The sequence below is a fragment of the Festucalex cinctus genome, chromosome 11 (assembly GCF_051991245.1).
Source record: "Festucalex cinctus isolate MCC-2025b chromosome 11, RoL_Fcin_1.0, whole genome shotgun sequence".
NCBI classification, from domain to species: Eukaryota; Metazoa; Chordata; class Actinopteri; order Syngnathiformes; family Syngnathidae; genus Festucalex; species Festucalex cinctus.
The window spans coordinates 6,382,019-6,526,197 of NC_135421.1; the positions used below are offsets into that span (position 1 = coordinate 6,382,019).

Here is a 144,179-nt window from a genome sequence, read left to right on the forward strand (position 1 = left end):
TTGGATGCTACAACGACCATGCATCCCCTTGGTGTTTTGCTTTTGTCGAGCTAAACTGTGCTCGTTGCCTATCCTGCCCTAATACTATGCCAAGATGATGTAACTTCCTGCAGAACACCCTGAAGTACTTTCCTAACGAGCCTTGTTGCATGCTTGTGTCACCCAAATTACAAATGTCAGAAATATAACAAGTCAATGAATCATTTTTCAATACTGTTGCTGGTGCTGAATGACATGCATGCATTCACTAGCAGCAATTCTGTAAGGCCAGTCAGGCTCGACTATGAATCCCTCCCGGATGCCCAAGCTTCTCACCCTATCTCTAACGGAGAGTCCGGACACCATGCAGAGGAAACTCATTTCGGCCGCTTGTATCTGGGATCTTGTTCTTTCTGTCACGACCCACATCTTGTGACCATAGGCGAGGGTAGGAACGTAGATCGACTGGTAAATCGAAAGCTTCGCCTGACGGCTCAAGTCCTTCTTCACCACGACAGACTCCGCATCAATGTGTCAAATGTGGAGAACAAATTATTTCACCCCACTTATGTGTGTGTGTGGGGGGGGTGCATGTGTGTGTGTGTGTGTGACAGTCAGTTGTACTTTAACCTTGGCTCTTCCCAGAAATTCTGTCCATAAAGGTTATGGGCAGAATTGGCGACAAAAGGGCAGCGTCCAATCCACACTAGAAACAAATGTGACTCCCGGCAAAGTGGACCAAACTCTGACATCGGTTATACACGGACCAAACAGCCCAAGGACACCAAGTCCAAAAAACACATGTATTTTGTATGTTGAGCGAACTCCCATGAACCATCGAGGACCTTGCTGAGCTGGTCCACTTGTTCTTCGGCAGGATGAAAACCACACTGCTTCTCCTGAACCTGACATTCGACTTCCCAACGGACCCTCCTCTCCAATACCCCTGAATAGACCTTACCTGGAAAGCTTTTTAAAAAGGGGTCCACAACTCCAGTCTGCCAATTCAGAGACACCATCCCCGATGTCCATGCAATGTTTTAGAGGCGTGCCAACTACGACAGGCCCACAACATTGAGTCTTTAGAAACTCTTGGTCGATCTCATCCACCCCCGTGGCCTTGCTACCGAGGAGCTTATTAACGACCTCGGAGACCTCAACCTCATAGATAGGAAAGCCCACCTCAGATTCCCCAGACTCTTCTTCCTCACGGAAAGGCATGTCAGTAGAACTGAGGAGGCCTTTCCAAAGTATTGATACTACGAGTCACAGCGAGGTCAGCAGCACCCCATCCTTCCACAGATGGACTGCTTTCCCCTGCTGAGACGGCGGATGCTGGACAAGAATTTCTTCAAACCTGTCCATTGTCTGCCTGGCCTCTGCCTGGGTTGCTGCCACCACAGGCACCAAGTGGGGGGAAATAAGAATGCCAACACCTGCCTGGGGTCTCTCGCCATTGACAACTCCAGAGTGAAAGTGTCTAAGCTACTATTAGTATGTGTTTTAATTTTTCCTCATTTCTAACCATATACGGAATCTTTAAATATTGCAATTATGTGGCAGTTGCTAAGGATCGAAATAAGCAGTTCGTATCGCAGTTTGCGTATCAAAATGTCTAATTTGCACCTTATTAATACACATTAGGCGGGTTTTAAATGGAGACTTTTTAGTTATTCAGATTGAAATCATTCTGAATAAAGAGCTGTGGTCACCTATTTACAAGTGGCGTGATCCATTCCAATCTGTCATTTACATGCTCCCCTCCTTTCATCAGATCAGCTGTGGAACATCAGTCACATGATTTATGAAGATGGATTCGTCATTTAGCACAGTGATAGTTTTAACACTTACATTGAAGCAAGATCTTGATAAAACAAGTTCCAAGTACTTTAAAACAATTTCTCTCCTCGCAGACGACACATTTACGGTAACAGAGCATGCCACATAGCCTATCGGACGCAGCCTGGCTATTCCAATTAAACTTTTTACATGACGCTCATTCGGGCTGAAAAGGAATATACTGTGTAATACCAAATGAAATTACCGTACATTTGGATTCAGCCATTTCATTCCGATTGAGGTTTTTATGAGGCTGGTTTGGTCATTTGGAGTCATTCTAATCTGAATACATGGCTCCAATGTTAACCTGGCTATTGACAATTCCGAGTTTACATCACAAGTCAAAATGACTTTCAATTCGGTGAAATGACACTCTCCGCTCATTGAAAAGCATTGGACTTTGGATCGCTGTAATTTGATTTGATGATTATTTTGATTTCAAAATGGGATGAAATGTCGTTTGGCTACTGTAACAATCTGCCTGGTTTGTATGATAGTCACAGGCAAAAGCAATACAATCCACCATTTGTTTTCTGTATAAATGAAGCATTTGCATTGTGTTGCACCATTGGGGAAGTATCCAATGCCAATTCTAAAAAAGTGTCTGTCAGTCATGAATGAAACAATTCCAGCATCATTAACTTCAAAGGGTCCTCAAATTATTGTCAATTACTAATTGTCAGTGACCAATTGTAATTAGTCTGACTGCACGTGAACGAAAGCTGAAGTAGCGGCAGGTGGGGCAGTGAGTGAGGGGGGGGAGAAGCGCAACATGCTGAATAGTTAAGAAATGCAGGAAAGGAGAAGGACTTCTATCTGGGTCTGTAGTTCATAGTTGATTTTACTAATTTTTTTTTAGATGGTATCCATCCATCTATATTTTGTGTAGCCTACCACTTGTCCTCAAACAGATGAGCCTATCCCAGCTGAATGGAATCACCAGCCAGCCGCAGGGTCGTTCTCTGAATTATTGCTTCTTAGTTAAATACAAAAACTAGAAAAAATAAAAATAAAAATTCATCATTGAGAACTCACTGGGAAAACCAGGTCTTTCTCGCACCTGCTTAGCTGCCAAGTTGAGGTCATATAGGTAACGTAATTTGTTGGTTGTTGCTCTTTGGTCAAGCAGATTATCACAAGGCTTGAAATGTTTTGTTTCTTCTTCTTCTTCTTCTTCTTCTTCGTTTTCTTTTTCTTCTTCTTCTTCTTCTTCTTCTTCTTCTTCTTCTTCTTCACGGAGTAAATAGCAAAATAGCAATTTTCTAACTTGCAGGTTAATCCCAGTGAACGGAAGCAAAGGGTCAGTTAATAAAAATATGACAATATAATGAATGCTGAAGAAGGAGTCCTATCGGGCCTTTTTGGCCTGTCGGACTCCGGAGGCAGCTGACAGGTACCGGATGGCCAAGCGGAACGCGGCTTCGGCGGTTGCTGAGGCAAAAACTCGGGCATGGGAGGAATTCGGTGAGGCCATGGAAAACGACTTCCGGACGGCTTCGAGGAAATTCTGGTCCACCATCCGGCGTCTCAGGAGGGGAAAGCAGTGCACCGTTAACACTGTTTATAGTGGCGATGGGGTGCTGCTGACCTCGACTCGGGACGTCGTGAAGCGGTGGGGGGAATACTTCGAAGACCTCCTCAATTCCACCAACACGTCTCCTTTTGAGGAAGCAGAGTCTGGGGACTCTGGGGTGGGCTCTCCTATCTCTGGGGTCGAAGTCACTGAGGTGGTTGGAAAGCTCCTCGGTGGCAGGGCCCCGGGGGTGGATGAGATCCGCCCGGAGTTCCTAAAGACTCTGGATGTTGTGGGGCTGTCGTGGTTGACACGCCTCTACAACATCGCGTGGACATCGGGGACAGTGCCTCCGGATTGGCAGACCGGGGTGGTGGTCCCCCTTTTTAAGAAGGGGGACCGGAGGGTGTGTTCCAACTACAGAGGGATCACACTCCTCAGCCTCCCTGGTAAGGTCTATTCAGGGGTGCTGGAGAGGAGGGTCCGTCGGGAGGTCGAATCTCGGATTCAGGAGGAGCAGTGTGGTTTTCGTCCTGGCCGTGGAACAGTGGACCAGCTCTACACCCTCCGCAGGATCCTCGAGGGTGCGTGGGAGTTCGCTCAACCAGTCCACATGTGTTTTGTGGATTTGGAGAAGGCGTTCGACCGTGTCCCTCGGGGAGTTCTGTGGGGGGTGCTTCGGGAGTACGGGGTGCCGGGCCCCTTGATACGGGCTGTTCGGTCCCTGTACGACCGTTGCCAGAGTTTGGTCCGCATTGCCGGCAGTAAGTCGGATTCGTTTCCGGTGAGGGTTGGACTCCGCCAAGGTTGCCCTTTGTCACCGATTCTGTTCATAACTTTTATGGACAGAATTTCTAGGCGCAGCCGAGGCGTGGAGGGGTTCCGGTTTGGTGGCCTCAACATTGCATCTCTGCTCTTTGCAGATGATGTGGTGCTGTTGGCTTCATCAGGCCGGGGCCTTCAGCTCTCACTGGAGCGGTTCGCAGCCGAGTGTGAAGCGGCTGGGATGAGGATCAGCACCTCCAAATCCGAGACCATGGTCCTCAGTCGGAAAAGGGTGGAGTGTCGTCTTCAGGTCGGGGATGAGATCCTGCCCCAAGTGGAGGAGTTCAAGTATCTTGGGGTCTTGTTCAAGAGTGAGGGTGGGATGGAGCGGGAGATCGACAGGCGGATCGGTGCAGCGTCTGCAGTGATGCGGACTCTGTATCGGTCCGTCGTGGTGAAGAAAGAGCTGAGCCAAAAGGCAAAGCTCTCGATTTACCGGTCGATCTACGTTCCAACCCTCACCTATGGTCACGAGCTGTGGGTCGTGACCGAAAGAACGAGATCCCGGATACAAGCGGCCGAAATAAGCTTCCTCCGCAGGGTGTCCGGGCTCTCCCTTAGAGATAGGGTGAGAAGCTCGGTCATCCGGGAGGGACTCAGAGTCGAGCCGCTGCTCCTCCGCGTTGAGAGGAGCCAGCTGAGGTGGCTCGGGCATCTGGTTCGGATGCCTCCTGGACGCCTCCCTGGGGAGGTGTTCCGGGCATGTCCCACTGGCGGGAGGCCCCGGGGACGACCCAGGACACGCTGGAGAGACTATGTCTCTCGGCTGGCCTGGGAACGCCTCGGGATCCCGCCGGAGGAGCTGGTTGAAGTGGCTGGGGAGAGGGAAGTCTGGGTTTCCCTCCTGAAGCTGCTGCCCCCGCGACCCGACCCCGGATAAGCGGAAGAAGATGGATGGATGGATGGATATAATGAATGAACAATTTATTTTCATGTCTGGAAGTAAAGCTAAAATGATTTTAAACTGTTTGAATGTAATTTTATAAAAGAATTATTCTAAAAATATAAGCGTTTATTTGCTGCATGTAGTGTTACAAAGAAATTTTAAGTCCAAAAAACTTTTAATGATTTAATCATTTAATGTTTCTCTGCTAAACTAATTCAAAGTGAAACAACACCAAATCACTCCGAAACATATGTAAAATATGTAAAGCAAAAAGGGGGAAACCATCCAGATAACTTTTGCATAGTTAAGTACCTCATCTTTGAGGGTCTGATCTGGTTTATTCTGTTGGAAAACACCATACCATGTTTTGAAGAAGATTATCTTAGGAGGGACTGACTGACATTACTATGCACATTCCCCATCCAGCATCAAGTTGCAACACTTGCATAAGTGTATAAATTCCCTTATTAGGCAACGCAAATACCAAGCCAGGAGTAGTTCAGAAATGTTTCAGTCTATTTCCCTTTTATCTCAATTTTGTTTGGTCATCGTGATGGCCAGTAGCAACTGGTTTCATGTTATTGCACTGTTAGGGTTAAAGATTTTCTAGTGATAAATTAAAGTAGAATATTTTAATGTTAGTTTCAAAAATAAAAACATCGGCAGACCATGAAAGCAATAAGCAAATTAATTTTTGAAACATGGTTTTCAAAGGTTGATGAACAACATAAAGTTACAGATCACTGGTGCCTCCTAGTGGTGGTGACAGGAAATGTAGTTACAGCACCACGAGAAAGTCTACATAAATAGGAAGGCTTATTTATCTTCTATACAAAATAAATCCTGGCTCCAGATGTAACGCTTCCTCTAACGTGTGATTTCGTGACTTTAAACAACAGCATGGTATACATTTACTGGATCATTGACAGACATCACAGAAGCCTCCTCCCCTGAGACAGACTGTTTATGTGAGATTACGTGGTCGAGTGTGAGTTGGTGTCTGATGCGCTTCCACAGGCGGAGCTTCACAGATCTGGTCTGTGATTCAGACAGCTACAGTGCTGCACTGGAAGTTGACTCATCTAGCCATGACTGCTGTGGTAAAGATTTGGATGCTGAGTTGTCTAGGGCTGTATCTTCAATATCTGGGGTCAAGAGTCTGGGTCTTGTGTGTTTAGAGCAAAATGTTCTCAAGGACTACAGAGGGGAGACCACAGAAAGTCCCACAGTAAGTCAGATCCATTAAACACCGCTTTGTCATCGCTCACATTGAGGGAAGTAAAAGTCTAATCTGTTAAATGCATCGAGTCCACCTGCCAGATTGTCAAAGTCAAAGAGCCAGAATATGATCATTTCCTGATGACTTCTGCCAAATGTTTCAACCGGATGTTGTAGGCAGGGTCCTTTGAGGTGGATCAGGAGCCAGTGAATGAGGACAGCGTTCTCCCTCCCCCTCAGTTGGTCCCCTCCCATGGCTTTGAAGTGGTGGCAGATTGTGCACAAACAACATAAACCGCTCTGCTACAAACACTGTGATTTATCACCCAAAGGCAAGGAAATGGCCACGAAGGCAGTTGTACTCTTTTTATAGGGTTGTTTTGTCGCTTTCGTACCTCCAGGTGGACACTCTTTTGTGCAAGCTTTTTTGACAAGACTGGTAGGAAGGATTCACAGAACAAATGCCAAGCCAAACACAAACTGAATCAGAAATTTTTGGGAAAAAAAGGGGGGAAAAAAATCTATTCACAACATTGTTTATTTTGGTATTAGGCCACCAGAATTTACAGTAATTTATCTAATGGTCAGTCACTACTCAACAGTCAAACATTTAGAGAACAAATACAGGTATTTAAAAATATATTTTAAAATCAATTTATTTTCCTTGTGAGTGTTTCTCGCCTTTACTGTATATAAGGGATGTAACGATACCGGCAATATCGTGATATCGTGATATTAAAACTGTCACATTATCGTCGTCATCATGTTCACAATATTTAAATATTTGATTTCCATTTGTGCAGTTATAGCACCCTCTGGTGGCTAGTTTTTTTTTTTTTTTTTAGTGCATTTTAATTTTCATTAGGTATGTTTTGGCCCTTCTATGTTTAAAATACACTAATTGTCAGATGAAGGGGATTGTAAAATGCTTTGAACCGAGTCAATATGTGGAGGAACTCGATGTGGGCTTGCATTAGCGATTAAGTGCCTCAATATTAAGTGTTATTAGAGATTGAAGGTAGTTTATATGTATTGCTGTTATATACAAAAGCACAATATTGTGCTTTTTTTATTATGAGCTCTTCTTTTTTTCTTCTTCTTCTTTTTTTACAATATTGTTACCTTTTTTAAATATCACTTTGGATTATTGTCATGTTGCATGATCCATCTTCAGGCAAGCTTTAACTTCACAAAGGATGGCTTCAGGTTATGTTCCAGGATTTCACAATATTCCTCTGAATTCATGATTTCCTGGACTTTGTGGAGTTGTCCATGTTCTGAGGATGAAAAGCCAGCCCAGAACTTAACATTCTCACCGCCACGCTTCACTAGAGGATGAAGGTTCTTTTGCTGCTATGGAGTGTTGAATTTTCGCCAAAAATGACGGTTTTAGTTGTGACCAAACAGTTCAATTTTGGACTCATCTGTCCACAGAAAGGACTTCCAAAATGCTTCAGGTTTGTCCAGGTGCTCTCTGGCAAAGTTAAGATGGGCAGCTTTGATCTTTTTTTGTGAGCAGAGCCTTCTACCAAGCAAGCCTTCCATGACAGCCTTGTTGATTGACATTTCTTCTGGTTGTTGAAGGATGCACGTGTCCCAGATGCAGCAAAAGAGGCCTGCAAATCCCTTGATGAGATGTTTGGGTTGTCTTTTACCTGAATTATCATTTTTCTTGTGGCTCTTCTGATATTTTAGAATGTCATCCACATCTAGGCAGGGTTGTAGTAATTTACAGTGTTCTCTAATTGCAGATGATTTGCTTCACAGTGGAATGATGAAGCTCAAATTTTTTTTAGATGACTTTCCTCAGACAGATGTGCTGTCACTACCCACTTCCTGAGGTCCCCTGAGATTTCTCTTCCTCTCAGCATGACTGACCTGTATGTTCACCTGGGTGAGACTAAAGTGACATGGTTTTGTCTCTGTTTCAATCAGTGATGCACAATTTCTTCGCTAAAACTCTCATTTCATTGGTTCCTTTCAGTGGTTAGTTTAGCTACCAATTTGCCCTACTTGATCTTACTTGACTGCTTGTTTTAAGCAATACAGCTCAGGGTTCACTTTTTTAACCCTAACATGAATTGACCAAAAACTCTTTTTAATTTAGTTTTGACGACACAATTGATTTAAAAACAACAACAACAAAAAAACAACGCATTGAATTGATAAACTAGCCCTGTCATGTTGTCATGTCTGGGGTCACGCCAGGGTTAAGTTTGAGTTCATGACCTGTTAAGTTGGGTTCATGACCGTGTGGTCAAGTGTCTGTTATGTACTGATGTAAAAAGTGTCTGTTTTGAACTGATGTAACTAGCATCTAGTTTCAACTGGTTTTAGGCTATGTGATGTTATGTTATGTCAAGAGCTATGTGATGTCAGAAATCTTTAATCCCTTTACCTGGTCAACAGCCAATCAGATAATTCCATGTCAGTCATTTTACCCACATGTCTAGCCACAACCAATCAGATCGATTCCTTGTCTATATAAGCCTCAGAAGTGTGTCTTTGTCGGATTATTACTTCTGTTACCACTGTCTCTCTGTGCAACTCTCTTTGTTTCTCGTCTAGTCAAGTTTGTTCCATGCCTCTCGATGTGAATAGATAGTTAAAATCTTATTTGTGACTGCGCTTTGGGATCCTACCCAGCATATGACAGAATAATCCGACCACATGGATCCCGCAGACTTAAATAAGATGTGCCACGTCCTGGCAGATTGCTTGGACGTCAGGTTCCGGCCTTGACTGGTCTGAGAGATCCCCTAAACATTTTAGCCAAACAGTCAGCCTGTCCCAGCACCGATCCCCAATGCTGATGGATCGGACTCCGGGATGGGAGCAGCCCTCTCGCAGGCCTCCCTGACCGACCGGAGGCTCCGGCCTTCCTGGGTGGAGAATTTTATTTTAAACTGATTAAAGGGACACTTGACTCATTGAACAATTTTCAGCAGTGGTTATTATTATTATTATTATTATTATTATTATTATGATTATTATTATTATTATTATTATTGTTATTATTATTATTATTGTTATTATTATTATTATTATTATTATTATTATTATTATTATTATTAGGGGCGGCACGGTGGCTGACTGGTTAGCACGTCCGCCTCCCAGTACTGAGACTTCCTGGGTCCTTCTTGGGTGGAGTTTGCATGTTCTCCCCGTGCCCGCGTGGGTCTTCTCCGGGTACTCCGGTCTCCTCCCACATTCCAAAGACATGTATGGCAGGTTAATTGGGTGCTCCGAATTGTCCCTAGGTATGCTTTGTGAGTGTGGTTGGTTGTTCGTCTCTGTGTGCCCTGCGATTGGCTGGAAACCTGTCCAGATTGTACCCCACCTACTGCCCAAAGCCAGCTGAGATAGGCTCCAGCACCCCCCGCGATCATTGTGAGGAATAAGTGATCAAGAAAATGGATGGACACTATAACTACTACAAAACACGAGATAACCGAATAAATAAATAAATAAATAAATAACCCTTGTGAAGAATAAGCGGTCAAGAAAATTGATGCATGGATGGATGGATGGATGGATGGATGGATGGATGGATGGACAGTTAGGCCCTGTATTTGGACAGTGACACAATTTTCATGATTTGGTCTCTGCATGCCACAACATTGGATTTAAATGGAAACAGCTACAATGGGATTGAAGTGCAGACTTTAAGCTTTAATTCAAGAGGTTGAACAGAAATATATGATTAACCATGTAGGAATTGAAGCTATTTTTATGCAAATGCTCCTTACTCTAGGGGCTCAAAAGTAATTGGACAAATAAACATAACGTAAAGTAAAATGGTACTTTTCAATAGTTGAGAATCCTTTGCAGTCAATGACTGCCTGAAGTCTGGAACCCACGGACATCACCAAACGCTGGGTTTCCTCCTTTGTGATGCTTTGCTAGAGCTGTCTTCAGTTGTTGTATCTTTGAACGTCTTTCTGCCTTGAGTTTTTCCGTGAGAAAGTGAAATGCATGCTCGATTGGTCAGAGATCGAGTGATTAACTCCACCATTGAAGAATATCCCACTTTTTTGCTTTAAAAAGCTCCTGGGTTGCTTTTGCAGTATGTTGTCTAGCACCGTCCAATCAACTTTGCTGCATTTGGCTGATTCCGAGCAGAAATTTTAAAACAGTTCCCACGTTTTCAAATAACACAAAGTGCAAACTTGTTTTTCAACCCTCGCTGAATTTAAACATTTTTCTCCAGTGTGGTTCTGTCTCATGAATAAGCCCCTGCTCATCTCGAACTCTCAGATGTGGTGTTTTGTTAAAGGTAAGTGCGGTCCAGTTCTTCCAACTTAGTGAGTTGAACATTGCTGTACTTAAGCAAGTATGGAGACCCTTCTAGCAACTCTTTTCCCAAAAAGTAACTGAGGGAAAATTAAGAGGTTTTTGTGTTGTTGGAGACTCTAAGATTTTTGAAAATGTCTCCTAGCTGCAGTCAGGGCAGAGCTTTAATGAAGCGACCACTGGCTGTGCGTGACCCCGTGATTCCCACTTGTTTAGACAGCAAATGAAACATAGCATCAATCAAGGAATTATTGAAAAACATTTATTCCCAATTTCCACTACAAACGCAGACTTCAACTGTTAAAACGTAATGTAGGACTACTGTAAATCAAATGAGCCTTTTACAAGTAACAAGTTGCAATATCTTGATTACTCGTTAGAGGGCAGCATTCTCCAAGTTACCAGAAAAAGCTCCTAAAGTCCAAAACCCATTGACGCCTCTTCCTTTACTATCCAGTCCACTCTGTAAAAGTGAAACCCACTGGCCACTTTTTCACAATATATTGTGTATTGCAAATCTCTGTATCAAATGGTCCCAATTTTCATGTATGGATCAAAGGGACGTCTTAAAAATTGATTATTTATTTATTTGGTGGTATAAATGTTTATAGACAAGAAGAAAATCACATATCCACACCACCGTAGCCGCCTTTTGGGCGAAATGTCTCTTTTGTTTGTTTGTTTGTTTGTTTGTTTGTTTTTTGCTTATTTTGACTCGTTTCCCACATAAGAAGAACGTGTATTTATTTATTTATTTATTTGGTTATCTCGTGTTTTGTAGTAGTTATAGTGTCCATCCATCCATCCATTTTCTTGACCACTTATTCCTCACAAGGGTCGCGGGGGGTGCTGGAGCCTATCTCAGCTGGCTCTGGGCAGTAGGCGGAGTACACCCTGGACCGGTTGCCAGCCAATCACAGGGCACACAGAGACAAACAACCATCCACAGTCACAAGCACACCTAGGGACAATTCGGAGCGCCCAATTAACCTGCCATGCATGTCTTTGGAATGTGGGAGGAGACCAGAGTACCCGGAGAAGACCCACACAGGCAGGGGGAGAACATGCAAACTCCACCCAGGAAGGAGCCTGGACTTGAGCCCAAGTCCTCAGAACTGGGAGGCTGACGTGCTAACCACTCCACCACCGAAGCATCAGTTTTGTTTTGTTTTTGTTTTTGTTTTGTTTTTTTTGTAAATACATTAAATATTTTGGAAGGAAAAAACACGTGCAAAGACTGAGATCAGTTTCGTGCAGAATTGCTGAGGTATTTCCGAATCTCGAGAAACTTGTTCACCCTCTCAACTGACTCTTTGGCTAAAACGGTGACAAACTGATGCAACAAAGAAACAGTATATAAGTACGCTCATTTCTTTCATCTGTGGCGATTTATTGCAGATGCCACTTTTATTCATAAGAACTTTGCCACTACCACGTGATGTCGTGGCTAGCCACACTCAAATGAAACAAAACTGCTCAAATGTGGCTAGGTGATTTTTATACTGTTTAGCCACAAAAAGTTTCATGACCCAGCGTCAACCCTGGATATATATATATATGACTATATTTTACTGTACTTTGGCACAGTGTGATGCAATTTCTTTTAAATATGAGTTATTTAAATTAGAATACTTGATTAAATTTGCCGAATTCTAAAGTACGAAATTTTTCAGAAGCCAAATTTCAAGAGGAAATTCTTTTCCTCTCGTGTTCAACTGCTCCTCTACATACTGTCTAAAGAACCAAGTAGTAAAACTGTCCAACTTTGAGTACAAACACAAAGCAGTAGACTATGATTAAATGCCCAAAACATCCAGTAAAATTCCTCCCTGCCAGCTACCGTATTGCACACAAAATGGAAAGGAAGTGAAAACCTTTTGAACCATTTTTATAATTATTACTTTTGAAAGCCCAAATCCTTTGATTCCAGAATCTCACATTTGAATATTTTCTGATTACATACCTTAATTCTCCATGCAAGCGGCTAAGTTATGATAAGAAATTCATAGGTATCAATCTGACATACTGAATCAAACACTAACCCAGTCATTCCCATACTTACTCCAGCTCCCAAGAAAATACGCAGATGCCCGACAAAATCTTATATCAGAAATCTGATCTACATGTGAGACTACGATTAACAAGCAAAGAGGGGAAAGGTTTGGAAATCTGGGGGAGCACCATCTGTTTTCTACCACCTGTTTAGGGTCAGGGTTAAGCAGATGACATTGTGTCAAGACCCAAAAAGTGGGCTGAGGACCCATAACAGGTGTGTTGTAAACAGGTAGTTAAAAAGGGCTGGGGGGGGTGTTGACTGTCCAACAAATGTTTTGAGGTTCTCAACCGGAGCACAATAAATTAGTTTGCGCAGTGGCATACAAACACATGTTCAAGTGGCACAAGATGATAGAAGATAATAATGTACTTGATGTTTTTCATTGGATTGTTTTACATTTAATCAAGTGGTTCATGTGAAAATAGCTAATGTAATGATGATGACTTTTACCACTGCATTAGTGTAGGTAAGTGAAACGTGTAAATCCTGCCCCTGCCTTGCCCTCTGATCGATGTACCTCCCTTGCTGGTCAGCACATAGGCCTCCCATAACCGAATAGTCAATCACAAACACTGGCAATAGAAACCGTCAACATAATGGAGTTTGGTTGAAGCGGCCAAAATGGCTGCACATTGCAGTGCACATTAACAGGAGATGGGTCAGGGATGAGGGTAGGCCTGACCGATTTTAGGAAAAGATTGAATTCAGATTTTTCTGACAAATATTGCAATTTACATTCAATTTCAGATTTTCTTCAAGTCATGCTTTAGTGAAGTTTTTATTATGTACAGTAAAATTTACAAACATGACAGAAAATTACAACATATACCATCAAAACCTTACCTATGACAGACAGACACTAAAGAGGCTATGTGAGGGAGGCAGTCCGTTTTCAGGGTTTAAGCACTTGCCGTCGTACATGTATAAATATGCAATTATGTCTAATAGTGTATGTTCAAATTGCCTTATGCCTTGCCATGACTTTTAATGTAGGCGAGTGTAAAAGGGTAATTCCAGAATTGGAGGACATTTGGGCTTCAAAATTCTCGAAAAATAAACCTTCACTTTTTTGATTTTCTGCTACACATTCATTTATGGCAAGGGTGGGCAAACACGGTCCTCGAGGACCGGAGTCATGCAGGACTCCAACACAGCTGATATGATCAGCTCATCAGCAAGCACTGCACAATCCTGATAACAATCCTGTTAATTGGAATCAGCTTGTGTTGGAATATAATAATAAATAATAATCCATCCACCCATCCATCTTCTGAACCGCTTGTTCTTCACAAGGGTCGCGGGGGTGCTGGAGCCTATCTCAGCTGGCTATGGGCAGCAGGCGGGTTGAACTGGTTGCTAGCCAATCACAGGGCACACAGAGACAAACAACCATCCACACGCACAAGCACACCTAGGGACAATTCGGAGGGCCCAATTAACCTGCCATGCATGACTTTAGAATGTGGGAGGAGACCGGAGTACCCGGAGGAGACCTACGCAGGCACGGGGAGAACACGCAAACTGCACCCAGTAGTTTAGACAGACGCCATAAAAAAAAAAGAAAAAAAAGTGAACAATTCCAGGATAATCAGAATGTTAGTCCCAATCCAATTGATTTTCCACCCCACCATCAACAAGATATAAAATGTGGTTGTCAGATTGTGGGCTCTCTAGTGGCCAGGGGCCATAAGCAGCTGCTTAGTCTGCTTATAGGCTGGGCCTACCAGAGTGTCACTGGCACAGTTTCTAGTGCATGAATATTGATTTACCATTGAACATGGACCTAGTGGGACCCCTGTCTCCCTCTCTTGGGTTCACTCAGCTCCACTACCATGGTGGACAGGACCCCCAGTTAAATGATACCACAAAGTGAGACACTCCATTCTGAGTAGAGATGTGATTGGAAGAAGCAATTGAGAGTCCAGCAACTGGTATAAATGTACATACATTTTATGTTTTGAATTACAGCATTGGAAATTAGTTCATCGCAACAACATGTATCTCGCAGGAGGTAGATAATGAGTTGCACCATCACAGGTTATCGCCAAAAAATGCATGAGGTAATATGATCCAGCTATGTGCTTATGGTCTCACACACTCGTCAACCATAACCTACTATATCCCATTTGCGTTCATCACAAAGTCCCGTTTTGCTACATTGCAGAAACACTCTCCTTTTATAATCGGAACGCTCCAACAAACTCATTAAAATTCCTTCTCGTGAGTGTGTACTAGTTGCATGGGTGAGAGGGCCAGTGTGCCTGACACCGTCATTCACCCTCTTTTGAGGACATGCGCAAGCACAGAGACACAGGGAGAAATAGAGGCCATTCATGTGCACAGGCTTGTTTTGAAAATGTGCACTCAAGCGTGATGCAACCACAGTGAGAGACAATAGGTGGCAGCACCTCTGGTCCTGACACCAAACAAGGTTGCCGGTCCCCATTCAGACTCTTCATTTCGTCCACTTTCTTTTTGCCTTCTCATGTCTATACCAAGTTTACATGTACTTTACACACATTCAAGGCTTTTCACTGCATGTGAAGTCAAGTCAAGTCATCTTTGGACTAGTGGGGTCACTTCATTAAGTACAGTACTTATTTCCCATTTTATTGTTTCATTTGCATTGACTTTTTCCCGTCTTCAAATTTGTTTTTCACATTTGCGCCAGTGTGCAGCAGCCGCCCAACTCTGTTGTTGATCCTTTAAAATATGTTCGTGTTGTTTTATTTGGATGTAAGAGGTTTGCAAACAGCTACTTTTTCAATGCTTTACATTGTCATTTTACAAAATTTAAGAGTGTACATACATACTACATATATTTTTTTTTTTATCACTTGATAATGACTGAATGACTTGATTCTATTATTGTAGTATTTTAACAAAGAGTTTCTTTGATTCATGATAACTTAGGTCAATAACAATAACAGCAATATCTAGTGCCATATAACAATTAAAAAAAAAAAAAATCCACTACTACTTGCATGCATCAAAATACATAGCTGTGTTTTAATGTATTGAAGTCCAGTGAAATCCAGTGTTCCGTATCAGAGCTGTGTCAACACCATTGGGCCTCAAATGAGCGGCTCTGCCATTTCAACTGTTCCAGTTAAATAGACATGAATATGGGGTGTTACTCTCTCTGTAGTCACTTAATTGCCGTAACATTCTGTTACGCCTTTCTGTCTCTGTGTTGTTTACACAGTGACAAGGTCTTAAACGTTTGTGTAAACAAGGCTATTACCTACAATAACAACAACAAATGTTTGAAATTCAACACGAATGACATTTTTAAAGGGATTACACCACGGTATTTTAAAGGGACAGCAACATGAAAAATCAACTTTTTGGAGTTTTTAGCCATGTTAAAATGCTAATTCCTCACCGAAAACATGACGGAAGTGGTGTTTTCCTCCATTCGCCCCTCTCTGAGAAATTCGAGTTCATTCTGCTCTCCAAGCACCAGCCCCTCCCAACCTGAGAAAATTAGCGAGTGCTCAATTTATGACATCATAAGGTGCAGACCCACCCCAGCACCGCCTCAGCGGACTAAACACATGCCCATTTTTCTGGGAGAGTGACAAAAGTAGCCTTTATCAGTAAACATAAAATGAATTCCAAATGAATTCAATCAATCAATTGCCTTCACATTTACAATGCCACGTTCTGGCTGACACTTCTGTGAACTACAAATAAAACTTTTGCACTGTTGAACCAAACTGAATCTATATTTTAGTGGTTATTAGTGTGCTTGCTCTATGAGCAGCAAGTCACTGGTTCAAAACTAGCCCAGGTTTTTTTCCCCTCCCTCCTCCTTTCCTCTTTCTTCTTCTCACTCCTCCCCTCCTCCTCCACGATTTCTTGCGGCAAGGAGCCGTTTTGTTTCAAATGTTAATTAAAGAATTGGCTTGCTTCAAGTTGCGTGGCGTACTCAGAGGAGTGCTCAAACGCAGAGCTACAACAGCAGACTGTATTCGGCTCGCCGGGGGCAATCACACGGGGAGAAGTGGGGTTTCACTGAACCGGCCGTTTTACTTCCACGTTACAAAACTAACCAGAAAAACACCTAAAATAAATAAATAAATAAATAAATAAATAAATCGCCATGGGATCAATGGTAAGATTTAATAATTATATGCCTATAGTACTTTTGGAAGGGTTTAAAATACCGTGGTGTAATCCCTTTATGCCCTTCCAACAGTTAACTATAGGCATATAATGATTCCATCTTACCTTTGACACCATGGCGATGTAATTTTTTTAAAATGAAATATTAGGTGTCTTGCTGGTTATTTTTCTAACACAGAAGTAAAACGCCCGGTTCAGTAAAACCTCACCTCTCCCCGTGTGATTGCCGCCCCACCGGCAAGCCGGCTACAGTTTGCTGTTGGAGCTCTGCTTTTGAGCACTTCTCTGAATGGTCACGCATCTTGACGCAAGCAAATTCTTCAATCAACATTTGAAACAAAACGGCTCCTTGTCACAAGAAATCGTGGAGGAGGAGGGGAGGAGAGGGAAGAAGAGAGGAAAGAAGAAGGAGGAGGAAAAAAAACCTGAGCTGGTGTCAAACCAGGGACTTGCTGCTTACAGAGGTAGCACACTACACCACTATACTATTCATTCTGTTAGGTTCAACAGTGCAAAAGTTTGACTTGTCGTCTACACAAATGTCAGCCAGAACGTGGTTTTAAGACAGCCAATTGTCACCGAACTTTGACATTGCAAATGTGAAGGATAATTGATTGCTATGAATTCATTTGGACAGAATGTTACTGATAAAGGCTACTTTAGTCACTATCCCATGGAGGTCTCAGAGAAGGTGGGCGTGCATTTAGTCCGCAGAGGTGGTCCCGGGGTGGGTCCCCACCTTATGACGTCAAAAAGTGCCAACAGCTCATTTTCTCAGGTTGGGAGGGGCTGGTGCTTGGAGAGCAGAATGACCTAAAATTTCTCATACAGGGCCGAGTGGAGGAAACCACTTCAGTCATGTTTTTGGTGAGGAATTAGCATTTTAACACGGCTAAAAGCTCCAAAAAGTTGATTTTTCCTGTTGCTGTCCTTTTAAGGCTGTTCATGTATTGTAATGCTAATGCATGCTCATACTTGTATGTACTGTATCTTGAATCTAAGAAAAGTAATAATAATAAAAATAAATAAATAAAAAAACTTTCCGTAACAGAGGGATACCAGCAATTGTATACATAACGTATGTACAGTCCAAACAAGTGCATAATTTCAAGCTATATGTAAATGGCAAGTATCTTGGACGCAAAACTGTAGATCATAAACAGAGGAAGAACAAAACATTTAAGGTAATTTTGCACAGATTAGCACATAGTTTACATGTTTCTCATTAGGACAAGAAAACATTCTCATTCTAACAAGAAACTTTCTCATTATGATGAGAAACTTTGTAGCTAAGATGAGAACCAGGTGTGAGGTGTCTTGGTGGAGGGAGAAATGGAAGACAGGCAGGACAGTGGCTCTCGAGGACTAGGGTTCCCTACCTCTGCCCTAGAACTACATTTCGGTTTGCATGTCTGAGTGAAAATGATACTGCAGGACCTAGTTTGGTTATATTTTCATCTGGGGCTTTATTATTAGAACATTGCTGCTTTACTTGCAAGTCGTCACCATTATGTTGTGTGTGAGAGACATGTAAAACATCTAAAGTCTTGTAGTCTGCTAAATAACCTACTGCTCATAAGTGAACATGTTTTATCGTTAGAATGAGCATTTCTCAATTGAATGAAAATGTTTCTCATTAGGATGACAAAGATTGTCATTAGGATAAGAAACGTTCTAGTCCTGTCACTTTTGGGGCTTTGCACTAACCAGTCAGCCACCATGCAGCCCAGTTTAACACATATGACAAAAGAGTGTTTATTTTTATTTTTTTTTATTTTATTTTTTTTATGCAAATGCCCCCTTTATTTCTTACATGCAAAACACACACACGCGCACAGAACGGAAGTAGGCTACATGTATTTATTTTATCTAGAAAGTAGGAAACCATTCATTATTCAGTAAAATTAGCTTAAAAATAAAAAATTAATAATTCTCTTAACTCTGAAAATTTAAACTGATAAACAGAGCACTTTAAAAAAAAACTGCATCTGAATCAAAGGTCTATTCATAAAGATTAAACATTTGAACCGTTTTTCATGTAAAACATTTTTTGGGGGTTTATTTCTGTTATTTCAAGATTGTTTTGGGTTTGAAAAATGTAGATTTTTTCCCCCTTTCAATTCATTTACAATAGGCAACAACACAGACGTTCACTATTTACTTGCATAACCACTGTCAATAATGAACATCCTGTTGGTGATGTTAACGCGTATGAAGTTTTGGATTCCTCAGATGACGGAGAGAAGAGTCGTTATGGGGTAGATGCCACGGACTTTCTTAAGTCACACAATGACGCCGCTTCCGGCCACTGCTGCGATACACAGGCCGCGTTCCAATCTCGTGCTCCCACCGACGGGCGCGAGCACGCAGGGCGTCAGCTCTCTGAAATGCTTCGGAGAACTAAGACAGACACACTACATACTCGCACCCATCGACGGGGACGTGCAACCGAGTGGCTCAAGGGTGGAAGCGCAAGCACTGGGACGTGGCCCATACGTGGCACATAGGGGGTCAAAAGATTTTTTTCCCTCTCATTTAACATTATACACTGTATGGGAAGTAGCTATTAGATTAGTGAGAGAAACCTGAGTCCACTGACCAGTATGAGCAGATGGCATTTTGAAGCTAGGGGGACGCAAGATCGAGTCCAGGCTTCGGCCTTCCTGGGTGGAGTTTGCATGTTCTCCCCGTGTCCTGCGTGGGTCTTCTCCGGTTACTGTACTCCGGTCTGCTCCCAAATTCCAAAGACATGCATGGCAAGTTAATAGGAGGATCCTTTGTTGACATTTTTTAGCGCATGCGCGAATGGCTGTGTGGCAGAAAACATGGCGGACTGTATAGAAAAACCCTACACAAGAAAGTTAGCGGGCGAATCGCCACTATTTAAGCACATTAATGGCGGAAGGGTGGAGGAGGTTTACGGAGATGTATTGGCGACAATTTGAAACTATTGAAAGCCCATATGAGACGTGGGATGATGACAAAATTTGGTCCGACTCACCTGTTTCCTGGTCACACATATGCTTTGGGGACAAATTAGTCTTATTTAATACAAAGCCCTGTGCAAAACTGGGCAATTATTCTTCATTGAAGTGTAAATCTGTGCGAGTCATGCTGGGAGTGACGTCATTCAGCCGACAAATTCGCCCTTCGGAGGACCCGGCCTAGTGAATTTGGACACAGGCAGACTATTACTAAACAACAGTCAACAATCAATAGTTCCATGGGGGGATTATTAATATAAACTATTTTTTATCAGGCCCCCGACGGGCCGTACAATTTATGGCACAAGAATTAACCATCTGCTTCTCTTAATCCTCCTCCAAATGTGCGAAACCATCGAACTCCATGCAAAACACGTTGGTCCTTGGCACCCATTTCCCATGATGCAACGCGCGAAACATAAACAATACGTCACACAGGATCCTCCTATTGGGCGCTCTGAATTGTCCCTAGGTGTGCTGGCGAGTGGTTGTTCGTGTCTGTGTGCCCTGGATTGGCTGGCGACCAGTTCAGGGTGTACCCCGCCTACTGCCCAAAGCCAGCTGGGATAGGCTCCAGCGCCCCCGCGACCCTTGTGAGGAAAAGCGGTTTAGAAAAGGGATGGGTGGTACACACGCAGTGTTTTTTGTACGGTGATTCTAGTATACAGCATTTGTCCCTCCAGACTGCTACCCCGACCATCCAGATTCCACAAGCCCCTCCATTCCTCAGAGGCTCAAAGGGACCTCTTTGCCTGACCAACAGCTTCCCGCTTCACCCAGAAACTCACTTATTCACTGACTGCCTGGCATTGTTCATGAAATTTGATCACCAAATGCTCATGCCATTAAAAAACACCTCAACTCTTACTCTCTGCCTCCTCTTCGTTTTTGCGTCCACATTCAGCAAAGCGACGGTAGTCATTCATAACATTAAAGGGAAGTAACACCCACCACCCCCAAAAAAATGTCTTGATAATAAAATGTTCTATGCAACCCCAATAGTCTAGTATGGTTATCTGGTTAGTATTGCATTAGTGGAATTTGAGTTGAGCTGAGCAAAACCCAGCAGTTTTTTTGATCAGTATCAGAAGGCCGCCATTTTGCCACTTGCTGTCGAGTGAAAATGACATCACAGTTGCTCAGGTCTCAGGTAACAACCAATTACAACTCAGCTTCACAAAACAGGTGAACTATGATCGGTCGTTACCTGAGCAACTGTGATGTCATCTTCAGTCGACAGCAAGTGGCAAAATGGTAATCCCCCCCCTAAAGATGGATCCATCCATCCATCCATCCATCCATCCATCCATCCATCCATCCATCCATTCCTTCCATCCATCCGTCCGTCCGTCCATTTTCTTAACCGCATGCTAGTGAGGTCCATATAACATATTATTGTCAAGAAATGTTTATGGTTGACTTCCACTTTAATATGGCTAAAAGCTCAAAAACTTAATTTTGCATGACACAGGCCCTTTAACCTTTCCGTTTTAGTTATTAATATGTGTAACTTACACTTAGGGTTTATGTTTTTGCCAAAACTTTCACAGTAAAATGTGAATTTTAAACATTGTAGTTTCTCCAAGTATTTATCTGTGATATGGTAAAAATTCAGCAAAATGTGATGTATTTTTTATTTTATTATTATTATCTATCCATCCATCCATCAATCCATCCATCTTCTACCGCTTATCCGAGGTCGGGTCGCGGGGGCAGCAGCTTTAAACCCAGACTTCCCTCTCCCCAGCCACTTCAACCAGCTCCACCGACGGGATCCCAAGGCGTTCCCAGGCCAGCCGAGAGACATAGTCTCTCCAGCGTGTCCTGGGCCGTCTCCAGGGCCTCCCGCCGGTAGGACATGCCCGGAACACCTCTCCAGGGAGGCGTCCAGGGGGTATCCTAACCAGATGCCCGAGCCACCTCAGCTGGCTCCCCTATACACGGAGGAGCAGCAGCTCGACTCTGAGTCCCTCCCGGATGACCGAGCTTCTCACCCTATCTCTAAGGGAGAGCCCGGACACCCTGCGGAGGAAACTCATTTCGGCCGCTTGTATCCGGGATCTTGTTCTTTCCGACTGAGGACCATGGTCTCGGATTTGGAGGTGCTGATCTTCATCCCAACCGCTTCACACTCGGCTGCGAACCGCTCCAGTGAGAGTTGGAGATCACGGCTTGATGAAGCCAACAGCAGCACATCATCTTCAAAAAGCAGATATGCAATGCTGAGGCCACCAAACCGGACCCCCTCAGCGCTTCGGCTGCGCCTAGAAATTCTGTCCATTAAAGTTATGAACAGAATCGGTGACAAAGGGCAACCTTGGTGGAGACCAACCCTCACTGTAAACGAATCCGACTTACTGCCGGCAATGCGGACCAGACTCTGGCAACGGTCGTACAGGGACCGAACAGCCCGTATCAGGGGGCCCGGTACCCCGTACTCCCGAAGCGCCCCCCACAGGACTCCCCGAGGGACACGGTCGAACGCCTTCTCCAAATCCACAAAACACATGTGGACTGGTTGAGCGAACTCCCACGCACCCTCGAGGAGCCTGCTTAGGGTGTCGAGCTGTACGCTGTTCCACGGCCAGGACGAAAACCACACTGCTCCTCCTGAATCTGAGGAGATTCGACTTCCCGACGGACCCTCCTTTCCAGCACCCTTGAATAGACCTTACCAGGGAGACTGAGGAGTTTGATCCGCCTGTCGTTGGAACACACGTTGGTCCCCCTTCTTAAACTGCAAATGAATCTAATAATAAAATAAAGTTAGGGGCTACTGGACTCCTAGTAAAAAAAACAAAAAAAACAGGAAAAACTTGGAAATCATCATCTGCAGATGTGGACAAAATAAATGTGTTAATGTTCAATTTTAGTCTCTTTTACGTCCATTTGGATCTTTCTTTTCTGTCTGGAAATTGGGAAGAGTGAAGAGTTTACAAGCGTACACTTCCATCTATTCTCGAGCTTTGCAATTGTGTTTGTTTGTTTGTTTTTACTATAAACTCCATTAGGACAGTTAAAAATGGTACAAAATGGACCTGTCGTTTTCTCACTTAAGGCTGAAAGCAGTTTAAACAATGCTTTCAAGCTTTAAGGTTTAAGGCCTACAGTTACACAAACACTTTTCAGCACTCCATTCGCCGCCAGTCAAATGATGACTATGTTTGGTAATAACTTAAACTTGATTTTCACTCATGTGCAAACGTAATGCGCACTTTGCTTATTTTTCGCTAAACTGCTGTTACTGCAGCACGGTTGTAATAGATAGCAATACATTCGGGAAACTCCTTTCCATTTCTTACTTTTTCACCCCTAAGAGCTTATCTACAAGTATTTTGGGGGGCTTTGTTTTGTGGATTTTTTTTTTATTTGATGTTTTAAGTCATAATTATTATTTTTTCTGCTTTTCGGAATATTCCTTATACTTCCATCTACCCATCCATTTTCTTAACCGCTTATTCCTCACAAGGGTCGCAGGGGTGCTGGAGCCTATCCCATCTGGCTTCGGGCAGTAGGCGGGGTACACCCTGAACTGGTTGCCAGCCAATCGCAGGGCACACAGAGATGAACAACCATCCACACACACAAACAGGGACAATTCGGAGCGCCCAATTAACCTGCCATGCATGTCTTTGGAATGTGGGAGGAGACTGGAGTACCCGGAGAAGACCCACGCAGGCACAGGGAGAACATGCAGATTCCTTATACTTTTTAAAGAAAAAATGATTTCGTCCCCCGTTTTTTGGAATGTGTGTGTGTGTGGGGGGGGGGGGGGGGGGGGGGGTGTGGGGGTGTGGGGGTGTGTGTTTTTGTCATTACAAAAAACAAAAGGGTCAACAAAACAAAACAAAACAGAAAAGATTTTCTACCAAAGAACATAAAATAAAAAAGGGAAAAAATATAGCCAGAAAAAAATCAGAAAAAGACAGAGGAAAAAAAAACCCAGAAAAACAAGAAAAAAAGATATCCAAGAAAAACAGAAAAAAATGTTTCGAAAAACAGGGAAAAAAAACTTCCCCAAAACAGATTAAAATAAAGTTTCATAAAACAAAAATAATTTCAAAAACAGCACATTGAGTGTGTATGAAATCTGCTGTATAAATAAACCTGCATTGTCTTGCATTTGCGACTGTCAGAAATTAAACTAGCAAAGTTAGTGCACACAAACAATGTTATTTTTCCTATAGTATAAGACATACTCCTTTTAAAATCGTTGAAATGCAGCAGACTATTTTACCCTTGTACAACATCAACAACACCCATTTAAATGTCAGGATAATTGGATTGGAATTCATTTACAACGTGCATTTAGTGTCTAGTTTACGATTTCTCAAGTAACTCAAGCGAGGCTCTTACTTTTAAAAAAATGAACCATAAACGTAACTTTATCTTGACAAGTCTGCAACTGCTGGATTGTTAGCCCGGCCCATCTGGTGCAGCAAATGTCCCAACTCACCAGGGAGCATGGGGAGGGAGCGAAGCAGAGGAGGAGGAGGAGGGGGAGGAAGTGGGAGCGGAGGGAGAGGAGGGGGGCGGATTGAAAACAGATCAGCAGCCCTGATGATCTCAACATCACCGCATGTCCTCACAGCAAACCGTTTCTAAGTTCATTTTGCTCTTACTAACTTTGACCAAAACTCTCGCGGTTGTTGGCTGAAAGGAACACAAAGCGAGCGCCACAGAACGCACACCTTTTGGTGTGGGGGAGACAGAGGATGGCTTGCAAGAAAAAGTTGGACGCGACTTCTTCGGTTCCGTTTTGAGGAGGGCTGCGCATTTTGTGTCTTTTAAAAACTTTTTCGAAACTTTGTACATGGAGTTTGGTGTCACACTCGAAGACGCCAGTTAGCGCCGCGATCTTCCACTTGTGGGACGGGATTGCCGGAGGAAGCGGGCAGTCAAAAGTTAACATCGGACAAAAAGAAGTGAGAGCAACAGCTTCGAAGTGAGCGATACGACTGTGGAGGTAAGGGCAAGTTTGTAGTGATGCTGACGGCAGCATATCTCGGACCAGTAACTTTCACTTTGCTTTCTTTTGTCACGAATACTTTTGTTTTTTCAAATCGTTAGGAAATGTTCTGCTGCTGGTTGCAATTCTCCTTTAACTTGGTTCATTTTTTGCATTGCGTGTCAACTCAACGGCAGATGAGGAAGGCAGCCTTAACATCTTTTTTTGCACTTTGAACTTATCTGACATCGGAATCCCAAAAATTTGTCTCTTGCAACTTGATCCATATGGGAGGAGATGTGATTAGAAAGCGAGGCGCCAATGCCCCGCATGTAGGTGAAATGGCAAAAAAAAAAAAAAAAATCAATTGAAATGTGTAAATAATATACAGCAATTTTCACGTTATTTAAGTTAGAATATTTAAAACTATCCCATGAAAAACACTATCATAGGCTGTTTAGCCCCCCCCCCCAAGTTGTGTTATGAAAAAGAAAAAAAAGCGTAATAACACTATCATAGTTCCTAATCTCTTAATGCTACTAAGCCAAAAATAAATAAACATCAGAGTGTGGGGAATGCAGTAGCAGCAACAACAAAGTGCATCACAGAGCTGTGGGATGTGTACATATTGTTGAAAGATTCAAAGTTTACTGTTTGCTCTTCAGCCTGAGCAGTCAACAAACACTTGACGTCTTTGTGGGCCCTTTTAGCAGCCATATTTGCCGTTGGCTTTACTATTATCTCTTAGACATTGCTAATGATCTTCAAACTCATCTTTTGGCTTATGGGTTTCACTTTTTATCTTGATGTAAATGTCAAGTTATTTAACATTCAAAATATATCTGCAGGGGTGTAACACAGTTCTTCAATCAGGTTCACATGATAAGTAAATCAGATGAACTCTATGTCTAGAAAGTTCTGAAAATAATGTTCCCAAGACATATCTTGTAAAGTTTGGAAGTAAAGTCCCCCTTCTTAATTTTCTACTATTTTGCCAACTCAATTTCAAAACAGTGGACATGTATCTCATGGAGCAGCTTTGGCACACCATTTATACTTAAAATAAGAAATCATATATGTTTTTAAGTAAATCAGTAAGAATGCAATTAAAAACAGGTAACAACATATAACATAACATACTGTATATGCTATGCACTTTTTGAAATGAAGAGAATGTGTGTTTTCCACTTCACATGATGACATCCCCAGTCAGGGCCGAGGTGATTTGCATGAGTGAAAAAAAGAGTTTTAGTGCATTTGCCTATTGTGAGGAATGAAGAGTTCCAACAGTTAAAGCCTACGGGGAGTGAAAGGAGTAAAGAATGGCTGAGCCTATTCAGCTCTTTCATTCTCAGTTTGGGGGCTCTGCGCTGCAGCGTTCACAGACCTATAGTGGTCATGTCACTTTCATCTTTGCAGGCCGGCCTCTCTCTGTGAGAGTGTGCGTGTGGATTGGATGTGTATGTACTGTATGCTGCGCTAGGGCCTATTTTCACACATCACGGCTCTACACGTACCCTGCTTTATTGATCAGCTTCCTTGTCCATTTTTTAGGAGAAGTATGTGTCAGTATGTGCGTGCTGGAGGGGTACAGCCCAAGAAGAAGGCAAATGAGAGGAGGCGGAACAGCTTTTTTGAAAGCAAATACCGATGAAGTCTAGCGTACAGGGACAGAGAGGAGGGTTAGAGGAGCGGGTGAGCACTATGTGACTCGAAGGTGGGGGAGGAGCACCCTCTTCTACTACAACCACCCACTCCTGCTGAGTGACCTCAAAAGGAGAAGGAAGGCGAAGGCGTTCAAACCCAAACCATGCCTATCCACCATTTCATTGAGTCAAGTCGCCAATGAAGCCATTCAGTGGCCATCGTAAGAAAATACAGCTTATGTGGAGTTGCTTCTGTGGTTTGGTGAAACATTATTTGCAGTGACATTTCACGCATATAGAGATGAAGGGCATTTGCCCGTTTTCCTCCAACTTTCATTTTTTTTGGAGTTAGCGTCAGCTAAAAAAAAAGTTTGTAGAGTTGTAGAGTGGGAAACTTTTGTGTAGGAATATTTCTCTGGTCTGCTTCATTTCAATTACAAAGAAAAGTTTTAAACATTAGTTATTGCCATAAAAGTAAATGCAATAGTATGAATTCTATTTTCAAAGCACAATTATGCTCAATGTGAAATTCTAATCTTCTGGTAATTTGTGAGATATTATTACAAGTTTACAAATTATAATTACGGCTATAGAACATTAGTTGACAATCTTTCATCATCATTCACATGACACAAACACAGAGCACCAAAATAAGCAAACATATTATGATTTTAAAAGTAGGATGCGGCCAACATGGCTTTTTTGAGGCTGATGCTGTTTTTTGTCAGAAAAAAAGACTAAAGATTAATTGGAAAAAAGGCTGATGCTGTTTTTTGTCAGGGAAAAAAAAGACTAAAGATTAATTGGAAAAAAGGCCGATGCTGTTTTTTTTGTTAGGGAAAAAAAAGACTAAAAATTAATTGGAAAAAAAGGCTGATGCTGTTTTTTGTCAGAAAAAAAAGACTAAAGATTAATTGATAAAAAATGCATACAATAAAATGATTGTTTGATCGACAGGTCCATAATGACCTTTAATTATATACATTTAAGGATACAATTTATGTGTAATAAATAATAAGATCCATGTTACTTGTGTACAGCTGCTGAACATTTTTAGCAGGGATGTAACGATAATGGCAATATCATGATATCGCGATATTAAAACTGCCACAATATCGTCGTTGTCATGTTCACGATATTTAAATGCAACACATCTGTTTAAAAAGTCAGGTTGATTTCCATGTGTGAAGTTCTAGCCCCCTCTGATGGCTAGTTTCTTTTTTTAGTGCAGTTCAATCTTCATTAGGGATGTTTTGGCCCTTCTATGTTTAAAATCTATGCTAATCGTTAGATGATCGTCGTAATATGCTTGTGTAGCGAGTCAATATGTGGAGGAACTCAATGTGGGCTTGCATTACGTGAGTAAGTGCCTCAATATGAAGTGTTTTTAGCTCTTTGACCGCAAAAAACGTTTAATAACGATTAGTAAAATCACAATGTATGCCGCCATAACCGTTAAATGACGTCAACTACAGTTTATTTTTATTTTATTTATTTATTTATTTATTTTTTTATTAGTGGGCAGTGCAACGTCTAAGTGCAGCGCTGCCTGGTCATTGGGTTGTGGAATCAAAAACTCCCACTAACAATGGCCAGCAGATGGCAGCATTGTATTTCTTTTGTATGGAATTACAATGAAACGTGAAGGAATCTGAAAAAATCTGATGAAATAGAATGTTTTCAAGGATGTCACTAAACAAAAAATATTAGTGTCACTGTTGTGGAGAAAATGTATCTTTTCACAAGCTTGTTTTCTCCTTTTCAATTTTCGCTCAATGTCAAATTACCTATTTTCAAATGGCGATTACTAAAGAACGGAATAAGGTAGAATCATACTTTTTTTTATGGAAGAATGGAATGCGATCTTTCATGTGGTACGCACCCTGTATATGTCGTAAAACCACACAATATTCTGTTTGCCTTGAAAAATGAGTTAAATGCTCGAAATCGGCTGGCACTGTGGGTTTCTTTTGTTTTTGTTGTTGATAACGTGTGGCAGTAAAAGAGTTAGAGATTGTAGGTCGTTTATATGCATTGCTGTTATGTACAAAAGCACAATATTGTGCTTTTTTTTTTAGTATGAGCTCCATTTTTTACAATATTGTGACCTTTTTTAAATATCGCCAACCTCCCCACAATATTGTGATAATTATCGTATCGTGACCTTCATATCGTGATAATATCGTATCGTGATATTTGGATATCGTTACATCCCTAATTTTACATTGGCTAATTTTACATAAAAGTAAAAGCCAATGTTTGAAGGGCCAGAATAAGCCGGGCCCTATTTAAACAATCTTAATATTAAGTACGGACTTAAGATAGAGGGACAAGTAGGAGAGTGAGGAGGAGATGGTTGCTTACATTCATCTGTAGAGCACTTCACTGGATTCTGTCCCATTTTCTTTTGGCATGTGGACAGCGGCGGACAACCCTTGCTTGTTTTAACGCCCGTTGTTTCACTCTTCTCAAGAAGTGCTACTCATTCTTCCTCAAGTGTGAAGTTAAATAGACACCCATCATATCCTGGATGGGGAGACTGAGATAGAGGAGTGAGGTTGAGCACATTTAACCCTCTCCTACTTCCACCTCATTACCCTAGAGCAGCAATGAGAGAGCACTCCAGCCCCAGAAGAGAAACTGAGATCACACAGCTTTGTACCACTGCCAGGAAAATGGCAATAATGAAAAAAGACGTCTCTGAAATACAGTGTGGAAACATTTGAATTCGTGTATTCGATTTAAAAATACAAAAAAAGGTACTCTTTTTTTAAATTTATTTATTTATTTATTTTAAACATCTTCATTGAACCATAGAACAAGTATAGAACAGTATACATAAAATGAACAAAATGAAACTATTTATGACTTGAATTGACTTCAAGTCCTAATCACAAAATTTTTTCTATATACTGTACAGCACATGCATCGTCTGAACGGCAGATACTGCCCAAACCTTTTCACATACTCTCTGACTTGCATGTCGAAGAAATGCAATTTCATCAGCAACATCATCATTGTCTATTGGCTCACAAAGGAACAATGATGACTGCAGCACTAAAGACTTTTGGGGAAACCCTGCCCAGGTCATCGGAGGTCAGGTAGTTTGTGAAAGGGGGATGGGAAGACACATTTCATTATCTCAACACAAGATTAACTCCCCGGACAATGGACAATGAAAAGTGTCAGATTCTTATTTCCCTCTCTTCTTTCAAAATAGATAGATAATCTAAAGCATTTGAATACATTTAAATGTCAGTATGACTTCTTCCCTCTCATTTCCTTTTTTGCAGTACATGGGTTTCAGGAATATTTATATTGCACATTTTTGGAATATCTCAGTGTTTTTTGTTTTGCATGTTGCAAGAAGGGTTCACGGAATAGAAGCAAACAAGAAAGAAATCTTTCATTTCATAACATGGGTTAAATTCTGGTGAGAAGACAGTGTGGTCAGAAAAAAAACCCTTCTCGTAATCTGTTGGATGTGAATTAATAGCTTTCCATCTACTAATTAAGTGAACTTGTTAGTCATTTTCTCCTGAAAAGTTGAATCAGTTTGTTTGCTCGTGTTGGTCAGACAGTCTTGTTAGTCACTGAGGCTACACTCAGCTAATGTTAGTCTTTCAGTGACAGCATAGAAAGTTCATAATACCCTGGCCAAACTGAATGGTCCTCAAGGGTCATATTTAATAGGGCTGGGAATCTTTGACTGTCTCGCGATTCGATTCGATTACAATTTGTGGGTCTACGATTTGATTCAGAATCGATTTTCGATTGAAACGATTTTCGATTCAAAATGATTTGATTGACAAATGATTTCTGCTTCAATTTACAGATATGCACAGCATTGTCATGATCTACTCCAGTCTGCTTTGCAAGACAAAATGACAAATAGAGACATTAAAGTGTCTTTTTGTTTTTTTTTGTTTCAACATTTATTAATTTTGTATTGTAAGTGCCTTTTTCCACAAAAACAGCATGCGGGCTACAATTTAAATAAAAATCGATTTTTGGATATTAAATATCGATTGAATTAATAAATGAGAATCTCAATTCTTTTATGAATCGATTTTTTGGCACACCCCTAATATTTAACATACAAATATAAATTTAAATGACATTACATTTTGTGTAAAAACACAAATAAAACCAGAATACAATAATTGTAAATCATTGTGAACCAAAATTCAAGTCAAGTCAAGTCATCAATTGAATACACTACAGTGACAATTTATTTAATGTTCAAATTGATTTATTTATTTATGTATTTATTTATTTATTTATTTATTTATTTATATATATATAGATTTATTTCTTGATTTATTTTGCAAATATTCCTACATTTTTAATTGGATCCCATTGAGCACACGAATTGTTGAAGCTTTTTCACTGGCAATCTTTCTTTCTTGATGTACAACTTAAAGGGATCGTTCGGCTTTTTTAACATGAATCTCAATTTCATCCTCACCTCCCGTGTGTGCGATCAGCACTGACTTACCCCTGACAGCGTTCTGTGACACCAGTTCTGGTCCGGCGTTGGACGAGAGGAAAATAGTCCAGCAAACTGGCTGGGGTGTCGGAAATAAAGCGTTTTTCTTCTAAGAACTATTTGTTTTCAAAAGTGTGATACATTTCCATCACAATACTCCTTTCCTGAAAAAAGTCAGACGCCATTACCGCCAGCCACTACTTTTCTGTTCGTTCGTATCACCGCGCGGCGCCCTGTAGACAGCGAATTGACGCACTGCTGCCAGCTGATCCTTCCGCCTGAAGCTGTTTGCCTTTTCGGCGGAAGTATCAGCTCGCTGGCTGCAGTGCGTCGGTTTGCGCCCCCCCCCCCCCCCCCCCCCCCCCCCGTCACAGATGCTGGCTTTTGAACTTTGCACTGATAGCAATCCGGATGGTGGTTTTTCCTCTTAGAACCAGAGGACACAAAGTCCATGATATCCAAGAACAAATTTAAATGTGGCCTGGTCATACCACAGCACACTTTTTCACTTTGCATCAGTCCATCTCAGATGAGCTGAGGCCCACAGAAGCGGGTCGCATTTGTGTGCTGTTGATTTTTTTGCTTTCACTTTGCATGGGAAAGTTTTAACTTGCATTTCTAGATCAGGCTTTCCCCCCACGTTTTATTAGCCTGTCGACCCACCAGGCTTTTCTTGCAACCAGGCGAAGATCCCCACCAATGATCAAAAAAAAATAAAAAATTCTTGACAATAATATATGTGACCGCACTAGTCTAAACATGACATTGTGATGAATATTACATTTGTAGAATATGAGTTTATGAAGCAAAATCCAGTCGTTTTTATCCACCTCACGTGCGGCAATTTTGAAATGATATCAATGTCGCTCTGGTCTCAAGTAAGAACCAATCACAGCACAGCTTCAAAAAACATGTGAGCTGTGATTGGTTGTTGCCTGAGCAACTGTGATGTCATCTTCAGTTGACAACAAGTGGCAAAATGGCCGCCCCCTGAGATGAATAAAAAAGGCTAGATTTTGCTGCTCAACTCATATTCCACCCATCCATCCATTTTCCTAACCACTTCCTCCTCACAAGGATCATGGGGGTGCTGGAGCCTATCCCAGCCGGCTCCGGGCAGTAGGCGGTGTAAAACCTGAACTGTTTGCCAGCCAATTGGAGCAACTCATATTCCACTGACACAGTATTAACTCATAAAGTATAAACTCAAGTATAAACACCATAGTTAGACTAGTGGGGCTGCATTCAACATTGTCAAGATTTTTTTTAGGTTGACTTCCCCCTTTACTCTAAGTATGTGATTACGGATACGCAGTGTCTGATATTCAATTTGCGAAAAAGCAAAAGGATGAATGGTGAGGAACTTCTGCCATTCTATCAAGGTTTTCAATAGGGCTAGGTATCGATTGTAATTTTCGCAATCGATTCGATTTCGATTCACAAGAGTTCAGTTCGATTCGATTTCCCCCCCGATTTGATTCGTGTCAATTCAATCCGATATCGATTAATTATAGCCCATCAATTATTATTAAATGTCAAGGACATGATAAAGACTTCACAAATGTTAAATTCCAAACAAAATTTAACAGATGCAGTAACACAAACAATGACATCAGCAAGGATGAGATGATAATATTTTCATAATCTAATTCAATAAGTGTAACTATAAATTAAAAGATTCTGAATTGCCGTAAAATGGAATAAGTCAGGTCTTTCATAAATGTAAGAAAATACTTTTACATTCATTTGAACAGTAAATTTCAAGAAAACAGTAAGATACACACACAAAAAAAATCGGCCTTTAAAATACAATCTTCTTAAAAAATTATGGGAAAAACAGATATAAAATAATCAATTCAGGGTTTTATGAATCAATATCAGGCTTGAAAAGGAAAATCGAATCGATATTGATTCAATTTTTTTTAAACCCAACCCTCATTTTCAATAACTGTTAGTGCTTCATACTGTCGACTGACACAGGGTCTCCAACAATAGTATGCTGCCTTCAACATTAGCCACGGGCCTAATCAGATGCAGTAGAAGAGACTGGGGCCTTTGAATAAGCGGTTGGCAACAAAATGCAACCATATGGATGAGTTATGATTTATATTGAGGCCCTACATTGAAGCAGGCAGAATGCAGCCTAAGAGCTGGACAGATGTTTTCCCCCAGTGGATCTATATGTTGGGAGAGACTATATTCTAATTTGTACTGATGAAGTGCCAGGCCACAGACGCCTCTCGGATAGAAGCTTGAGACAAGAGATGAGAGAGCCATAGTTACGCTTGGATTTACAGTAGACATGTGGTTGTATTTAGTCTTCAAACTTTCTCTTCTACTCTGAAAACATGACTGTTGCTAGAATTACCTACAAGTCTCCAGCCAGATGAGATTTGCTTATGTTATGCAAGAACCTCATGAGACAGAATTTGGATGAATGTTACATGTACAAACGTCTCTGTATGTCTGGCGGAACTTAGAAGTGACAAGAGGTGATCTCAAAGAACATTCAAGGAAAAACATTGACAGTGGTAGAACTGAATGTCATGACATTTGGTCAGTTTTGACAGTTGCCTATGCCTCTGTCATACCAGTGTACATTTACACATGGCACATTCTGAGGTCCCAGATTTTGCAGATTTTTAATGAGTCCCAAAAAGAGAATCATACGTATTTCATTTTATTTTCTCATTTGTTTCAGGCAGTAGCAAAAGCAACACAGTTAGTGTCATAGTCCAACAAAAGGCAAAATGGTAACAAAGTCCAATTCTGCGTGAAAGGGCATGGGAAGGAGAAAATGTATTTGAATTACAATACAGTATTCACTACTCTGCTACTAACCTTAAGACTCAATGATTAGCAACTACCCGGAGAGCAATGAGTATTAATTAACCGAAAAAATACTAATGATTTGGCATGGTGGCATAATGCATTTCAATAGGGAACAGAGAACTGTTACATTTTCACAACAGTAATACACAAATATGTGAGGGAAACAGTACCAGCAATGGTAAGAGACAATATATCAACAATTCGTAAGGAATGAACAAGTACAAATACATGTTTAGACAGACAGACAGCACTGATATCATCTAAAGACAATCTATTGTGACCAGACCATTTTTTAAATAACATTTTGAATCTGTGAAACTTTGCATTGTTTGTGATAGGGCAGGGTATCGATTCAAATTTCCAAAATCGATTCGATTTGTTATTTGAAGGAAAAACACTCCCAAAATTGATGCTAACTTCCCGTTAGCATTTGCTAACTTCCTGTTTGCGCAAGGCTAGCGATGTTTTAAAAACGAAACATAGTTTTTATTTAAATATAGAGTGGATGTAATTCTTAACATTGTGTAAGTTAACTCCAAGTGCAGTGTCATTAAACAGCTTAAAGGATGCCTCGTGACAACAGAACAACATACGCTACACACTTGCTACAAGCGAAATGGTGCATTCAGGGTACTTTCATAGTGTCGAAAACTTTGGCTTTCTTTGATAACGTTTTAAGGGGAAGATAATTAGCTATTTAGCTCAATTGTCCGATTGCTTTGGCTGATGTTTGAAGGCCAATAAACGTCCGATTATAATCGGCGGCCTATTAATCGGTTGGGCCCTATTTGGTACATTAATTTACAGGGTAAAAAAAAAATAAAAAATTAAAAGTATCGAGTCATGGTTTTATGTATCGATATTGGGCTATGAAAAGGAATATCAATTCGATATCGATATTTTAGACCCAGTCCTAGTGTGTGATGTCAGCAAAGATTTTCCAAAGTTTCACACCACATACAGACAGACAACTTTTTCAAGAAGTTCTATTTTTTTGTAGTGTGAAATCCCCATATCAAATACAATATAGTAGAATAAATACAATTACAAATACAAATTTGATCAAAACTATGAAAGTAATGCTAGACATAACAACCAAAACAAATGAAAGTCTATTTCCAAAAGACAGTTTAGATATGTGCAACTCATCCAAAAGCTTAAAAAACAGCTACTTTGTGTATTCATTTTTATGTTTGAAATAAAAGAATTGAGAGGAAATTGTCTTTTCAACAAGATGACTTACTGTGATTGTCACTCATAAACACGCTGATATCCTGCAGTAATAGCCCACAGCTTGAACATGTATACTATATAGTGTACAATATAGAAACTTCTTTTCATTATTGTTGAAGATATTAGTTTGTTGTAACTGAAGCCAGCTCAGCATGATCCTTGTCTAAATGAGTTAGAATAACTGCTGTAGCTCTCACCTGGTCGTCTCACAGTTTATGTTGTCATAGATGAGCACAAATACAGCAAGAACTTTTAAGCAAACGCCTTAGATCTGCCATGGAAGTAAAAACAGCTGGGCTACAGCTCTCACAAGAATTCCTAATAGAGTGGTAAATTCATTGCAATAACAAGGGGATGTACTAAAGTGTTACGTGAGAGAACTGTTGTGGTGTCTTGCAATCTGAAAACGTAGTTTTCTGACATCTGGAACTTATTTTGAACATAAAGAAGATTTTGCTGTTGTTTTTAACAGCTGAGAGGGGCCGAGATTGAGTGTGAACAACACATTTAAGTTGAATGACCAGGGCCAAATGTTTCCGCAAGCTCAAGTCAGCAGTGTGCAATATGGCACCAATGACAGATGTAACTAACACACAGCCAAAGGGTTATTTAAGTGTTAAGTCAGCTGTTACATTCTGTAATACATGTTTACTTTGTTTAACCTTATGTAACTGTGACTATAAACTTAATGGTCACTACTAACAATGTTTCCCAAGACCGCATACTTGATCATTCAATTCATATATGTAATGAGATTGTACCTCAGGTTAGCACCAAAACAGTGAGAGATTTACATGACATATTCATATCTGATGTTTTATTCACCCAAAGTTAATATAAGTTAGTCACTCGGCTTGGTTTGTCTCAAAAATTCGTCTTGGACAATTATATGTTTCCAAATTTGTGGGTATACTTTTGGGAAGGCCATTTTCTGCTTCGGCATAGCTGTGTCTCAGTCCACAAAGCATGGCCCATAAAGGCATGACTGTAAAAGTTTGGTATGAACTTGGTTTGCTTGAATATAGTCTCAGTTATGCACTTTTTCGGAATTATACACCACTTTGTTAATGTTTTGAAATTTTTTTCACAACCCTCCAGAAATCCTAAGACCCAATTAGTTGCTCAGACGTTTGGTGCAAAATCTCCGTCAACCGATATTGACATGCTGGTGCTCTTCTCTCAGGCATGTTGTGGCCTGGCTGTTTGTACTATATGCGTGCCACAACGTGTACGTGTATATATGTACTTCTCACGCAATACTGTAAATGTGGCATCAAATTAGTGTATTCTAAAAAGAAATAATATTTTATGGCACAGATTGTGAAATAGTAGGAAACGTTCTGATAACAATTGTAATTAATTACCGGAATGTTTAACACTCTCGTTCGCGTTGATAAAATAGCAAGTCCTTAGATGATGCATTTAAGATATTTATTTACTCACACTATTAATTGTCCAAGTGTCACCAAGTGCTACATAAATAAGTTTGAACCTTTCAAACTAATAACACACAAGGTCGCATACTCATGCGGTCAAAAAACTGTATCGCTCCCGTCTTACCTAACTGATGAGCAACTACAACTTAAATAAGCTTGTGAACAGAGGAAGAGATACAACAGAGACACCCAAATGTCAACTCTGTGACCCATATGCACACAAATGAAACGGCTCCTTCGATGGTTATCAGTGTTATTAGTATTTGGGTAAAAGGAACAAAAAAAAATGACAAGTACCCACAAAACAGAAGTATTGCATCACAAGGATCTAACTCATATATAGTCCATGTTCAAAATTTGATAGACTTGTGTCAATTCAATCACTTATTTAGGTGTTTCGGGTCGAGGCTCCAGGGTGTAGTTGAGAAGGCAGGGAATGTCAGGGAGTCTGTTTTCCTTGGAGTTTATTTTTAGTATACAGTACTCTTTAAATAATTGGCCATTTGATTTTATATATATTTTTTGAGTTTATTGGAAAATCAGAAATTCTTTTATTCTTGGGAACAGCAATATAATGCTTTTTTTTTCCCTCTTCACCAGAAACAGTTCTTAATCAGTGACCTTTAGGAATTACTCCAAATTGTTTACTAAAGAAACTATTGTAAAATAAAACCTCAAAAGTGCATCTCTTTAGATTCCTTGTGTGGTAGAATCTCATTAACTTCACATCTGTTTTCAGTTGGCCCAGGCAGACAAAGAGATCAACGACAGGATATTGCTTCGCAAGGAAGGTTAGACTCAGGGGTGGGGTAAGAACTCATCCGTGAGGGAGTTTTCACTGCTGTTTTAGATGACTATTACCTGACATCAATTATTATCTGTTCAGGAGACTTTAGACCACCAATGTCAGAGTCCGGTCCTCAGGGGCCTGAGTCCTGTGTGTTTTCGAGGTTTCTCTACTCCAACACACCTGATTCAATGGTCAGGATCATTATCAGGCTCCTGCAGAGCTTGATAATGAGCTTAAATATGAATCAGCTGTGTTGAACGTGGGAAACCTCTAAAACATGCAGGACTCAGGCACTCGAGGACCGGACTTTGACACCACTGCATTAGACTGATCTGATCAGCTATATTGCATAAGCTAAATTTTTAATTTTATGCACATTTTGTGACCAGCTATGCATTCCGATGATCAGCTCATCAACAAGGTCTACAGAAGCCGGCTGACAATCATGATCATTGGAATCAAGTGCCTGTTAGAGTGTGTATATTTGCATGGAAACACTACTTCTTGTTGGGCAAAGACTATGTACAGTCGTCAGAGTTTTGAATTGTGCTTTGGAAAGATTACTACGGGTAGCAAATCGGCAGGCGCCAAGCAAATAAGGAAGCAGATTTATTTGAATAAAAATATTCCTCAACTCTGTGATTGGATCAGTGATTGGTTATCCGTTTATTTAAACTCACTAATCAGTGGGTCCAAAAGGGACCAAAAATCCTGATTGGCTCATCACTAGGGTTGCCAACTTTCTCATCCCGAAATAAGGGACAGGTGCACGGCACGGTGCCATGGTGGTGTGAGCCTGATGTGTGAAATCAGTATATATTCTGATTAGATTCGAAATGCACAAAGTTTGTACATTCCCTTTAATCCTTACTGCAAGCCATCATTATGTAACCTCATACAAAACCTCAAAGAAACCATAATTTGCCTCTTTACCTAAAAAAAAGGGCAAAAAAAAATGAAATGCAAAAGAGGAGCATGACTCACCAAATTTACTTTTTTCATGGAGACTTTTCTTTCTTTTCTTTCTTACAGATTTATCCATTCTCTCTTCCTAACCGACCAGACAACACTACACATTATTATTATTATTATTATTATTATTATTATTATTATTATTATTATTATTATTATTTTCTAGCCACTTACGCAGTATAAGCCGCTACAACAAATGCACGTGACAATGCCTGTGATTGGCTGACAGGTGCCGTGCTTCGTGACATTGCCGTTTGAACTGATCTAGGACCTGTAGAGTGCAGTTTGCTGTATTAAGCGCTGATTGCGAAACTTGCCAGCAAGCTAAATTGTCGCAGTATTTGTTCATAAATAGTACGAGAATACATCTTGTATTGCTCCCGCTGATACGTTCGCAGCCGACGTATTAAGATCTGCGTTTAGAGTGTAGGCGACATGAAGCTGTGACGAAACCAGGAAGTGCCTCTCTCTCTCTAGTTGCCTCTCTTACCTTTCAAGACCTCCACATAGCATCACACCCAGCGACTCATTTTATTGGCTATGAGCAACTTCCTTGTCACTTGTCAACTAGCCGTGGTCCAAAAATGGCAGAGATGCCGTTTGCTGTATTTCGTGTAAGAATTGACTAAATGAGAATTATTTTACAGGACTTTGCCTTTTAGTGGCATTTGCTTGCCTTGCCTTTAGAGGTCCATAACAATTTATCCCAAAATACAGGGTGTCCCGGTTAATACGGGACAGTTGGCAACCCTACTCATCACTCTGAATTTTCTGTAAATGACTGATAAGGACGATTGCCATAATGGAGAGCTAGATGGACAGAGGGTCAGACTGACTGGCTGTTTGAAAGACTAATTCTAGCTCAAAAATATATGCTGTTGAATCATGTTGGTAGCCGGTAGGAATACAGTTTACAATGTGGTAAACCATACAACAAAGTTTTAGATTGTGGTTTTCAAATTAGTTGCTTGCTTGGAACTGCCGCAGTAAGGTTTTAACATGAACTAAAGAAGGAAGTATTTGGTTACCGAGGAGTGCTCACATTGAGAGAACAAATGGGTAAATTAAAGGGCACTTATAAAATTTTGCAGTTTTAGGCACGCATCTGTTCTGGTCAGGGTTGGTAATTTGAGGGTGTACTGTATAGATCAACAGCTGTATTTTGTCTGAAATATACAAGGAACACTTTGGATTCAGATTTCCAGTGCTATTTGAGGCTTGGTAATGCCTATATCCATCACAATTAATGTATATTATACCAGTAAATATATAACTAAAATGAAGAATAACCAACAATGTTTTAATATGCAGGTTTGATGATGTGGAAATCATTTTGAGTGTTTTGAATGAATTTATTTCTTGATATTTTTTTTGTAAAAACCTTTTATAGTCTTTGTGAAAGGTTAGAGAGACAATCAAAGTTAAACTAAAATACTGTTGTTGTTGTTGTTGTTTTTTTTTTTTTTGCTTTTTATATAACAACTTGAATCTTGAATTTGGCTGGTGATTGCTGGGGAACCAGAAACAATGCGTCTGTGTGGCAAATGAATGAGACCTAGAAGAGCAGAGAAAACCAGTTTAGGCCAAACACAAAGACAATTTGTTTTTGTTGTTGCCATTGGGTACGGCCAGTAATCTTTTTCGAAATAAACATTCTTGAAAGAAGCAGTGTGCTGTTGACAGAAAACTACAATATTCCTATTATTACTCTGTTACTGCTACGTTCCATCATCAGCAACAGAAAAGCGCATGAACATGGATAGTTTGATACCATTTTTTTCAGTCAGACCAATATCAGTACGAGTACTCAACCGTTGAGTAGACACTGATCCTGATACCAAGTACCGATGATGCTTGTACTAGTTTTGATACATACATTTTCACCCCAAATACAGGGTGATTCAAAAAGAACACACCAAAATCACGCAATATTTCGAAAACAAAAAACATTAGAAAATACATGCACACATCTGTTAGACATACCTTCAAATGTTTATTTCATGTTTTACAAGTGCTCAATGTGGCCATCACCGGCAAACCGATATGAGAATTCCTCCCACGTGTGCCTCAGGAAGTCGCAGTCCACCATGTTGATTGCTGATGTTATTCCATCTTTCATGTCATCAATGTTAGCTGGAATTCGTGGAACATAACATAACACAAGAAAGTCACACACAGTGAGGTGTGGACATCTGGCAGTCCAAGCACCGTGAGCGAGGTCTGTAGCACATCTCCCAATTGAACAACAGCAGAAGGATAATGAATCATTGACATCCAAACAAATTTGGATAACTCGTCTATCTATAAGTGATCACAAATTCAATCCATTACATTATCAATTAGATGAAAGATGATGGACATGTTGGACCGCGACATCCCGAGGTGCGTTTGGCAGCAATTCTCAACGGCTTGATGTTGTCCGTGCTGCCAGTGGTGGCCACATTGAGTACTTGTAACACATTAAATAAAAACTTGAATGTACTCGAACAACACGTCTTAAGGCTCGAGTATTCTATTGTTTTTCGTTTTTGAAATATCACGATAATTTTGTCGTATTCTTTTTGAATCACCGTGCAATTAAATAATTTTAAAGAAAGACCTACATTTCTCAATATATATATGTATTTTTTTGAGTGCGTCAAATTAATGGCAATGTTCTATATAACAATAATAATAATAATATAAGTGAGTACCGATACCAGGTATCAGTATCAGTCATCAGGAATCATGTGGCCATTTTAAGATCAGGAAATCGAAATGAGGAAAATAGAAAATTGCCATTAATTTCATGCAATTTTATGGAAAAGTGCTATATTAGCATATATGGATATTTCTTTAAAATTATTTGTCATTGTTTTTTGGAGGGAATTGTATGTATCAAAAGTACTAGCGGTATCGGCACTTGGTATCAGTTCACAACTCGTCATTTGAGTACTTGTACTGGTATTGGTCTGAATAAAGTGGCATTGAACATCCCTAATAATAAGTATAAATTTGATATAATTATTTGCAAGTATCGTGAGACAGTGTGGCTCTTATTTGAGTGGGTCAGATCAGGTTTCCTGGTGAGCACAGTATTGAATATCAATGGCCTGGGTCAGAACCGGATCTTGAAAAATCTACTTGTTCAGGTCTGTAAACTGTATGGTCTCGACACCTGCAAATTAAATGTGCTGGTCGAGGCATGCCTTTTTATTTTGCACATTAAAGTATAACCCGGAAAAGGGTTTAGAACCCAAGTTCATCAACTGTAAAGTTTGATGTGTGTACCACAACTGAAAAGAGCATTTCAAAGCTGTCTAAAGCTATTATTCGCTATCAGCAACCCTCCCGTGAGGAGCTTGGCCTGCAAAAGAACTATTCTGTCGTCCATTTCGTGGGTTGTCACATCCCAACAGTTGACACTGGGTTCTTTCAGCCATGACCAAATTTCTCCTTAACTAAGCAGAAGGTTAATCAAACCTTAACCATGGATGTGGTGAATCTTATTCAAAGGTAAATTATAATGGCTGTCATGACTAATCCATTCCAAAAGGGTGCTAGGGAGTTTAGAATGTTTGGCGCATCTGAAGACATTTGGATATGCACAGGCCCTTCTTACAAAGTGCAGTCAATTAGAAACTATTTGCTACTCAGAATAAAATAAATTATGTGAAGTCTGTTTTGCAACAGAACATATAATCACTCCTCATCCTTCAGTTTGAGTTGAAGCCAATATGATAAAGACACAAAAGTATGTCAAACAAAGCTATATTTTGACTTTTGAATGTTGTTTTGGTAACCTGCATACTTGTCACCTTCAGAAACCTGAGTGGGTAGGTCTGCAGGTGGCCGACCTTTGCTATCCATCTCCTGCGCTTGCTAAATGAGCAGTGCGTTTAGCAGCAGCTAGCGAGAACGTGTGTGCTGGAGGGAAAGAGAGTCTACCAGCATGCGGCTCACGCTGACTGAAAGATAGGCAGGAAGAAAGTAAGAAGCCTGGATAGCTTCAAAATAAGGGCCTCTTTTGATCTGTGTTTTCATTCCTTTCAGTGTTGGTGAAAGGGGAGCCGTTGAACGGTAGAGGAGAGGAACACTTGAAACTGAACGAGGCTCTAAGAAAAACACACAGCATGTTTTAACACAAGTCTGAGGCAAAGGTGACGTGAAGACAAAGAGGGGAGAGGGAAAAAAATGGAGGTGGCGATCCTCTATAAATAATCAAATGTTAGAAAGGGTTTATGAATTGTAAATTGTTGGACAGAGTCTGGATTTCTTATATCCATACCACAGGATTTTTTGGGGGGTTGGGGGGGACATGGTACCGAGCTACCACTTAGGGAGGTACACATACCACTAAGACCACTACCGCTTGTATTCCACTGGAAATAGTATCAATTGCACAGATAACTAAAATAATTCATTATTCATTGCAAAACGTCACAGCTGAAATATAAATGCAGGTAATAATTGATTGACTAATTACTGTAAATCTTTGCAAATGTGTGTCATTAATAATAATTGAATAATTGAGTCTTGAAGCAAGTGATGAGAAATTGTGACCAGCAGTACATCTCAACTAGTTGGTGATATATATAAAGAACAACTCGACATCAGAGAGATTGGAGGTTCAATCAATCAATCAATCAATCAATCAATCAATCAATCAATCAATCAAATCACTTTATTTCACTCTTTAAAATAAAAGAAATGAAAGGGGACAGAAAGAAGTAAAACTTGTTTTGTCTGCCCCTAATCAACACACACAAAAGAGAATCGACACAAAATGAATGACAGCAAGCGGTCAAGACGCTTTTGGTGTTACAGTACTACCAAACAATTAAAAAATAATTCAACTGCATGTCCTTATGATATATATTTTTGCAGTAAATATGCTTTTATACATTTTTAAAAAATACAAATAGATTGAGAAGATTTTGCTTTACAATCCAAATTGTTCCATAGACTGACACCTTGAGTTGAAATACATCGTTCTTTTAGTTTTGTTATGTATTTAGGTTTAGAGAAAATATATATTCCTCTTAATTTATACCCACTTTCCCTTTTTATAAATCTAGTTTGTATATTAACTAGTAGAATTTCACGGTAGGCTTTATACAATATTTTAAGGCGGTTAAACTCCATCAATTCATTAAATTTTAAGATCTTTATTTGTATAAATAATGGATTTGTGTGGTCTCTGAGGTTGAACTACATTCACAAAAACCTTTGTCATGACAACTCCTTTGGGCAAGGCTGCATTTATATTAAGAAAACATAGACAATTTGAAACAGACAGATTCAGTATTCAGTAAAAAATACAAATAAATAAATAAATATCAATGAATTAATGTCCCTTTTTTTAAAAGCTCAAATACCCATCCACTAAACACAGGGATTTATATCAACAGAAATAAGTTTTGCAGTCTTAATGTTGGAAATTCCATCATCCATCCATCCATTTTCTTGACCGCTTATTCCTCACAAGGGTCGCAGGGGGTGCTGGAGCCTATCTCAGCCGGCTTTGGGCAGTAGGCAGGGGGCACCCTGGACTGGTTGCCAGTCAATCGCAGGGAAATTCCATCATATTTAGTACATTTGCAGTTAAAATAAAACACATAAGACTCAAATAATATTTTGGCCTCGTCTTGATTCTTCTTGTTCTTGTGTATATTTTCAGAGTGATCGAAGTCTACACTTTTTATTTTACACCAATATTTTGTACTTTTTGATTTTCAAAGATCCAGAACCAATATTTGTTTTCATGTTTTTTCATGCTCATCATTCATACATACCAAAGAGGTACAGTCAGCAGTTACATTTGAGTTGACCCTAATATCGGAAGCTCATTGCTTTGTTGTACAACTTTCATGGTACATATGTATCCATCCATGACAAAACAGGATGGTCTTAAGACAACACGGGGGCATTGAACGGGAACATGTGACAGGCTGTGGATGCCCAGTGAGATTTTTAAGATCAATCAATTGTTGATGAGAAATCTAATCAGCTTTAGTAAAATGTGTGGTGTATCAGAACTTGGAGAAACATATAGTATGTATTCACTGGCATCTGACACGTGTGTACAACTCTGTGCAATGTGTACGTGAATTGCAGGTTATTTTTTGATACAAACGATTAGTGAATTAATTGTTCACACAAAACTAATTGAAAAAATGAAATAAAATAACGTAAATGCTTTAAAAAAATGAAAGTATATCTTATCTTGATAAAACTATTGTATAATTGTAGCAAAAATGTCTGTTTTTGTCTTTGTCAATGTATATCACACATGAACTTTCAGGGTTCATTTTAAATGTACAGTATTTATTTATTTCGATAATGTATGTCCATACAGAAGAAGGGCGGTCAATTGAGAATTGTAGTTTCCTTTTTTCATTACACAATATTAATTGACTTTTTTAAAACAAAATTCAAAATGAAATAAGAACTATGTAGCTCATGTACAAAAGCGCATAGAAAGAAAGTGTGTGATAATACAGCCGGGATAGTTTTAATAATTGTCGCATGAACTTTTAATATTCCCTATCTACTATTTTAGGCATTTTTTCCACGTTTTTTTTTTTTTTTTTTTTTTGGTTCAATTCCACAGCAGGCCCAATTAGTCTCATTGACATGTTTTCCCTTTTTGCAGCAAGGTGCCAAAGTGTGCAGACATTTTTGCACAAGCGTCTGAAAATAAATGATGACCAGCAACTTGCATGACAGTGTGGATTGCTTTACTCACAGGACGGACCAAGTCATGTTTGCTTTTTAGCAGAGAATGATCCTACCAAGTCAAACAAGTGGCACGTTGCCACGTCACCAGTCCATTCACACACACATGAGGAGGTATTGACACAGTGTGTGGCTAAAACCTCAGCACTAAGGGCCACTCACATTTACAATTGGAACAGAGCGAGCACTGTGAACTCATTACATCAAACTGAGAAACCCATGTGTGTTTAGGGGTTGACCTGACATTATTTACACTGACAGAATAAATATGTCGACAACCATAATGAAATAACCATGTCAACATTGAATTACATCTGCGCTTGCCTTCTCAATTATTTAAGAAAAACGCAAAATCTTTGCCACTTAGTAATTTATGCAACTGGAATGTGAAACAGCGAAATACTGTGTAGAAGTGAATTTTAATATTTTTTAAATTGGATACTCTCCCCAAGACACATTAATGGCGCAATTTTGTTGTGACTTTTGGCTTGTCCCGTCAGATGTGGCCACAACGAGTTACTCGCATGATTTGTTTGGCACGGTTTATACATCAGATGCCCTTCCCGGCGCACCCCACCCATTTTTTATTTTTATTTTTTATTTTTTTTTTATGCTTGGGACCATCCAAAGCTGGGAAATGGAAATTGTGCTATTTGCACAAAAGGCAGAAACATTTATCACGACCACCAGCATTTACAGCTATAATTGTAAAATGCACAGGGTGTTCCAAAATGGTTGACCCCACTTCGTAGGTCCATAATTTTGACAATATTCGTTGAAATGACCTCAAATTTTCACAGCTTGTGTAGAAACATTTCAAGTTTTTGTGTGTAACGTTTGGCATTTCTATCTTTTCAGGTTAAGAAATGCCATTCACTTCAAAAGAAAAGGCATTTTGCGTGTTAGAGTTTGCTCGGACTCAGTCACCGAAGACAGTGCAGCGTGCCTACTTCAGGCACCAACTACAAAACAAATTAGGACTTGGCAGTTGGCACCAAAAATTTCAAGAAAAGGGCGCTTTTTGGCACGAGCTCGAATACCGACTCGACGTGTGCAGAGTCACAGGCGGCGCTCATATTGAACATTTATGATAATCTGTCATGAACCAACAAATATTTGTACTTTTCTTTGTAAATTTAATCAATAAAACTTATGACCTTCAACATAAAGTGTATTTAGTTTCATTAAGATCCATCAAGTAGTTTCCAAGATATGGGCATTTAGTATGGGGGCAACCATTTTGGAACACCCTGTATTATTCCTTGCACATTCGTTACCCAATCAGAATTGTCCTTCATTCTGTCCAGGTTGTTGTACATTGAAGGAGCAGCATGGAGACATCAGCTCCAACTGCCACTGAGAAGAAGGAGTGCAAGGGCCCCGGTTTGGATGGAAGCAGCTTCTCAGAAATTCCAAAGAAGCCCTCTCCCACCTCCAGAGGTACAACATTCTTATTATGCTTTTTGTCTACAACTTGAATGCAACAAAGTTTTTTTAAAGCGGGGTAAGAAAAAAAATCGATTACAGTGGTACCTCTACTTACGAATGTCCCTTCATACGAAAGTTTCAAGTTATGAAACTCCTCAACAGGAAAATATTGCCTCTAGTTAGAAGAAGTTTCAGGAAACGAAAGGTAAAACTACAGTATGGGTCGCTACTTGCAGCTCCCGAAGTTTACTGAACGCAACATACTTACAGCTGCTCTGCCATTGGCTATTACTGGCATCTTCCTGGCATCCCATTGGCTAAGAGGAACCTGTAATGTATGTGACCATAGATACATAATAGAAAGTGTCGACCTGGCATCCCATTGGCTAAGAGTATTTGACCATAGATATAAAATAGAATGTGTCTGTAGAGAATGTGTCTATGTAGCGTCCTTGTCGTTCGCCCCTCGGGCCATGAGGTGTTTGGATAGTTTTACGTAAATATTAACTAACAGCCAACAAATTTGTGGAAAAACTAAAACAATTGGTGATAAATGAAGGCTACGTTGCACAGTAAATTTTTAATTGCGATAAGACGGGCCTTTTTTGGAAAAATGCCTCGCCATCGTACATGAAGTTTCCATCAAGTTTTGGAATATATTGAAAAGAATCACCCAGAAAATGTGTTCAGGATTCGGGCGATCGCTCACTATGATGATGTTTGCCTTGGACATTTTTGAAGGATTGTTTAAAAAAAACAAAAAAAACAAGGGCGCCAGGTGGAGTAGTGGAACCGTCACTTGCCTTCGGTGCCGGATGGCGCAGGTTCACTTATCCGCCTGGGAGATCATGTCCGGCTTACATGATCTAAGCTTGACTGAGTGAGTGAGTGAGTGAGTGAGTGAGTGAGTGAGTGAGTGATATAAAAAAAAACAAATAAGATAAAAACACAAACAAACAAACATCCTTGGATCAATTCTTTACAAAACACCATTCAAAAACACTCCTGAGAGAGAACATGAACCAAAAAGAGGGCAAAAAAACAAAAGGGACAGCAGTTAAAAAGGTAAATGACCATCATTTTTATTCTTTACTCTTATTCTTTGTTTTTTACATTACGCACAACTCTCATTTATTTTGCAATAATCTAATTGTAACATGTATTTCTTAGATGTTTTGATGCATTTTTATGCGTTATAAAACATTTATGTCTGAAATTTGGGAGGCTTGGAACGGATTAGGGCATTTACATGGAAAATGCGTCTACTTACAAAATTTTCTACTTAAGAACTTTCTTCCAGAACCAATTAATTTAGTAAGGTGAGGTACCACACTGTATGTGGAAAACCAGACCGTTTTACTGCATTTCCACACACAAACATATTGTAGAACTCATTTCTGTTTCCTGTAGGATCATGTTCCACTGTGCAATGAGCATAATGTAAAACACGATGACTCGCATAAGCAATTGGGTGATACATGAAACGAGATGGGGGCTGCATCATTTAGAGATGTCAGAGAGGAGATGATGAAAAAATGCTATAATGAGGTCGAAAGACCTTGTTCTCACCTCCCGAGTGTACATTTCATGAATTACTAAAACAGGCTGGCATAGCAGTGGACGACATGTTGTATCCCAGGCCCCAGATAAAGTCAGAGAAAAAGGAAGGGCCTTTGAAATGCAAACAAGATGTCATATAATATTGTGGTATTAGCAATTTTTTTTTTCTTAGTGATGATCTTGGTGGCCTGCCACAAGATTAGCCATGAGCATTAATTGTTTAGGGATGCGGGGTTGAAACTAGGACGTTTCAGTGCACCCTCCCTGGCACCTCCACAAAGAGTCTACAAGTATTTTCAAGTCAGCAAAGAAAATATCTAACTAGCTTGGAGATGAATTATTTATATGTATGACCATTGCACGTCTTGTAGCTCTATAGGGGTTGACATTTCATTACCTTGCACCGCTGAAAAAAGTAATGCTCACTTAACAACTTTTTGGGGATGTGACGTCAAATGTGATGGTGCTTGCTTGGTCAAAGTCACAAAATAAACATAATGAAAAGACGAGAGCTCTTGTTTTCATTAGCGAATATATGACGAAAACTGGGCTTAACGAGGTCGCACGACCTTGTTCATGCCTCTGAGGTACCCGTGTTATAAATTACTAAATGATGCTGGTGGACCCAGCTTGCAGACTTTGAAAACCCTCAGAGAGACACAGAGGCAATCATCTAAGGGTTACTGCAGGAGCAAATCATTCATACCATCATAAAGCTGACTTAAACACTTAAAAACAAAAAGTAGAACATTTGATTGTCCTTAGACACTTGCTCTGCTTTTGTTGTCATTTAGTTTATTTGTTATATGATCCAGTTTTTACGCATTCATGTGCAAAGGAAATAGAGCAAATGTGTATACATCAGGAATCCCTTTTAAGATGACAAACATTCTTCTTAAAGCGGCACTTTTTATTTAGGTTAGTTGTGTTTGGGAATATCAAGTCCAAACAACAGAGACTTCGTTAAAGTCTACAAGTTTAAAAATGAAAGAAATTATCATTTAAAAAACACAAGCAGTATTTGCAACATTATAAAACACACTCAAATCTGTTTTGTTTTTTCATCCGCATTGTTAGTTCTTTAGTTTTAAGAAGGCCTTATTCTCTTTTAACTGTTCTGTGTCTTGGAGCATTAACACATTTTGTACTGTGTATATATATGTGGCCTCTAATGAAGAATGCACATGCTTTGAGTTGCAAGTACAAAAAGTGCAGGTTACTCTGTGAGATAAGAATCAAATTGCTTTTTTAAAGCCTAGTTAATGGTTGTAAATGGGCCCCGCATTTGGTGGGACAGCCTGCATCTTTCTTATAGCTACAGGGCTTGCTTCCACAAGCTTGTCACTTGCAACCTGACTCCAAAGCCCCGGGATTTACAAGCCTGCATTAACCTGAGCCTTAACTATGTCAGTGTAACATGTGTTCAGATAAGGTGCCTGCTTCCAAGACAGTAAAAGATCAAACCCTTTCTAAAGGGAAAACTGTGAGGAAAACATGCCTACATCCATACTGCACAACAAATACAGGATCATGTGTGCTGTGTTCATTACCTATTAGGTCAGTTTCAATTACAGTTTTATAGCCTTATATTCTCTGCACAAGGCCACTACTGATCCACTGGTCGGTCTGTCCGTCTGTCTCAGATTTGACTCACGAAACGAAACGGGTCACTTTTTGGATCACCAGGAAAAGAAAAAAAAAAAGATTAATAGAACTTTGTCAAAGACGATATTGTGCCTTATATTGCACTTAAAGTTGTGTTCCTAATTCAAAACACCCATATTTGACATTTTGAGGGGTTTTTTTTTATGGGCAAAAATGTTTCATAAAATGAATTTTGATATATGAAAGTTCATCTTGTTTTTGTTTTTTATTAAATCAATGAAAAAGACCATTAAACGTGGTGAATGAATTACAAACTAGTCTGAGTCCACATCAATGAAAAAGAAGTATCGTAGGCTACCTAAAGAAAACCAAGCAACAGTTGTCAGACTACCTGCTATTGCCACCCGGGCCACATGTTGCGAGCAACTAGTTACTAACTGGTACCACCAGAGATTTGTCTTTGTGCCCAAACATAGTAAAACATACAATGGCAAGAGTAATTAACTAGAGGTTTCTTAGCGTCCCAAATTAGCAATTGAATAGGATTTTGGGATGGCGCTGTGTTGATGTTGGCAGTAAAAGCCGTGATAAGGCAAACCGAAAGGTCAAGTTGACCTAGCCATCACACAGTTTACAGAAATGGCATTCACAGCAATTACTAATGTGATGTAGCGTTAAAGCATTTTGTAGTATCGGGCCTCGGCATTGTTTTTCATAGCTGTTTTGTATCTGGGGTGGGTAATGATGTGGTGGAACACAACGCACCATGCAGCATCCCATCCTGCTTTTACTTCAACAACATGAACACTGATTAAATATGCTGCTCCTTCTGAGTGTTCAGTAGAACGCAGATGGATGAAGAAGCATATAATGACTGCTGCTCGGAATAGAGTGTGGCTTTCAGATAAAGCGCGGCGTGTTAATCACGGCTATCGTGGCTGCATTTCAGATGCAGCTCAGGCGCCTAACCATGTTTCTCCGGAGGGCGCTCTGGAGCAGGTCACGGCCCCCTTGGCAGAGAAAAATGTCCCCGAGAAAGAAAAAAAAAAAAAACCAATGCCCTCCTCCCCACTCCTTGCTCTATCCAAAGGCCTACTCCAAAGGGACAGCCACTAATCTTCCTGAGAAAGAGAGTTCTGCCTTTCTTTCTATGCTCCTAAATGAGGCTCTTATGCCGCTGTGGTGTTCACAGACTGTGTGAGAGGTAGAGGAATGGGTTTAGGGCTCAGAGGTCAGCGTTATGCAGAGATGACCGCATGCTAGCCAGATCCCTTTTCCCTCTTTTGGTTTTAACTTCTTGGCCCTCAACCTTCGCTGAAAGAAACAACAAATTCCTCTTCTGATGCAGGAGCATTCACAAAAGCAAACAAACAAACATCTTTCAAATGCTCAGGCCACAAAGTTCATTACAGAATTATTTTTTGGTCTATGACAAAATAAAACATACATTTTAAACCAAGGAAATGCTTTATTTATCGACTATTTCTAGAGCACATCCTGCATACACTGCTGTACATTGAGAAGCACCACTCCCTTTGGCTTCATTTTCAACCCATATTTAAAATGTCGCAAAATCAGGTGTCATCTCTAATAACATTTAGTGATAGCTCCTTGTTGTCCTACAGCTGCATTTAAAAAAAAAAAAAACTAACACGAGAATGATTCATCTCGTTGAGCCATACTGTATAATAGCAAACCTTAGTTGGTGAAGTCAGTTTCTGCCTCTATTTGTTGGTTGTCTGCTCATGTATAGACCCCTTCAGTTTGTAAACTATGCGACACAATTTAAAGGTCGGGGCTTAGCTGGAGGCAAGAACACCTCAGTGGCATGTGGTTCTAACACCGGTCAGCATATTTTCACAGAATGTTTACGTCGGAATGGACGCAGAAAACGGCCATTTGAGTTAGTATGTGAGTAAACTGACTCCCCATGACCGTGAATGTTACTTTAAAAAGTTAACTCTGACTGATGGGACGATATTTACTGACCCCTACGCACTCACACACTGGATAGACGATTTAACGGAACAACCCACCGTGCAATGGCCGGACAGTGAAATCTACCTTATAGAAAAACTGAGCGTTTATAGATAAACTGAAGGCCTATAAATCATTAGATGTCTACAACAACGTCTTGAATGGACATGTTCAAAATTTAGAATATAACAACTTGTCGTGCGGTCGCAAGTGCTAACAAGTCAACGACAGGGACAGAAGACGAGGATATACGAGGCATGTACCTCTCCTACAAAAATTTTACAAGAAGTTATCAGAACCATTGTGGGGGCTTTCGCCTCGACAAAACTTAAACATACAGGTAAGGTTTGGTTAGCTCGCAGTTAGCATTCGCGCATGTAGCATGTAAACACAGACTTTTTGTAAGTCCGTGCATGTAAAAATAGTCACATAAATAATGACTAATGTCAATCACAACTAAGTCTAGCCCATATCATTGTCCAGGCTGAATCTGATAGTTAAATCTTACCTGATATGAAGTGTGTGCTGCAAACACGAGCATTGTTGATGATAGTGTCAGTCCAGTCCTTTCGCCTAATCACGTTTAACCACAGCCGTCTGCGATTACTTGACTGGCAGAGGCTGGGATGCGATAGAATTTCAAGTTTTTGTTGGTGCTTTTACGGTTCTGGCAACCAAAAACACAACAAGACGACATTTTCTACAGACAACCAGCGTTGTTTACTTCTAGCTGCACTTCTGTTGCCTCCAGTGGCAAGTTGTTTTTGCCTCCAGTAAACAATGTGACGTCATCGTGACGTAGGCCATGAAGGGGTCTATAGAATGACTGTTGTTAAATAAATTGATTATTTGAATGAACATTCTGGACTTGCAATTTACTAGCTCCCTTTTCCCCAAAATCCCCCAAAAGTATTCAAACTTTTATGATAAAGCAAAATATAATGTCAGATAGCTTAAAATGAACATCTTGGAGTCTGTATTTCTTTTGGTCATGTACTGAACAAGTTGGTTCATAGTAATGCTTAGAATCTACCAAAATATGTGCCAGCCCTGGTCAATAGTCAAATCAAGTTGTGTACCAAATGATTGTAGGGCCTAAAGACATCATGTTATATCTGGTGCCATTTTACAAGCAGTGGGAGAGAAAAGCAGTGGTAAAGCAATATATGGATGCTTGAGGGGATTAAGCAACACCCCATCAAGCAGCTTTTTCCTCCCCATCCCTTGAGTCTCACAGTTTTCTTTGGTGTCTGCTTCCCCTTTTTTCACGTTCTTTCCCAGTATGTGAAGTATAATCAATGTCCCTGCTTCTAAGACACTTCCTGCCTGTTTTGTTTGTAGAGCTGAGGGGAATTAGCGCAATAAGGTGCACAGCTTTTTTCCCCCCTCCTCTTAGGTGTCACGTCAGACCAACAATGTATTTGATAGGAACATGTGAAAGTTGTTGTTTTTTTCCTTCTTTTTCATATGAATTTATGTGTAATGAGCTTGCTTTTAACCCAGCCTAACCTTCGGTCTGGGATAATTTGACTTACTCCCGTAAACCTCACAGTGAGAGAGAAACAAAATAAACATCTGAAGAGTTTAGACATGGTAAAACAAAAATGTGTACTAACTGTAAACACAGGCAGGAGGCGCTTGTGTAAATGGACCCTATTCAGCAATGGTGAGCTGATCTAGAGATGGACAGTATGTGGTCAGCCTCGTTACCCCCACCGAGGACTGCGGACTCCTCTACCCTCGCCTGGAGATACAGCTGTGGTACACCCTTGTAGAAACATTACTGGGGAAAAAAATTAACCACAGTGCTGCACTCTGTGAGGGAGCTCAACCACCCATGATAGGAATTACATGTCTGATATTACTCTGGGATTGTGTGGGAGTAAACAAAAAAAAATGCACCTCATCATGCATGTATTGCTCACGAGAATTTTAGTGTATAATATTGTACTGTAATATAACACACCAAAAGACTCCAACATCAAGGTTTGAAAAGTTTGACATTCTGTACAGTGTACATGATTAGGCCTTAGTTACACGGGTTAGTAATTGTCCTACAAGTCAGTTGAGTGTAAATGTATTTACCTGGTTCATAAAGGAAGATAGAATCCTGGTGACCTTTGTTTTTTGTCTTGTCGATTCCACTGCTATTGTGGCGAACTCTCTTCAGCAATGGAGCTTGTTTGTGTGAAAATATAAGATCTTGTGCTCGCCATATCCCTTGGAAGGTGCCCCTTAAGTCCTGGGTAGAGAATATAGTCATGTGTCATAACAGCCTGCTCATAATGCTTTCCCTCAAGGACGTGACACGTTAGTTGGAGTAAACTGTGGCTGGCAAAATAAGCCGATGAGTGATGACAGTGGATACAGGTAAAGCATAACAAACAAAATCTTTTTCTGAATAGTGACACTAGTCTCTGCACCATAGAACAAGTAAAAAAAAACAAAAAACTAGAAAATGCCAATTCTGGGGAAATGACGTGTGAAGGCTGGAAAGCTGAATGAAACACTGTGGAATGATTTGGAATGATATTGAATGGCATGGAATGATGCAGAATGACCTAGAAAGAGCTTCTCAAGATCTAAATGTCATTCATCTGTATGTAGACATTTGCTTGTCCATTACCACTTGTTGGGTGTTTGGGTGATTACTAATTACCATATTTCTCTTGGCAACATTTCAACCCCTAAGGTCAGACGAGCTGTATTGGTCAAGACTTTTTGGCATCTTAATTGACTGCTGGTGGGAAGGGGTTGAGGTTTGTCAAAAAACATAATCCAAAGACCATCAGCCATCACCCATTAATGAAGAAATACTTTTCCAAGTAAAAAAAAACGTTTTTGTTGAGTCACGGGCACAGGGATATGATTCCATGTTGACCACAGAAAGAGACAATGAATTCCTCTTGCAGCCTTTTTATCTGGATACGTTAAAAATTATTTAAAAGATGTACGTGCAACTTCTCCCCAAAGATTCATGGACTATAGTGTGTACAGAAGCCTTATGCTTTTACATTTGAAGGAGACACCGTATTTTCCGCACTATAAGGCGCACCTTCAATGAATGACATATTTGAAAACTTTTTCCATATGTAAGGCGCAACAGTAGAGGCTGGGGTTACGTTAGGCATCCATTAGATGGTGCTGCGCTAAACGGAATGTCAACAAAAAAAGTCAGATAGGTCAGTCAAACTTTATTAATAGATTACAAACCAGCTTTCTGACAACTCCATTCACTCCTAAAATGAATAAACAGCTGTTTTATTATTTTCTCTGAGGTAAAGTATTAGTATTAGCAAGCGATCCAAGATGGCGGGATCTTCTGCGCATGCGCGTCACCGATCGTGCAGGGTCACCGATAGCATCTTGACAGCAAGACCTGTTGCGGCTCAATATTGATCCATATATAAGGCGCACTGGATTATAAGGCGCATGGTCAACTTTTGAAAAAATTGAAGGCTTTTAGGTGCGCCTTATCGTGCGGAAAATACGGTAATTCATCTGATCATTTATTCATGTAGTCAGTTACAGGACAAAAGTCAGATCAGCGCTTCATATTTAACGTTTTACAGCTGTTCTGAATCTACCAACTACGCAAAAAAGACTTTTCAGAGAAAAGTGTCATGTTACTTAAATCAGTCCATTCAGAATATGGCCCCATTTAGAAATACTGCCCTTGTTTGCTTGCCAAAAAGCTGAGGAAAAAGGTTTACGTGAACACCGCATTCACCCTTTACAGCTGTATCTTACAAGTTATTTTGTGGTGTGCCTTGAATAGAGAGAAAGTCAAGGGAACCTCAAACTCAGCTACAACTGTTCTGTTTTGCAAAAATGACAATTTGTGAATGGGTCTCAAATCATTGTATACATTCACATGTTTGTGGTGGGGCGAGAGACAGTTTAAAGTCAGTTTAACCGCACTATTTTTATTTTATTTTTGCCTTTGGGTATATGAAGTAATCATTACGCATTGCATGACACATATACTGTAGCACTTAGTTACAGCTATGGTTGTTGTTGAGTCGTATTCTTTTCGAGTACTGACCTCACACTCACAAATCAGATGCAAAAATCACAAGTGGCTTACAGTATTATTAAAGATTTGAGTGATAGCCTGTTGGTTTAATCATATAATGTTTAAGTTACCATGACTACAGGCAACCAATTCAAAACAGGTGGATTAGTTAGACGATTCTTTGAAGTTGTGTTGAAATTTTTTAGCGCACATGCACATTCTTGTTCACAGATTGATGACACATTCATCAGCATGCTCAGTAGCTCTGTTCCATGTTGCTTTCTACCTCCTACATGTGAGATCACTACTATTATGCTATCATGATTTCAGGCTATGACATCGGTGACAATGCCTGTTGTGTGTCAGTATGACACTATCATACAACACAATTGCTGGTGTCAGGCGCAATGCTTGTACCTCCAAAATCAGCACTTTTCTGGAGACCCTGAAAATAGCATGTTTTTTCAACTGCTAACATTGAATCAACAAAGGGAGCAAGCCATTTTGAATGCTTCATATTGGTCAAGGTCAATAATTTGTAAAAAATAACACCCACACGTGTATGCACTAGAATATGTTGGTGAAAAATCTGAAATTTAGCCAAATTTGAAATGGGAGTTCCCAGTCCGACACCAGCAAAATGCAACACAAAGTAACACTGTAATCCCAAAATAGACACATGCCGAGAAAGTCTGTTACCTTGTACAGTATGTTTTAAAAAGCTTATTGATGTCTGGACCGGGTCTTTTGAATCCTGTCACGAGCTATGCACTGACTTAAATATGACTCATTGGCACAATCATACACCATACACTGTGACATTTTTGCCGTGACGATTAGATGTGAATGAAGAGAAAAAAGGAGAACACAAATTTTAATTTGGAAGTAAATAAGAAGCAATTTAACAGTTAAATTCCCATTGGTTTATCGTATGAATCTAAGAGTAAGTTTTCTTCTCCCCACTCCCTTTCAAGCAAAATCATATTTTTTTTGCCTCTTTTTTTTCTCAGTTTTGTTTTTGCTGTTCATATTATGAAACCACAGTATGCATTGTTGCTCCTTTGTTCAACTTTAAGTTGTTGCCCGAAACAAATGAAAATGAAATGCATAATGAAATCGCTTTGATAGCTATGTGATTGACATTCACGTGACAATATCGGGACGCCAGGACGGGACCTGCGTATTTGCGAGACAAAACAATTAGGTTGGTGAAATCCACCGAGACCCAAAGCTCAAAATCAGGTCTGTCCCAGCCAAATCAGGGACTTGTGGTCACCCTAGTTTAAATATGTAAAAAAAAAAAGAAAAAAGAAAAAAAAAAAAGTTTATTATCCAAAGATTAAAGCCAGTTTATGAATGCAGCACAGAATTGACAATTCCTACAAAATGACACTGAAAATCAAGGCGATCTGCAAATGGTAGAAGCATCATCTTGTTGTTGCAGAATGTCTCTAGCTGTGTGTGAAATATTGAAGCATGGCTTGGATTTTTTTTGTACCATACACATTTATTTTAGAATGTCTCCATGACACAGACGATGAATATACCACCATGTGAACAAACAAAATGATTGTATGTAAAGTAAATCAGGAGACAACTACTTTATGTTGTTCTAATAGTTTGATTTGCATCACACAATATCAGTTCAATGGGTTGCTTTTTACTGAGCAACTTTTGTATGATTAAACATGCTAGTGTAAAAACAGTAAACCAGGGCCAAATCTACGATGCAAAATTCACCCTGTATCATTATCAAGGGTGAACACAGCCTTTGGCATTCTTAGACTGCATCTCCAATTATTTGTTGCCTAACTGTTACATTGCAGAATACACCAAAGTAAAAAAAAATAAAAAAATAAAAAATGTGTTTCAAGCTAACAAATTGATTTCATGATATCCTTCCATCTGTGTTGTTGTTAAACACCCCTTGCCCTTAAACCACAGTGTGCAGTGCGACCCCGCCTGGTGTTCTTGCTGGCAAGGTCTTCATGTGGTGCATTTCAAGAGAGCATGAATACTAATTCAGTAGTAACAAGTGGCACCCTGCCTCCACAGAGCGTACGAGGGTTAGTCAATGAATTATCATTATCAAAAGCCAGGAAGGAATTTCTAAAACTTCAATCAGCTCTTAGATTACAGTGTTGAAAGGGAGGGGTGGTGGGGTTGTGAAGGCACTGCAATAACATAAGCCACAATGCCCAAACTCTTTCAAGCCTTCTCTGATTCAAGGAGCCAGATGTAAGCATACAAGCTCTGAAGAAGCCCCTTCAAGAATTCTTTTAGTGGTTCAAAACAGAAACATTGAAGAAATTCAAATGTAGCCAGCAAGTCAAAGCTTCCAGGCTTGAATCTCAGCACCTTTCTTGATGATGGAGTTTGCATGTCTTCCCCATGTTTTCATGGGAGCTTCCTCTAAGTAGTTACATATTACATATTTCAAAAACATGCATGCTACTTAATTGAAAATTTACATTTTCCTGACTGACATCCAATCCAGGGTGTACCTTGCATTGCCTAAAGTCAGCTAGACTCAGCTTGCTCATGATGGATGGAAATCTGGTGGAATACATTTCGTCGTACACGTGATTAATAATGGGATTTTCTATGTAAAAAAATAAATAAAAATGTTTACTGTTCCTTGATCAATTCAAGCTGAACATGCTCTACCTTACAATCTCCAGAGTCTGGAATTTGCCCTCCACACTGTAATTACTTCACGATGTAACTGTTTATTTTCAACTAAGACTAAGACAGCACATGGAACAGTGTTTCCTCTTCCTACTACAACTGTGTTTGTATTTGTTTGCGTTTCCCTTCACGATTATGAAGGTAGCCATACTTTTGTAACTGCATACTGGGCAATCTGTGCTGTGCTTCAGTCCAATTGACATCTAAAGTCTGGGAGCTTTGGCTAGTGTGAATGCAATAGGCATGCTCAAGTTTGGTAATTTTCACCTCCTCTGGCACTCTTGGAAAATGAGGGCTGGCACCTGTGGACATGTAGATACGTGTGTGTGTGTGTGTGGGGGGGGGGGGGGGTGTAACGTTATGGTGTCATACAGTTACTGATACTGAAATGTAATTGTTCCTAGCCAGTTTTTAACGATAACCACAACCTTGCATATAATAATTCTAAATACTACTAAGATGCTGGACATACACAGGCACATGCTTGCAAGTGTCGTACCGTTACTGCAATGCATTCACTCCTCTACCATTGATTTGTGAAAACTGCATAAAATAGAGATTAATAGAACCACTCGAATGCATCTTGCACAATAGAAATCATAGCAAGCAGAAGTTGTATAATGAAGTGATGTTAGCAAGTTGAGTTGAGTTGAGAAGCTTGAATGCTTCAAGAGTAGTGTGAGCGCAGGGGTCAAGGGAGGGAAGGCAGGAGCTCTGCCAAGTCCGGCATGGTTTGAATGGCTTTGTGTAAGGACAGTGACCCAGCGTTTATCATGTAGAAACTACAAGTGTCAGTTGATTAAAATTTTTAATCATAGTTAATCGCATGACATCAATAATCAACTCACTCACTAATTTTATATATCAATATAGATCTACATTTATAATAAAGTGTACAATATTTTTTTTCTAATTTTTCACACTCTTGCCAACATAAAAGTGGGACGAAATGTTAGCATAATAGAAATATTGTTGCATTTTTTAGTCATCCATCCATCCATTTTCTTGACCGCTTATTCCTCACAAGGGTCGCGGGGGCTGCTGGTGCCTATCTCAGCTGGCTCTGGGCAGTAGGCGGGGGACACCCTGGACTGGTTGCCAAACAATCGCAGGGCACACAGAGACGAACAACCATCCACACACACGCACACCTAGGGACAATTCGGAGCGCCCAATTAACCTGCCATGCATGTCTTTGGAATGTGGGAGGAGACCGGAGTACCCGGAGAAGACCCACGCGGGCACGGGGAGAACATGCAAACTCCACCCAGGAAGGTCCGAGCCTGGACTCGAACCGGAGACCTCAGAACTGGGAAGCGGACGTGCTAACCACTCGACTACCGTGCCGCCCATTTTTTAGTCATTGATTCAATAATTTTATAACAATTCTTTTTTTTTTTTTTAATTAAAAATAGGTACTGTACTGTAAAAAAACAAGTGTGCCATTGATTTGTGTAATTTTTCTGTTACAACATGGCATATTGGCATATAATCCATTGAGGAGGCGGAACTTCTGACTTCCGGGTTTTCACACTGGTTTCCTTACTTCCTTAAGAGCAGTACAGCCAAGGGGGACTCGCCAAAGATTTGAGTCCAGCCGAAAGTGAAGATGGAACTGGCTGATAAGAAGGATAATTTCAGCCGCCCCAGAGTTGAAGTTAGATGACCGTCCACAAATGATATATTCCAGGGTGACGTATATGGTACTGAAGTTACCATTGACATATGTCACCCTGGGATGCCATTTGTGGATAGTCCTTAACCTGAATTGTATACATATGACCAACTTTTACTCATTTCACCAGCTACAGTATGTTTTGTTGTGCTCAGCGTGCTTAGCCTACATGAGGAGACACCCCCCCCCCCCCCCCCCCCCATGACACCACCCCCAGGGAAGGACATGAAACCCGACATACTGCGGTTTACTGCGATCGGAATTGGTAGAGTATTAGGATAGAAGATGGCATTTTTCTTGCCCATTACGTCAGCAAACTCCCATTCAAATGAACAAAGGCAGCTGTTGTTTACGCACCGGATACGTCGCGATGTGGACGGTTGTAGTGTCTGGAGTGGTTTCTGCAAGTTCTATAACAGCTGTGTTTACTCGGCATGTTGTTTTTCCGGAGATAAACGAGAACAAAACAAGCACTATTTGCATGGCTCGTCAATGAGCAAGCTTCTTTCTGACCCACTTCCTTGTTCAGGCTGCTGAAGTCACGTGGCCTTGCGGTCTAAAAATAGCATTCGTGCGGTTCCCCATTGAAGGTGTTCTGAGACCTCTCGTGTAATGCTTCTTGAGAACAACAATTTCAAAACTGGTGGGGTTTTTTTTATGGGGCAGGGCAGCTTTCGTCAATAACTCCAGTTTGTCTGACGCCAATTTAGCTCTTGGAGAAGTTTTTAGCCCAGAGGTGCACTTATGTTTCCCACTTTGCACTTAGAATGTTTACATGATGTCTCTAATAAAAAGGATAACACATCATTGTTTGTATGGTATTAGTTCAAGAAGGTTGTCTTTTTCTATTGTTGAATATCAGATACATTTTATGCAGAAATGCCGTTAATTCACATGGGTTCACTGTTTATTTCAGTTTGAACAAATCAATTTCCAATGTCGTTCGGATGCAGCTGTGGAAATTCCAAATATACAATTTCCCTTTTACTCTAAGTAAAGGAAAACAAATCAGGTGAAACTTGAGCACATCAGAATTAATGTAAACCACCACTTAACAAATTCTTATCTACCGGTACATAAGGCGAGAAGAACACCGACAAACACACTGCAATAATTATATTTGGAAACACTGAATTGGCACAGTAAGTCTTCTACGAATGATAAAGCTTATGTCACGTAAGGTGTGGAATTTAACAGGACATGGAAGTTAAAACAAAACAAAAAACGAGTCTTTATATCCAAAATTTCCAAGTACCAAGACCAGGGTTGGATGCAAATGGCCTCAAAGAAAAAAACTGGTGAAGATATCTTGACCAAGAAACGTTGATGTAGTGACCAACATGTCACTGAGGAACGCCAGCTCAGGTCATACTCAATTCTATATGACAGAATAAAGGATGATATGGAAAAATAAGGCTGACAAATACAGGGTTGTTGCAAATGTAAATAATAAAGTGTTACAATTAAAAACAAATATTTCATATTCATGATCATATGGGACAGTTTTGAGTAAACAAAATCATTTTCAGTATTCTAAAAGGTGGAATTTGATAGGAAAAATAAAGCAGCTTAAAAAAAATGAATAAATAAAAATCGACAATATCACTTCACCCAAGGTTACTTACTGCATTTTACCCCTTTCTGTGTCAGGGTCATCTTATCAAAGACTTTGTATTATCAAATAAAAATTCCAAAATTGGCCAAGTTATAAATTAACTGTATATAGCAGGGGGAAAAAGACCAATGAACTTCTGCAGTAATATGAATAAATTGACTGACAAATTAAATAGACAGAGGCATTACTTTACAATAAAATAGCATAGGTATGATTTATTTAAATCTAAACAACCATATTTAAGAATAAGGTCACCTTACAAAATGTGAAGCAACTTCCCAGTGACCGAGAGGTAACATATCTCCTGTCATGGCATACACGGGAAGCGGCATGTTGGGTAATTTTATCACACAATGCGTGCTGTTTGTCTGTTCAGCCTCTGTTACAAATGAGTCCTTATCTCAAGTACTGTTGTTTGTTGTTGTTGAGTAGGACGCTCTATTTTGTATCCGGAGCATTTGTCAACGCGGCGTCAACCCTCAGATTCACATACGTGTTCAGTCAAAGGCAGACAAGCCAGTGTACGAGCAGATGAAATCTCACACGAATATGTTTCTTTTATGTGCAAAACACTGCTGTCTGAAAAACGGTCGCTAACTTTCCTATGTGACTTGAGCTTTCACCACTCAATGTAAAGGTCCCTCCATTTGCATGTTTAAAATCTAATGAAGACAGACATGTAAAATAACATCGGGCAAGGTTTTTTTTTTTTTCTGTCAATCACAAATCCTTCACTTCTATAAATAGTTCAACCCTCATTGCCAAGAAGGGACTATGTTGAAAGCAGCATGTGTTGCTCATTAGGCCTTTGTTTATTTCATTTTGCTATTTGTGTTAAGATCACATAAACATGGAGAGAATGAAGAAGAAGAAGTAGCATTTCATTTCAAGTCCAAAAATTGCATTTGACCCATCATAGCGAACACATACTGTTAATGGCACACCCGGGAACAGTTCAGGGTATCGATGTCTTGGTCAAGGATATCACAGCCTTGTGTTCCGTGTGTCTCGAACCAGGGACCCTGTGGTGGCAGGTGATGATGTCATCCACTGGTCATTAAGCATGAGGCAGCATGGCTCAGTGGTCGAGTGGTTGTTTTCTGTTTGTGAGGATGCGGGTTCGACCCTCATCCTTGGTGACCATGTGAAAGTGTCCTTGAGCAAGACACTGAAGTTCAATTTCATCCAGTGGACAAGGCAACAGCCGACCACTAATGGGTGAATGTGAGGCTTTGTAAAGCACTTTGGGTACCATATGGTGTAGATAAAAGCACTATATTAAAATCAGTCCATTAAACACATTACATATGACCCTTTTTGGTTACAGAGCATCGAGGCAGATGCCAGCTTTTGCATCTTTGATTCAGTCTGGCCCTCAAGTTTTCTCACCCCTCTTTTACACGGTCAAACGTTTGTATGATTGAAAGCTACTGTGGTAAATTCAAATCAGTACAATATTTTGTTAATTAACTGATATAGGCATAGCCTGGAGCTAAAGAAGACTAAACAAACTTTCATGCTAAACAATGATAGGTCTTTAGCATTATAACATCCCATCACACAATGTTTCGAGTACTCACGTTGGTGATGTTGCCAAGCAAATGAGAAGGGCACTCGTGTTTGTATTACAAGCCTGTTGCTTTGAGGTAAAAATGTATCCTGCTATCTTTTTATTTTCATTTAGTAAATTGATTTCAGCTCATTTCTTTCTTGTCTAAATCATGAATAGTTGGGTCATTGTTTAAAAAAAAGTCAAAATACATAACTACGGTCCGATGAGTCCTCCTAAAATGGTAAAATGTAGTAATTATCGCTGACTAAAATTGTATATGTTGTTTTTATTGGATTTTTCCAATTAGTTGGCTTTTGCAGGAGATTGTACCTACGATCCAGTCTAGTTGTTCTGAGGCCCTTAAACTTGTTTCACAGCTGTTTCTTTTTAGCGTCTTAAAGCTAATTCCCAGAGTGACTAAGTCTGCCCTGAACAGAGTCCAGACAAGAAAACGTTTTGTAAGACGCTGTTACTATGTGCATGTGTCTTTAGGGGTGCAAATACGCAAGTCTTAAAATTGTATCTTATGAAGAGGATTGTAGCAATCTGAGTGCAAGGCTATGCACTTAAGGCGCTCAGACCATGGCCGCAAGTTATCTTAGCGGGCCTTAGATATCTGGCTTCATCTAAATAGTACAGTCTCACTGATTTAACTGAGCCTCAAAATACAATTCTGAAAGTCATTTTGTTAAGTTTGTGTTCTTTCACTTTAAATACAATAATTATCTAGTATCCACCATTGTTCACAAAAATCTGCTGCTCCTGCTTCACAATCTATGTACTGCCAGTCAACACACAGGTAGCAAGGGTTCCACTTTAGAACCCAATTACAAAAGTCTTCTTTCAAGCATAACATTGTTGTCATTTCAGCAAACAGCCAACGGAATTTTAAATTGTGTAACAGCTTGATGAAGACCAGGACAGGTTTAGCCAGTGGATACTTCCCAGCCTCCCACTCCCGCTTGGAGCACAGTTTCCCTCACCTCAGGGTGACCCCCAGCAGAGACGCTCTAGATTGATGTGCACTGCCTCCTTTTCACACACATTGTATTCTGTTTTGGGTATTTCCCTTGCTTTCCCCCGTCTTTCCTTTAAAAAAGAAAAAAAAATGCCTTGTTTACGAGTCGAGGAGGAGGGGTGTCCCAAGCTTGCAACAAGAATGTCGCTAGAAGGCAATGAGGACACTTTTTGTGTGAACTGGCAGCTTCTCAGTCAGCTGTGTCCGTGAGGTTAAAGGGCTCATGGAAGATGGAGAAACCTCTGGCCCCTGAGTTCCCGTCGTTTGAAGTGAGTTGGCATGATTGGTGTTTTGGCTCTAAACATCAGGGAAACTGCTTTTGAGAATGATCACCAGATCCTTAAAATCACGCAAAAACTTGGCATTGCATTGTCACGTGATGACCCTAATCATTGGAATTCATAGTGTGGTGAGTCCACTTGACTGGTCACATATGATTTTACTCAACACATTCACTGCGGATAATATCCCCACTTAAAACTGGCTAATACTTCATTATTACTTTTGCCCAAACAATGTCACGCCTAGTGTGTTAATTTCCCGTTCAATCTTATATACTTACACAAGTTAACATGTGTTAACATGTTAACATGTGTTATGAGTGAGTGAATGGAAAAAATAAATAAATTAAAAATCCGTGCGTGCTGTCAAGTTGCCGCGGGAGTGACGTCATGCAGCCGACAAATTCGCCCGGCCCCGTCTGCGACACGGCCCGCGCCACCCCCCGCACTGCGATTGGTTGGAGGGGTAACCAACTGTCTGTCCCGCTGTTGACAAAACAAACACAAAATGGCAAAATACAGGCTGGGGGGCCTTGGAAAAAAATCACCACCACACATTAACAGAAGCCCAGAGGTGTAGATTAAGAAGGAGTTCATGGGTAAAAAATTTATATAGTGCATTTTCCTGAGTGAAAACGGAAGACCGTGCCTTTAAACTGACACTTCGTCATTCTTTACAGCGACGACCACTTCCCGCTATTCGAGGCATCCTCATCCAGACTACTACTCGTATACGTGAATACAAGCAGCACTCTCAGGCCCGGTGATTCATGTATGACATCACAGATAAAGGAAAATTTCAATTTTCAAAATTTTAATTAGGGCTGTCACAAGCTAATCTGGTTTGGAATCTATTATATCCCACCACTGCTCTTTTTTGTTTTGCCCCCCCCCCCCCCCCCCCAACCCCCCCCCCCCCCCCCCCCCCCCCGACTGACAGTGATAAAGACGCCCCTATACATAACACTTGAATTTGCCAAACTTTTAAACACTATACTGACATCAAAGTAAAGAAAAATGTAACACTCCTTTTTAAATAAGCCAGCATCATTCACAATCAAAAGTACCTCTCTGCTCCACTGCCAGCAGACGTGATGAATTAGTTAAAAGAAAGAAAAAAAATCCAGCAGCGACTGTCCCGCTCACCTGGTCCTTATTTATTTTTCGTACGCATTTCCCACAATAATAACATCACATTACACTCAAACTTGATCACTGCATAGGCATGTATACGAGCTTTGAGTGATGGGACGAACTGTGACAAGTCACTTGTTTGTGAGAGCCTCAGAGGCATTTCAGTAAACGCCACTCACACAAGTGACATTCACGAAATGAATACAATATAGAGTGTAAATGGTAAATGGGGGTGCACTTACTATATAGTCTACAAACAGCATAGAGTGGTCTATGCTAGCAATGGTAGGATAGATTACATTACCTAATAAGTGAACATCCTACATTGTACCCATCGTAGTAAGGAGTAGTATCAGTAGTAGTAGTCACAATAGCATTTTGAAAAACAGTTAATATTTTTTAAAAATGCCTAATAAAATTTGAGGTGGGGGACCCACATTCCTTCCAATGGTACTTTTTTTTTTTTTTTTTTTAACACTGAACTGTACTACCAGCTAATGGCAACCCAGGTGAGACGAAGTATTAGGAGCTCTCGAGTTGTAGAACAATTAGGTGAAGTGACCTAGCACCTTCGAGCCTATAGTGATAGATAATACTTGCAGCGCGTCGGGCAAGTGTGTAGATTGGACAGAGACTGATCACAGAAGATAGAAGCCAGCTGGGTCTGTGTGAGTGGGATCTGCAAACATTCACTGGCCGGGGCGGAAAGAGGTCGACCCTGAAGTTGTGATACAATAAAACAAACCTGATTATTAGATTAATCGAGTGAATAATCGATAGATTAATCAATTCTGAAAATAATCAATAGTGACACCACTACTTCTATGAGATCTTTTATCAGGCACTAAAGGAGGTAAATAAAACAGAAGACATTATGTGAATTCAGGATGCAAGATTCAAGGCTCTGTTTTTATGTCTGGCGTAAATCTGCATGGAGGCATGTTAGACCGGGTGTGGGTAATTTCACAGAAGCATGCAAGTCAGCATATTTTAACATGCACTGTTGTGAGTGTCAATATAGCTGATTCCATTCGCCGTCTCATTCCCTTTAAATGTGGCACACTCACATATCACATGGAGACGAGACATCTGAGGAAAAGGACACAGCAATCCATGTGTGACCACTGTCAATGCGTTTAACTGCTTTGGCAACAGACATCAGCAGGTATCTTCATTAAATGAGCATGGTGATAACCACTTGCAACTGACCGGTGTCATATATAGCCTAACATGAATGAATAACAATAACATCTATGCAAATGTCTGTGTGGATCAGGATGTGTCTGCATGAGCCTCCCAATCAAGTCAACCAAAATCGCGTTGCTCAGCTGCACCACTGTTTAGACGTGGTCTGAACAGGTGTAAATTTGGTCCGACTTTCTACCACCAAATTGTCATTAAGACACACCCTCGCTATGCCAGAACGGCCGGCGTGGGACATCGAGTCTTTCACCTGCACAAAAAAATCAGGATACAAAAACATTTCTGCATGCACGCACTGTGAAAATAGAGCCCTTTGTGACAAATGCTGATGGAATGCATGAGACTTTTGTGTGTGTAGTAATTGCTTTCTATTATCCATTTGCAAGAACCGGCAGGGTGCTCACACAATGGGATTCGTCACCAAATTTCTCCACAGTAATTAAAAATACAGAACAAAGAAGAAAACCACTAAATATGTGGAACCCTTTTAACGCACACTAAACAAGGAGGGTCAATATTAAATATAAAATTTGACAATGATAACTCCAAAACTACTACAGGACAAACTTTATCAAAGAAAACTTTTGTGTGCAGTTTCACTGTACAAACTTATTTGTCCCTTCACCCTTATTATGAGGTTTCAGTTCTGTCAATTGTGTCAAATGTTCTGCTCAGTAGCAGGCAGAGCTCCCCATCTTCTCCTCCTTTTGCATCCTCGAGCAACTGTTTTGATCTCGCACTGAGGACAATGCCAACATATTCCCATCTGAGTCTCATGACTCTGAGAAAGAAGAATGCAAATCCGTTTTCATTAGGAAGCTGCGGAACAGGACCGTTCTGAAGTGAAGCATGGAGAGTGCTCATGTATTTAAGGAAGTACTCAACAATAATAATAATGCCCTCAGAGGCCAGGCCAGGAGCAAATTTGAAAAAAGCCTTTGTTGTGCTTTGAAAGAAAGGGGCAGTGAGAGAGACAACAAGAGGCAGGGAGAGAAAAAGAAGAAAACGGTGAAAGAGAGACGGGAAGAGCAGAAAAGTAGTACTAGAGGTGGGGGTGCTCAATTCAGACAGGAAATTCCAGCAGGAAAACTTGGCTGGGTTCCTAACGACACAGCGCAGTGCCAACGGCTATACACAAATTCTCATATGTGTGCATGTGCCCGTGCACACGCATACCCAGAAACACGTACACAGACACAGTTGTTCTGATTTGTTCTGCCGTTCAATCTTAGTAAACAGTCAAACGGGGCTAAGAGATGTGTAAATTTAAGATTAAATACAATTTGGGGTTTTGCATGTGTTTCTTTAAAAAAGCACAACTGTTGTGTTCTACATTATTGGAAAGATACTGTACGAAGATGTTAACCCCCCACCCATGCTGCAAAACATTGCGAATCCTGTAGATTTACTTTGAAAGACATTGCTTCCTCCTGGGTAGCACAAGGACGAGTAATGGAGACCCAGGGATTAAGAGTTTACTGCACTGCAAGTACAAACTACTATCCAAGAGGAAATCTTAACAGAGTGGCTCAAGACATTTAAAAGCCCAGAGGCCAAGAAAAATGATGCACTTTTTTCTTTTTAGTTTGTCGTTTATAGTAGAAGGACAGAAGATGAGTGGATTAGAACAATGGTCTACAATAATTTGAGTAGAAATTCATTAGTCCTTCTAAACATCCTTAGAGTTTACATATATGTTCTGACGTGCACAATAAATACCCACAATTGATTCATAAGACTGTCAAAACTCAGTTGGAACGAATACAGTATGTATGATGACAGCTGTAACTCAGTTATTTCCAACCGGGGTCCCGTGGTAACCTAATGCAATTCTGACATGAGAGACCATCAGAGGTGTTGCAGAGGACATTATCAAATTTCACTCTGTTCCGAAATAAGTATTCATTAATTACAAATACAAATATCTGTGTCAGTGACATAATGGGACAGGCAGAATAACAAATTGCTCTTGCATTAGATGGCAGAAGGTACAAAACCCCTGTTGCCATTCATACAACAGAATTAGCCATGGCTTTCTGGGAGTAGGCTATATTAGTTTTCTGTTTAAACAGGTCCAGATTTCACATGTAATTAAATTTGTGAGTAAACTGAGATGAGACCATCACTTTTACAGTCCAGCATTCAAATTATTTGGGATATTATTTGCTTTGTTGGGTGCGATGAAATTTTTCTCATGTAAAATGGGTCATGACTCACCTGTTGTCTGGGTTTGGTCATGTGACGTGCGCAAAGTGAGCCATTTAGATTTAGATGGACTTTTTGCCATCAGGTGCAACTCCGAGACACCTGCTGCGCAAGCCAGCCCACCTTGGCAGAGACCGATCTGCCAAATTGGTAAACATGGAGCAAACCTTATGCTGATACAAACATTAGGATCAAAGGCGCAGATGCGCTGTCGAAAAAAATGGAGTCAAGTGTTTTTTTTTTTGTTTTTTTTGTTTTTTTAAGAGTTTAAATATTCAGGTTAACTCTTGTTACACTTGTAGCCTATAACTTGTTGATAAAATGTCACTGATGTGGAATGCACTGATAGTCATAAGACATTAGAGCTTGTCTTATGTTCAGTCTTGGGCTTTCCACTCCAAAGCGCAAACAATGCACCGATTGCATAGTTGTATGTTGTGTGCCTGTGATGATAATCAGAGCGACTTTAAAGACCTCAGCTCTTCTTTTATAGACTAGCAACAGTATAGCCCTCAGAGTCATCAGTGATCCAGTTGATGTTGTACCGTCTTATAGGTAAACCCGTAGGCAGTATTGTGACCCGTTTTGGGCTTTTTGATGGTTCTGACCAAGCCATTTCACAGTAAGATACTGCCTGCGGGTTTTTGCATTAGGTGTATTACAAAAGTATTTTCCCCCTGATTACTGTTTATTAACTAACCAGTGATTGATGTTTATTTCATAATTCATATTCGTATAGTGGTTCGAAAAAAAGAGGGATTGATGTTTTTCTATGTTACTATGTTTGGTCATTTTTGTACAAAGTAAAACAAGATGTTTTCAAATGTCTTATTTTGATTAAACTCAGAAGATAATCACTCTTCTTTCATAAAGCACCTACAGAAATCAGTGAACAATTACTGTTTATATGCTGAAATCAGAAGATTTGGACAATTTTAAATTAAAAATAATTACTCTTATTAAAATAGTTGTCGATTAATTTGATAATAGAGTCTTTGTCGATTAATTGATTAATTTTGACAGCACTACATGGAAGTGGCTTGTAAACTAGTGAGCATCTAGCACACATAATGTATTGACAAAGACAAAATAAGATCAGCTTTAATGTGTCCCAAACAAGTTCTGACTTCAAGTGGTTGTCTATTGTCATGGTGGAGCCTCTTCGGCACTTCCTATCCTTCTCCACCCGAGATGTGACAGGCAACGCAAAGTATGCGGCGTCATTCACAGAGTGCCCAAACGTCTGGTCCCACTTGTGAAACCAAACTCACACCCCTTTTTCCATGCACTTATTTGCACTCATGCATTTATGGGGTGCCTCTCTTGGCTTTGTACACGTGTTGACTCGGCAATTGCTGACTGTCTCGCATACAAAAGCTGGAGAGAGCCCCTGGCTGACATCCAGTGGCAAAGATCTCAATGGAAACACAAAGTCTTTGGCCTGCTAAGTGAGTGCTAAGACAAGTACAGACTGAAAGGCTGGGATTGATGATGCACGCATTTTTCAATTTTGCTGTTTAGGGTTCATTTCATAAGCAAAGTCTGAGCTTTTCTTTGGTTCTCGAAAATACTAGAAATTACATATAAAATTCTCCTGTGTGACACAAGTTTGCATTTTTTGTCATGAAAACATCATCATTGTGTACTATAATTTGATAAGGGATGTACATGAGGAATATTAGTTAAATGTAAAATGAGCTCCAAACTAATTAAATACTATACAGTTTTAAAAAATTACAAAGTATACTTTAAATGCACAAAACAGAATTGAACTACCATTCTAAAATCTTAAGATTGTGCGATATTGTAGAATATAAAAGTGTGCAATTAAAAAGCAAGACATACACCAGTCCACGGAATATATATAAAATATAAACATTTTTCAGAGGTACAGGAAAGACGAAGGACTTTACAGGTTGTGTCAAGGTTTGTGGGGGATTGAGGACCCAAGTGGAGGGGAGGCGGAGTGAGGAGGCCAAGGCAATGTACAAACAAAAAAGGGTTTTATTACTTATGTAAAAATAAGGTGGTGCACAAGGTGCAGACCGGAAACGACAAAAACAAAAGTCCTAAATCAACGCAAACTCAAAAAACAAGGCAAGACAGGAGAAACTGCAAAACGTGGAATCGACAATGGACCAACAAGAACTCAACTGAAAACAGGTGACTAAATACACACAAATTAATTACACAATAAGTGACACCTGGACAAGACACACGTGGGTGAGGGAACTGATTGGCTGAACACAAGGGTGTGGGATGACAAGCACAGGTGAACATGATCACACTAAAACGAGACACTGACAAGGAAAACAACTGAAGTGATCAACAAAGAAACTATAACAAAAACCCAACCCAAACCATGACAGGTTGCATGCAAGGTGTCACATCCCTTGGCTACTTGGGATAATAGTAATATTGCGATATTAAAACTGCCACAACATATCGTCGTCGTCATGTCACGATATTAAAAGCAGCACATCTGTTAAAAAAATAAAAGTCAGGTTGATTTCCATTTGTGCAGTTCTAGCACCATCTGGTGGCTATTTTTTTTTTAGTGTAGTTTAATTTTCACAGGGCATGTTTTGGCCCTTCTTATGTTTAAAAGTCATGATAATGGTCAGATGAAGGGGAACATAACATGCCTGTTGAATAGAGTAAAAATTAGAACCTCTCTCTCTCTCTCTATATATATATATATATATATATATATATATATATATATATATATATATATATCTGTATATATATATATATATATAATATTTATAGATATTATATTTATTTATATTTTATGTTTTTGTTTTTTTGTTTTTTTAGTCTGAGCTCATTATTTTTTTACAATATTGTGACCTTTTTTGTATCGCCAACCTCCCCACAATATCATGATAATTATTGTATTGTGACCTTCATATCCTGATGATATCGTATCGTGTTGTTTGGATATCGTTACATCCCTATTGGCTACACATGATAGTACATGCAGAGGTCAACTACTTTTTGCTTTTTCTAGCTTATGAAGCAATTCTATGATATTTTATTTCTTTATCTATTTCCTTTGTGTTATGGTCGTCCAGTAGTAGTGCAATTAACCCTGCCGTGTTGAGTGCATGTGACCATACTGGTTTAAAGTTTGATACATACTGTAACTATTCCTCCTGTACAATTCCACGTTAAGAAAAACGGGGAAACTGTATTTTTAACATGAAAAGACCTTTTTGGAAGAGCTCTCCTAAAGTGAACTCTAGAATCTTTTTCAAATCTCCTTCAATGCAGCTGTCATGACTACAATTAATGAACATCAGCTGTGTGTTGTTCTAATGAGGCTTCCCATAAGCCCATTTTATGACAGGAAATGGTGTTTGCGCAGTCTTTGTCTCACACATAAAAACACTTTCATTGTTGTGTAAAAATCCATGTTGGTATTATTGGAAAAGAAAGACATTAATTAACTGTAGCTCTTCAGGCATTAGGCACCGGCATACGAGAAGGTATCAATTACTCATGGCTTACAGGAACTGTAAAATGGTAGTTCCATCTCATGCTGTGGTGAGGACACTTCCCAGGATTTCTTGTTTCAGGTCGTTTGATGTTTAGTTATTCCTCTTGAATTCATTGTTTTTAATCTTTTCAATGTTGTGTTCGTTTACAGGTGTCCACCATATCTTCCCCACATTTCACACGCCAATCCCAATTGACATGAGACACCATGAGGGGCGGTATCATTATGAACCCCACCCCCTGCATACCATGCATGGGTAAGTTTTCTTCAACTCCTTTCACGCTACTTATCAAACAGACATTTGTTTTTGTAGAAGCTATTCAATTGTCTAGTGACAATAGGACTACTAATTCATTCAGTACAATTGTCAATTCATTAATATAATTGCTACATAGTGTGGTAGCACCAATGAGAGCTGGCTGACTTTTGTATGGCCAAAATTAAATGGATACTTTATGACGTGTGCCATAACAACACAATCGATGTTCAGTCATCTGATGCCCTCTGATACTATACCGAGAAAGTAAGAGAAAGCAAGAGTTACTTTACTCGTTCTGTTTTGTTAAATGTGATGTTTTTGAGACAGAAAACAGTGACACCCTATTATCACCTTCATCCAGCTGTTCTTGCTTGGCGTGTCAAATACGACTATGGTGTGTCATCCTGGCAAAAAAAAAAAGGGCAGGATGTCTGTGCAAGGCATTTGGTCAAAAGACTTGAACAGCTGTCGGCTGCTTTGAGCTTAATGGGTTCTAGGTCCTATGAAACATCAAAAACAGTATGTTGGCATTTCATATAATGAAGGCCCTAAGGCAATTGTTTTCAAGTTGTCATCAAGCAAGATGACTGTGGTACCTGCTGTGTTGTTACAGAGGTTGCTGCAAGGCTAAACGCGGCAATTAGGGCATCATGTAGGGGCTAACCATTCCAACATTTCTCTTCATGCCAGATTTGCTATCCAACTCATTGTATTCAAACTACTGCGGTAGGGGTGGGTGATATGACGATATTAGATCGTGAAGGATCGTTAAGTGTTTGACGATCTCATAAAGCTGAAAGATCGACAAGATCGTCTGTAGGGCACATTTTATACAGTTCAACTTTATGCGGGCTCAAGCTTGGTTTATGCTTGACGCATCCGTGAGGTGTTTTTTTTTTTTTTTTTTCTCCTCCCTCCACTCACACAAATATGCACACGAACTTACAGAGGGGCCGTGACGTCACCGCAGACAACGCCGTGGCACACGCCCATTTCCTTGTTTTAAGCGAGAAGAGGAAGAGGCGTCTGTAAAAATACTGTATATACAATAAATATTAGGGGTGTTAAAAAAAATTGATTCGGCAATATATCGTGATACTACATCGCGCAATTCTCGAATCGATTCAATAGGCGGCTGAATCGATTTATTTATTTATTTTTTGTTTTTTGTTTTTAAAGAGCTCAGAATTGTTCATTCGGTAGTCTTACCGATTCAACATCTTATCATCATTGCCTTTTTTTTTTTTGTGTGTGTGTGTGTGTGTGTGTGTGTGTGTGTGTGTGTATGTGTGTGTGAATCGATTTTTAAACTTCCATTTTTAATGGAAAAATATTCAACAAAACGTCTGACTTCGGGTTAGGATTCACACCTTGAGCATGGAAGAATGTTATATGAACGGAACATTAAGCCTTAATATTTTATTTTAATGCTGTTCAAACATGAAACAGATTACAACCTCTATAAGACTGAAATTTCAGATAAATAAATAATACATTTTCATATAAATCTTACACTCTACAAGCTTACTGATTAGTATTTTCTAAATTTGAATGAAAAAAAATCGCAACAATCGACTTATAAATTCGTATCGGGATTAATTGGTATCGAATCGAATCGTGACCTGTGAATCGTGATACGAATCGAATCGTCAGGTACTAGGCAATTCACACCCCTAATAAATATAATAATGTTTTGCAACAACGCTGAGGTATATTTAGAATTTAAGAGGTACTTGTGGATGGTTTTGTAATGTTTGTGGTTTTAAAAAACATCGCGAGGTGCCAACGCTGGCTGGTCGTGTGTTCCAATTCACTTGAATGAGAGATCTCCATTCAAAAATAGCTTTGCGAGCCAGTCATGAATCTCAATATTTCATCCATGATGGTCCCTATTAAATTGTAAATAGGGTTCAGTTTTGGCGCGACTTGCCACTCGTGAAATGTTATCTCAGATCCGCACGCGATGCGGGAGTGCAAGCTTGCCTCGGACGGTTTAAATGTTGCCGCCTCCTTGCCGCCGTGTGCCAGTTTTTTGTTGTTGTTTTTTCCCCCCACTTTCTCCTCCTCTTTCTTTCTCCCTGGCGGAAAGCCAAAGTGATACCGATTTGGTCCACCTCCATAGTGTGGAATTGGTTTGGGTTTTCCCCTGAGGACAAGGCGCAGACTGAAGTAAATTGCAAAGTTTGTGGATACTCCGTTCAGACTTCAGATGGCAACACAACGAACCTGTTTAATCACATGCGGAGACAGCATCCGAAACTGTACGCCGACAGCCAAAACAAACGGAGACAGAGACCAGCCGCTAGCAGCTCCAAGCTAACCCAATGCACGGTAACGCAGTCATTTACCAAGGGCACTCCATATGAAAAAACAAGCAAGCAAGCGGTGGAAAGAAGTAACTGAGTTCATTACCATTTATGTTTAAATTCATTGCACTATTTGATAAAAAAAGAAAATTTTCAATTCCAAGCTGCTCAGAAAGCTTAGTTGGCTTAAGATGGCTGTTTATTTTTCTCTTTTAGGGTTTTATATAAATTTTAAATGTTTTAAATTTTACAAAAATGTTCAGAAATGTGAAGATTAGTCTAACAATATATGTAAAAAAAAGAATCGTGATAAAATCGAGATCGTGATTTTATTTTTAAAGAATCGTGATATGAAATTTTTACCATATCGCCCACCCCTATACTGCGGTGATTAACTCATTTGCTCCCCAAAACATATAAATACGTTCTATATTAACTCATTCACTGCCAATGACGACTATAGACGTCAAAAATCCAAGCAAACAGCCAGTGCAAATTTTGACAAGAAATTTGAATTTAGTTTTAGTTATACATTGTTTTCATTCAGAGTTATTAATCCCAATTGTTATTAATAACAACAATGACAACAATTTCATTACTAAGTGCTACCATCGTGCATAGTGATTGGTCTTGGTCTTACTGAGACCACAAACTGGGTCTCGACCTCCAGAAGTCAATTTAGTCGACTAAAATTGCTCTTTATTTTTTTTGACTAAAGTTGGATTAAAACTCAAATACAATCAGGTGACTAAGTTATGACTAAGGCTTTAATTATATTTAGTCAGAAGACTATAATTAAAACTAAATTGAAATTTCTTTTTTTTAATTAAAATTTTTATTTAATTTTATTTAATTTAATTTTTGACGTCTATAGTCGTCATTGGCAGTGAATGAGTTAAATATTACCATGCTCCCAAAGACAAATTTATATATTGTTTGTTTGTTTGTTTGTTTGTTTTAATGCTAGAGCATACAGAAGGCTTTGATGCAGCCTCTGAACTGAAGAGAATTTTGGAAGCAATGGTAGTTATTACAAAAACGGCCAGCAGGTGGCAGCAGAGTATAAGAGCTCAACCAGGGCCATGTTGCAAACAAGCTGATTTTCCTACAGTTCTAAACAGATTTGTGAATCATGATGAAACTTAGCTGTATTCTAATGCTAATTGCTGCAAAATAGAAACGGATAGAAATATTTTTTTTTTCCTGATGAAAGAAGAGACTTAACTCTTTCTTTTGGTAGGTTCTATGTATTTATTGCAATAGAACACAATATTCTGTGGGCCTTGCAAAATCAATCAAAATCCAGTAAAACGGCGAATTCGTTAATATCATAATATTCATCATTTGTCTATATAAAACTGTTTTAAGTACATCTCAGCAGAGGAGCTAATACTCATTGCATTGCCACCTACTGTAGCGTATGTCCAGTTATGCATTATTCTAGCGTGGCAAAAAAAAAAGTTGCCTGAGGTCACATGCACAGGGGGGCAGAGTTGAAAATGGAATAGCAAAGTTAGAATCTGATAAGCTTCAAGTAGACAACATTGTGCCTGCCAGTGTGTAATCAACTAGCAGGATATCGTGATTAGGAGGTCGGCAGATAGGAGTGGATTTTGTGCGAATCATGGGATTGTTTTCAAATTTAAAGTCATAGGTTAGAGTAGAGCAAGGTCGAGTGTGTGATCGTTAAACTGGTTTGCGCTATACAGTCAACTCACATGGTCGCGGTTTGGCACCCACAGATTCACATATTTGCAGCTAAAAAAAATGTTTTTCAATCGTTTTCGTTGGTTTTGGGGGGGTTTCCACATTTACCCCATTGAAAAAACAGTATCTGCATTTATTTATTTATGTATTTATTTATTTACCTACCAATCTATCATTTATTCGGGCATCTTTAGTGTAAACCCACACGCCGAGAAAGCTTGCAACCGCCACACCACCATGTTTGATCAGGTAGTCACCATACAAACACCAGCCCTCTCTTCCCAGAACCTCAACAGTGTTGCAGTAGATGAGAAAAAAAGGATCTCCTGTTCATTCCAAAGTTGACGTTTCAGCATTTTGGTAAGCAGTCATTGGGCGAATTACATGCTGAAAACCTGAAATATGGCCAAGGTTTCTGTGTAGAAGGTCTGTGGCCTAACCCGACCTAGTACACAAACAAATGTGGTCCCTCGCACCAGGCAATCAGTGTACGCAAGGCCAGTCGCACCACACTGAATTAAATAGAGTTTGTCGATGAGAAATTTGGCTGGTGCATTTTCCCATCTCATTGTTTTGGATTGGTTAACATGAAAAGTTATCCGAACATGTCTTAGTAGTGCATGTTGGATCCAAGCCCAACTAACTGTCTACTAATTGTCTAACTAATTGTTTACGGTACATATAGTCTACAGCTCTAATTTTGCTGCTCCTATAATTTATTGCCAGGAATTTGTTGTTGAAACAGTCCGAAGACGTAAATTCTTTAAGTGGACTAGAAATAGTTTCTAGTGTCAGAAGAATCCTCCCTGAGAAAGAGAATAATAATAATAACTGTGGATGTGACACAAGGCCAAGGACGGAGGAATAAGATGCTGAATAGGAAATGTCAAACTATGGCTAGAGTTGATTTGCAAAAAAAAAAAAAAATCATCTCTGAAAAAGAGAGGAGAAAAGGGCACTAACAGAGAGAGACAACATAAGGTGCTCCAATAAGGGACGTGAAAAAAAAAGGGAGGGGGGGGGACCAAAACACACACACAGCAGGGCAGAAGCATGCGCTAGCAAAGATGTGGTAACACTTCTATTGACACAAAGGTAACACATCGGCACAAGACACGAGAGACACAGACGATTTAACACATGAGGGTAACGAGGCACAGGTGGACACAATCAGGGATTAGGGGCAGTAACCGACAACACACAAGAAAGGGAAAGTCACCTGAAACGAGAGGAGAGTGAGACTTCAAAATAAAACAGGAAATGACTTCCACCACTAGTGGTCAAAATTTCAGACCTCCATCCTTTTTTTTCATATAACTTTATTGAACAATTCTAAACACTACACAAATGAATGGGGTATATGCCAAGGAAGAGGCAGGACTGTTTTTGCACATCAGCTTTGGTTCCGGTTTGGTTTGCGACGTGTGGGCTGCGTCAAAACACTTGTGCTTCCGACTTTGTGCCCCTCGGTTGCGCGGTCGCAACCCGGACCGGAACCAAACTGAAGTGCAAAATCGCAGAAGTCGGAAGTCCCGCCCCTTCCGTGGCATATACCCCATTGTGAACACTGCACAAACATGTTATTGAAAGCCAAGGGGGATGGACTATATGCACAATTCACTTCCGCCCGCATTCGCCGGACGAGCGCACCCGCCCTTAAGGTGCATGGAGACTTCAGCGGAACGTACTGTTAAAGTGATGGAAAACTCCAATCCTAAATCCTTAGCCCACTCAAAAAGAACAGTGTCATTGCTCCTTTCAATAACACAATGTCTATCAGAATTTTAAAACTACTAATTATATCTCCCAGAATCGGAATTTTGACGGCTTAAGCTCTGGCAATGACGTAATTGCTTAAAAATGATTACTACACGGAATTACAAGCCATTTGAGTAGCAAGGAAAGCTTTTTTTTTTTTTTATGTAAATTCCGTATTGTAGCTCCTCTACGGGTCCACAAAATATCCTACGCCCCCCTCTCCAGTCAGACGGTGTATAGGTGAGGTGAGGCTAACTGTTCATGAGATCTAAGATTTTTATTGTTCCATTTCTATTTATTTCTTTTTCTTTTTTTATTTTAATGATACGTTTTTAGATAAGAATAGTTTATTAGTACATTAACATGATAGAATAGGGAGTAGGACTATATCAATTATTGCTCTTCTTCCTACTCCTTTTGAACATGGAATTTATGACATAAATGAATTATATTCTTTCTTCAATTTTTTTTTATTTTAACTTCAACTTATATTTTGTAATGTGTTAATATGTTCAATAAACCTACCAACCCTCTCTGGTCTGTAGCCTCTTCGCCACGTCTCTTCACCGACGTCGTCAATATTTTGAATCAGATGTAATGCCTTTCCTTGCTGTTTATTTTTTTCCTGTTAGCCCATGGTGACATGCTGAAACGTGCTTACTATGGAAATCCGACAGCGTTGTCAGAGGTAAAGAATAATGACTCATAAATTTTTCATGTTTTTAATACAATAAAATGGCAGCATGGGAATATACATACAGGCACATGAACAAAGTTTAACTTCCAAAATACATCTCTGGTTCTACTGTTAACAAATGGCGCCCTTGTGCGATCGAGTAGTTATCCCTGCCGATGTTAACAAGTTAACACAAAGTGTCTCCAGTGGTTAGCATAAGAGGGGAGAAAACAAGGCAGAGTTAAATCTGTCTATCTGCGCACACAGCAGTGATTGCTCGATGCACTGTCGTCTCGCCTCTTCTTCGATGCCTTGACAAATGCACGCAACCACAATCATAAGAAAAAAAATGATGAAAATATACTCCAAAACGCTGACAACTGGTGAGGTTCTCTGAAGGAAAACAAATGGCAATCGCCCCTACCGGAAAAGCTCATAAATTTTCTCGGAAATACGTCACGGCTATTTGTGCATAGAGTCCATTGGTATATAAAAACATTGGGGGGGAAAAAAAAAGAGAGAAAAAAGCCAATAGTTCTCATCGCTTTCTTGTTGATAGTGACTTCACAAACATGAAGGCCGGGCACTTCCGGGTATGGAAATGGGAAATAATTGCTTTGGAAATGATTTCTGTTGCCAGGGCAACCCACGTTTATACAAAAATGACCTTGGGTAGGTATGCATATAGGTTGTCATTAACAAACAAACAAAAAAAAACAACAACAACAAAAAAAAAACATCAGGGGGCACATGGGATTTTAAAATCTATTTAAAAAGTAGCATACATACAACAAACTTTTTTTTTTTTTTTTTTTTTTTTTTTTTCCAGTCTCTGCTTTTATTTAAAGTTAACTGAATTACTTGTTTTGGAAAAAAAAAACGGATGAAAGTCTCAACGCCTGCATGAAGCTTAACCTCACCAAGTATCAACCAGACTACAAAGCCATCAGCAAAACCATGCATCACCAGAAGTCGCATTAATGGTAAGAAATACTCAGCAAAATAATTCAGACTTATTGTACTTTAAAAGTGTTGAAATTACATAAAATGCACACATTACTTGTACTTTTAGTTTTAAACATATTGTATGGCTCTCACGGAATAACATTTAAAAACATGTGGTGTGGGCGGCACGGTAGTCGAGTGGTTAGCACGTCCGCTTCCCAGTTCTGAGGTCTCCGGTTCGAGTCCAGGCTCGGACCTTCCTGGGTGGAGTTTGCATGTTCTCCCCGTGCCCGCGTGGGTATTCTCCGGGTACTCCGGTCTCCTCCCACATTCCAAAGACATGCATGGCAGGTTAATTGGGCGCTCCGAATTGTCCCTAGGTGTGAGTGTGGATGGTTGTTCGTCTCTGTGTGCCCTGCGATTGGTTGGCAACCAGTCCAGGGTGTCCCCCGCCTACTGCCCAGAGCCAGCTGAGATAGGCGCCAGCAGCCCCCGCGACCCTTGTGAGGAATAAGCGGTCAAGAAAATGGATGGATGGATGGATGGATGGATGGATGGAACATGTGGTGTTCATGGCTCTCTCAGCCAAAAAGGTTCCCGACCCCTGCTCTAGCAAGATGAATTCTCGCAGTATTTGTGAGTTCACAAACGCCAAAGAATACATCTTGTACCGCTCCCGTTGATTTCCGCCAATCCGAACCACTGGTGGTACGGACCAATCACAGAGTGACATTGTGTTTGGGGGTGGGATATGCAACTGTGACGAAACCAGGAAGCCAGCGCTAACACCGGGGCTAACAAACAAACCTAACATGGACGAATGGACGCTGCAATTAATTCTGTTCTTGCAGAATTACTCACCGTTTCCTTGTTGAATGTTGAACAGCGAGAGGCGCTTCGTGCATTTCTAGCTGGTAAGATGTTCGTGCTTTTCTTCCCTTTGGCAAGAACGAAGACGAAATTTTCACCGGTGGCCGTGATTGGTTAAAACAAACAGAATACCGCATCGTCCAATCAGGTTGAATTATTGTATAGAATGTCCTGCCTTTCCCAAGCAAATTACCGTGGAGAGTTACCAGATGGATATCGCAGAGAACTCACTTGAGTGAAGCGCATATCCATTTGGCTATTGCCAGGTTAGTGGGACTGTGGTCAAAGTTAAAACCAGATTCCAAATTAAAACCAGACACATGATGGCACAACACTGTTATGTTTTGTTTTGTTCATCCAAAATGCTTTGCGCTGCTTGGGGGTAGGGCTGTTCCATTTTGCCTAACAAGAAAATCCTGATTATTTTTTCTCAAACCCGATTTTCCGATAACGAATACGATTTCTTTGTCAAATAAAAATGATTACAATTTTTTTTTTAAATATTATTTAAACTTAATTAGTTTTTCTTTGAACTCAAAGTGCCAGTGAATTTAACTCTGTTAACACACAGAAATCCCTTGGGATTTAAGAGCATTTTACTTATACAACAGACTTCAGCTATGTTCTTATTTAAACAAATAATGTAAGAAGAAAGTGCATCTACCATTTGAAACATAGTTAAGTAAGGTGAGGTAGGTAGGCAGCCTACAGTCACATTTCTTTCTGGTCTTACTTAAACATAAATCCATGATTAGTGCAAACAGAATGATCCTTTGGCATGATCAGCACTCATCTTTACAAGTGACGACAGGTCTCTCTGTTCTTCATAAAACACAAATGAATAAATAAAGTGCAAAGTTGCAAACCGTTAACTTTTGTTAAATGAATAACCTACAATTAGTCAAGTCAATCTCTAACACGTCCTGTCAGTCAGCAAGTCAGTCTGCCGGTCAGCCAGACAGCCTTTAGACAAGTTTAGGTATGCAGGCTTCAAGGTTCTTGAGAGGAACACAAGTCCGTCTCGTTTTTGAAACCATGCCATTTCCACACTACAGATATACTTTTGCCCGATTTATTAAAACCCTTTAAAGGTACACTCAGTATTATACAGTGGCATCTAGTGGTGAAATAATAAATCATTCGGAAAAAAAAAACTATTGTTTGTGTTAGTAGTATGTAAAAAGATATGTTGTATCGCATAAACGTACTTTTTTAAAATATAACGGTTAGTCTAGAAATCGCAAATTATCTTACATGTCCGCGCCTCGCCTGCTAGTGTCTGCCATGTTTCGCCGCCATCTTTCTGCTACGGGTGCCGTCAAAGACAAATTTCAGCGCTCCATTTCTTAACGCGTTTTTGGAACGCACTTCCGGTTTGTATGGCGACCGCATGTCCACGAAGAAGAAGAGTTTCCGGTCCCCGAAGAGAGCATTATCAAGCATCACACTTACTTTGGGAATTTATTTTATTTCAGCGCGACAAAACAAGAGTTTATATTGTAGCCGCATTTGCCAGATGGAGAGAAATGAGGAACAGACTAGGTTTGGGACGTGCCGGTGCCTTCGACTGCTTTCTACTTGACCGGTAAGTAAGAGTACATTTGTGTTTACGTTTTGAGAGCGAGAGAAAAAGTATACTCCGTACTAATTAATACGATGTTCGTACCTTTGTTTTACGATCACTGTATCTGTTGATTAGCAACTCCGCACCACTCGAACGATTTCGTTATGTAGCTACTTGCTTTGAAAAAAAAAAAAGATTCCCGCTGGCACGTTATATTTAGAGTAAATGCGCAAGTTATTGTGTAATGTAATGTAACTGTGATTTCGGAGGTATATTTGCCCATAACTTCAATAGAGAATCTAAAGCATACTGTATTAGTGGAGGAGTTGAAAATTATTTTCGTTGTGGTTGGTGAAAATAGGGTTCTCGAAATTAATTTTCGGCAGGGAATAACTTTCTGGACTTAAATGCTGGCTGTACCGTAAGCACTGCTAGAGTCTGAACTCTCTCACTCAAGTGTGTACTGGTCCATTGTGTAATTGGGTGCACAAGAATTTACAGGCTGCCACGTTTTCCACGGAAATTCGACAAGCAAGCAGCCTTTGCATATTCTATGCAGTATGCAGTCAAGTTACTTTTATCTAGCTAATACAATGTTTTGGGCCCAAAAACTAAACTTACCTCTATTTTGGGGGCTTTGTTGGAAAGTTGGTGACATATAGTAGTATCATCAATTATTCTATTTTATTTTATAATTGTGTTTTTGTTTGTGTCACACTAGATCAACAGCCAAACTTGAGGGGTTCCAGAACCATATTCTGATGTATACAAGCATTCATGCACCGTTTAAATACATCACCGACCTGCAAGAAAAAAAAATATCAAGGGGAGAGTCAGCAGCCATATTGGAATGCCCCGAATGAGGACACTTGAATGGAGGACCCCAGAAGGCTTCGGTGTTGTACCACCAGTATCTCCACCTACCATATCTGAGCTGCAACAAACTGAAGTCAGCCGACGTCTTGGTATGTCATTTACATATGGACGGCATTGCACACTACATGAACTTTTTGTGTGAAGCAATACGGAATGGTCACATGTACAAGCACCACTTGTTTTACACAGGACCTGCTGACCAGGTGTCTGAAGCCATGGAGTGACTCCTCCCTCACTTTCCTCAGCAAGCCTTTGAAGAATATGATATCATCGTTGGTGGGAACATGCCCTCACTCCATAACATGTACTTGTGCAGTCAAGGAGCATGTCAAACTTAATAAAACCAGCAAACATTGAAGTGACTTCATTTTTACTGCAGTCTGTTCACACAATCAATGGACAAGCCTTCCTTAATTATGCCCCAATAACATCATAGAGTAGGCGAAAAGTAGTGTTACAGATCATACTGTGTTCGGGAGAGTTTGAGGAATGTTGCAATGTTAATGGGGGGCAATGTCAGCACACACACACACACACAAAAAAAACCATCATGGTATTGAGTTAATCAGATATTTTAGCTGTGTACAACACATACCTGCTCTGTAACACTACTTTTGGCCCAAACCTGTATGTCTATTTTCCATATTTTGAAATGCACAGCGTATTGGTAAAATTCTGGAACAACTGCAATTCATGTAGCTCATTATATTCTAACAGCATTTTTTTTTTTTTTTAGTTAATATGTTCATTTCATGTAGACTTTTATTTTACTTTATTTTATTCATTCATTTTCATGTACTGTACCTTACATTCATTGGCCAATGAAGAATTCCTTGTCATTGCAAGCATTTATAATAATTCTCCAGGCTTTTGATGTTTTACATTTCTGGTCATAATAGTGTTAGGTTAGGTGTCGAATGAACACTGCATGTTGACGCCAAAGGAAATAGTATTTTTTTAGTTATTCAAAATGTACAAATTAACACACAACAACAATATACAAGTTATACAAACTACAACAACAAGTGTCAGACATGGACTAATTATATGCCAGGTAAAAAACCTTTGTATTGTCCTCAAGGATCTGGGAAAGTGTCACTTATTTGCTACAAGTCCACCAAGGTGCTGCAGTCTGGGATCCAGGTACAGGAAATCATGGTGGTGCTGATGTGGGATCCAGGTACAGGAAATCATGGTGGTGCTGATGTGGGATCCAGGTACAGGAAATCATGGTGGTGCTGATGTGTCAAAAAGTATTTCTTGGTGTCAGTCTATCAGCTGGACTTGGATATCTTCATGTTCCTCCATGGTCATTTCCTGTACGAGTCTCTGCAAGAAGGTAACAATTGTATGTCAGATGAGGTACCAAACAATGAACTGAAAGTCACTGAGCCAATGAAGTACATTATTATATGAGCAAGACTATTTGTGAAAGCCATGTAAATTCCTGCACATCGAAGTACAAGGAAGCTGTTGTATCTTCAATCAAAACTAATTAAGTTGCTTAGTGATATTTATTAGGTAAAATTGTTCAACATGGTGACAAATCGATATCTGAGTAAAGGGTTTCAAATGTTTTTGTAAGCAGCACTTTTCTGAGTGGTTAGTAGCAACAAGACACGGGGGGGTTACGAGTCTGAGTTGCAGATGTGTCGTTCAGTTAACACCATTATTTTTGCACGATATACTAAACATATCAGCAAACTATGTAATCTAAATACCACATATTCCAAGCAAAGGTATGTTTTGAGCCATTCACATGCATGCTCGAATGGAATTATTTTTCCATGATGACATAATTGTACGTTACGAGGCACCGCGTTCTCTTCCTCGTCGTCTCTCTCGCCCCCTTTGAGATGGTCCACATGTCTATAAAACGTATAACATAACTGTGTGTTCTCTGTTGCATGGTTTAGTTACACTAACAAATATGAACATAGATAGCCATTATCATTAGCTGACGTACAGTATTTCCAAACAATGCCGACAAAAATATTAATTCTGAAATTAAATGACTAAATCACAATTATTAGGGATCTGTACAGTATGTCTAACAAATGCAATTCACTTACGTCATCACTCGAGGGAATACCAGAAGTTGTTTGCGTTCTGTTCCGGTGAAATTGGTGGTAGGCTGTTGAAGTAGGGTCTCTCTGGGACGCCGTAGTTCGTGTGCTTAAAATCATTGCATTATCTTGTTTGACCGATAGATGGCGGTCGTGAGCTACACACTAGGGCTTTAAGATACTATTATTATAGTATATCCATACATGGCAATCTGCCAGCTGCCGTGATGTATTTGGTATTGACGTAAAACTCCGCTTTTCTGCTTTCAGAAGCCGTTGGAATTAAATTGCTCGTCCGAACGGTTCAGGAGTTACGGTGATTTGGCGAATAAAAACAAAAACAAAAAACTTGTTTTTTCCAGTCGGGTTCGTATTCTGAGGGATAATTATGTTCACTTGCCTGGGCAAACCTAGCAGAATCGTCTGTGACCATGGTTGTTATTGTTGTTTAAGACTGTGCACTCGTGGGAGGAAGTGGAAATGCAGAAGAAACTACGGTGGCTTAGATAAACCAAAAATGGTGCAACGTTGAAAATCGAATGTACCGATTTTTAATGTTTTTAAAATTGTTTTAACCAGAAAAGACGGTTACGGTGCAAAATCGATTTATCGCGTAGTTGGGGGTACTAGTCTGGAAAAAAATATTATCATACTTAATACATCACTGAAAAAAGGTTGAGAACCACTTGCCCTACATGATCCTGATCTAGCTAGTTTAGGGCTAAGTTGCTAACGTTAGGATAATGTTACAATTTATAACATTAGCCTAGCCGAAAGGGACAGTTTAAAAACAATATACTGGGTACAAAATCCTCCTGTACAATAATTGCCAGTAGTTTAAAACAATGATTTAGTTGGAAACAAATTTAAAACTTACCTGTGAATGTTTTCAACGTATGTAGAGTATGTTTGAATAGCCTATATGCAGTCACTCACTGGAAAGACGTTTATTTATTTCTGCCTCGCTCACCTTACGATCATCTCGCAGGAGACGGCGCGACCTGTCAATCAACTAGAGAGGCATTGGCACCCACGTGTTAGCAACAAAGTCCTCATCATGTCCCGCCCTACTTATTCTCTGATTGTCGCGTCACCCCGGGTTTTCACCGGATGCGGTTGCGGTGCGGTTGCGGTGCGGTCCGGCGACGCAAGCAATTAGATTCCATTCATTCGAATGGTGCAGTTTACACCGCTTGCGGGTGCGTTGCGTGTCGACTGCGGAAGGCCTGCGGCGTGCCGCAAGCCTTCCGCAAGGATAGACCTATTTTCTATTTTTGCCGGACGCCGCAGCGGTAGGCCTCCGGCAAATGGCAAGCTAGCACAAAACACATCGAGCGGGACAGGAAGACCGAGGCAGTTTCAAAATAAATTTCCGGTTACCTTTCAGAATAAAACACTTGCCAGCTCCTATTTCGCAAGTTTTTCAGCAAAACGTGACGTGGGCGTCGCCGGGCCATGTGCTCATTCACGGTTTAGACACCAGCGAACATGGACGAGGAGAGGTTTATATTGGAGGTGGAAAACCACAAAATAATATATGACACGGCACATCCTTTTTATAAGGACTGTAATGTATTGTGAGTTTGATGTTCGCGATTGCTTGTTGTGCCCGTCTCGCTTGCCGTACTGAGCGGCAGCCGGACGCGGAAGACAGAAATAAAGAGTGGACCCGCACTGACCCGACTCTCGTTATTAATATACTTTACAAGGACAACCAAAAAAAGGATGCTGCATGGAATCTCATATCTTTCTGCTTCTCTGTTGAGCAGACTTTTTGTATGTTTGTCGTTGTGAAATGCCACATGATCGCGCGCGCGCGGTCCCGCGAGACACATTGGGAAGTGGGCGGCGACGGAGCTGCCGGACCGCAGCTGTGCGGAGCCGGTGTGGATTGACAAAAAAATTGACCCGTCCGGAGCACGCAGTCAAGACGCACCGCACCGCAACCGCACCGCAACCGCATCCGGTGAAAACCCGGGGTCAGTCCTCATGCCTTTTAATTAACCAATAAGACAGCGAGTCCAGACCAGCCAGTTAGAGGCAGCGGAGAGTGGGTCATGGCCACTGATCTGGCCACTGATCTGGATAGCCGAGCCCGAGCTCTGGCAGAGCCGATCCAGTAATATCTACAGATCAGTGGTCATGGGTGAATGGTGCGCAAAACCTGCGCATCCAGGAGGATACAGAAGTGGGTATACGCAAAATTAAGAATTTAGAAGTGGGTATGCGATAAGCTCTTGGCAAAATTATCAAAATTGTCCTCTGTTCACTTTATTTCTTTAAATCACTTTTTTTCCTTACTAAGGTGTAATGATGCAATCGTTCCCTCATCATGAGCACTGGTATGCGTGAACTATGAGCTGAACAAGCTGTGCCATGTCCAAATTACCTTTTTAGTTTTAACAATGGAACAAGTGAACATGGGATTTTACAGATGTCAGAGAAAAATAGTAGTTACTAGTTGCTAGTTACATCTTCAAAGCATGTCATGCAATAACAAACAGGATTACTCTCACATTTCCTCCCATCCTTTGCAGTACAAACAAACAATTTAGATTTTTAAATGATAGACAAAAGTATGTCCATTCTTAAGTACTATTTTTTTTCTTTCCTGAGTGAGCAGCCACCCATTGTGTTGAGGTATGGTGGCGGTTTCTATAAATGGCAGCTGCTGAAGAGACAATTTCTCTCTAAGGGCTCTGAGGTTCTTACACGTCCTACCATTATACCTCTAGGATTGACGCCTTTGGAATTTACACAGACTTCAAGTAACATCTTGTCAGAAAGGCTTCAATAATGGCTCTTACCAAGCAAGACTATTATTTGAAACCTTTTGACAGGCAGTTGTAAATGTCACCTTATTATCAAGATCTCATACCCGCTTTTTGTCCGATGAGTGATTTACACGTTTGTGTGCACCAAACATGTGAGCTTGCTATCAGCCAAGAAACAAATGATAAACATAGCTTTACAATATCAAACAAGTGTCGTCTTTTCATTGGTCTTTCCATCACTTACCAATTTTACATTGGGTTTAACTTTTGGGCGATATATATGGTTCTTCATTTGGGTGGTTTTCTATTTTTCTGCAAGAGGCAGATTTGCACAATGAAGTAAGACAAAGCAATTTGAATATAATGTCATAAACACTGGGAAGACCTGTTAGTCCTGTACATAGTGTTGTATTTCCTATATAGAATTATGCATTTGTTTAAATAACATTTGGGATACAAAAAAAAGTCAAAACACTGTCGTCTCAAAAATAAAATAAAAACTAAGGTAAAAGTACAACAAAAAATGTAGGTAGAGACTAGAAAAGCTCTAGGTGGTTGCTTCTCAGGTATGCAGTGCATCAAGTGACTCACATCACAGACAGGAAGCAGAAAGCCGTTTTTTTGGGTTTTTTTTTTCAGTGATACCCATCTGTACATTGTCGCTTACTCATCTTGGTATCATTAATGCTTTCCTTGTCCATGTCATTGAACGGTATCGTTCATAGAAAATATATTTATCATAAATAGCTTTTTAATACCTTGTGTAAAATACAAGTCAATTAAAGTAGTTAAAAAAAATTACATTTTAAAAGTGCTAGTTCCACTTTTGCAAGACCTTGATTGGAACGACCAAGCTGTAGTCTGAGGACGCAGTGTCAAACTTTCTGTATGCAGCTTTGATTTGGACCAAAGGAAGTGTGTTTTTGTACAGTATATGTGGTGAATGTTTCTTCTCACTTCTAGCCTCTCATTCAAGACAGAAGGCTCTTTATAGTTGTTTGTAGGTGAAGAGTGGGCCTGATGGCAGAAAGTTGGCACTCAGACAAGGCCGGCAGTCTGCAGACGCTTACTGGAAATGGAACAAGAGCCAAAGCTCTAGGTTGGTTGACCCAGCCTGAAGTAGGGAGTGTTTTGCTGATTACGGGGATGACTCAATGAGAAAGTGATGAGTGGAGGGATGTACCATGCACCACCACAGTCCATATCTACAAGCTGGATCAGCAGCATTCTATACATTATATGTTTGTGAGTGTGGATGGTGTACCCCGCCTACTGCCCAAAGCTCGCTGGGATAGGCTCCAGCACCCTTGTGATTAGTAAGCGATTAAGAAAATGGATATATAAATAGAGAGAGAGAGAGAGAGAGAATAGGTGTATAGATGGATAGAAAGATAGTTTCAAAGCCCACAATTTAAACAATTCCATGTATTAATTTTATTCATTTGGGCTTGCAGCTCATGAAACCCCAAAAAATAGAATAGTGTGAAAATATCATTATATACTTCTCAGTTTTTGCAGAAAATATAGTCAAAATATAGTGTTTTCAGAACAATATGTCAATCTTCCAAACTTGGTTGGGAATTGCCTTGCCTTGCCTTATCAATAATGCCTTGATGCGCCGTGGCATTGGTGCAATCAAGCTGTGGCATTGCCTGGGATTTATGGAAGCCCAGATTTCCTTGATGCTTGTCAGCTATTCATTGCTTATGGGTCTGGTAGCCTTCATTATCCTCTTGGTAATACACCATAGATACTCCCAGGGTCTGAAATTGGCATAACTGCTTTACAACCTCAAGTTCATTCTGAGTATAATATGCTGATCTTCATACCCATAATTCCTCTCTATTGAGCCTTTTCAGGCTACCAGGTGTTGTTACCACACACAGAGGAGCAACAGGCTGCTTATCAGTGCTAAAGAACATGACAGTATGTCGACACGTGTTGCCAGCGGCCAGGCACTCACTTGTGTTTTACCCCTCGGCAGAAGAAATATTAAACTACACCTACGTATTTCTTTTTTAGCTGCAGAGCATCCGCTTACCCTCTAGACATCACAAGAGCTATCTTACAATTCCAGCAAGGATTTTTGTTCTGCTGAAGGTAGTTAGAGGCAACTTCTGACGGATTTTATCATCCACATTGTAATTCCTGATGTGTTTTGCCAAACCAAACAACTTCCTGACACACAGATGAAAGGTTTTAGTCTTGACTTGTCTGCACCCCCAGGGCCCAATAAGAGAAGGTGAACAAAAAGGATTACTTTGTATTAGCTTAAGGAACTGGTGAAAGCACAGCATGTAAGCAGACACAGACACAAATACTTCAATGTCACTATAGTTTGCCTGTCATTGTACCAAAGATCAGTCTGAGCGCAACACATGAATTCATTTCCCTTGATACCACATCTTATCACTTTGTCTCACTTTGTCAACAGTTTATCTGAAATTGTTATTTTCCTATTAGCCACTTTCACTTTGCAGTCTGCGCTGCCAGTAAATTGGTGCACTAGCGATGTGGATGATTGGGGCTAATTCTTTGTTCCATTGTCATTTTTTGATTCAGAGGCATCAAAATGTCCGAAAAGCATTTAAACGTTCTCGGCGGAAATATTTGTGTTGACTAGTGATGTTTGATTTTGTTGTATACTGTAGTGGACCCCCGCTGTTCACCAGTGACCGGGCTGATCCACAAATATCGAAAATGCGCAGATTCATGGCCTGCCACTGACAGAGGGCTGGGAAAAAGCTTTGAAAATGGTGACTTACGGCCTGTGTGTTTCCTATCACCACAGAGGTCCGGGACTAACTGGCAGTCCAGTAATCTCAGACATCTCCTTGATTCGTCTATCACCTCATGCACCGACTGGGCCGGGTGAGTCTCCATTCAGCCCTCCACATCCCTACGTCAGCCCCCACATGGAGCAGTACCTTCGCTCAGTACATGGCAGCCCCACCCTCTCCATGATCTCTGCGGCACGAGGACTGAGCCCTGCCGATGGTGAGACCTACCAATGCAATGTATGAATGAAACAAAAATACAAAATGCACAAAAGGAATTTTACTTAAATTTCCATCCATTCATCCATCCATCCATCCATCCATCCATTTTCTTGACCGCTTATTCCTCACAAGGGTCGCGGGGGGTGCTGGCGCCTATCTCAGCTGGCTCTGGGCAGTAGGCGGGGCACACCCTGAACTGGTTGCCAGCCAATCATAGGGCGCACAGAGACAAACAACCACCCACGCACACAAGCACACCTAGGGAAAATTCAGAGCGCCCAATTAACCTGCCAGGCATGTCCTTGGAATATGGGGGGGGACTGGAGTACCCGGAGAAGACCCACACAGGCACAGGGAGAACATGCAAACTCCACCCAAGAACGCCGGAGCCTGGACTCGAACGCGAGCCCTCAGTACTGGGAGGCGGTCGTGCTAACCACTCACCACTGCCCTTGCTTAAATTTAATTTACATTATTTATTTTTAAAGTTTTTCACTCACACAAACTTTTTTTTTTTTTTTTTTTTTTTATCCAACCCTATCATGCATTTTCACAGCTTAAATCAGACGTAGCATTCACTGCCAGTCATTTTGGAAAATTTTAAAATTGTCAATACTCACGTGATATTACATTCAATAATTATATATAAACCGAATCTACCAAATAACAGAATAGACTCCCTACTTTTTGCCCCGTCCCATTATTTTATAATTTACAGTAGAAAAATGTAGGTTTGCCAAAATACAGCCGTTTCTCCCATGGACTCTGAAACTGTGTTTATTTCGTATAAAATGGGGCAATGATGTCATCTACCGGTGGTTGGGCGTCAGTAAAGTTGTTTCCAAGTTTGATATTTACAGTGCCGCATGCTCAGATTCGCCCCCATTTAGCACCGCTCTAAAAAATACAATTGACAAGTATACTTGTCCAAGGCAGTGAATGAGTTAAGCAACCACAATTACAAAATGCAAAATAAGACCCAAATGTAATAATATACCCATAATATCAGCACGCTTTGTACAAACTAATATTAATAATGACAGTAAATATGCATTTATTACAATTGCCAACACATTTTACCTACTTGATGATCAATAAAACAGCGTACATGCATTTAATACTGGTAAAAGTGTTTTGTTTTTTTTGTTATTTGTTTTGTTTTGTTTTGTTTTTTGCTTTCCAAGAAAACATTCCCACGTTTGTGTTTATTATTTTTGCAGAGCCAAGGAAACCACAGATGTAAACTGTGGCTTATTGTAATTCATCGATAGCCTGGACAAACGTTTTCATGCTGACAAGCTTAGAGTCAATATAAAAACAGGTTGAAAAAAAAGTGAAACTTTGTTTTAAATTATTATTGATGTTTCCAACAATTCAACAAGGGATGCATTGCAGTACTGTAGCTGCCTGCTTCCATTCATTCAAATTCTCATTCTGCTGTGTTTGTTGATAGAGTCATACACAAACAATCCAAAGCCAAGAGTCACACTGTATAATTAGATTACTACTGTTAGAGGCTGGTGCACAGACAGCTTATGCGCTGCACAGACCTATTATAGAAAAAAAAGTGCAAATTGATTAAAATTTCTAGTTAATCTTGAATCTTATGTATTTGGTTTAGTATCCCCTTTGTGGTGATCCCAACCCCAAATCCAGTGGCGTTCAACCAGCAACAATATTAATCCACCAAAGCCCACATCCCTGTCCAGAAACTTATCACCAGTGGGGTGTGACAGGAAATGGGAGAAAAGGAATGCAGACATCAATTCGCAACAGATGTTATTTCAAGGCATTTGACGCATTGAACAAGGTTAAGACCCACACTCATATGTGTGCCCACTGTGAAATGAGTGGAAACTTACACAGGTAGATTCTGAGACACAACACAAAATTGTTTAAGGAGGCAAACATTTTCAAAATTGCCATTTCAAAAAAATGGGACAAAGGGGGGTGAAAGAGCTCAGAGACATATGGTGGGGCAAGACCATTTAGAATTTGAAGACAAATTGAATAATCTTAAAAAGAACTCTAAATTGCAATGACAGCCAATGAAGAGAGACCAGAATTAGGGTTTTGCGCTCCCTCCTGCGAGCACCAGTTCGGAGACGAGCAGCAGCGTTTTGGACCAACTGGAGATGCTTGAGGCAGGACTGGCTGACTCCAAGATAAAGTTTTGCGTGGTCTTGTCAAAGTACAGACTTACAATTGAAATGACCTTAAAAATACCATTCACGTTTGAAAACTATCCCGTGTTGCTGCAAATGAAAATAGTTCAGCAAGGAAGAATAGGCAAAATTTCGGCAGACGTGTGAAAGACTCACTGCCATTCATAGAAAATGCTTGATTGCAGTTGTTGCTGAAGGGGGCCCAATCAGTTACTAGGTTTAGGGTAAAAGTATTTTTCCATTCAGAGGCAGGTGCTTTGAATGGTTTTGTTTCATTAATAAAAAATAAATAAATAAAAATTTTAAATACTGCATTGTATGTCTACTTGGGTTATCTGGATGTAATATTACTTTTGTTGATCTTAAACATTAAAATATGAAGAAATTATTTGAGAAGGCAAATACAGTTTCACTACACTGTATTTGTATAAAGAAACCAACTGGCAAGCACTTGGGGATGAGGCAAGGAAAAAAACAAACAAACTCAAAAACACTAAAGGCTAGTGGGGTTGAGTTCGGAGACCGAGTACAGGGACAGCAAGTATTGCCCAATGGAATGTACTCAACAACAACTACAAAATTATGTCAAAACTGAAAAAGGAAAAAGGAAAGATGCACACCTTTTTGCTGGACCATCACTGTGACATCTCCTTTGACTGCATGTATGTGAACATGTTCCTTGTGTGGTGAAATACATGAAAAAAAATACAGAAGAGCAATTTAATTTTCCTTTATGATTAAAATTAGTATGACAAAAAAAATGTTTCCTCTGTAATGACGGAACTACTTCTTTTTACTGGCGATTTAACATTGAGGTTTCAACCCTGACCTTTATTATGTGCTTCCCATTTCTCCGGCAGTTACCCACGAACACTTAAAAGACCGAACCCTATTCACGCTCCCTCCACCACCGCCAGGGGCCAACCCCACAGAATACTACCATCTGATGGCCAGTGCCAGCCAGCGAAACCCATATGGCGACCTCTTGATTCAGAGCGGTGCGGCGGCGGCAGCAGCGGCGGCAGCTCATTTGCCAGATTACATCAGTCCAGTTGACGGTAAGAACAACTCTACTCACTTTCAGGTGGGATTAAGTCTCTTACTGCCACACGTTATCCAAAAAACAGCTTGTTGCAACATGGCCCGGGCTGATCTCTTATACTCTGCTGCCACCTGCTGGCGGATTTCAAGCATTTTAACTCACCTTTTAAAGCAAACAAAATTTTGTGTGCTTTTACTTCATTTACAATGTGAGTACCAATTGAAATATCGCATTCCATTCTTCCATTAGAAAAAAAAAGTACGTTTCTACCTTATTCCGTTTCTTTAGATCACCATTTGAAAATAAATCCTTTGAGTGACAGTGAGCGAAAATTGAAAATGAGAAAACAAGCTTTTTGTGACAAGATACACATTTTCTCCACAAAAGTGACTTTGACACTAGTATTTTTTGTTTAGTGACGCTCTATGAATTAGGTTTAATGTGACAATGGGTTTTTGATCATTCACGTCATCTTCACGTTCAATTTCATGTTTCATTGTAATTCCATACACTGGCAGCCCATTGAAAAGAGACACAATGCTGCCATCTGATGGCCATAGTTTGTGGCTGTTTTTTATTCCACAAGCCATTGACCACTTAGACGTTGCACTGGCCATTTATTAAAAAAATAAATAAATAATCAAAACCTAGATGACATCATTTGACGTTTATGGCGGCATACGTCGTGATTTTGCTAAACGTTATTAAACGTTTTTGGCAGTCAAAGAGTTAATGAATTAATAAGTGCAAAGAGAGCCAAGAAGAACTCAAAAATGATCAAGAGGTGTTTTTCTTTTCCTCCAACCACCTCAGTGACCACCACTGTGCTGTCTACCCGCGCTTGTTTGAACAGACTATTTACTCTAATACCTCCAACCGCCACTACTCGCACCAATGTGGTGCCCACACTGACTGTCACCATCCCAGTGACTTTCATTTTGTGTTCCATAATACGAGTGGTGAGTGGTCAAGATTTGGCCTTGTATCTGTGTGGAGGCCTTTGCTTTGCGGCCTCGAGAGTACACAGGGCCCATATAGACCCAGGCAGCCATCTAATGGCTTGCACTGGCAGTCACAGTCAGAATCAAAGACCTTATTTACTGCCAGGGTAAGAGAAGACGAGTAGAGGCTGAGGTGGTAAATATGTGCTTCATCAGATGGTGTTTGCTTTGGACGGCAACACAGATAAAAACATCGCAAAAAAATTACTTTACGTCTGCAGTAATATTCAGCAGACCCACCGCAAAAAGTACAAGACCTCAGTGACCCCAAAGTATGGCTGATCAGCAACTTACTCATACTTCTGGTTTACTTAAGAGAAAGTACTTTGCTAAACCTTTGATTGAACTCTTTCACAGGGTACTCGGTATTTTGTTTGAGAAGCAAAATTGTAGACGTGAGCAGTATGGTTTACATTAGGGTTCACCAATTCCGGTCCTCGAAGACCGGAGTCCTGCAGGTTTTACATGTTTCTGCTCACTAGCACACCTGATTCATATAATCAGCTCATCAGCACACCTGATAACAACCCTGATCTTTTGTATCAGGTGTGTTGGTAGGCAGACACATCTAAAACCTGCAGGACTCCGGACCTCGAGGTCCAGAATTGGTGAACCCTGGTTTGCATGGTTGTAGACCAGGGATGGGTAGCATAAATGATGGAGGGGGACACAATTTGTCAGCAATGTTACTTGGGGGCCACATGGGACCACACACTTCATATCCACATGTATGACTAAATATTTGTGTGCATTCATGCAAAATGTGTGGTCCAAATATATTTGATTTTTCATGCTACATTTCTCAGTGCTCACTCAAAAAAATGGTTCTCAATTTTATTTTTTCTACTGGCTAAATAAATAAAAGAATAAAATCACAGAATAAAATCATCTGGCTCCAGATATATTATTAAAATAAACTATACATCCACTTAAAATATGTTTCTGGATTCAGATAATGTCATTGTGTGCAACCAAGTTGAGAACATACATCTGAGTCAGTTCAAAAGGAAAGAGTTAGTTCACCTGGTAGTTGCACACAATAAAATCATCTGGATCCAGAAACAACTTTTAAGAAGATGTAGTTTACTTCCATCCATCCATCCATTTTCTTGACCGCTTATTCCTCACAAGGGTCGCTGGGGGTGCTGGCGTCTATCTCAGCTGGCTCTGGGCAGCAGGCGGGGGACACCTTGGACTGGTTGCCAGCCAATTGCAGGGCACACAGAGACGAACAACCATCCACACTCACAAGAACACCTAGGGAAAATTTGGGAGCACCCAATTAACCTCCCATGCATGTCTTTGGAATGTGGGAGGAGACCGGAGTACCCGGAGAAGACCCACGCAGGCACGAGAAGAACATGCAAACTCCACCCAGGAAGGCCGGAGCCTGGACTCGAACCGGAGTCCTCAGAACTCGGAGGCGGACGTGCTAACCACTCTTTCACCGTGCCGCCATGTAGTTTGCTTTTTTTTTTAAATTATCTGAAGCCAGATGATTTTTTTTTGTGTGGGTGTGTGTGTGTGTGTGTGTGTGGGTGTGTGTGTGTGTGGGTGCAACCACTCACCAAAATAAAATTGAGTACAATTTTTTAGGGCACATGTAGATCAACATTAAAAAATAACTACATACTGTGATTCTCCTGAGTGCAAAGAAAATCGTGCATGAACAGCAATCCAACATTAAGTGCAACAACTCATTTTGTGCACTTTAAAACACCTCACATTTTTAGTATTATTTAAGAATTATGTTTTCCCTGCATGTCATTCAAAATCTGCAAATAATTATTTGACCTATTCATGTTGTAGAATATGGCAATATACAATTTTGGTGCAAGCGCAACTAAGCCATGTCTGTCATCTAGTGGTGAATGGTGATATTACTACTTAAAACTACACAGTGGAACTCTGCTGTTCGGTGTTGATAGGGACTGGCCTGGCCCGCGAACAGCAAACATCCACATTTAATTCATTGAATAGCACTACTACAATGCACATAATGCATTACTGTATACTGTATGGTAGTTAAAAGAGCACTGGGTGATGGGCCTGATGACATTGGTGAGTGAATAATGATTAACAAGAGCACTGGTACGTGACCATCCATATAAAGCTAAATGAAAGCACATTTACATATTTTAGAATAGGAGGCATTCAGAATCAAATGTGCCATCGAGGGTGTAATGGTTGGGTGGGCAGAAAAATATCAGATTGGCTCTTATGAAGGTGTTGAGGTTCCCATGACAAAAGCAGCAGCCAAGGTAAATGTCCACCATCCCGAGGAAAGAAGAATTTCACTGTTGATGCAGCAGTCGGGGAGAGGGAGATAGTTGTGTGTACTGATATGGTGCTGAGACCATTGGGAGGAGGGGCTTTGACTTTTGACTATATACACAAACACTTAACTATATGTTGGTTCATGAGCACATGGGTGTGAGTGTGTGCATAAACACACTGTTAATCACAACAGCAGTGTTTGCCTTGGACACTGGGGGCTCATATAGGGCTCAATGCAAGTTCCTTTGCTAAATAGAAAATCACAGTGTTAGTATCAGTCAAATTTACCAGGGAAAATATACATTTCCCCCCCTCCGGCAGCCCGTGGAGCTGGCTGGCTGCAGATGTGGAGGCCTTGAGTCCTGCTGGCATCAATTCAAGAAGCCTAGCAGAGGTGTTGCTCTAATGTAGAGTAGGTCCTGTTCATCTCAGAGGGGGAGTAAGAAGTGGTATTTACCTATGTCAAGGTCAAGGGGGACACGCCAAAGTCTGTGCACTGTTTAAAGCCACATAGAGCTCTGCTGCAAACTTTCAAAAATGTCTCCGTTATAAATGAGTCACTATGGCTGCATCTCAAGTTTTAGATCACATTTTTTTTTTTTTTTTTTTGTGGTGGGAATAAAATTGTCCGTGTGATTAGAGTGTGATTAGAGTGAAGAAGAGAAACGCTAGCTTTAGTGTCGTGAACAACACTCCAATGAATTTTTTTCACAATACTATATCTGCTCTAGCAAATGTAAAATAAGCACACCTTCTTGCATGTACACTCCTTACTTAACCATGCTTGGTGATATTATTCTTCTGTGCTATATCAGTGTGTGTGTGTGCATGTGCCTGTAATTATGACTCTACATAAACGCGGGTTCCACAATCAGAACGGGCTCTCATTGTAGTCCCACAGGGCAATGTTTCATGTGAGTCAGACATGACCTGCACATCTGTTTTCTTACTCCCTGCCGGAACCTGCTAACCCTTTCAATTATAGGCGCCACCTATAAAACACTCATTGCCAAGGAGAGACAATTTTTTCCATGTAAAATTAGTTATTGACCAATCCATGGGTACAACCTTAATCTTAGAAACAAGCCCTTTCACGTGTTAAGGTTGACGAAAAGCACGACTTGTTTACTCGAGTCATTACAACTTCTTGAGAGTTGGTATATGACTTGAAGAGGTGGTTTGAAGATGGGGGAGAGAGCTTTGATTTGGGCAAAGTACCAAGAGGACCGACGCTGGCGCCAGGTTACCAGTCTGCCAGACTGCAAGGCCCATTTCCTGTTTTATAAAAGGGATTATTAATACACATATCAGCCATAAAATTCTTGGCACTCTACACTGCTCGGCATTGCAAAAAAAGGGGAAAAAAATCATAATCACAGCTGCATGCTTAACACTTTCAAAGCATTGTATTGAATGAGCTCCACACCCATGACTACATTTATATCACTGATCTATGAATGGATAGCCGATAGGCCAAAACTTTTGAGGTCGCAAAGCCGCAATATTGCTCCTCCCAAGAAACGTTTCTCAGCATACAATTCTATACATTTACAGTATCAAAATTGGAGAATATTTGACAGTACTTGGTAGAAACAGCATGATTTATGGTGTTTTAAATTTGTTAAACATAAACAAGAGGACTTCAGACATTTTACAACTTGCCTTAAATACATTTAGAAATTGTATTCTTAATGATGTTTAGTACAGGAAGAAACTTGTATTTTTTTTTTTATTAAATATAACTGTAATTCAACAAAAGATGCCTCTGCCAAATCTAATATTGGCGTCTAAGGAACTGAGCGATAAAAGAAAAAGGGGGTCTTCAAAGCAGCACATAACATCCACTTGTTCATGTGTATATATATATATATATATATATATATATATATATATATATATATATATATATATATATATATATATATATTATATATATATGTATGTATATTGGCTATCCAGTCGTATAATCAGGTCAGTGGGTTATATGCAGTTAATATTCGGATTAAGGTCCAAATTTCGGTTTCTGAAACATTTGGAATAACCCGTTTAACATGTGTGAGCAGCGAGAGTCTTGTATACATATTCTGATTTAAACAGCAACAAATGGACGTCATTACACAATTAGACATCATTTCTTCTATTAACTATCTACGGTCAATAAAAGACATTTTCACTCTACTCACCATACTAATAGAGTAGTCGGTTTCCCCCTCGCTCCAAAAGTGTGTTTCTGTGCTGCATTGTCATGATTAGCCATTTCTGTTTACCCCTGCCTATGTATTCCTGGTGGGTTGTGCACTAGACGTATAGACTTACAATATAGACACACATATATGTGTGAGCATATACTGTACTTTTTTTTTAATTTTAAATCCCCAAAACTGCTGTTGGGTTCCATGAGTCTTTTAACTAAGTGCATCTGTTTGTACTTTACGACACCCACCTCCAAACATAATAGTTTTGGGAGTAAGCCCCTCGTTTATGGCTCTGGGTCTGGCTCAGTAATTACGGTGCCAGGATTCATTTGGCTGCAAGTGTCGTGAGAGCCACCAGCAACTCTCATTCAGTCGTTGCTATGTATTGACATGAGTTGAGGTGTAGAAAGTGCGTGTGTGTCAGGTTGCTGCATGTACTTAGGTGAGTTGTGATATGGCCATTAAGCGCTTCCTTCCTCTCGCACCTTTGATAATGTCTGCTGTAAAACTTAATTACACATGAGCTCAAACAGGTAGCCCTGCTTTCTGTCCCCTCACACTATAAATCAGCTTCTGTCGATCCAAACAAGGGATTTGTCTCTGGGAAAGTGTGTGGAGGAGAGGGTCACGCCTCAATCATTTAAAGCACATAAATGAGCAAGACTGAGGGGTGATTAGTGTGTATGGAAAAATAAACAGCATTTTATTCAAGTTCATGAGAAAGTAGTCCCATTATTTCCTACTGTTTCTAACTACAAGTGTGAGATAAAAATACTATAACAACTAAATCCAGCAGCTGGCTACGCGTCCGAGTCAGCCTTGTTCTTTATAATGGTATTCTGCGATCAATTTGTATAAATTGCCTCCATTTAACTTGCCCAAGTGGACTGGTCTGAAAGATTGTTATCATGGTAATCACTGGGAATGATTGGTGGGGTTTCATTATGCATAAGAGGATGCAAATGTTAAACAGGGGCGCTGCTTGTGCAAGTGAGAGATGCTAGAGATATTGTAGCCGAGCATGGATGTGACCTCCATCATAGTACCTAGATTTATTTTATTCAAAGTAATCGTTGGCTTCTGACGTATTTAGTTGAAGAGGACTATTGCATGGAAATTTGCTCAGATTTTTACTGAACCATTTAATTGTAGGACTCCATATTGTAAAAATAAAAACACTGTAAGTAGGGGTGGGCGATATGACAATATTAGATCGTGAAGGACTTTAATGTGTTGGTGATCTCATAAAGCTGACAGATCAGCAAGATCGTCTGTGGCACATTCTATACAGTTCAACTTTATGCGGGCTCAAGCTTGGTTTATGCTTGATGCATCCATGTAGTCTTTTTTTGTTGTTTTTTTTTTTCCCTCCCTCCACTTACTCACTCACACAAACACAAGGCCGAGGATGAGTCGGACGCTCGCTGGGAGGCGGCCGGGCCGGTCGGCTGAGTTTGCGCTCCCCCCCAGCCTGGGGCCGCGGCCGGCGCAGGGACGCCCCCCCCCCCCCGCCGGTGCCTGCGCGGCCCAGCCACCTCGGAACCTTACCCGACAGCCGACGGGTACGCAACTTTCCCCGCGCCGCGACACGTCCACATTGCCCACACGCACACCTACGAGAATTACGCGGAGTCGCGGGCGAGCAAACGCTGTCGTAAACAGTGTTTTCTACTTTACAATTCTGTGTTTTTATTTACTTTGCTAACTCATCCCAAACTATTTTTGTCTATAGTTTATTGAGGAAAAAAAACATGTTCAGCTTCTATTGTGGTGTTAACTAGCGCTGTTCATACAGCGTTGGCACTCTTTGCTGCCTCCTGTAGTCTGGGAGAATATCGACCACAGCTGCGATAATTGCACTTCAATTTACATTTCAATTGAAACCTGTTCAGAAAGCTTAGTTGGGTTAAGATGTCTGTTTTTTTTCCTTTTAGGGTTTTATATACATTGTAAATGTTTTAAAAATTACAAAAATGTTCAGAAATGTGAAGATTAGTCTAAAAATATGTTTAAAAAAAAAAAAAAGAATCCTGATAAAATCGAGATCGTGAATTTATTTTTAAAGAATCGTGATGTGACATTTTTACCATATCGCCCACCCCTAACCGTAAGGCGTGACTTTTTGATTTGTGTACAGTTTCGCGTTTCTCCAGTCCCCGGATGACGCCCCGATTGAGCAGGAAGAGGGCTCTATCCATCTCTCCGCTATCAGATGCCAGCATTGACCTGCAGACCATGATCCGCACCTCACCCAACTCCCTGGTTGCCTACATCAACAACTCTCGCTCGAGCTCGGCTGCCAGCAGCTCCTATGGACACCTGTCAGTTGGAGGAATCAGGTATGTAGAAGCAATCATCAACGCAGAAAACTAAAGAATTCCTTGAGCAAGTGAGACTCGTCTCATCTTGAAAAAGCACCCTCATTTTTTCACTGACTTTTTTGTGTCGAGACCAAAATGTTTGTTTTTCCTTTTCTTTCGATGCCAGCCCTTCATTCAGCTTCCCTCATCCCATTAACCCGGTGGCGTATCAGCAGTTGTTGTCGCAACAGAGGGTTCTGAATGCTTTTGGCCACACTCCCCCTCTCATTCAACCGCCAGCGTCCTCATTCTCTGCCCGCCAGCATTCCCTGGCTACTCCGCCTATGCCCACCTCCCAAAACAGCACCAACTCAGAAGCTAATCAGGTGGGACTGGACTGACTGATAAATCTGAATGTTTGACCTGTGATGTTGTTGGGTATCGTCTCATGCTTACTAGAGAGATGTTTATAGGCGCAGCTGTTCTCTAATGTGCGCCGTGGCTCAGTGGTAGAGTAGTCCTCTCCCAGCCGTAAGGTTGTGGGTTCGATCCCTCACCTCTGGTGACCATGGCAAAGTGTCCTTAAGCAAGACACTTAACCCTGATTTACTCCCAGTGGACCTTGCATGGCAGCAGGCGACCACTGTTGTGTGAATGTGCATGCGGTTTTAACCCTGTGAATCGCTTTGAGGTGCTATACAAATGAAGGTTATTTAATTACTTACTAATCAGAATGAACAGCATGCATTAAAATCCAGTCAAAGATATTCAACTAAGATGTTGACAAAGACATATTTTCAGTGTCAATATAATGTACATCATATATGAGCCAATTGTTTAATCTGTTAATGCTGTAGTCTATGCTGTAATGTTGTAGTTTGGATTTGACCTATATATTTGGTGACACCAGTTGTGGGACCTCCATCCATCCATTTTCTTGACCGCTTATTCCTCACAAGGGTGGCTGGGGGTGCTGGCGCGTATCTCAGCTGGCTCTGGCCAGTAGGCGGGGGACACCCCGGACTGGTTGCCAACCAATCGCAGGGCACACAGAGACGAACAACCATCCACGCACACAAGCACACCTAGGGACAGTTGGGGAACCTTTCTGAGACAATACATACATTTATATTCACATACCGTACATATACTGACATCCCAAATTCGATCATCAAATAAACTACAGTATAGAGAAAAATGCATGTCTGTCTGTTGTAAATGTCTCAGATTAAAATGGTGCACAAGATTCCCTTGAAGTTCCATCAGTCTGCCTTCCTACATACTGTCTTGTGTCTCTTTTCATCAACACACTGTTTACACTAGAGACTCCTCATGTAAACTTAATGGTGTAGCTGCCCAAACGTATTTTCTTATAGCAAACGGCAACAGTATCCATGTGAATGCTGAAATCTGTACAGATGCCAAACACACATTTGTAAGCTGGTTTACAGTTACCAAAGTTCCTTTTTTTACTCCAACTCCATTCGAGCTTTAAAAACCATGTGTTTCTTTGTCTTTTTGTCAAGTTCAGAATTTGTCAGCAGATCAAAGCCCCCCTCATTGTTAATATAAACAAAAGGCCCATACCCCTCACTAACAAGGGTAATAACTCCTTTTCTTTCATATTTCCCTGTGGCTTGGGCGATCATAAAGCAGTCTAAATTGTTTAGTCTCCACAGCTGGTCGTGGTCTGACTTGCGGCTTCCTCTTCACGTCGATTGGAAATGAACAATGTCCTTGACTATGTGACAATGTCTCTGTCGTGTCTGTCTCTCAGAATGCGAATGGAGATCCAGCAGTAAGCAGCACAGTCAACCCATTAAACTCCAAAAGGACAAAAGTTAAGATGGAAGTGGAAGGACCTCTGCCCATTTCACCAACCTCTCTGGTGAGGAAGTCCAAAGAAGCTTGTGAACCGAACTTGTTCAATTTAACATTGGAAACATTTGTAACGACGTTTCATTTCTATCACTCATTTGTTATTTCTGCCTAGCTATTCCTTTAAGAAAAAACTGTGCTTTAATTGACCAAGGCTCTGCCGCTATGAGGCCTCTCTCATGCACCACCGTTTTACGTGTGATTCAGCCCATGTAATTGAGAGAGGAAAGCAGGAAATGGGAGAAGGAGATAGGGTGGGAAAAAAAGACAGTGACCAGGGCTCAGCCACTTATACGTTGTGATTCAGCCGACAGGGCGAAGGGGAAAGCAGGGAGTGAGAAGAGGACACAAAAAAAAAAAAAAAAAAAGATCCAAGACTGATCAGCTGCTGGTGAGGCTGCTTAAAGCGCTTCATTCTCGGCCTGTATTGGGCCGATGTCATGGAAAAAAAGACCAGTCAATCCAAGTCAAGTTATCTTTATTTATATAGTGCTTTCAAACAAAGCGCTTTACAGAAACACAACAAAACAAACATAACATAAAACATTAAAAGCAATATAATGCTAAATGCACTGTCCGACACCGCTCTGAAGCTCACCACTCTCGGGTTTTTCTTAGGAGGATCCTTGACTCTCTCAGGAGCCGGCAGTTTACAAAAATTGGGTTGCTGTAATCATGTGGGAAATAAAACGGGGTCAAATATTCTTTTTCACAAAACAATAACATTTATTTTATGTCAGAATTAGTTTTGGATCATATTGTAATTGGAGCAGTGTAAATAATCCCCACTGGGAAATTTATCCAGGGAAAACAAATCTTTTACCTGGTGGATACCCTAAAATGAAAGTATAATGAAAGTTAAAAACTCACTTGGTTGTTCTAAGTCTCAATGTTAAAAACTGCACTATCGGTTGGCCTTTAAAAACCCAAATATTTAATTTTCTTTTGACCAATAACCGTGGAACTGGACAATTTCTTAAAACACTAATAATAATCTTCTTAGGTTTGCAAAAACTTGATTGCGGTTTTTGGTCTCTTGGTATACTTTAAAAAAATAAACTTTTCATTCCCCCATTTTGAACCTACAGGTAACATCAAGAAACTATAACTCTACCAGCTGAGCCTATATGGCCCCAAAATATACAGTAAATAATCTGAAAAATATATCTCCATGAAATGAGCCATGTCTCTGTGTGCCCTGCGATTGGCTGGCAACCAGTCCAGGGTGTCCCCCGCCTACTGCCCAGAGCCAGCTGAGATAGGCGCCAGCACCCCCGACCCTTGTGAGGAATAAGCGGTCAAGAAAATGGATGGATGGATGGAAATGAGCCATAAAACAACAAAATCCTAATTAGCAGGTAGACCTGGTACGTGGGTACACCCACGGGTTGTGCCCAAGTGGTAATTAGGGATGTAACAATAAGGGCAATATTGTGATATTGTGATATTAAAACTGCCACAATATCGTCGTCGTCACGTTCACAATATTTAAAAGGACCACATCTGTTAAAAAAATAGTCAGGTTGATTTTCATTAGTGCAGTTCAAGCACCCTCTAGTGTCTAGTTTATACGTGCAATTTAATTTTCATTAGGGATATTTTGGCCTTCTATATTTAAAATCTATGCTAATTGTCAGATGAAGGGGAACCTAATTTGCTTGTGAAGCGATCAATGAGTGCTTTCGTTAGCAAGTGCCTCAATATTTTTATTAGCGATTGTAGCTGGTTTATATGCATTGCTGTTATGTACAAAACCACAATAATGTGCTTTTTTGAGTATGAGCTCTGTTTTTTTTACAATATTGTGATCTTTTTTTAAATCTCGCCAACGCCCCCACAATATCGTGCTAATTATCGTATCGTGACCTTCATATCGTGATAATATCGTATCTTGATTGTTGGATATCGTTACATCCCTAGTGGTAATACTATATTTCAAAGAATGACAAGTTTGTGTTTTTAGGATCAGAGTGGAGGCATGTTGGACCTGAGTGAGGAGCTTGATAAAGATGAGTGCAAACAGGAACCTGAGGCCATATACGAGACCAACTGCCACTGGGAAGGTTGTGCCAAGGAGTATGACACCCAAGACCAACTTGTACATGTAAGTATGTCTTGAGACATAATATCCAGGAATGTTTTAATTTAGCTTATTTGCCAAGCCCAGTTTTATCAGCCTCTTCAGTTTGTTTGCTGTGGTTATGTACATTCAAGTTAAAAGTTCCAACAACTTTTCTTGTTAAAATCTTGTTGAGTTGGATTAGAAAACCGTCCAGTCACTGATCCCTTGCCACTGTTGGATTCCTGTTGAGTTGACACGCTCAACAACAATGAGGCTTCCTGCTCTCGCCAAATTTGGGCCAAGCCTTGCAGCTGTGTGCCCCTGACCCTCAACCTCTCAGCCCCCTGACACGTAACCCTTAACTTCACCCAGAGGGCCACTCATAAATCCATCGTCATGCCAGCAGCTCTGGGGGTTCGAAAACTTGTGCTGCCCCATTTCTAGACAGACATTTCAATACTTTTTGACTGACTTGTCAGTCCCCTCAGCGCTCTGGTCAGAAGACATGTGCAACGCTCACAGATTGAAGGAAAAGCGAATGGATGGGCACTAACAGCCACAAGTCAAGACCGAAGTTGCATTACAAATCTCCTGACAGTTTGATCATGTTCACGTGTGACACTCGCAAAGGATGTATGGTTTGATTGGGTGTCTGGGAGGACAATGTGTGGCCAACTGACTTCTCAATTTTTTATAAGATTGCAAATTCTCTCAGCTTTACAAACTTTTGGGTGTTGTTGGGATTTATCCCTTCAAAAAGTCTTGACCACAGCTCCTAAAGTACTCTGTGGTTTCATGTGCACCTGTAAGCGTTGGCTTCTACGTAACCAAAATAGAGGTCTCTGCTGAACTACACACTTGTGTTTCCATTCCTCTTCCTCCACCCAAAATAGATCTCCACAGAACTGTGCACCACTCAGCGGTTTTAGCTTGCAAAAATAAAAATAAAAAAGCGACAAATGGAGGGAGCGTTGCAAGCTATGGTGTCTCCTGTGATTCCAGTGATTCCTCTTAAGTGTGCAAATAGTTGGACGCAGTGCATGGGATTTGAGTTTTTAAGCGTTTCTTTGTCTACAAAACAAGTTATGTTATTTTAATAAACCCCATCTTTAAAGCCATTACAGGCAAGTTGAAGTAAGATAAAAGGGAAGGGAGAGGGAAAGGGAGGGTTACAAGATGGTGACAAACCCTTTACTGAGGAAATCCCCATTTCTTTACCAGCACCAAGATTGCAGACTGCCTCTACAAACAGACACTGTTTTTATAGGGTTTTTTTTTAACTGTTGACAGAGGCACAATGCCTGCCAGAGATTATTTATGGCAGCGTTACTCACAATGTGTGTCATTATTGTGCGAGTGCTTGTAGGAAAAGACAAGAATTTGCTGACTCATTTTTGTCATCAAGCAATGGATGTGTCCCCCTGTAGCGCACATGCGCCTCATTGTGACTTGAATTGTCCCTTCAGCACATCAACAATGACCACATCCATGGTGAAAAGAAGGAGTTTGTGTGTCGGTGGGTGGAGTGTTCACGGGAGCAAAAGCCCTTCAAGGCCCAGTATATGCTGGTGGTCCACATGAGGAGACACACGGGCGAGAAGCCACATAAGTGCACCGTAAGTACAAACACTGGCTTACAAAAGATAACTAACTAATGGTATACTATAGCCTTAAAATCCACAGCTCCTTTTAAATAATATACTACTGAATATAAACTATGAGGGGTCTATTCACTAAGAATGCGGTGCGTCCGGCAATATAATGAATATAATGAAATATTGCACTACAACTGCACCCGCAGTCTGCACCCAGTTACCCACCTATTCACTAAGGATATTGCTCTAATCATATACCGGCGCAAAAAGCACCTGATTTACCACACATGGCAATGGATTTGCGCCAACAACATGGTTGTTATAGTAACAGTTGCGAGAAAGATGACATTATCAGAAGGCGAGGTTGGACCGCGAGTAATCGTTTATAGCGCCATTAAGCTGTACAGAGAAGAGGACGACAACGGCGTCATTCATTCATAAACTACTAATTATTGGTGCGATCGTTTTAAAAAAATGTATTTTCAGATGTTGGCGTGGGCATACAGTATGCATCTGGCACGTAAGAATGATCGTAAAATGCCTCCCCACCATTGCCGATCAGCCCGGGTTACGTTATGTGTCCTAAACCAACATTGAAAAATGTCTGTCTCTCTCTCTCTCTCTCTCTCTCTCTCTCTCTCTCTCTCTCTCTCTCTCTCTCTCTCTCTCTCTCTCTCTCTCTCTCTCTCTCTCTCTCTCTCTCTCTCTCTCTCTCTCTCTCTCTCTCTCTCTACTCTCTCTCTCTCTCTCTCTCTCTCTCTCTCTCTCTCCGTGAACAACCAGAGAGCGACTGTGCAGCGTGCCATGCAATGCTGTCATGATCCCGGGATCGAGGTTGCGGCTAGTTAATACATGCTTTCCAAAAACGCTATTTGCGTCACACAAACTCCGTGTGGCTATTTGCGCTGGCGTTAAATAACACCGTCGCACCGTGGCGCAATCTGGTTGGCAGAGCACGTAGTGACAGATTTTCCCATCTGCACGTGTAAATTAGGCGCTCCCGGATTGCTCCATTTTTACCGGTTAGCGCTGTGCAAATGCGACGCAAACCTTTAGTGAATAGGCCCCAGAGTCTTTATTATTAAACTCTGTCACAAAGCAAGCAAAAAAAAAATAAAAATTTCTGTAAAGTTTTCAAGTGTTTTTGTTAATTATTTTTTATTTTTTTCAGTTGAAAATGAATTAAATACAATTAAAAAAAATGTTTTGACATAAATAAGTTATACAAACTTTATCATTTTTGCCACCACAAAAATAGAAAACTGGGTCAAAATCATGGTCAACTCCACTGAAAAAGAAAGAATGTATGCTATGAAATGTCTTTGAATGACGCTTGACACGGTTGAATGCTGGAAGCCACGAGAGTATTGTGAAGAATAAAATGTCAAAAACCATCGCTCCTAAGTGGTGTTTAGATCACTGATTGAGCAACCAGCAGGTGACCCTGGTTCAATTCCCAGGCCCTGTGCATGTAATTCCCTCTCCCTCCCCTTACTATCACATTTATTAGATTTCTTTGTTTGTTTCTGCAATAAATTCTGCATCTGCTTTAAGTAGTCCCGCTACTAATAAGTCACCTCCCGCTACCTTTCCTTTCTTTAATCATTTGATAACGTTCCTAACCTTAACTATGTTGATGTGTGCGGCCTCCATCTCCTCAATTTCATCCTTTCCCATTGGGTCAACAAATATAAAACAGAAGTATGTCACCATGAGTCATGTTAATTAATGGACTAATTATGAAACTGAATTAAAATGTTTGGTTCACTTGTTTTCAAAAATACACTAAAGTACTAAAAAAAAATTAATCAGGTCAAGTCATTTTGATTGTAAACAGAGGAACTTGTGAAAATGTTGGAAGACAGCTAATCCATTATGAAAATAATCAATGAATATTTTATTTAATTCTTCTTAAATATCAAGGATATGATAAAAAGTCCACAAACATTAAATTCCAAATTCGAAATAAAATTTTGCGGAGGCAGTAACTGGTTAAATGATTTCGTTTAAACCAAACATTGGCATCAGCAAGGATCAGGTTTATATTTTCAGATTTGTAATTCAATAATTGTAAATCTAAATTTAAAAATATTTTGAATTGTCTTAAAGTGCAATAAGTCAGGTCTTTCGTAAATGTAAGAAAATACTTTTAAATTCATTTGAACAGTAAATTTCAAGAAAACAGTAAGATACAAAATTGGCCTTTAAAATTCAATTTTCTTATTAATTTATGGGGGGAGAGCATTATTAATAAATACATTAAATAATTGATTCATGATTTTATGATATTGGGCTCAAAAAGTAAAATTGATTCAATATTGATTATTCAAATTTTTTTTTAACCCAGCTCTACTCAATAGTATATATTTCTGTAGTCCTCCTTGAAAGTAAACTGATTATCTTATTTATTTTATTTTATTTATTTATTTATTTTTATTTATTTATTTTCCAAAATAGGACATTTGAAACCAACTGCATTTTACTTGGAAAAACTATGATCCCGTGGTTTCTGATGGTCATTCATAGAGGGGGAGCTCGTTGTTTTTTTTTCTTTTAAATCTATTTATTTATCCATGTATCTAAATGGCTTCACCAAAATCTGGTCAGCAACATTCATATTATCTCCCATGATGTGCAACTTGCTAGCAGGTGAAGCTGCTTACGAAGAGTACTTACTGCCTGACAGGCGGCTACAAGTGTCAGTGATCGTGACTGCTGGACTCCAGTCACGAAAGAAAGAAACCGCAGACTTGACAGAAGAGAGTCGGCAAACACAACACGAGTCGTTTTTAACAAACACAAAGTCGATGGGGATCAGTAAAGTCTTTAGTTTGTTCAAAACAATGGAACAAAATTACCAGTAATTGAATCATAATCCGTTTATATTTGTTCATTTTCTGTAATGTCAATTGGAAATAACCCCCTGTTTTTGAATACAGTTGTGGAAATTATATTATTATTATTATTATTATTATTATTATTATTATTATCATGATTATTATCATGATTATCATTATTATTATTATTAATTCGATTAAGCAACAAAATAAATGACAGCTAAATCAAGTATTAAAATGTAGCGGTACATTTGCCTGACTTTGGTGCAGATTCGTAGGTTCAGTTCCACTCAGTGACGGTCTGAATGGTTGTCTGTCTCTATATGTGCCCTGCAGCTGACCAGCAATCAGTTCAGGGTGTAGTTCGCCCAAAGTCAGTTGGGATAAGTTCCAGCAGCCCATGACCCTGAACAGGATAAGTGTCACTCTAACAGTGTGGCTTTCTGTCTATTTGCAGTTTGAGGGCTGCGCAAAAGCTTACTCCCGCCTCGAGAACCTCAAGACCCACCTTCGGTCCCACACTGGGGAAAAGCCCTATGTGTGTGAGCATGAAGGCTGCAACAAGGCTTTCTCAAATGCTTCAGACCGGGCCAAGCACCAGAATCGCACACATTCTAATGAGGTACGTCTACTACTGTAGACTGACTGTAGAGTACAGCTTACACATGGTACAAACGACGTGTTGGTGAAGGTATTAATGTCATGATTCATGTTAACCAAATGGATATTTGTATTATCTGCTTATTTTTCCTGGCTGTGTGATGCAGAATTGTGTTCAAACAAATTGTGTTCAATCTCCCCTGACAGAAACCATATGTCTGTAAAATTGCGGGTTGCACCAAGCGCTACACAGACCCAAGCTCTCTCAGGAAGCACGTTAAGACTGTTCACGGACCTGAGGCTCATGTCACGAAGAAACAGCGAAGTGACGCTCCTCGAGGACTTCAGCCTCCCAAAGACAAAGGAGAGAATGAGTTCCATTCTAAGAATGGCACAGGAAGTATGGATGAGAGGACCGATGCCAAAGTCACCACGAGAAGCATGGAAGACTGCCTACACGTCAAATCAATCAAGACTGAGAATTCTATTGTGAGTCCTATTTGTACACTTCAAGTTGTTATTGTTATAATTGGATTGAATACTGTACTTGCATGACTTCGGTCTCATTGTTTTCCCATTTACTAACAACACGATGATTAAATATTTGACTGACAGTTTTCTGCGTCCCTAAGTCACAGTTTTTAGTTTTGGCATGAACATGCTTTTCTCTTTCCCTTAAAACCTTCGTAATGGATAGTCTTCATTGAGGTGAGCACTGCAACACTTTCTCTGTCTTGTGGCTCAACCTGCAGGAGTTGATGCCTCTTCATGTCACGCTCCATTTGTCTTGTTTCATTTTTGTCAATCTGGCAAATTTACAAAATTGTTCACACCTACGGCCGCCGAGCAGTTACCATGTGTGCTACTATCACTGGACATTGTGTCTTGATTGGACCACCAAGCTACACTGATTTCCCACTTGTGTTAAAGGATCTTTGTGCAGTTTGTCACTTTTTGACTCACGACTGCCACCTCTGGCCCAAAGCGTAACTGCAGCATCTGTGTCAGGCTCCTTCATTGTGCACATGCGAGTACGTGAACAATCTTAAGTGCACGCCACATGTCCGCTACTCCGCAGATGACGTCACCCTCCACTACTCCACCCCTCCCAATCCCTAAAGAAACTGTGGTGTGCGGGGTCCCAACACACTCATACAAAGGGAAGATAAAAGCTGATAGGTGCAGTAAAAGTAAAACAGTCAGGGCTCTTCGTACTCATCTGGGCATTGGTGGAGCATGCATGATGTAGAAAAAGCTTTACCATTACCCTTTTAAATGGCACAATGCACCTTTAAAGGGGAAATCAACCCAAAAATGTTTTTGACAATATGTCCTATGCAGCCCCACTAGTATAAATATGGCATTCTGGTTAATATTGCATTAGTGGAATATGAGTTAACTCATTCAGTCCCAGCCATTTTCACTGAAGCAACTCCCTTCGCTCCCAACTGTTTTACTGGATTTGGACTGATTTTACAAGGCCCACAGAATATTGTGTTCTATTGCTATAAAAACATACAATCTACCAAAAGAATGATTAGAGTCTCTTCTTTCATGACTGTTTCCGTTTTGCAGCAATAAGCATTAGACTATATAAATCTCATCATTATTCAAAAACCTATTTAAAACACTTGCAAAAAGAGCTTGTTGCATCATGGCCCTGGTTGATCTCTTATACTCTGCTGCCACCTGCTGGCCTTTTTTTTTTTTTTTTATAATAACTACCATTGCTTTAAGCGACCTCTTCAGGTCAGAAGCTGCATCAAAGCCTTCTGTGTGCTCTAGCATAAAAATACAAATAACGTATAAATACGTTTTGGGAAGGACAAAGTATTAAAAAACGTGTTTACACATTTTTGGATTTGAATGAGCAAAATATGTTTCTTGTTCTATATGACTTTATTGTTAGCAACCACCAGGTGAAATAACTGTTTATTATTTTTATTATTTATTTATTTTTATTTTGAATGTTGTTGAATTGACTCAGATGTATTTCCTCAAATGGTTGCACAGAATAAAATCATTGGGATCCAGACATATTTTAAACAGATGTATAGTTTATTTAAAAAATGTATCTGGAGCCAGATGACTTTATTCTGTGCAACCACTCGACAAAATAAAATTGGTTGGTAGATTCACTAAGAATGCGCTGCGTCCGCTAAGAGCGCTAAATATTGCTCCACAACTGCACCCGCAGTCTGCTCATTGTTAACCACCTATTCACTCAGGATATTTCTTTAATCCAGTGTTTCTCAATTCCGGTCCTCAGGCCCCCCTAGCCAGTCTTTTTTCCATGTCTCCCAATTGCAATGCAGGTGAGGATCGTTATCAGGCTTCTCGAGAGCTGGCTGATTAGCTGTCATTGGAATCAGCTGCATTGGGAATTGGGAGACATGGAAGGACCGGAATTGAGAAACACTGCTAATCATATACCGGCGCAAACACGCCCACAAAATCTGACAGCTGGGAGAAAATTTGAGCCTGATTTACCACACATGGATGTTGGAACAGTTGTGAGAAAGATGACGTTATCAGAAAGCGAGCTTGGACTGAGGAGGTGCAGAAGCGTTTTCCTCATTTAGCGCCATTAAACTAAGCAGTAAGCAGTAGGAATGTAACGATATCCAAACATCACGATACTATATTATCACGATATCAAGGTCACGATACGATAATTATCACGATATGGTGGGGGCATTGGCGATATTTAAAAAAGATCACAATATTGTAAAAAAAAAAAAAAAAAAAAAAAAAAAAGAGCTCTTACTAAAAAAAAAAGCAGAATATTGTGTGTGTTTGTATGTAACAGCAATGCATATAATCCACCTATGATCTCTCATAACAATATTGAGGCACTTACTTGCTAATGCAAGCACACATTGATCGCTTCACAAGAAAATTAGGTTCCCCTTCATCTGACAATTAGCAGATTTTAAACATAGAAGGCCAAAACATCCCTAATGAAAATTATATAGCACTAATAAACTAGCCACTAGAGGGTGCTAGAACTGCACAAATGGAAATCAACCTGACTTTTTTAACAAATGTGTTCCTTTTAAATATTGTGAACATGACGACGACGATATTGTGGCAGTTTTAATATTGCGATATCACGATATTGCCCTTATCGTGACATCCCTAGTAAGCAGAGAGGACGACAACAATGACGTCATTCATTCATAAAATACAAATTATTCGGTGATCATCCATTTTCCAAAAAGGGCTTGATTTTGCTTCCTAACTCATTTTCCGCAAATGTAATACAGTACTAATAAGAATGTGATGTCATGTATAACCTATTATTGTCAAGAAATGTTTAGGGTTGACTTCCACTTTAAATGAGGGCTTTTATAATTTACTTACATTATTCCCTTGCTGTCCCTCGCTAGATGTATCAGTCCAGTCCTGGTGGTCACTCGTCATGTAGCAGTCAGCCATCACCTCTCAGCAGCACCAACAACAACGACAGTGGGGTAGAGATGGCCATGCACAGTGGGGGCAGCTTCGGGGACCTGAGTGCACAGGATGAGTGTCCCATGGTTGACTCCACTGTTGCTACTGGAGGTCAACAGGCAGGATTGGGACTTCAGCTGAGGAAAGCAGTGGATCATAGTGGCACAGCTACCATCAAAATGGAGAGTATCAAGAAAGAAAGGCTGAAGACAGTGAGAGACTCCTGTCCATGGGTCAATTCAGCACCGCAACCCCCACAGGGCCAATGCAACAACACAAAGCTGCCCCCGATACCTACAGTTGGTAAGTTTAAACTCTGATGTCATGATTAAGATTCATTCAAGATGTAATTATGAAAGCCGTTAATCATTACCTTTGCAACTACAGGTTCCCAAATGGAGAACTCAAACTTAACAAGTAACCTGAACAGTTTACACAATGGTCAACGATTGGGAGACCAGTCTTTGTGTGAAGTTACTCTGCTGAACCAGCTGAATGATCGCCGTAATAGCACAACCAGCACAATCAGCTCAGCATACACGATGAGCCGGCGCTCGTCCGGCATCTCGCCTTGCTACTCCAGCCGACGCTCCAGTGAGGCATCGCATTTTGGTGCTAACCGTCATAACAATATCAGTTCGGCTGACTCTTATGACCCAATCTCCACCGATTTATCCCGACGCTCCAGTGAGGCGAGCCAGTGTGGAGGCGGTGGGGTCGGTGGGGCTGGGGGAGGAAATCTCCCGAGCCTTCTCAGTCTGACTCCAGCTCAGCATTATCGTCTCAAGGCTAAATATGCAGCCGCCATTGGTGGAGCGCCACCTACCCCATTACCTAATATGGAACGAATGAGCCTTAGGACCCGCATGGCCCTCTACAGTGACTCTCAGGAATATTCATCGCACCAGTACCACCACCACCAGCCACCCCCTGGAACTGTTCCCCGGCGATGCAGTGATACTGGATATGGCAACCACAGCATCATGCCCCATGAGGTGCCTGCCAATCTTCCACGCAGGGCCAGTGACCCAGTGCGTCGTCCCACCCTTGACCCTCTAACCCTTTCTGCAGTCCAGCGCTATAACAGTATGAACAGCATGAATACTTCATCAGAATGTCACCAAGCATCAGCAATGCGCGGTTACACTCGTTCTGATGGCAACCTGCAGCGCTACCCATTTACCCCCAGACCACCGAGCATTTCGGAAAACATAGCTATGGAGAACATGGCGGTAGATGGGATGGGGGGTGGAGGCGAACAGGGTGCAGAGGATGATATAGTTCTTCCAGATGACATGGTGCAGTACCTGAGGTCACAAAACCCTGGCACCCAAGGTCACAACTTGGGACAAGTGAGCTACCAATTCAATAACCAGTCTCAGGGCTATCAGACAGGCATTGCCCCACAATCCTCGTTTTATTCCCAAAGAAGGGTTCCCTTGGTTGATGCCAGCATGATGCAGTCTGGTCAGGATATGGATCATAGTGACTCCCAACAGCCTTTCTCAGCATCATCACACATGAATAAGAACAATATGCCAGTCCAGTGGAATGAGGTGAGTTCAGGGACCGTGGACACGAAGCTCCCCAAACAGCAGCAATCTCTCAGGGGAAACCTCGCCGTTGTTCCACAGAGGAACAATTTTGCTTCTTTCCAGGCACACGGTCAAGGCCTTGGCAGCAACCAGCAGGTCGTACCTGTGAGTCAGAATATGTATAAGCAGGGCTATGCAAACCACAACAGCAAGAGGTTGAACAACACTCTTCATCAGCAAAGACAGTGCAGCAATTTCAAACTCAGTGATCAAAGTTCCCTGCAAGGGTTTAGCCAAGACGCAATTCAACATTCTCTTTCCATAAGCAATAATACAAGACCCATTCGCAATGTTGTGGTGGATCAAGGACTGCAAAGTTACAGAGGAAGGACACAAGCTGATGAATATTCTCATGCCAACCATGTGGTTTATCAGCAACAGCATCATAATATTTCATCCCAGCTCAGCAATATACAGAATGGTACCAGTGGGATGTTGCCACCAAGACCTCCAGCAGAGCCCAGGCCTGGTGGCAGACAGCATCCTGGCTCCGGTATCATGCAAATCAACAGAATACCCAAGTTATCTGATGTGGGCCCCAGTCTGCGTAATGACACGTCCGAGGCCAGTCCAAAAAGGCCCAATGGGTCGACGACCCTACGAACCAACTCTGAGAATCCCAACTCTGCTACGTTCTACACAGGGGAGATCCATTTGTTTGAACAAACTCCCGCCACCTTGGATGCCGCAATGCCCCCCAATGTAAACCAGACCCCTACCAATAACAACATGGCAGGAGTTGACCAGGTCTCAAGCAGTACTGTGGATTCTTCCACAAGTAGAAACGGTGGTGCAGAACACGCTCAAATCGATTTTGACTCCATGTTAGATGACGGGGATCACTCCAGCCTGATGTCAGGCACCCTCAGTCCTGGCCTTTTGCAGAGCCTCTCGCAGAATTCATCCCGTCTCACCACCCCTCGCAATTCTGTGACGCTCGCATCGGTACCGGCTGGAATTGGCAACATGGCCATTGGTGATATGAGCTCAATGCTCACGGCGCTGGCCGAAGAAAGTAAATTCCTCAATATGATAAGTTAGGAGCAAAGACAGCTTTAAGCCATTCAAGTCTCAATAAAACATCAGGAATTTGTGGGCTAGACAAAGCACTGACTGAACAATGAATTAGTGGCCATTTTATTTGTTTTATTGTCACTATGATATTCTTGTTATATTTGTATCACAGTGTATATGTCGTGAGTCTAGTAGATAACGGAAAGGACTCATTCATCCATTTACACATGCACGCACACACGTGGGAGGAAGTGGGGGTATACTCACTGTATATAGTGGTGCACTAAAAGCATTTCACATTGCCTTGCTAAGGAAATGGATGGACAAGTCTGGTAATATTTTCCAGTGGAGACCAAGTTTTTTGTCTAATAATGTATTTGGTACGTCCTTCAAGTTATGGCTTTTATAATTGTAATGTTTTCTCATGACTTATACATACATTTATCATGCCGGAAAGCTAACCAGTATGCCTGACGTAATGACATAAGAAGTCTAGATTAGAATGATGGTAAAATATTTGAAACTAACATCAGGGTCCACAGACTTGCTTTTTGATCATGGTCTGAACTTTTGAGGATGTCCTCCTGGATCAGAGGCATGAACTCTCAGTGGTGTCAAATCCACAAGGGTAAATGATTGAAATGGACAAGGGTATGCTTTGGTCTATCATGGAATTGAGCCCCCTGTGTGTGATGGGGAACATTCTCTAAAAGAATATACAAGTACCTCTGTGTGTTCCTAATGGGATCCTACTCTAATTAACACATTCATAACATCACCCCCCCACCACCACCTTTTTTGCTACAACCCATACCTCCCCTGGGCTATGGATGAACTGCAGAATGGCAAATTCAGGAAGGGACAGACTTTGATATTCAAAACCCTGTTTCGGCATACTAGCTCAGCAAAATCCCAAGTTTTTATTTCTTCCCTGTATTTCTAAGTAGCCTTTAAAAGTGTTTGTATTTACTACTACAGTATATGCTTTTTCAAGTTTGTTGGGTTTTGTGTGACAGTGTATATAGCCTTTGTACATTTCAAATAAACTATGACCTTTTTTCTGTGTAATGGCAACATCTTGTGTTCTATCTGGGTGAGCTGAAGCCTGTCAGAGCTGAATTTGGACAAGAGGCAAGCTACATCCTGGACTGGTTGCAAGCCGATCTAAGGGCACATTCAGAGAACCAATCAAGCACAGTGGCAGTTATTCCGAATGACAATTTAGACTCTAAATTAATAGACACAGGGATTCCGAAACTTTTTCATTTGTGGGCCGCATACAGAGAAATTAAAGGATGCAAGGGGCCACTTTTTCAACTGTAAGCTAAAATTAATCAAGTAAGCAATTACATTAGAGATGCACGATAATATCGGTGGCCGACAATTATCTGCAATTATCGACCAATTTGACGTCAAACAGATAAACCAGATAATAGAGAAATCTGCCGATAATTATCAGCAATTTGATTTCATACAGGTAAACCAGATAATAAAGAAATCCAGCAATAATTATAGACATGCCACGTTGGTCCATCTGTTGTGGCTCATATCAATAAAATTCAGCTTCATGATGCTTTACATACATTGAAGCATTGTGCAAAGTTTATACAATGTTTCAAAGTATTTGTTTGACTTATAGTAGGACTTGAGAGCATATTTGTATTCCAGTTAATTTTGCAAACAATTATCGGTTTACTTATCGGTTATCGACATTGGCACTTCTAAATTATTGGTTTAACGGTATCGTGCATCCCTAAATTACATATATTTTCTAGTTAATTGAATAAATGCATAACAGCTTTCTGTTAAAGGTGATAAGGCAAATAGTTGGGGGAATTTTAAAGATTTTGGGGTGGCTGTCAGCAGCCCTATATCCCACTAGAATAGATCTACATACCATAGCACTGAACGGCAGATGAATCCAATTTCCTCAATCAGAACCAAAAGAATAGCAAATAATTACTATTAATTCTTCATTCCAAGCAGATACTTCTACTTAATGAGCTGGTAACAAACTCACTTACCTGGCAGTTGAGTAGAACCACTGTGGAAAAATTCAAACACTTTAGTAATTGAGTGCTATAATTTTTGGAAAAAATATTGTCATTTCAAAGAACCAAAGGGTGCTGCTTACCCTTGAAAGTACTTACTGTACATTTGACAGTGATGATGTAAAGTCAAGTCAACTTTATTTATATAGCACTGAGTTTGGGTGTAGAGTAAGAATACATTGAGTAAAAAATGTAGCAGTTCCATTATATCACAATGTACAAATGAAAAAATGATGTCCATATAATTCCAGCTGTCTGGTTTACCATAGAATGGAGGGCCTCACATCCTCTATGACCTTAGAGGGCAGGTCATCAAAATTGACAAATTTTTGCCATCAAAGACTTCCTGCATTGAGCTGTATGCCTAATGAGATAAAAAGAATGTGACCCATGTCTGAGTTTGGGGTTACCCCTAACTTTTGGGGACATCCTGCTGCTGCAGAAAAAGGTCAGCTCTTATTATGAGACAAGAATTATGATCATCTTGCCCGAGGATATTGGCCATGAAGGGCAGTATTGTGGCCCTCCCTGGGGGGAGTCCAGGGTCAGTCCTAAACCCAGGTCATGACCTGTCGTAGGCTGTCCTCTATTGCCAGCCACAATAGCAGGCGGCTGATCTGAGAGCCTCGTTATGAGAGGGATGTTGAGGAATGCTGCCATTTCATTGAAGTCGGGGAGCTTTTGATAAGCTTTTAAGCTTATGTGTTGAAGAGGGAGTGCTGGGAGGATATGACCCTTTTGGTTTGCTTCTGTTTTAGGCTTTTTATCATTTTCCTTTTCCTGTTAAAACTGCCACAAAGAATGGACACCCACTGATCCCACAGCATGGAATGAATAAACCGTTTGCTTACAAGGTATTATTTTGAAGGTATAGCTGTACATTTGCAATTTGACGTGTTAGTGTCAAGTACGTGTCACTAGTAGTTCTGGGAACTCAAGTAAGTAACCCTATTTAAAGGGATAGTTCGCATTTTTTGACATGAATCTCTATTTCATCCTCACCTCCAGTGTGTGCGATCAGCACTGACTTACCCCTGACAGCGTTCTGTGACACGAGTTCTGGTCCGGTGTTGGACGAGAGGAAAATAGTCCAGCAAGTTGGCTGGGGTGTCGGAAATAAAGCGTTTTTCTTCTAAAAAAAAAAAAAAAAAAAAAAAAAATTGTGTTCAAAAGCGTGATACATTTCCATCACAATACTCCTTTCCTGAAAAAAGTCAGACGCCATTACGCCAGCCACTACTTTTTTGTTTGTTCGTATCACTGCGTGTCGCCCTGTAGATGGCGAATCGACGCACTGCAGCCAGCTGATCCTTCCGCCTTCGAAAAGACAAACAACTTCTAGTGGAAGGATCAGCTGGCAGCAGTGCGTCAATTCGCTGTCTACAGGGCGACGCGCAGTGATACGAACAAACAGAAAAGTAGTGCCGTCGGTAATGGCGTCTGGCTTTTTTCAGGAAAGAGTATTTGTGATGCAAATGTATCACTCTTTTGAACACAAATTGTTTTTAGAAGAAAAACGCTTTATTTCCGACACCCCAGCCAGCTTGCTGGACTATTTTCCTCTCGTCCAACACCGGACCAGAACTCGTGTCACAGAACGCTGTCAGGGGTAAGTCAGTGCTGATCACACACACTGGAGGTGAGGATGAAATTAAGATTCATGTCAAAAAATCTGAACGATCCCTTTAATGACAATTACTTGTGTTTTTCTCTGCATTACTTTCGCCAAAGCATAACTTGTGGCAACCTGTTAATTAGATTATTTCACGTTTGTGTCAATTAACAACACTTAATAAAGGGATCGTTCGGATTTTTTAACATGAATCGCAATTTCATCCTCACCTCCAGTGTGTGCGATCATCACTGACTTACCCCTGACAGCGTTCTGTGACACGAGTTCTGCTCTGGTGTTGATCTAGAGGACAGTAGTCCAGCATGTTGGCTGGGGCCACTTAAATAAAGCGGTTTTCTTCTAAAAAACAATTTGTGTTCAAAAGAATAGCACATTTGTATCAGAAATTATCTCCTGAAAAAGTCAGACTCCATTACCGCCGGGCACTATTTTTCTGTTCGTTCCTATCACTGCGCGGCGCCCCGCATACAGCTGATAGACGCGCACTAATCTAATCACTAAAAGTTGTTTGTCTTTTCGAAGGCGGAATAAAGCGAAGCGCAGTGATACGAACGAACAGAAAAGTAGTTCCCGGCAGTAATGGAGTCTGACTTTTTTTTTCAGGAGGGAGTTTTGTGTGCAAATATATCACTCTTTTGAACACAAATTGTTTTTATAAGAAAAACGCTTTATTTAAGAGGTCCCAGCCAACATGCCGGACTCCTGTCCTCTCGACCAACACCGGACCAGAACTCGTGTCACAGAACGCTGTCAAGGGTAAGTCAGTGATGATCGCACACACTGGAGGTTTGGGTGAAATAGTGATTCATGTCAAAAAAAAAATAAAAAAAAATCCGAACTAACCCTTTAAGTAAATCAAAAGTTTCCTGGTTTAAAACTGAAACCGTGACCTTTTTTGGGAGTTCATAGAAGGAGGCTGATGCTGCTACAGTACAGTATTTGAGCAGCTGCTGTGGGGTGGCTTGTCACAACACAGCACCATAATTACGTACTAAAAATGCCAACTACAAAAAAAATCTTGTTCTTTGGAAAAGTAAGTTTAACGCTTTCAAGCATACAGATACTTTGATGTGTTTGTTTATCTTGTTAAAGACATGTCAAACATATAGTAGAAGATCACACACACATTCATAGAGTAGGCCTGCATTTTACTCTAAAAAGACTATATTTGGGCCTAGAGTAAATAAAGTAAAATTTACATTTGGAAGAGAGTAAATATTCAGAAAAATTCTAAATGTAAAAAGTGCAAATTTTACTGTTTAGACTGGGACCCAATTATAGTCTTTTTCGAGTAAAATGTAGCCTACTCTACAAAATTTACTCTGCAATTTTGTTTGAACAATTTTCATGTGAGTCGGCCTATTCCAGTATGTGACAGGTGTGAGGTTGCATCATAATAACTGATGAGCCTAATATGAATGGGGGAAGAAAAGATTGCCACAAGATCCCCAACATATGTACATATTATTTTGAGGTAATAACATTCCAAATTTGTGTCTGTGTGACATGTTTGTTTTTGACATGGATACACACATAAAACTTTATTTTGAGTCAACCTTTCAAACTGTATATTTATCAGCTGCAGTAAACTTGTGAGTTTGTCAGTGAAGAGCTGCAGATTGTTCCACAAAATAAAGTACCACTCAGCAACCAGTTGTAATACAAGTCGGCTTTTTATTTTTATTTTTATTTTTATTTTATTTTTAGCAGGAGGCAAATTTTGAAAAACCTCAGTCATTAAATGAAATAACAATAAAAACTAAAGTAAATGATGTAGAGTGCAGCATTTTCATTGTGTCTAAAATGACCAAACAAAAACTTTTTTATGCAACTCGAGCATTTTGCTGAAGTCATCACCTGACAACTTGGCTTTTAGCACTTTGAAAGTGTCAAAATGTCCCATGTGAGGTGACAAAGCATTATCACACATCTCATGTCAGGCAATGGTTGGGGGTGACAGTATCATTTGGACTCTATATATATATATATATATATATATATATATATATATATATATATATATAGAGATAGATAGATATTCAAATAAACAATCAAACATGCATTAGTCATTTTGCTTGAGCAGCTGATCTTAATTCAAGCAGTCTTTCATTGGTTGAGTGTACTGTACCTGTGTAGAGGATTTGTTAACCTTGGAAAAATAAATACCTAACAAAGTAAATAGACAATTTGGAAGCCATTATGGTGGAATACGGTCCAAAATAGATTATCTACTTGTACTTATTATTGGATTTGTGAGACAGTGTCATGGTCTGGGTCGCATGCGCCAGAGTTCATGACCTGTTATGTGTCTGTTTAGGTACTGATATAATAAGTGTCTGTCTACAAAACGTGATGTTTGTGATGTCAACCTTTAATCCTTTTGGTGATGTCTGGACCTATGTGATGTCATTCTTTAGTCCTTTACGATTCACTGTCTGTGGGTGCAGTCTGAAAATTGTGTGTGGTTGGCCGGATTATTCTGTTGTGTGCTGAAGGGTTGGATCCCAGAATGTAGACACAAATAAGATTTTATCTATTTATTGACACTGAGCGGCAGAAACCCAGAGACGCAGTAAACAGGACAGGTGGACAATAATCCAGCAAACCACATACAATTCTCAGACTTCACCACAGACAGTGAACCTTAAGGACTAAAGAATGACATCACATAGGTCCAGACATCACCTAAAGGATAAAAGGTTGACATCATAAACATCACGTTTTATAAACAGAAAATCGTTACATCAGTACCTAAACAGACACATAACAGGTCATGAACTCTGGCGCATGCGACCCAGACCATGACAGTACACCCCCCCCCCCAAAGAACGCCTCCTGGCGTTCCCCTTTGCCTAAACACGACCTTCGCCAGGAAAGAAAGTAACACCTATGTGACCCCAATTACAAAGGCAAGCACAACACGACAGCAAGACAGTCACCGAACTTGCAGACGTCAGACGGATATCAGAGGAGAGGTGACCGCAAGCCCAGACATCGTCATCCGGGACTGGAGCGGGGGAGCACACGCTGGGTATAATAAATAGATAAAATCTTTATATATATATATATATATATAATATAATATAATATAATATAATATATAGATAAAATCTTATTTGTGTCTGCATTCTGGGATCCAACTCTTCAGCACACAACAGACAGGATCATTGAATGGAGAATGTGCTCACAGGCACAAGCATACGATCACAATTATGGCAATGAGAAGTAAATGTATTGTTGTGTGTTTGATTACACCTTTTCTCGTCTCGGGGAATTTGCCTTGAAACTTGCCTCAAGGTAATTATTGTAAGAAGGATGAGTCAGATCTAATTTATAAATCATGATCTGCAGCCTGTAGGAATTTAAGAAACATTCTTAGTAGGGTGAATCAGTTGGGAGACTGAGTTTACAGTCTCCATAATAACAGACAGTGGATTTGGATTGTGTAGCCCGATACCAGATTTGTGGAATAAAAACACTGATTAAGATAAGCCAAATGTGAAAATACCATAACTACAGTCACCATATTGTTACACATACATCTCTGGTGAACATGAGTTTCTTCACAGCAACATCTTATAAGCACAACACAAAAAATGAATGAACAATGATGATTTTAAAAAATAAAAGCATTTAAAAAAAAAAAAAAAGCTTAAAAGGAGAGTCAATGGCATTAGTTTCAAGTTTCCCAAATCAAATGTTTAAGACTAGGGGTGGGACGATACGGGTAAACCACCATCCGATACTGTGACGATATCTGACTCACGATATCGATATCACGATACACGATATGTACGATTTTTGATATATTGTCAAAAAAATTTAGCAATATATCACGATATGTGACTGAAAAAGCCAAACAAATGCCCATACAAAGGAAAATGTCTAATTATGCATTTATTTAATGCCAAAACTTGTACAATGTACAAAGTTCTGCATTGTGCCTCACTGCCTCTTAGCCTTTAACTATAAACATTGTAAAGTGAGACAAATTAAAGTGCATAAACATTTATAACATAATACTGCACAACTGGACACATGACATCGATATCGACCGTCAGTGTATCGATAATTTATTGCAACAGAGAGCGCAACAATATATTGCGAGATTGATTTTTTTCCCCACCCCTATTTAAGACCATCAAACAAAAGATCAAACAAAGGTAACCGAATGTGACAAGGTGATTGATTTCACCTGCACTGATTTAAAATGATCCTCTATTGGTTAGTCCACTTCAACGTTGACTATAAAAACTGGTAGATTACTATCTTGCGGACTGACTCTTTGGTGTGGAGGCCCACCCACTTCCGGGTCTTGCCATCCTCGGCGTTTGTTGCGATGTCTGCCTCAGGTAAGTTAGCGAGCGTGTTATTGATCGCTTTATTGGTGCGATACATTTTTGTTCTTTTTGGTAGATTTTGCATGCCTGGTTTACCAGAACTCTCCTCCCTGCCCTGCCTTGCGGTCTTCATTGAGACTGTCTGCGTGAAATGTTGCCTTCTCCTGCGGGTGCTGCTGGTAGGTGGATTTTATTGTATTTGTAGAATTTGATATTAATCGTTAACCTTGTGACAGGGACGGGCATGTTGTGGGGAACAGACGGACATCGCCGTTAGACCGCGGCTGCTTTGCTTTGCTTGCTGTTGCTGTGCTGTTTAAAATCCTTTACTACTGTGTGAACCCTCGCCGTCGGGAGCGCGGCTGATCCCCGTGGTGCCGCACCGCCTTCCTTTCCTCCTGGGAAAGCCTGCTTGGCCTCTCGTCGGTGCCAGCCAGCGAACTACACGGTGGTGTCGCTAAGACGTTCCGGTTCGGCTGACTCGGCCAGCGACCTGCCTGCGTGGACTGTATTTTAAGAGGATGAGATTTCTTAAAAATATATATTTTAATATTTCCTTATTCGATTGGGGTTAATTTGGGTGGATTGATTTCCTTATTTGTGTTTTTCCTTTTTTTATCCAGGCTCAACGGTGGTGGCGACCGTTTTTTTGGTGTGCTGTGTCTCCCTGGTTGTGGGTTCACTTTCCCCTCCTTCACTGGCGTGAGTGTGTCACATTTATTGGTGTGTAACTTTTTTTTTTTATAGGTGTTCTACTAGACTAGTGTTGATGTCTAGAGAAAGGAAGTGCCCTTACTTTAGAGGTAGCTCGGGTATAGGGTTGAGTGATTGGTTGGAGGAAACACAGGCCTGCATGAGAGGGCGTAATTTTTCTATTTCTTTTTGCTTGATCACCTTGAGGGTGAGGCACGGGAGGAGATAAGGTATCGCTCGATTGCTGAACAGGGAGATCCAGAATGTATTAGAACTGTTTTGCAGGAACTTTATGGGTCTACTGACTCCTACGTGGCCTTGCAAGAAGCCTTTTTCTCCCGAAAACAACGGGAGGGTGAAACACTGCAAGAGTTTTCACTGGCATTAATGCGTCTTATGACGTTAGTTAAACGGTGTGCACCCAATGGTATGCCAAATTCGGATGTGTTGCTCCGTGATCAATTCGTAGAGTTTGTCTTGGATGGTGCACTCCGTCGGGAACTTAAGCAGTTTGTCCGAGGGCGGCCTACTGCTAGCCTGCTTGAGGTTCGGAGTGAGGCGATCCAGTGGGAACGTGAGGTTCTACCTGGGGGAGTTAGGGGGCGAAGCCATTCAGTTCCTTCAGTTCTTGGTTTCCAGTGCGAGGTAAAGCGTACCCCCCAGGTGGTGGCTGGTATTTCAAAATCATCAGAGTTGAGTGAGGTGAAGGAGATGTTGAAGCTCCAGCAGGAGCAGTTAAACAAACTTAGCCAGACCATCTCCCTTTTGCAGAGGTCCCAGCAGGGCATTCGCCCTGCCGCTCGTGGTCCTATTATCTGTCGCCGATGTCAACAACCAGGTCATATTGCCAGGGAGTGTGACGGGCCTCGGGCTTCTTTCCAGTATAAGCCTTCCTTACCGCCCCAGCAGTCTTTAGAACAATCTAACCCCCCCCCCCCTCAGCTGTCGGAAAACTAGGGCCTGCCGAGCTGCAGAGCCACAGTTCGGAGGGGACAGCCATTGGCTCTGAAGAGGTTGCTGACCTTGTGTCGTCTTGCCCACATGTGGAGGTTAGTATGGGTGGTGTTACAGTCCCATGCTTGGTGGATACCGGGTCCATGGTGTCTACAATAACGCAGAGCTTTTTCCTGGAGCATTTTGAACCTTGGGGTCAGGAAAAGCTAAAATCCTGTCATTGGTTGCAGCTCCGAGCAGCCAATGGTCTTGCTATCCCCTATATTGGCTACCTTGAGTTGGCTGTTGAGCTGTGCTGTAAGTTCATGTCACGTTGTGGGGTGTTGGTGGTCAAAGACGCTCCTATTGGGGTGGTCCCTCCAGCGCCCTGTGTGCTGGGGATGAACATCATCCGCAAGTGTTACCATGAGCTTTTTGGCCAGCACGGTTTGGCATTGTTCAATCTGCCCTCTGTTGTTGGGGCACCCCTGCCTGTGTTGCAGGCATTGCAAAAGTGCCACCAGGTTAGTGTTGCTCAAGTCAGCACTGTTTCTGGTAGGGTCAGAGTACGTGGTCGAAAGGCATGTCTCATCCCTGGTGGTACTATGAAAGTCATTGCTGCCACATGTTCAGAGCAAGGTGTCAGTGCTGCAGTTTTGTTTGAGCCCTTGCACTCCGGCCTTCCTGCCGGACTTCTGGCTTCACCAGCTTTGGTTCAGGTAGAAAGGGGCACAGCTTACATTCCTATCATAAATGTAGGCACTTCTGATGTCTTGCTCTATCCTCACACCATTGTTGGAACTTTGGATGGGGTCAGTGTTGTCAGTCTCCCAGCAGGAGTGACTGAGGTACCAGCAGCTGTGGCTACTGTGTTGACCCAGTCTGCATCTACTTCAGTACCAGAAAGAATTAAAGATCTTGATTTGTCCTCCTTGCCAGGTGATGAACAACAAAAAGTTCATGCTCTCCTTGCGAAGTACTCTTCTGTCTTTTCAGCTCATGACGGTGACTTGGGGTGCACTGACCTGTTGGCCCATGACATCCCCCTTTTGGATGATGTTCCAGTAAGGCAACGCTATAGGCGCATTCCTCCCTCAAATTATGAGGTTGTGAAAGAGCATATTAACCAACTATTGGAAGCTCAGGTCCTCCGTGAGAGCTGCAGCCCTTATGCTTCACCCATAGTGTTGGTCAAAAAGAAGGATGGTACAATTCGCATGTGTGTCGACTACCGGCAACTTAATCAGAAAACAAGGAAAGATGCGTTTCCCCTTCCTCGAATAGAGGAATCTTTGGATGCCCTGACGAATGCCTGCTGGTTTTCCACCATGGACCTTGCCAGTGGGTATAATCAAGTGCCTGTGGCGGAAGCGGATCGACCCAAAACTGCGTTTTGCACTCCATTTGGCCTTTTTGAGTGGAACCGCATGCCATTTGGCCTTTGCAATGCACCCGGCACCTTCCAGAGGCTCATGCAGCGGATTTTTGGTGACCAACAATGCCAGTCTTTGCTTCTTTATCTGGATGATATTGTGGTCTTTTCCACCACTGTTGAGCAACATCTGGAGCGACTGGAATTGGTGCTGGGGCGGTTGCAGCGAGAAGGCCTGAAGGCAAAACTGTCAAAGTGTTCCTTTTTCCAGCAACAAGTGAACTACTTAGGGCATGTTATTTCAAGTGAGGGTGTTGCCACTGATCCAGGTAAAGTGGAGGTGGTGGCGAATTGGCAGCCCCCTAAAACGACTTCCGAGCTGCGGTCATTTCTTGGATTTGCCAGCTATTACCGCCGCTTTGTAGAAGGGTTTGCCAAGTTGGCTGCCCCTCTCCATCGGCTGGTGGCAGAGTTGGGTGGCTCAAAAGCAAGTAAAAAGTCACAGCCGATAGCTGGACATTGGACCCCAGAGTGTCAGCAGAGCTTTGAAACACTCAAGACAAAGCTCACTACTTCACCTGTGCTGGCATATGCAGACTTTTCCCTTCCGTTTATTCTGGAGGTGGATGCAAGCTATAGTGGCCTTGGGGCTGTGCTCTCACAGGAGCAACATGGGAAGGTAAGGCCCATAGCTTATGCCAGTCGGGGATTGAGGCCCACTGAGCGGAATATGAACAATTATAGCTCTATGAAGTTAGAGTTTTTGGCGCTCAAGTGGGCCATGACAGAGAAATTTAGAGTATCTCCTGGGCAATAAGTGTGTTGTCTATACAGACAACAATCCCCTGAGCCATTTATCATATGCCAAACTTGGGGCCACTGAGCAACGTTGGGCAGCTCAGTTGGCACCGTTTGACTTTGAAATCAAGTACCGTTCAGGGAAAAGTAATGTCAATGCAGATGCACTTTCTCGCCAACCTTCACCTGGTGTGAGTGACCTGGAAGCAATGCTTCCAGGCACGACCCTCCCAAAACTTTTACAACAAGCCCTTAAGGGGACAAGGGCACAAACTATTCAAGCTGCTATTGCAGCCTTGCCGCATCATCCCCAGGTGGACATTTGTGCCCTTCAAAGGGCTGACCCAATCCTGGCTGAGTTATGGCCGTTTTGGGAGAGCAAGCGGCGGCCAACCCGGGAGGAGCGCCAGCAGTTGTCGAAACCTGCTTTGGCTCTCCTTCGTCAGTGGGTTAGGTTGGTGGAGAGAAGTGGAGCCCTTTACCGCCAGGTCTATAGACCTGATGGTGCTGAGGCAGTCCTCCTGCCTTGAAGAAAGAAGTTTTGACTGAGGTACATCAAAAACATGGCCACCAGGGAGTAGGGAGGACCCTGGAGTTACCCAGGCAGAGGTGTTACTGGCCTGGCATGACATCAGATGTTGACCAGTGGTGTCAGACATGTGATAGATGTCAAGTCGCCAAGGACACTCCGCATCGGGCCCGGGCCACTATGGGACACCTTCTGGCTTCCCGACCAAATGAGATCTTGGCGATTGATTTCACAATTTTGGAGCCAGCTCGAAATGGGATTGAAAATGTCCTTGTTATTACAGATTTTTTTTAGCAAGTACACACTGGAGTTTCCCACCCGTGACCAGAAAGCCTGTACTGTGGCTCAGGTGCTGGTTGTTGAGTGGTTCTCAAAGTTTGGTGTCCCGGCTCGAATTCATTCGGACCAAGGGCTTAGCTTTGAGAGTTTCTTGATCCAGCAACTGTGTAATTTATATGGCATTGTTAAATCTCGTACTACCCCTTACCATCCCGCAGGTAATGGCCAGTGTGAGAGATTTAACAGGACCCTGCACAATTTGCTGCGTACCTTGCCAGCATCACACAAGAGAGACTGGACTGCATGCCTGCCGCAGCTTCTGTACTCTTATAACACCACTCCCCATCAGTCCACTGGTGAGTCTCCATATTTCCTGATGTTTGGTCAGGAACCACGGCTCCCAGTTGACTTTTTGTTGGGTAGAGTACAGGAGCCTGTTGGTGGCAGGGTGGATGAATGGATCTTGGAGCACCAGACCCGTTTGCAGATCGCGTTTCAAAGTGCTCGAGATCGGATGCAGGTTGCAGCAGGCCGTCGTAAAGAGGCCCATGATCAACAGGTCAGGGATGTTCCATTACTGCAGGGTCAGTTGGTCTTCATGAGAGACTGCGGTCCACGAGGTCGTCATAAAATCAGAGACCTATGGGACTCTGTGGTCTATAAAATAGTGCGAGAACCAAGTCTGGGTCGTTCTGTGTACACCATTGCCCCAATAGCAGACCAAACCAAGGTGAAACATGTTCACCGAACCCTGCTTAAGGCAGTGGTTGGAGCTGATTGCCCAGTTGAGGCCCCGGTCTCAGTGTCACCTACTGATGTACCGCACATAGAAGATGACTCGTGGCCTGAGGATGCCCTCTTTGTTTTAACAAGTGGAGCTCCTCAGGTGGGGCCTTCTCAAATGGAGGCAGCTGGGCCTGTCCCTAACTTGGTACCTTCCTCTCATCCAGCTCTGGAACAACACTTTACACAAATGTCTTTACCAGGTGAATCACGGGCACCATTGACCGTTGACCCCACTAGTAGTCAGAGGATTCTACGTCGTACTATTCGTGCCACAGCTGGACATCATGCAAATGTGCATCATCTCCCTCGGTCGGCCCAGACGCGGGAAGCAGCAATCTCTTCGGGGGTGGCAGCCAATGGGCAGTCAGCTCTGTTTAGACCCTGGAGTTAGACAATGTTTTATCGTCGGGGCGACGACACAAAAAGGGGGGGCAGAATGTGACAAGGTGATTGATTTCACCTGCACTGATTTAAAATTATCCTCTATTGGTTAGTCCACTTCAACGTTGACTATAAAAACTGGTAGATTACTATCTTGCGGACTGACTCTTTGGTGTGGAGGCCCACCCACTTCCGGTTCTTGCCATCCTCAGCGTTTGTTGCGATGTCTGCCTCAGGTAAGTTAGCGAGCGTGTTATTGATCGCTTTATTGGTGCGATACATTTTTGTTCTTTTTGGTAGATTTTGCATGCCTGGTTTACCAGAACTCTCCTCCCTGCCCTGCCTTGTGGTCTTCATTGAGACTGTCTGCGTGAAATGTTGCCTTCTCCTGCGGGTGCTGCTGGTAGGTGGATTTTATTGTATTTGTAGAATTTGATATTAATCGTTAACCTTGTGACAGGGACGGGCATGTTGTGGGGAACAGACGGACATCGCCGTTAGACCGCGGCTGCTTTGCTTTGCTTGCTGTTGCTGTGCTGTTTAAAATCCTTTACTACTGTGTGAACCCTCGCCGTCGGGAGCGCGGCTGATCCCCGTGGTGCCGCACCACCTTCCTTTCCTCCTGGGAAAGCCTGCTTGGCCTCTCGTCGGTGCCAGCCAGCGAACTACACGGTGGTGTCGCTAAGACGTTCCGGTTCGGCTGACTCGGCCAGCGACCTGCCTGCGTGGACTGTATTTTAAGAGGATGAGATTTCTTAAAAATATGTTTTAATATTTCTTTATTCGATTGGGGTTAATTTGGGTGGATTGATTTCCTTATTTGTGTTTTTCCTTTTTTTATCCAGGCTCAACGGTAGTGGTTCAAGGTGGTGGCGACCGTTTTTTTGGTGTGCTGTGTCTCCCTGGTTGTGGGTTGACTTTCCTCTCCTTCACTGGCGTGAGTGTGTCACATTTATTGGTGTGTAACTTTTTTTTTTATTTTTATTTTTTATAGGTGTTCTAGAAAGGGTTACAAAGTCATTGTTGAAATAGGAAGTCATATCAAACTTTTTCTTTACAATTTATTTGATGTGGCCCCAGTAGTGTAAACACAGCATACTGTGTGTGTGGAATATGAATTAAGCTGCAAACGGCAATCAGTGTTATCTATGGGGTCGGGCCGGTCGGCAAACCCAGAAAACAGGTGGGTTGTGATTGGCATACACATACACTTTTTTTTCCCCCTAGGTTTAAGACCAATGAAGCCCTACAACTGGAATGGGAAGTTCGTGTGAATTCACTATGAGGAATATGTATGCTTGGTCCTGGCCTTGGCATCCCTGTTAAATATAGCAATCTGGAAGGAAAACAAGCAATGTGAGATGGGCTGGGAGCCAGACAGACCATTCTGGAGTTTTCTAATGACCCCCAAGGGTCGAGGGGTTGTCAGAGTAAAAGCAGAACAGAAAGGATGTGGGGCCAGTGGCCAAGTCAGGACCCATAAATTTTGCCATTTCGCAGAGGAAGACATATTTTTCAACAATAGACAACATCCAGATTAAAACACACTCAAAAATGCCACATTGTGCTATCATCAGTGTGCATACGTTACGACTCAGGAAGTAGAACGAGGCAGGGGTGGGTGTCAGTGGTCTGAGGGGTGCAAGGTCCACCATAATGTTGCTTATTTTGGATTGATGGGAACTGCCCAAAAATACCAAAATATCCAAACCTCCCCATTCAAACGGAATGTAGCCAATCAAGAGGCACCCTAACTGAAAAAGACGGAAGTGCGCGTATACAAAGACAACATATCAGAAAGCATGTCCGACCAGAAGCACAAAGTTTTTTTTATGCTTTTATTAATTCCAAAACTCTTCCATGGAGGACCAGCTCGTGGGAGAAGTAGTCCGCAAACCACCATCATTACTTCCAGTTCGTCGCGTTTGTTGTCTTCCATGGTGTGTATAGGTCGCTTGCACATCGTAATGCATCATGGGAGTTTTTTCTTCGGGCGCCATCTTGGGTGTCCGCCGGTTCACAAGGTACACTCGTGAGTTACACGGTAGAGCTTATCAACATGATGTCATTTACGCAGTATTTTCACGATTTACCGGAAGATCAAAAACAACGATACAGGCAGAAGGTGTCTCTGTGTGGTGGGATTGATCCTAATTACGTCCTGACCAAGGGTGATTTTTTTTTGACGGAGAAAGCTTGCTGGCCAAATGTGACTTCTCTGGACATTTTTCACTACCTCGTGTTGACAACATGCTCCATAACACGCCAACAAATCCCTGGAGGCTTACAATTATTTTGTAAGCGGGTGGATACAGAGTGTAAACTTTAACATCGCATCAGAAGAAACTGTTGCTGTTGCACGTAAGTAAACCACATGGTGTTGGTAATTCTGCACACAAAAATGTTGATTTGTTCTCAGGCTTCCTGTTATCATTGTGTTTACATGCACAGCTGGGTTTACCTGATGTGGTTTTTCTAATCATTTTATAACAGGCAAATATGGCAGAGCGTATAAGAATAAAATGTAACTATGCACAGCCTCCCCGTGGCTTAATTAAATTTAATGCTACCCTTTCACTAGTTACATGTTACTTAATCAACTTATTCTAAATGGTTAAGGTTAACCACTCTCAGAGGACGTATTTTTAGTTTCAGTTTCCAGTACAATAAAACGTGTTCATGGTAACTACTGAGCATACTGACAGCTTTTCTTATGATCTCACGGTTAAGGAGGCTGTCACAACACCCAATTTCTGTCTGGTGCCAGATGGCAACAATTCCCATCACTTGTCACGACAACACCAATATTATTACCAGGTATGGAGGCTTTACTTTTTGTAGTTTCTTATTTAATTCTATGTTTCATATTTTCATTACAATGTTTGTAATATTTTCAGATTCAGGCATAGATGAGTTTAACTGGACGGACTTCTGCGACTTTGTGGTGTGGACAAAGTGTGATTTGAGCGAGTCCACCCAGATCGCTCGTTTTGGCCAGTTGGAAAAGCCAGAGTTTTTTTTTCCCAAAATCCTCTCCTTACCTGAACTGCTCGGGAGAGCATTTACTAGATCAGCAGTGGACTTCCAGTGTTCCTGCTCAGCCGCTGTCACCTACCACTTGCTCATGTACTTCAAAGATGCGGAATAAAGTAGTTTTTTGTGCTGCAGCAGATTGTAAAATCAAATGATATCACTTGAAGTGTGCCAATCTAGACTGCCAAAAGGACAGTGGTTTTGTGACAAGTGTGAAACAAGGATTATTGGGAAAACTGAAACACAGTACTGGTACTTGTCTTACATTAAACAAATTTAAAAGAGAGCAACTTTTTCCTCTGTACATAGTATAATGAAAGTCATTGCGTACCCCATCAACATTACATCATACCGTCATCAGGATGGTAGGCACCTGTGCTAAAATAAATACATTAATTAACAGTTCAATTTTATCCCTGAAATTACTACATCTAATCATTATTCACTTCATTTTTTGTGCTTTTAGAAATAATAGAGATTTATGCCATTACTTTAAGAGGGACCATATTGCACATTGAGTCAAATCCTGTCATTTGTCTTATGTATAGCTTTGTAAACAAACCCAACAATAGAATTTGTATAATCGCTGCCTTTATTAGCGCCAAACAAACAGTCGCATGTTGTCCTCCTCCAATGCTTTGATGCTCGCCTTCGTTTCCATCATGTCATTGGCAATCAAGTCGGTGTGGCATGAGATCCCTAAAGAAATAATAATAAAAAATAAAAAAAAGATCACAAAAAAATACGGTACCAGTAAAAGGTTTAATATAGTACAGTAGTATAGTTTTTTTGTCAGTGTAAAAGAAATGTACACATTTTGTTGCATTTTTTAATGTATGAACATTGCTACAGGCAAATACTTATTTCTATAAACACTTCCAAATGTCTCTAAAATATAAGGTGCGTGTACACACACAAACATAAACACATACATTCACTCATGCATACAATATATCATGTAATGAATTCTGAGTGGCATACCAGAGTCAATGATGTCAGCAGTACTTGAGGGTACAGGTTACTGGAGCCATCTGGCTGCATAACTGCAACAAACTCTCTGCCACTTCGAGTCGTCTTTTCTTTGCTTGTCTCTCCTGTGCACGTTCATATCTTGGCACCGACTGGGCTGAGACATAGATGTTGTAACTTGGGACCCAACTTTAATGTTGGAGCCCAGTCGGGATGATTGGACAGAAAAACGGGCGCAGGGCGACCTGTTAAAATAAACAAATATATAAACAAATAAAATATGGAAAGACTGGTTATTTTACCGCAGTAGGGTGGCCGTGAATAAGTTCTTTAGCATGATGTGTAGGCTACCGGGGGTCTGTTTTCTTGCATCAGCCCCTTCTGTCTCTTTTTTTTTCCAAGTTTACATTTTGCCACCAAAAAACATGTTATCGGCATTAAGAGCCCAAGACTAATCAATCCAATTTCAGCAGTAAACACTTTGCACTGGCACTACTTGGGTGAAAATGTTCGATGTTAGCTTTCGGCTAACGTCCGCTAGCCAGCTTGTACTACCGAACTTGCTTGCTCATGAATCCAAAACATAAGCAACTTGCCCATATATGGGCGGTCGAAACGTTATTAATCCTCATGCATTAAATAAAGGTAAACAAGCTTACCGCTCACAAAGTGATGGCTGCACACACGAGCCCAAAGTAACGACTTCCCTCCGGAGTCCGCACTCCTCTGTCTCCAGGCCCTGGTACCTAATTATTTTCGGAATTCGGAAAAAAGACCGACCATTTTCCCCCTTGGCTTTGTTCGAACAGCCAACGATGCAGCAACAATGTACCATTTTAAACGCAGACAACAAACGTGATAGATACGTGTTAGACCGAATCACTACGTAAATGGTGGCCACCCAGCATGGCGACTACGACAAATCCGAGGCGGAAGTGACGACATGTGCAAGCGACCTATTGTCTCGTTTTACAGCAGAAAAAAAAAAAAAAAAAAAAGTTGCCCCCCCCCCCCCCTTCCGGTTTTGATTAGATCGCGTATAATCACGCGAGAGGTCTTTCACGGAGGACTGGAATCTTGACCAGTGTTGAGATGATAATCTTTATGTTTGTGAGGGAGCTGTGATGAGATTATTAGCGCACCTTACACACAATACGACCAAAACGGTTAAATGCTAGTGATGGAGAAACCGAAGCTTTCTGAAGCAGTGAATCAATATGAAGCAGTGTGTCAAAATGGTTCAGTGTCATGATGAAGCATTTGCCACGAATCAGTGTGGTGAGTCACGACACTGCTTCACCACTGCTTTCTGTACCACTGAAGTAATTGTGTTGAAATGGTTCAGTGCTTCGAGGCATTTGACACAATTCAGTGTGGTGACATGACATCTACTGGACAAAAATATATTTTATTTACATTCAGCAAAAGGGCAAAGCGTCATTAAAAAATAAGATACTGTTGTGTCAGTTTTAAATGAAAAAAGTGAAATACTTGTGCAACAGAAAACTGATGATGGTATTTGAATAAAATGCTTGTCACACTGGGACGGGTGTTTGTAGCAATTTGGCAGCAATTTGTAACATTACAGATGGCATTAAGGGTTTCACCCTTTCATGGTCAAAAAAGGCACTCAAAAGTAGCAACTCATACATTTATCTATTTACTGTTTATAAATTCTGCAACTTAATCACTAAAAGATTGGTCACAGGTGAGGAAAACATCTGTTAATAATGACAGCTGCACTTTATTTCTGGACAGTGCAAGATGATGAGGATCATTTTCATCTTCATGACAACAAAAATATTTACCAAAAAAAAAAAAAAAGTCTTAAGACTTAACAGTGGAATGCTGGTTTACCTTACAACCACTGATACAAACAATCCAGCTTGTTTTGACAAGTAATTTGTGAAAAGGGTTATTCTGTCTTATTTTACAAACTTGAATTGACAAGTTTTCAATATCTAAACTCTCATGGCCACATTGGTACTGTATCATTTCCAAAACCTTCCAAATTCTAAATTAAGAATCATTGTATGCTTGAAAGTTTCTAAGAGTGCTCTGATAACACATTAATGTAAATGCATTTAACTTGTGTTCAATTCTGTGTAATCATATTTCTTTTTATTTGACATCATCTTTGATAATCTTGCGCTCCAAGCATCACCTTTTATTTAGAAATTCTGTCAAGAGCTATTCATATAATTGTTGATCTGTGGGCTTAGAGGCCTGTACTCAGACAATATGAATACAAAGTACAACTAGAGCTGCGAGCAGCTATAAAGGGCCCTCGCAGCCCGGGCCACGTTGGGGTTCTTGCACGTTGGGGTACTCGCACATTGGGGTACTGGCGCATTAGGTGCAAAATTTCTTTGAACATGGCATGATAAACCTTTACATGTGGATTTTTTTTGCCAGGTGTGATGTGTGTGTCAAGCTCAATGGGTTTTGGTGATTGTTAAGATCTGCAAAAATCAGCGTCCTTTTTTATTTTTAGGGAATTAGTTGACCTGATTGGTATTTTTTGCAAAAGTGTATATATACCCATCATCACTCATACTCATTGCACGATGTTGGTTTTATTGTCCATAGAGGCTATCAAAAATAAATAAAACAAAATAAAAAAGTACATATGTTTGGATCGGTCTGATACCAGTGAACATCTTGAGTAGTGGAAAGTAAAAGAATATTCATAAATGACTTAGTTATAACACTTACAATGAGTTCACAAATTTTGTACAAAATACCTTAAGTGGGATTGTTTTTTTTATGCCTCAAGGACTAGGTGGCGATGTATTTATAACTGAATTTTATCATAGAGATACCTTCAGGTCTTGACTATAAATATACATGTCAAGTTTGGGATTTTTTGAAGGATGTACCGGGGAGTTATAAAGCATATCCTTCATTCACGATACTGCTTTTAACGTCCATAGAGGCTATCAAAAATAAATAAAAATAAATAAAAATACATATGTTTGGATAGTGAACATTTTGCGTGGTGGAAAGTAAAAGAATATTCATAAATGACTTAGTTATAACACTTACAATGAGTTCACAAATTTTGTACAAAATACCTTAAGTGGGGTTGGGGTTTTTTATGCCTCAAGGTCTAGGTGGCGATGTTTTTATAACTGAATTTTATCATAGCGATACCTTCAGGCCTTGACTATAAATATACATGTCAAGTTTGGGATTTTTTGAAGGATGTACCGGGGAGTTATAAAGCATATCCTTCATTCACGATACTGCTTTTAACGTCCATAGAGGCTATCAAAAATAAATAAAAATAAATAAAAAATACATATGTTTGGATAGGTCTGATGCCAGTGAACATTTTACGTGGTGGAAAGTAAAAGAATATTCATAAATGACTTAGTTATCACACTGAGAATGAGTTTACAATTTTTGCAAATATACCGTAAGTGGGGTATTTTTTTTTTTCATGCCTCAAGGGCTAGGTGGCGCTGTATTTATAACTGAATGTTGTCAAAGAGATAGCTTCAGGCCTTGACTATAAACATACATGTTAAGTTTGGGATTTTTTGGAGCATGTACCATGGAGTTATTAAGCATATCCTTTTTCATTGCGAAACACAAAATTTGATGCTCCACCCTCATCATATAGTATTCCGAAAAGTCAAGATTTTTCACACTGTCGTTGGCTCAGGTCTTGACATGGTCCAGGTTAAGTCTGAAGTCAGTCGGAGGAAATGTGTAGGAGAAGTGGGCAAAAGTATGCCCCCTGTAAATGTGCAAAAATCGTAAAAAATGGGACATTCAAAAATTCGTAGCTCGCTTCCTGTTCATTTTAGCACATGGGTCCAAGAGACTTTTTTTTTGTAGGTCTTGGGGTCCCTCATACACCTAAAAATTTCCAAAGATCTTGCTTAAACGTACAAGCGGGGCTGCTTAGTTAAAAATTTCTAGGGGGCGTTATTGAGTCATTTTTGTAAAAATAGCACAATACATGATAAAATATTACTCATTTTACCAGGCCAGATGTGTGTGCCAAGTTTCATGAGTTTCTGTGCATGTTTAGACCCTCAAAATCGGCGTTGTTTTCTTGGCGAACAGTGCTTAGCCACGCCCACAGCATTTCGCGTAAACTCACAAACTTCGTGTTGTGACATCATGAAGGCCAAAACCCTCTTCTGAGCAAATATGAGGTAGGTCCAGTTAACGTGTTTGGAGAAAAACGTTGAAGAAAATTCGTAAGAAAAAAAATTGCCACTAGGTGGCGCTATAAGTAAGATGAAATCTAAGTTCGTAGATGTGTTAAGGGCTGGAATCTCATCAAATGTGTGAAATTTTGAGAAGATTGGACCATCTGGGTCAAGTTAAAGCAGCTTTTATTCTCACGAAAAATTATCAGACTTTGCGGCACCGTATGGAGAGAAATTTGTGTCTTTATTTTCAATCAAACAAAAAAGGAATTTGCAATCAAAAAAAAATTCAATCAAACAAAAAGGGGATTTGCAATAAAAAAAAAAATTCAATCAAACAAAAAGGGGATTTGCAACCTCAAATAAATTTTAATCAAACAAAAAAGGGTTTTCATATAAAATAAAAATTTGCAAACAAAAAAAAACATTTCAAACATGGATTTGTATTTTAATAAAATCTTTTGCAAGTATTTTTTTCGTTTTGTTTGCGAATCTGTTTTTTGGTTGCGAATCTGTTTTTTGGTTGCGGATCTGTTTTTTGATTGAAACCTGTTTTTTGGTTGCGAATATTTTTCTGTGTTGTGTGGGCGGGGTCCTCCGTTCAACCGATGATAGAAGCCTTGTCATTGGTCAGCTTGGAAGCCGCTGCGACAACTTTCATTGATCAGATAGGAATGGGGGTGTGACAATGTTCGTCTGACTATTTCCTGGTTCATTTTGTCCAGTCGCCGCCAGCATCGAGGTAAATATGACACCCCCCCCCACTTCTAGTTTTCCGTTTTGTTTATCTGACATTTATCTAAAAGCAACCCTTGATCTATCGTTTATCCGGTGATTTGTTCTAACCATTACAATTAACGTAATCACTCACTCAGCATTGCTTAGCCATGTTAGCTAGCTAGGTAACTGATGGTCCGATACATGAGTCAGTCATGAAGCTATGTTGTTGGCAGTCAAAACACAAATATACGGCTAATTTGGGATAGCTGTTAGGATGAAGTTTTGTTGTTGTTTTTTATACTCATAAAGAAACCTTTGCATTTGTTTCACATACAGGCAGGATTGGGAATCGAATTTATTTACACTAGCTGCTTCCCCTAAATCTGACATGGCTAAATCTGGCTTAGCTAACATAGCTAAGCAATGCTGAGTGAGTGATTACGTTAATTGTAATGGTTAGAACAAATTGAAGTTTGAAGTTTGAAGTTTATTGAACATATGCACATATACACGTATAATTATATAAACACAAAGTTAAAAGTAAAAAAAAATAAAATAAAATAAAATAAAAGAAACATCCAATAAATATCTATGTATATGTTCAAGGGAGTAGGAAGAAGTTGAAAACTTATCCAGTCCTACCCCTTATTCTTCATATCCTATCACTTATTTATAATAAATTACATTTTTAATAAAAGAAAATATAATGCTACTCGTATAAAAAAATAAATTAAAAATAGAAATAAAAATACACTAGTAACACACATATATACAAATTTCATTACACTCATATTAATACATCAAAGAAAAATAAGTAAATGAATAAATCATTTCTACAATCTTCTTAACTTATATCTGATTTAAATAATAATATTGAATTTTACTTTTAAACATTCTTTTAAATTCAACAAGTGAATTACATCTTTTCAGTTCGGTTCCCAAGTTATTCCACAAATTAACTCCTTTAACGGAGACACACCTTTGCTTAATATTTGTTCTTGTTTTGGGTTTTTTGTATACACTTGTACCCCTTATATCATAAGGACAGTTTCTAATTTCAAACAACTTTTGAGTACTGTGGCAGAGTAGATTATTGTATACTTTATACATTATTTGTGCTATTTTAAACTCAACCAAGTCATAAAATTTCATTGTATTTAATTTAATAAATAGTGGATGTGTTGATTCTGTATATTTTGATCTATTAATAATCCTTATGGCTCTTTTTTGCAATTTAAAAACAGTGTCAGTATTTGTTTTATATGTGTTTCCCCAAATTTCCACACAATAGGTCAAATATGGTAATAATAATGTATTATATAATGTATATAGTGAATTCATGTTCAGGACCTCCTTGGTTTTATAGAGTATCCCTATGATTTTTGACATTTTCCTTTTAACATTTTCTATGTGTGGTTTCCAACATAATTTATCATCAATAACTACTCCAAGGAATTTATTTTCATACACCCTTTCTATTTCAATTAAATTCACCCTAATTTTAACTTGATGAGTGATTGGTCTAGTACCGAAAACTATGAACTTGGTTTTATTTAAATTTAATGATAATTTATTCATATCAAACCAATTTTTTATTGTACTTAATTCATACTCCACAGTAGTCAGAAGCTGCTTCAAGTTGTCTCCAGAACAGTAGAAAGTTGTATCATCCGCAAACAAGACACTCTTGAGTATTTTCGAGACACAACAGATATCATTCATATACAATATAAATAATTTAGGGCCCAGCACAGACCCCTGAGGAACTCCATGAGTAATCTTCAATTGTTTTGAATTTGTATTTTTAAACTGCACATACTGATATCTATCATCCAAATAACTTTTTATCCATTTATATGCTAAGCCTCTTATACCATATTTCACTAATTTATTCATTAATATAGAATGGTCTATGGTGTCAAATGCTTTCTTTAGATCCATAAATATCCCAACAGTAAATTTTTTATTGTCTATGTTGGTAGCTATTTCCTCTACAAGTTCCATGACTGCCATTGAGGTGGTCCGTTTTTCTCTAAAACCGTACTGATATTCACTCAAAATCTTATGTTTCTCAATAAAATTATCCAGTCTATATAAAAATAATTTTTCTAGAATTTTTGAGAACTGTGGCAACAATGATATTGGTCTATAGTTACTAAATATATGTCTATCACCACTTTTGTAAATAGGAATTACTTTTGCTATTTTCATTTTTGATGGAAATATACCAGTTTGGAAAGACAAATTACAAATATATGTAAAAGGTTTTACAACATATTCTATAATACTTTTTACCAGTGTCATATCAATATTAAAATAGTCGGTAGACTTTTTATTTTTTAATGTTTTTACAACATTTAATACTTCAATATCATTAACACCATTTAAAAACATAGTGGATGAATTATTTACAACGTACTTATCTATTTCATGTTTATTTCTTGTCTCTGGAATTTCATTTGCCAAATTTCTACCCACATTAACTAAATATTCATTGAAGTTATTGACTATGTCTGAAATTTTATCGATTACACTGTTTTTATCTTTTATAAAATATTCTGGATAATTTATTTTTTTAGATCTATTTTTAATTACATCATTTAGTATTTTCCATATTTCTTGCATATTGTTTTTATTCTGCTCTAGTAATGCATGGTAATGATCTTTCTTCCTTATACGTATAATATTTAATAATTTATTTTTATAGGTCTTATACTTTGTTTCAGATTCCATAGTTCTTGTTTTAAGAAATCTTTTATATAAAATATTTTTCTTTTTACATGCATTTTCTATCCCCTTTGTCATCCATACCTTATTTGGACCTTTATACTTCCTTTTAATTTGAACTATTGGACAGTGTTTATTGTATAAAAAGTTAAATGTTGACTGGAATTCACTATATGCAGTGTTAGGATCGTTTTTTGAATAGACTTCAGACCAGTTATGCTTTTCTAGGTCCAGCTTAAAGGCAGCCATGGACCTAGGTGTTGTTAATCTTTTTTCAATTGTGTAAGTTGACGGCTTCATAATTTTTTTTTCAAAATAATCATGAAGAACTGCAAAGACCGGAAGATGATCACTTATATCATTAATAAGGAGTCCACTTTCTATTTTAAAATCTATTTTATTTATAAATATATTATCTATTAGTGTAGCTGTATCAATTGTTATTCTACTTGGTTTCGTAATGACAGGGAATAAACTGTTACTATACATCATATTTATAAAGTCGGTTGTTTTCTGGTGTCCATTAGGATTTAACAGGTCAATGTTAAAATCACCACACATTATTCGCGTTTTTTTATCATTTGTATAACTAAGAATTTCTGCTAGTTTATCGTTAAATGTGTCAAGACATGACCCAGGTGTCCTATATATACAACTTATAATTACATTTGGTACATTTTTCATGTGTACCTCAATTGTCACACATTCCATTACGTTATCCATGGCAGTTGTCAGATGTTCAACTTTACTACATTTAAAAACCTTATCAACATAAATTGCAACACCTCCTCCTCTTCTGTTTTCCCTATTCATGGTAAACAGTTCATATCCTTCCATCTCAATATCATTTGTTATCTCATTTTCAAGCCATGTCTCTGATATGGCTATTACATGGAATTTGTTAATTTTACGCAAGCATTCTTTAATTTCTGCAACATTTTTATGTAGACTTCTACTATTAAAATGTATAATTGAGAGTGCATAACAATCATTATCTATATTTACATTTAGTTGTTCATTTGTATAATACTCACAAACGATATCATAATTGTTGCTACCAAAAAATGTATCTGGGTCAAGGGTATTTTCTAAATCAGATATCTTATATTCCGTATAATCAAATATTTTAAGGTTATTTCCCTTTGTGTACAAATTTGCCATTTTGGCATTTTGTAGATCTTAGTCAGGTATACTATACCCAGCATACTATATATTCTTTCAGTTTATTAGTGAGTTGCGTTGGTCTTGATGTCTTGATGTGCTTGTTCGAGGGTGAATTATCAGTTTGTCGTATCTTATGTAGGCAATCTCTCCTCTCTCTCGTGCTTCTTTCATTTTTGGTATGAGTTCTTTCCGTTTTTTCCTAACAGTGTCAGTAAAGTCCTCGTTAATGTATATTTTTGTACCCTTGAGATTTTTTGCTTTTTGTAGGATTTTTGTTTTGTCTTTGTGTTTTTCAACTGTAACAGCTATTGACCTTGGTCTGTTCTTCCCAATATCAGGTTTGCCTTTGCGATGTACCTGCTCCAATTCTATCGTCTCCTTCATCTGTAGCTTCTCCTTAAACATCTTCATCACTTTCGCTTCGGTGTCTGTCCATGTTTCTCCCGGTGTTTCTTCTATTCCTTCTATAATCAGATTATTTCTCTTTGACTGTCCTTCCAGGTATTCCATTTTTTCATTTAGAATGTGTAAACTGTCACGTATCTTATAGAT

The 144,179-nt window shown here is 40.4% G+C and overlaps 1 protein-coding gene and 1 long non-coding RNA gene across 4 annotated transcripts; both read left to right on the forward strand.

The window, feature by feature from the left end:
- The first annotated feature begins 24,281 nt into the window (after positions 1 to 24,281).
- gli2a (GLI family zinc finger 2a) lies at positions 24,282 to 118,124 on the forward strand. 3 transcript variants are annotated; one of them, XM_077536227.1, is made up of 14 exons: positions 24,282 to 24,687; positions 46,092 to 46,224; positions 72,393 to 72,498; positions 90,835 to 91,040; positions 94,068 to 94,265; positions 101,860 to 102,061; positions 102,210 to 102,408; positions 103,800 to 103,910; positions 105,864 to 106,004; positions 107,429 to 107,578; positions 110,852 to 111,016; positions 111,202 to 111,483; positions 114,384 to 114,750; positions 114,835 to 118,124. In XM_077536227.1, the coding sequence occupies exons 2-14, from the start codon at positions 46,116 to 46,118 to the stop codon at positions 117,081 to 117,083; spliced, it is 4,485 nt and encodes a 1,494-aa protein (XP_077392353.1). In that variant the 5' UTR covers positions 24,282 to 24,687; positions 46,092 to 46,115; the 3' UTR covers positions 117,084 to 118,124. The 3 variants fall into 3 exon arrangements, with proteins under 3 accessions (XP_077392353.1, XP_077392354.1, XP_077392355.1); XM_077536228.1 differs by lacking the exons at positions 24,282 to 24,687; positions 46,092 to 46,224 and adding an exon at positions 72,107 to 72,289; XM_077536229.1 differs by lacking the exons at positions 24,282 to 24,687; positions 46,092 to 46,224; positions 72,393 to 72,498 and adding exons at positions 74,809 to 74,832; positions 79,839 to 79,931.
- LOC144030174 (uncharacterized) lies at positions 81,909 to 83,536 on the forward strand. The gene is made up of 3 exons (XR_013287209.1): positions 81,909 to 82,348; positions 83,049 to 83,292; positions 83,393 to 83,536. It is a non-coding gene; the product is annotated as an uncharacterized LOC144030174 (long non-coding RNA).
- Positions 118,125 to 144,179: the final 26,055 nt, after the last annotated feature.

Excerpts from the sequence above, each read along its gene's own strand:
- gli2a (XM_077536227.1), top strand. The coding sequence starts at position 46,116 with ATGGAGACATCAGCTCCAACTGCCACTGAGAAGAAGGAGTGCAAGGGC. Across the intron at positions 91,041-94,067 it reads AGGACTGAGCCCTGCCGATG|TTACCCACGAACACTTAAAA; the intron begins GTGAGACCTACC and ends TTTCTCCGGCAG. Across the intron at positions 114,751-114,834 it reads GCCCCCGATACCTACAGTTG|GTTCCCAAATGGAGAACTCA; the intron begins GTAAGTTTAAAC and ends TTGCAACTACAG.